The following is a 144179-nucleotide window of genomic DNA, read 5'->3' as shown; positions in this document are numbered from 1 at the left end:
AAATTGTCACTTGTCATCTTGTGCCCAAATGCACAGAACCAGAATATGAATAAAGGGGTGAATGGTCTCCTCGCACGTTGCCAGATGCATGCAAGGACTACTTCATTTCCTGTAGCATTATGAATGGAATTGAATTGTGTGAACATCCCCTCTGCTGATTGAAAGGTAACGTGATTCACTTTGAGGGTGGTAGAGGCGGATTCGCTGACTATGTTCAAAAGAGAGTTAGATAAGACTCTTGTGGGTAACGGAGTTAAGGGTTATGGGGATAAGGCTGGAAAGGGGTACTGATGGTAATGATCAGCCATGATCTAAAATGGCGGTGCTGGCCCGACGGGCCAAATGGCCTACTCCAGCTCCTATTGTCTACTGTCTATTGAAAGCCATCAGTGAGATACTTTTGTTGATAGTTTTAGGAGAGATCAGTTTCCTCAGCAAAATTGGGGGATTGTTCAGCGACTTCACCAGAGGTTGCAATTTTAGTAGGAACCTAGATAGAAGCACAAGGGGTGATGGAGAGAACAGAAGATGGTTCAAAGAGCAACAGCAAAAAAAATCTACAGGAGGAAATAGGCAAGATTCTTGATTAAGATAAATGTTGACAATTCTTTTCTCCCACTGATGATGCCAACCTGGGGTGTTCCTCCAGCAGATTTATTTTTCCCTCCAGATTCCAGCATCTGCAGTCTTTTCTGTGTCTCCATGAATGAAAAGAGACTGGTCTGTTGCATAAAACTGGCATGAGGATGCTCTGCTCATTAAGAACTGAACTGATCACCCCTTCCCCCCCCCCCTTTTCTGGAGTGGGGCTTTTAGTCATTCGTGATCATAGTGTCCTGAGCAAGGGAAGGTGACAATAACCAAATCTGGAAGATCAGTTTCTCATTTAAATCAACTTTAAAAACATTGCTATTTGCTGCTTTTTAATCTTTGATTACATTGCCACATTGACCACCGCCAGTGGGCTGATCTCGCCTCAAACCGTGCATCTTGGCGCCTCACAGTTCGGCGGGCAGCAACCTCCTTGGAAGAAGACCGCAGAGCCCTCCTCACTGACAAAAGACAAAGGAGGAAAAACCCAACACCCCACCCCAACCCACCAATTTTCCCTTGCAACCGCTGCAACCGTGTCTGCCTGTCCCGCATCGGACTTGTCAGCCACAAACGAGCCTGCAGCTGACGTGGACATTACCCCTCCATAAATCTTCGTCCGCGAAGCCAAGCCAGAGAAAGAATCTTTGATAAACTGATGATTGATCACACAACTGATTTTGAGATTTCAAGCATACATGTGTGGTGCATATGGGGGTAGATATCCATTTGTGTGCTACTATCTGTCCAGCATGTGAACAACATGTGCACATTTGGATACTGAAAAATGAGAATTGTTTGATCCTATATCAAAACATGCATTTTTGTAGGACCATTCACATCCACAGTGTCCAAAGGTGTTTCCCTGCAAAGGAAAAATATGCAATCACAGTTACATTTGCAAGATGGATGAAGATCTAGGACCATCCAGTTTACCATCTCCCATCTTGCAAGTCACATGATCCAGCAGTGATGGCATCTTCAACCAGTGCTTGTGATGAGCCAACTATTTTATATAAACCCTATTTCATAAGTCGGTAAAGCATTGTTTAATAAAGGGATGTTTTTGCTCTGTCAGTATAATTTCCACTTTAGTGTGAGTTGCAGCCAGACTTGGGCTTTCTGACAGATGATGCAGAAGGATTCTCAGCAAAGAAATGTTGGGGAGGTTTCAAGTAGTTACCCAGTTAGTAGATAACATAGATCTCGCCCTTCCCCATCAGAGTTAGCTGTGAGCCAAATCAGCTCTGGTTTGTTTGGTTTTGCTGAAATGTTCCAAGATTCAAGAGTGTGCAATCTGTTCCAGCAGGTTACCACCCAGCATGCGAAGATAAAAAAATACCTCTTGCAGTACGTCAGTAGTTGGAGCAGAATTTTGGGTAGATTCCAATACAAGTTCCAAAGAGGAAAATTTTAGAAGCACCTTCATGCAGAGAATATAATTTTCTGATCTCTTGATTCACGTTTCAGGATGTGTGCATTATCGCCAAGATCAGGATTTATTGCCTGTCATGATTTGCCTTTGAGAAGCTGGTGATGGGCTATCTCAAGCTGTTACTTTTCAGGTAATGGCACTGTATGGGGCTGGATTTAGACTCAGCAATAATGAAGAAATGGTGATGTATTTTGAAGTCAGGATGGGATGTCACTTAGAGGGAAACCTGGAAATGGTGGTGTTTTCAAGCAGCAGCTGCCTTGTCCTCGCTGGTAGAAGTTGTTGGTTCAGGAAGTGTTGGAGTAGCCTCGGCAAGTAACTGCAGTGTGCTTTGTAAGGAGCCAATGTGATAGAGGGAATTGATGTTTAAATTGATGGTTCTGTACCAATGAACCAGGATGTTCTGACATTAATGGTGTTTAATTTCTTGCTGCTAAACTCACCCAGGCAGTAGAGAATATTATGTTTCTGGATTATAAATGAAGGAAAGGCCTTGAGATGTCAGCTACACAGTCACTCGCTGCAGGATACCCAGCATCTGACCTACTGTAGTCATCCGCAACATCTAAGTGGTTTGTCCATTTGAGTTTCTGGTCAGGTGACTCCCAAGATGAGGACAGTGGGGAATAAGGTGATGGTAATGTCATTGAATGTCAAGAATAAGTCTCCTTAAGCTAACTTCTTAAATGTTATATATGGGAATTTGAAAAAGAAAAATCTACAGGAGAACAGTAGCAATCATCAGGGATCCACACCACCCAGCACACACTCTGTTCTCGCTGCTGCCATCAGGAAAGAGGTGCAGGTGCCACAAGACTCGCACCATCAAGTTCAGGAACAGCTGCAACCCCTCCACCATTAGACTCCTCAACAACAAACTCAATCAGAGACTCTTTTAAGGACTCTTACTTTGCAAATTATTTATTATTTCTGTCGTGCAGTTTGTATGCACTTCCATCTCGTTTACATTTCTCTCTTTTGTATACGTATTTTTTCTTGAGTAGTTTTTTTTTGCACTCCTGATAAGAAGTTTCTTTCTGGTCCGCAGGGAAAAGAATCTCAGGGTTGTATGTACTCTGACAATAAATCTGAACTTCAAACTGAATGGAAAGAGAAACGGGATTTTTCAGCACATCTTCAGATGTTAATCTTGGTCTGGGCTAAATAGGCTGTCTCTGTGATGGAAGTGATATTAGGATCAACATCCCAAATCCTTTCCTTTGCTCCATCTTAATTGTCTCTCGAGCCTTCCAATTTTAGTATTTTTGAATAGAATAATTTTTAAAGTTTCTGTGGAGAGATTGGAGAAGCTAAGTTTATTAAAAGAAATGTAACAGAGGCATAAAAAATGTGTCTGGATTTGATTAACATTGAACAGTACAGCACATCCCGGCTCTTTTAACCCATGACGATGTGCCAACCTATGTAAACCTGCTCCACGTGCCTCTCAGCCCATAGCCCCTTACATTTTTTACATCCTATCAAAGAGACTTTTAAATGTCCCCGATGTTACTGCCTCCACTATCACACCAGCTATTCATTCCACCCACCACTCATTTAAAAAAAAACTACCTCTGATGTCTCCCCTAGACTTTCTTACACTCACTTTAAATGGATATCCTCTGGTACTGGCCATGCCATCCTGGGAATAACGCACTGGCTGTCCGCAGTATCTATGCCTCTCTTATACTCCTCTATTAAGTTGCACCACAATCTTTGTGGCTCCACCGAGAAAGCCCCTATCTTTCTCAACCTTTCTTCATTAACCTGGCAAAAGTACTCGAGGGAAGATGAGAAATACTGGTCAGTAAATTGTTATAACCTGGAATGGCCTCTGAAAACTTGGAAGAAAAAAATTCATTAGGAACTTTCTATACTGTTCCATTTCTTTTTATCCCTCTATTCCTCGACTTGTCAAGTATTTATCCACCTTCACTTTGAATACAGCTCCCACCACCTGTGGGGGTAGCGAGTTCAAGAAATTTACCACCCTCTGCAAAAAGAAGTTTCTTTGTACCTCAGTTTTAAATGTCTTGTCTGCAAGAAGTTTCTTTGTACCTCAGTTTTAAATGTCTTGTCTGCAAGAAGAAGTTTCTTTGTACCTCAGTTTTAAATGTCTTGTCTGCAAGAAGAAGTTTCTTTGTACCTCAGTTTTAAATGTCTTGTCACTTATATTGTAATGATGTTCCTTTGTTTGAGACTCTCACACATGAAAACCTCTCATTATCTACCTTGTGTCAACTTCCCTTAAGATCTTATTTGTTAGAGTAAGGACACCCCTCATTCTTCTGAACTCAAAGAATACAGGCTCAAGCTATTCAGTCTGTCTTGGCAGGATAATCTTCTCATTCCAGGAATTAGCCTGTTGAATCTCCTTTGTACAACCACCAATGTTTACTTTTTTAGGAAGAGTCCAAAATATTCCAAGCTAGACTCAATAAATAATCCGTACAATTTCAACAAAACTTCCCTATTTTTAATCTCCCCCACTTTGCCATGAAGGCCAATATGTTATTTGCCTCCTCAACCACTCATTCGACCTACCTGCTCACTTTTTGTGGTTTATACAATGGAACACCTAGATCCTTCTATTTTCTAATGTTCTGATACCCTCCAGGAAGTTAGTGAGTTATGAAAAATATCAACCAATGGTCCACTATATCTATAGCCACTTCCTTTAAAACCAGAATGTGCAGTCCATCAGGTCTTGACAACTTATCCTCCTTTAGTCCCCTGAGTTTCTCCAACACTTTATCCCCTGTAATTGAAATATTTGTAAGTTCTATCATATTATTTGAATTTAGCTCCAATCATATCTTAAGGATATTAGCAATGTCTTCCACTGTGAATATTAATCAAAAATATACTCAACATATTTGCCGTTTCTTTGTTTGCAGTTATTAATTCACCAGCTTCATTCTCTAGAAGCTTCCTCTTCATATTTATATATCTTATTTGAATCCAGGTAACTGTGAGGTGAAGTGCTTTGGAAGGACAAACCAGAAGGCTGAGTATAGGGTTAATGGTAGGATACTTAACAGTGTGGAGGAACAGAGGGACCTTAGGGTCTAAATCCATACATCTCTCAAGGTTGCTGCACAGTTTGATACAATAGTAAAGAAGGCTTATGGGTTGCTGGGGTTCATTAATAGGGGGATTGAGTTCAAGGGTCAATGGGTCACTTTGCAACTCTACAAATCTCTGGTAAGACCACACTTGGAGCATTGTGTTCATTTCTGGTCGTCTCATTATAGAAAGGATGTGAAAGCTATGGAGAGGGTGCAGAGGAGATTTACCAGGATGCTCACTGGATTGGAAAACAAGTCTTACGAAGCAAGGTTAGCAGAGCTGGGGCTTTTTTATTTACAGCGAAGAAGAATGAGAAATGACTTAATAGAGGTCTACAAGATACTGAGAGGCATAGATAAGATGGTCAGCTAGTGCATTTTTCCCAGGGCAGGAATAGCAAACAACAGGGGACTCTGTTGTGCATGGATGTGAAAGGGGTTGGAGGGTTATGGGCAGGGAGCAGGTAGGTGGGACTAGTGGAGTTCACTTAAATTGGTGTGGACTAGAGAGGCCGATATGGCCTGTTTCCATACTGTAATTGATATATGGTTATATGGTTATCTGTACAAAGTTTAAGGGAGATATCAGGGGTACATTTTTTACACAAAGAATTGTGAGTGCCTGGAATGCATTGCCAGGGATGGTGGTGGAGGCTGAAACATTAGGAGTATTTAAGAGACTTTTAGGCAGGCAAATGGATGAAAGGAAAATAGAGGTAGGAAGGGTTTAGAACATTTTTGGTAGGAATATATAGGTCAGTACAACATCGAGGGCTGTAGGGCCTGTCTTCTTCTTTGGTCTCTGTCAGTCATGGCCTTTCCGTGACATAAGCCAGGACAGGGTTGATATGGGGATCCATCTGTTGCCCATGCTAATGACAGGTCCAAAAGAACGATGAAGCTTGATACAGTTTGAAGCCAGCAGCATCGCAGGAGTCGCCTTGCCTGTTCTGTGTAAAGCAGTCAGCCACCTTTGGGACTCCGGGGTTTACTCCCAAAGCCTTTCCCGTGAGCGGGTATAGCCACAAAGCAGCAGAGGATTGAAATCAGAGTTTTCCCTCTCCTAGATGAGTTTTCATCCATGGTTAAGGAGCCCCATCTGCCCGCAGCAACTGGCTTCAAGGGGCCAATGACCCTTTGTCCCTTCTCCTGTCAGTGAGAACAGCTTCAGTGGGCATAAGAACTATGCGACAGGTGTTGGACTTGGTCGTCAGAGGCTGTTTGAGACGCACGCCACAAAGAAGATTGGTGCAGCAGTGGGAGGATGAGAAGGGGGTTCTCACCCTTCGGCTATGACAATCTTTGGGACCTGTACTGCAGTACTGTGCTGTAATGTTCTATGTTATTTACTTCAGTGCTGTAATATTCAATGATCAACTGCTGAAGAAAATGTTTGAGCTCTTGTTTTTACTTGAATAACAAAGAAACAATCTTAAATCTCAAGATCTATAAGATGTATGCCAATGTCCCTTTGATGAGAATTACTAATCCCGAATCTCTCTGTGATATTGCTGGAGACCATTAACCTTTCCCTTCACATACTAATGTCTTGTTCATTCCCTTCTGTATTGCAGTTTGGCCTAATCAGCAGGCATTTTACATTTTATTGATGGGTTGTCATCCATTTTGTAAACGATGTACAGAATGCTCCAGTCATCCCCCTCAGTTCTCTCCCTCTTATCACTAAATCCGAGGAAGGAAATTCGTAATTAATCACATTAGACGGGAAATTTCCATGCCGATATGTTTTCTACTGCAAATTTTGATTAGAGATTCCTGGAATATGGGGCTTGCAGCTTGAGGAGTGGGAAAAGTTGCACAGATCACAGCCTGATTTAGTGATGTGGAGAACATTGTTAAAATAAAGGAATGGTTGAATTTTCCAAAGATAGGGCTCGTTTGTGGGTTGAGGATAAAGTTCCAAGTTTTGGACATTGGGGTTATTGCCCCATTCATCCAATGTTTTTTTCATTGAAAAATGCTTAATAATTCATTTTGAGCACTTTCCTTGCCATTATTCCAGTATATTAAGGGCTGGGGTTCATGTAACTTGTCCCATGCCCATTGTGGACCAGAATTAGAAGTTGTATGTGACGTCATGATGGAGATCCCATCTGAGTGTATCTTTGGGTGAGGATTAGTGATGAAAGTTGAAGGGTTGGAATATTTTTCAGGGGGATTAGATTGAGAATAGTATAAGAGGCAGGGTTTATGTGAGGGAAAAGGTTTAGGGTGGGAATGAAGTATGGATGAGGATAAGGAATTGGAAGAGCTTTCGGGTTACAGTCAGAGTGAGAAGTTCATTCGGGGGCGGGTGGTGGGGTGGTGGTGGAATGTTTCCTCTCCTTCTTTCCTCTATCAGATGGTGCTATTTTTGTTTCATTTTCAATTTTTATGCAATTTGTCTAAATATACTCACCATAATGATTTAATCATTCTTCACTTGAGTTCATTTTGTTCTGCAATGACTTCCTGCATTTGGGCCATTTCTCCTGTGAATGTAACTTTGTTTAAATGTTGTAGGATAGATTAACAGAGAATGAGAATGAGGGCTTGGGTTCCTAGTGGCCAGAACCATCACCTTCCTGTATGAACAAGAGAGGATGGATACACTCAATGGATCAGGCAGCATCTGTGGTTAAAATTGGTCAGTCAACATCTTGGGTTAGAACCCTTTATCGACTCTGATGTGAGAAGGGGACATATCGAATGGTTGGGAAAGTGCTGAGGGGAGACGGGTAGGGAAAGAGACAGAGATGGGAGCAGGAATAGAAGAGATGGAAACAGTGGATCTGGATTGGGGAAACGGGGTGGTTACTAAAATTGGAAAATTCAATGTTTATGGTTTGCATTGGGTTTAAAGTTGTCCAGGAGGAATATTGTTCATCAAGTTTGTTTCGTCTCACCCTAGCAAAGGATGAGGCTGAGGACAGACATGTCTGAATGGGAATGCTGAGGGGAATTAAAATGGTGGACAACTGAGAGTTTAGTTTGGCCCTATAGACCAACTGTATCATTGCTGCTTGACCCACTGAGTTCCTCCAGCTTCTTTGTTCAGTCAAGATTCCAGTATCTGCATCTATCAGCTTCCTGAATTTGTTTTTCTGGGTCTGCCACTTTAATAGGGCCCTGCTCTTCATTGTCCATCTTTATATGCCACTGTCACAGTTGTGTACGTACCTGCGTAAAGAGCAGTGCCAGTCACCACTGAATTCTGTGTCGTGACTGAAGGGAGTAAAGAGAGTCAACTCCATTTTGTGCTGAAAGAAACGTGTGAGTGTATTCTTTAGTTGTGAGTAAACTGGGTAAATCAGTGCCCCTACACCACTATTCACCCAGGTAGAGGTCAAATTGGATGGTTTAACACAAGAATTGTTCCAGAAATAGGGTGTATGTTCATGAAGGAACAGTCACATTTTAAAAACTGTAAGTGGTCCTTAGTATTGGGTTTAAGGTTGTCCAGGAGGAATATGATATTTTGTGCTGAGGTTGTTGTGGGTCTTGACATGGAGGTAAGGATTAGGGAAGTAATGTACATTTTCCCTTCTGGTTCCAAATCTTGAACAATGGGTTTCCTCATGTTTCCCCTTCCCCTCCCCACCATTTTAGAATGGTGTGTTTTTTAACACTGATGTCAGGTTGATTGGCATTAAGGTGACCCAAATGTTTCTTTAGCTCCTCCCTAAGATGAAGGGGAGCCCTTTATCTGGGAGGGGAAGTGAGTGGGGTGGGGTTTCAATCATCTCTGAGGTTCTCCCTACGAAGCAATTTGCGTTTCTATGTGTGATGCATACATTCCTCAAATACAGGCAATAGCAAAACTTAGGAGGACAAAAGCAAGATGGAACATAGGAATTAATAGAGGGAGAGTGAGACACAAAGAGTGATTTAAAGGCAGAGGAGAAAAGAGCCAAAAGAATTTGTATTTATGTAGCAGTCAGCACAAGGTGATTCACAAGAGAATTATTAATTAGGTTACTGGAGAGAGATGACATCATAAAATGCTGAGGAAAAAAAAGACACACACACACACACACACACACACACACACACACACACACACACACACACACACACACACACACACACACACACACACAACAAACACACACACACACACACACACACACACAACAAACACACACACACACACACACCATTCTTCAGGAAAACGAAGCGGAGAGGCAGAGGTGAGATTAATGTATAGAGGGATTGCCCAGGCTCAGCGCTGTGGAAATTTGTAGGGAAGTCCATGCTCGGGAAGTCATCCCTCTGCAGCTGTGTTAGATTTCCCAATGGAGCGCTGAATAGAAATAACAAGGGATTCCCCAGCCTTTTAAACTCTAATTTTAAATCCAATCGCCTTGTTTATGAAACCTCCCGTCTCCTGTCCATGCTCAGCTCGTCAGTGATGGTGTTGCCTTGGCAACTAGAATCCATTACAAATTCCCGGGGCAGCAGAGGGGGGATGACTTGGTGAAAAATCAATCTTTCTGAGGAATCACGTAAAAGGCTGGCAGCTGGGAATGCCCAGGGATCAAATTATTTCTGCTGTGTATGATTGATGGAGCAGTTAATGTAAAAAGCATCAACTGCTAAAAATAACCCAGCATCTCAGAATAAACCAGAGGCGTGAAGAGGCTGCAAAAGAGAAATTGGACACGTGATTTTTATTCTTAATTTGAGTTATTCTTGGGGTTTCCATTACTCCGGGCTTGACCTGGAATCCCCAGAAATCATTAATTTGGTAGAGCAAAATTACAGTAGAATTCAGCATTATTGTATTTCAGTTTAGGTAAATATTTATTAGTTCTCAAAGCATTAAAGATGGGGAAAAAGGACTGTCTGAATGTTAAAGAAAAATCATCTAATCCTGTAACAAATAATCCATCTCCTTTCCAACCAGCAGAGAAAGACTTGATACCTTGAAGATGGATGTAAGGAACTGCAATCCGATACTGAAGGATGGGTGGTCGGACCTTCAAGAACTGGAATTGGAAACACCTGGATACAAAGCAAGATCCCACAGGTGACTCAAGGCTGGCTTCTCCATTACTGGTAAGTTCAAAGATAATGATTTGCATTTGTATGATGTTTTCTAGTGAATTAGAGTAACTGTGGTAATCCTTGATTCATTCAGCGCAAAGATCAATCAGTCCTTCAGAGGAAAATCCTGTCAGGGCAGTGGGTACCTGGGAGCACCACTGCCACACGTTTCTCTCCAACCCTGCATGCCACTCTGACTTGGAAAATATATGTTGTTGTTCCCTCATCGTCACTGGATCCAAGTCAAGTTTATTGTCATCTGATTGTAGAAGTACAACCCAAAGGAACAGAGTTCTCTGGTCTTCAGTGAAAAACATGCAGACGCACAACTGGACATAACACACATACAGATAAACAATACATATGCAGGTCAAGTACTTCATCCATACAAATAAATAAATAGTCCTTTGAGAGTCTCGGATGGTTAGTGTGAGCAGTTCTGTTGGATATTCAACCATGGGAAGAAGCTGTTCCTCAGCCTAGAGGTGCTGCCTCTAATATTCCTATATCTCTTCCCCAACAGGAGCAACTGAAAGATACTTTGTGCAGGGTGAAAAGGGTCCTCAATGATTTTGCACGATCTTGGTAGATCATGTTGATTGGGGATGAGGGAGACTCCTGTGATCCTCTCTGCCACTCTTGTGGTCCTGTGGATTGACCTCTAATCCATTTCTCTGCAGCAACTGTACCTCACTGTGATGCAGTCAGCCAAGGCGCTCTTGATAGAGCTCTAGTAGAAGGTTGACATAATGATGGCTGGTAGCTTTTCAGTCTTCTCAGGAAGTGTAGTCACTGTTGCGCCTTCCTGACAAGTGAGGAGATGTTGAGTGTCCATGATAGGTTACTAGTTAAGTGAACTCCAAGGAATATGGTGCTCTCCACTCTCTCAACTATAGAGCTGTTGATGTGTAGTGAAGGATGCTCATTCCTGGTCTTCCTGAAGTCCACGATCATTTCTTGTCCATATTGAGACTCAGGTTATTACTCTCGCACTATTTCACAAGATGTTCCACTTCTTCTCTCTGGTGCAACTCATCATTGTTGCTAATGAAGCCAACTACTCTTATGTCATGTGCAAATTTGAATGACATTGTTGAAGCTGGATCTGGTGATGCAGTCGTGGGTCAGTAGCGTGAATGTAAAAGGCTGAGTGCATAGCCCTGAGGTACGCCTGTGCTCAGTGTGAAGGTGCTCGATGTTCTGCTACTGACCCGGACAAACTATGGTCTTTCTGTTAGGAAGTCAAGGATCCAGTTACAGAAACAGGCATTGAGTCCCAACATGAACAGCTTCTCTACAAGACTTTGGGGAATGATCGTATTAAATGCCGAGCTGGTCAATGAATATAGTTCTCCAGGTGGGCCAGGACAGAGTGAAGTGACAAGGCTAGAGCATCATCTGTGGAATGGTTTCTCTATAAGACAATTGAAATGGGCCCAGTGTCTCTGGGAGGTCAGCTTTGATGCGTTCCATGGTGGAGGTCAGTGCCACATGGCGGTAATCATTGATGCCTGTTATTATTGCCTTTTTGGGCACCAGGATGATGGTGGGTGAATTGAAACCTGTGGGAATTGATGGACTGTTGCAATAAGGTGTTGAAGACCACCCACAATTGGCCTGAGTGGCCCTTCAGTAGCCAACCAGGTATGTTATCTGGTCCCGCCGCCTTGTGTGGGTTCACCTTGGATAGGGTTCTCCTCACCTCAGCTGCAGCTGTTCATCAGGGGGATATGAAGCTTTCCTTGGTGTCATCCTGTTCTTCTCATCAAACCGTTCATAGAAGATGCTCATTCTGTCTGGAAGGGAAGCATCATTGTCCTCAGCTTGCAAGGTTGACTTAAGATCCCTTCTATTCTTGATCCCTTGCCACATGCGCCTCATGTCACGAGTGCCACACAACTGCCGGTGGATCTTCTGTGCGTAACCCCACTTTGCCTTCTGGATTGCACAGGGCAGTTCAGCCTTGGCTGATCTTAGTGCCATCCTACACCTTGTCCTGCTGGCAGCATCACGAGCTCTGAGAAGGGCCTGGACATCAGAATCTAACCATGGCTTCTGGTTAGCCCTGGTAGTGAAGATTTTGATTTCAGTGACATCCTCAGTACACTTGCTGACGTAGACTGTCACTGAGCTAGTGCACTCCTCTACGTTTACGCAACCGTTGGAGGTGGCTGCTTCCCTGAAACAGCTCCAGTCCATGGTCTCCAAATCCTGGAACTCCCCCTCTAAAAGGCCTGTTGGAGCACTGACAAAAGAACAGCAGCAGTACCAGGAGGCATCTCGCCACCATTTCTTGCACGACAAATGTTGCTCTTGCTGGTGATGACCACAGAAGGTAAGACGAGAAAAGTCCCACATTGTGGCTTTTCTTCAGTTGTATGTAGAGTGATTATTTCTCCCGTTGTGAATTGCAGTCATCAATTTCCACACAGCCAGGTTCCTGCTAATAGAAATGTGATGTTGACTCATTTTCAAAATGTAGCTAAACATTTTTGATCTGTACATCTGGATACCAGTCATCCACCAATGAAAACACTCTCTTCTTGCTTACTTGAGTAAACCCTTTTGATTTTTAACCTTCTCTGAGGAGACCAACCTCAGGATTTTCAGTCCATCAGGTCCAGGACCACTTCAAGGTGCCACTTGAGAAGCTGCCTTCATGAAGTGCAGCAGTCAATGTGGGGAAGGCGTCACTCCAATAGTTCAGGTCAAAGAGTTCTAGGATGTTGATAGACCGGTAATGGAGGAGGGAGCAACAATGTCCTCAGTGGGTTGTTAAGTAACTTGATAAGGAACATGGAAGTGTCACTGTTTGATGGAGGAGGATTACATGGAAAACCAGTGGAGTAGCATTTAGATAGAGAAAATTCACTGCAAATATTGAAAGAATACCTCTGAACGTTGTTGTTTGCTCTTCCCTCACCATATTTCCTTCATCTGTTTCTTGAGGTTCTAGTCTTCCAACTAATTATTGGAAATTTCCCCTAAAACTGTGTGGGTTGGACATCCTTTCTATAAGACCTTTGGAGCATCTTCAGAAAAAGAGAAAGCAGCTGTACAAGGAGGAAACTCACCACCATTTCTGCAGCTCGCTGGCAATAACCGCTCAAGGCAAAATCTTGGCCAAAGCTGCATTCATTCACACATTGACGCAGTTGGTGGAGCTGATGCCACAGCTCCAGCATCACAGCTTTGATTCTGACCTTGGAGTTTGCACATTTTCCCGTGACCGCCTGGGCTTCCTCTTGGAGCTTCGGTTTCCTCCCAAATACCAAAGACACGTGGAAATAGGTTAATTGCCACTGTAAGGTGCCTTTCATATGTCTGTGAGTGGGTGAGTGTGAGTGGAAGAATCCATGGATTAATGGGATTTTGGTGAGAGTAAAACAGATTAAGGTAGAATTAGTGTAAATGGCCGGTGGGTCAAAGACCGACCAATACTTTCTATAAATGAGTTTTGCTGTGACCCCTCCCCCTGTCCACACTGACCTACACTGGCTCCTAGTTATCCTAGTTAGGCAATGCCTCCCTTTTAAACGTTTCATCCATTCAACCCCTTCTGTTGGCTCCCTTTTTCCTGTCTTCATCACTTTCACCAGGCTATCGGCCCTAACTCTGTATTCCTCCAATCCTGCCATCTATGAATCTATGAATTTAATTGCCTTAGTACTGGAGGCCGTCTGTCTCTTTAGCTGCTGACATCCCATAAGAAAAGAAGCAGGAGTCGGCCATCTTGTTCATCGAGCCTGCTGGACCATTCATTAAGATCATGGTTGATCTGGCCGTGGACTCAACTCCATCACCTGGCTTTTCCCCATGATCCTTAGGCAAATATCTAACCCTGCCTATATACTCTGGACTTTTCTCTCAAAACCTTTCCAGTTCTCCATCTCTTTAAAATGCTCCTTCACATTGACTTCTTGGCCAAGCTTTGGCCATCCTTCAGAACATAATTGACTCCAAACTATTTGAGGATGTACTTAAGGTTGTGACAGCATTAGGGAAATGGAAGATCATTCTATTTTCTTTGCCAAGGTGAAGCTATGCAAATATAAAACATTGCTGAGTTTGAAGCTGTACTCATTTGCGGGTGCACCCGAGGACAATTCTTACCCTTTATTGATAAGTTCAGTCTCACAGCCACATACTAGGCCACATTTCAATGCAACTGACTAATTTGCTCCTTGGCACAAGCTCCTGAGGGCAAAATTTGCAATTAGTTTAAACAAAGCAACGGGGGTTTGAAGTCTTAGATAAATTCAGCTTGAAAATTATCATGTGGAAAAGAAATGACAAAAAGTCATCAGTCTAACTTGAGGGTGGCCAAACTGTGGCTCGCAAGCCACATGCGGCTCTTTGACACATAATGTGCGGCTCGCAGAGATATGTTGGCTGAGTCAGATGTCGTACGAGCCGGTGCTGACAATGGTAGTGTTAGTGGGCGTGGCTTGCAATCACGGGATTGTTGCTGCTCTCAAACATCTGAAGCTTATCGTGTGTGGCTCTTGCATTAAGCAAGTTTGACCACCCCTGATCTAACTCATTTTGTCCTGTGACCCCAAAGAATTATCTTTACAGTTCTATCACCTGTTGATCACTCACTTCTCATCACTCCTTTGCGTCAATCTGATTTCTATCCTGAGTTATCATTGAAATAGCAGATCTGTTTCTTCATCGGCCCAGTTTTTACACCTTATCCTCTGACCTCAAGGCATTTGACCTTGAGCCTTTAATGCAGAGCCTCTGACCTTCAATTAGCTTCCTTGCAGCGGGAGGAGAGCAGAACGTCAGTGACCCACCCACACCTCAAGAAGGCTGATGACTGCTTGCTGCTGCATCCAATGAGGCGTGTGTAATGAATCTCACTTCCCATTTACACACTCCCCACGCTCCCTCCTAGTGATTAATGTTGGGCCCCGTGTTTGAATTAAAATACGAAGCCATGTAGTCAGCAGCAGAGCACAATTGAAAGGTCATTTACAATGAGCAATTTCATAGAGTTAGTAAGATGTAGTAGCAAAAGCCTCCTGTGTAAACCACAGCAAAGAAGAAAGCCTATCCTTATTGTAGCATTTGTCACTATATCATGGTATGCCACAGTGTTTTACAGTCCTAATGTATTTCTGAAGCGGAGTTGTATTCATTCTTGGGATATGAATATTTTTGGTACGGTCAGGATTTATTGGCCATCATTAATTGTTCTGAGTGCCTTGTTAAAACATTTCAATTTGTGATTAGCCACTGTCTCTGACCAGACCAGGCAAAGAGGGCAGGAGAACATGAATGAAGATGATAGGCTGATTGTTCCAGACCCTGACCAAGATTTGCTTTTCCAATGTTTATTGAATTAAATCCCCCATCTCTCAGGGTGGGATTTTAAGTTATGATCACACTTAAATCTCTAGATGACTCGTAGAGAGTCATTGCATTGTACAGCATGGAATAGGCCCTTTGACCCAACTCATCCATACTGACCAAGATGCGTTGGGCCACTCCTAATTCCCTGCATTTAGCCTGCATCCTTTCCTATCCATGTGACTGTCCAAATGTTCCAGACGTCTAAATCCTCCCATGGCTCAGTTAGTCCTTGACCCATTACAGGCAAGATCTCCTTTCCATCACTACCCCTCATTGAATTGCCCATTCAGCAAATCTGTATTGAGGTGCACTGGAATTTCTTGCCAGTGTGTTTTAGTGCTGTGGCTGGGAAATAAATATTGTCTCTTGGACAGGGGCCACTCTCCCTGCTCTTCAAAATATCAGCCTTGTGAAGAGATCTCAGTTTAAAGTCTCATCTGAAAGTTGATCTACAAAAATTCTACAGGCCCGCAGAACTTGGAGTGCTTGGTCTTCTCATGTACCAGAATCAGGCCTGAATGGTCAACTTTCAGATATGCTTCCTAGGGCTTTCGGATTGGATTTTAGTCAATGCAACTTCCCAATGATCAACTTTATATCCCTAATGCCTTCTCAGATTTGAAAGAGAGAACTTGTTCTCCAAGATTCCTCGAAGTTTCCAGAAATTCTTGGCTGGAAATTACTAGCAGCTGCAATAAATCTGGCTGCTTTTGTCAAAATGAGAGAGTCCTTTTTGAGCTGGCATGTTGGTGATTGGTTGTAAAAATGATCCTAGGATCTATTTGCATGTTTTAGCCTCATCATTGCATCTTGCAACAGTAACTTGTGCCTTAATGAGTGTTCCAGGATTAATTCGCTGAACATTAATTTCACAGAACGTGGCTAAATGTTTTCCAAGTGATTAACACTCTTTTCCTGGCCTGGGAACTATGCCAAACATTTTTCAAATTCAGGTGGATTGGGAGTGCAGTGATTTAGCGACATTAATTCGCTGTTGAGAAAGTTAATTTGCTGAAAAATGCTTGCCAAGCAATCCTGAGTACATAAATACAAGGCCAGTTATCTCCCATTGCTCAAAACTGGGACCTAACCATCTAAGCTGGATTCTGGGTAATGATCTACTGCCAATCTTCTTCCTTTGAATTGCATATAGTTGGGAATTAATTTTCACTGCAGAAAGTTAATCTCATAACCATGTGATGAAAGTACCTGACAAGTCACAGGGGCCTCTTTAGCTGTGTTTAAAGACATCATAGCTATCCCACTCAACTATTGGCACTGTGGATTCAGGAATGTCAATTCTCTTGGATGATATGTTGTAGTCGATGACTAGCACCCCACTCCAAGTGACTCTGGTTTCCTTGGCCATTCCTGGGGTCACCATCCTCCTCAGCTAATCCTGGGTTCCCATCTTTACCATCACTTGCTTCCATGGTCTCCACCCCATGCCCCCCTCCACCTCTCCAGGGGTCGCTGGCCTCCTTCTCAGCCACCCTCAGGGATTTCCCTCCACCCAGCATTTGTCAAACCCTAAGCTCACCTGGTTTTATATCTGACCGTGTGAACCGAATTGATCATGTCCCTGGGCTGGTGTGACTGGCTAAGGGGCAGCAAGGGATGTATATAGAAAAAAGTGAGTTACTGCAATAAAGCATTCATTGACGAGATTTAATGAATATGATTTAAAGGTTTTAAAAGAGTATAAAAGCTAATGTGATTGAAACTTTCTGCTAAAATAAATGAATATGCAAATTATTGTCTTTAATAAAAGTAAATATAATTTTTCCAGAATTTTTTTGTGCCTTGCCACATTTTGCCTGCAATTTGTTTTGAAGTTCATCCCAGATTTAGGCATGTCCTTATCAAACATTTCTTAGAACTGTTGACTCAGAGCTCTAACGACCCTGGTTCGATACCGACCTCTGATGCTGTCTTTGTAGAGTTTGCATGGGTTTGGCCTTTGTGCTTCGTTTGCTTCCAAGATCCAAAAGAATGTGATGGTTGGCATGTTAATAGGCCTCTGTTTATTACCCAGGCTGGCATTTGCCTTCCAATACTTACGGGGAACTGCACTCTTAGAGATAGCATTTTACAGACATTAAATAGAGGCCCCATGTACTCTCTTGAGTGGAGAAGAGAAGGCTCTCCAGCATCAATTTGAAGAAGTGCAATGAGATTCTCATTTTCCTGGAGCCTGTTTCTGGCATTTCCTATGTGCTTTTGCATCTCTGACATCATAGCAGTGATGGAAGATTGACTGACTAAAGGATATGTAGGTTGGCAAAACATCATGGACTGAAGGACCTGTACTGTACTGTAATGTTCTATGTTCTGTTAAAATGTTCACAGAAGTATTTTTCTTGAGTTGGTAGAGGTTTCTCAGAGTGAATGGTGTTGGTGCCTCAATTTTTTTCCAATTTTCTATCAAAATTATTTGGATGTCAGGACTGAACATTCAGTATGGTTGCTAAATTTTTGTAATGACACCAAATAGATTGGAAAACAAGTTGAGAATAGGACGGAGCCGGCAACAAAAAGGCGTAGATTGGATTAGTAAGTGGGCAAAGATTGAGCAAAGGGAGTATAATGTGGAAAATGTGAAATGGTATACATTTTTGGCATGAAAGGCAACAAAAAATACTGTATCTAAATGACAAAAGAAACTACAGATCTCCAAGATGCAGGCAAGCCTGGGGTCCTGGTATATGATTTTCAAATGAATAGTATTCTGGCATTGCACAATCAGGAAAGTGAACAGAATATTGTTATTTATTATAAGGAGAATTGAGGACAAAAATAGGTTTTACCTCAGATGTGTAGGGTGTCGGTGGGTCCACGTCTGGAATGCTGTATGCATCATGAGTATCTTTATTTAAGGAAGATTGATAAATACATTGGGATGCACAGTTGAGAAGGTTAACCAGGACTTTAGAAGCGTGAGGGGTGAGTTGTTCGAAGCACAAAAGATCTTGATGAGGTGGTTTTTGGAAGGATGTTTCCTCTTGTAGAAAGATCGAAAAATAATGATCATAATTAAAAAAAGTATAATAAGGTGATTTTTTTTTCCATCAGGACATCATGAATCTTTGAAATTCTCTTCCTCAAGAAATGATGCTTACATTGCTTTTGAAGAGTTTTTAAGGTAGAGACAGATATATTTTTAATAAATAGGGGGTTGAAAGATTACCCTGGATGACTGTAATGAGGTTCAAATCAGAGTATCTTGTATCGGCTTGATGGGCCAAGTGAAGAGAACCTTTCCAATTCAGATTCAAATCTATTGTCATAGTACACACATGACATCGCGTACAACCCTGAGATCCTTTTTCCTGCGGGTGAGACAGAATTACCACTTATTGGTAGTGCAAATAAAACTGTACACACGATACACGTGTAAACAAACAAAGAACTCTAAACAGATCAGTCAGCAAACTGACTGTGCAATACAGAGAGAATAAAAATCATCAATAAAATGCCCAAGTAGGAGTCCTTAAATGAGTCCCTGACTGAGTTTGTGGTTGAGGAGTCTGATGGTGGAGGGGGAGCAGCAGTTCCTGAACCTGGTGGTGCGAGTCTTGTGGCACCAATAACTCTTTCCTGATGGTAGCAGCAAGAACGGAATGTCTGCTGGGTGATATGGATCATTGATGATGGCTGCTGTTTCCCATCAGTAGCATTCCATGAGGATGTTCCTGATGTTCTCATCTTATCTGTATTCACAAATGGTCTGTAAAACCCTTTGATTGTGATGGGTATAATATAATGCAACATTCTGTCGCATTCAACACCCATTGTGTTGCGGTGGTGGGGGGTGGGGGGGGGAGATGTGGCTAGACTTCTAACACCATTGTGTGAGGAAGACTTCAGATTTTCATTTTTAATGGCCTCGCTCTAAGTTTAAAATACTGTATAGCCCAAAGTGAATCTCACTAACTGTTCCTTGCAAGGTTGGCATAAGGGAAACATGCCTCCCTTCAGAAGTAAGTATTCTCGTTCTGTTTGGGCACCTATTGGAACCTGAGCTGTTACTCCATTGCTTCTCTAACTGATTCTGCTCATTTGACTTTCTTCTGAGGAGAGACAGCCTGTGCACCAAATATACTGGAAGTTATGAATGAGTAACAAGAACCCCTGGGTGACTGACAAAGGTTAAATAGATGAGATTGGTCTTTCATGGGACAGGAACATGATTACTAATAAATAATCAATGCTGGTGGCACCTTGTGCAAAGCAAGCTCCCACAAACAGACCATCACGTGATGGTCTGCAGATGCTGTGATTGTAGTGAAAACACAGAAATACTGAAGGAACTCAGCAGGTTTCGCTGAGTCCTTAGGATGTAAAGATGTATAACTGATGCTTCAGGCCTGAATCCTTCTTCAAGATATGATTAAAAAGCAGTCTCTCTTTCTCTTTCCTTTTCTCTCTGACGACTTTCTTCCAACTCTGCTTTCACAGAGCCCCAGCCTCATGCCGGTCAATTCTCCTATCCATGTCCAATTATCACCTTTTGTCTGTTGGTTGCACTCCTCCCCTTGCTCTTTCTTTCCTTCTCCCCAGCCTTTTAATTCAGGCGCTTGCCTGCTTTTTACTCATACCTTGAAGAAGGGTTCAGGTTCGATACATCAGTTATATACCTTTACCTCCTATGGACGCTACTAGACCTGCTGAATTCCTCCAGCATTTCTGTAGTTATGATGACCAGATTAATGTTTGAGTGATGTTGAAGAATGAACATTGGCCCATGTTCTTCTTCAAGGCAATCTCTGACATCAATGCAGATACTTGGCGTAATATCACAACCTGTCAGTGTCTCTCGCCAGTGATGCAATCTTCCTGAGAATTCCTTGCAGCAGTTTGATAAGCGACAGTATCAGCACAGAACAGCTGTCAGGTGATGTAGGTAGCCTCAAGGAAGCATGCCATAAGGAAGCTGGCTGAACTGCACTTGATAGCTAGGTTTAGACATTGAATTCAATGTGCCCAGAGGTGCTGAGGAACATGTAATGAAGTTAACAGCAGCAGTTCATCTGCAGGGAATGTTGTCTTTGCCAGATTGATATTGAACTGCTCTGGTGGATTGGAATCATATTTTTCTTTTGCCCCTCTCTCCCTTTGACTGGCAAGTGCCAATCGACTCCCTCCATTTGCTGGTTCTTCCTGGTTCACCAATCCCACATGGGCCCCTGTCCTGGACCTCCCTCCCTGTTACTTTTACACTAGATTACTGCTTACTTGCTGTTTACTGCTTAATGTTCCCAGTCACAATGAAGGGCTCCAGCCTGAAACATCGACCATTCTTTTTCTCCCACTGAAGTACCCCAAAATTCTTCACAGACCAAGACATACTTCTGAAGTGTAGAAATGTAGAACCCAGCCAGTTTATGCCAAATAAGCTCCCATAGGATGAGGAGTGAATCTGACTGATGATGGAGAGAACGCTCCTCTTCTTCTGGAAGTGCAAGTCTTTCCTTTCTCCCTCTAGGTAAGTCAGTTTATTTCAGTTTCTCCAGAGATTTGGCCAAGGACCTGAAATTAACCAGCTGGTGTTTGAACCCAAAGACATCTACCTATTGCAAGCAACATATATTGTAAGGCCTCTCTACTAGTGAGCTGCACCAATGGTTCATCCTCAGTTCACCTTTAGTACTGTATTCCTTTCCATACTACCTATAACAAACTCAGGGACCACTGGTGAGTGGGGCAGTGTTGCTGATGAGCTCGAACCCCTTTACAGGCCGCCGGCTGGACTTTTGTTTTGGAGGTACACATTTTGAGGATGTTTGGGTATTTTGGCCTCTTGTTTCACAAATTACTCATGTATTATATTAGTAATATTCCTCTTTCCCAGTTCACACAGATCACCAGTGGTCCGCAGACCATGAGTGGAGAAATACTGGCTGAGAGCAAAGTAATCCCATTCAATTTGCATGCAATCTAATGAGATCAATGTGACTGTCTAATCCATTTGAAAATTGAGATTCTTATCTCCAGGCATTGATACACGAAGAGCATGTGATACAAACCTTCCCTTCTCACATCCTCTGCTGAGGGAAGTATGTAGCAGTATATTAAGGGTACAGGAATAATTGGAAAATGACCATGATTCAAATTTTAATAATAGCCCAGAAAATATTCTGTGCATTGTGGAATTTTCCTCCACAACACAAAGGAATTTAATTAGAAGCCCATTTGCTAAATATGATTAGCTACTGATAGCATAATTCCCATGAGAGACTTTTTCCATGTCCTTTGTGCAAATAACCCTCCTGCCCACAGAGCTGGCCAGAAACGCCCAATGACTTGTCAGTATACTTTGCACTTGCACAATGTTCATTTGCACAAGCATAATCGGTAAGTGGTGCAAATCACATCGCAGTAGCAGACCTTCATCGTGAACGAGAATCTTGCTTATTTGTGAACAGATAAATTTAGATCACTCCTGCTCTACTAGTTAATGGATTACTTGATTGTGACCTCAACTCTATATTCCACTCCACTGCAGAAATCTTCCATCCTCTTGCTTATCAAGAACCTGTATAACTTTGTCTTAAAAAATTTAAAGTATCTGCTTCTTCTACTCTTTGTTCAAGAGAGTTCCAAAGACTTAGACCTTTGAAAGACAACCAATGCTATTTTTGTCTCAAGTACACATCCTTATTTTAAAGCAGCATTATCTGTTTCTAGGGAAACAGACTAACCCTTTCGAGCAAATGGACCATCCCTTTGAATCTTGGAGCCATCGCTCAGATTCCCCCTCTATCCTTGTTCACCCTCTCTCTCTCTCTCTCTCTCTCTCTCTCTCTCTCTCTCTCTCTCTGCAATGGAACAGTGAATAGAGGAAAGGCCTGACAGTGAGCATATTCATTCAGGTATTGTGCCTGATGGTTTGTGTTTTGATTGTTATGATATCCCAGCAGGGAATCCACATGCCACATTGTTGCTCCATGCATTTCTGGTTCAACGCATGTTCAAGCTATTTCTGGGCCACGTTTTTTGAAGTATCGTGAGATATCAAGGAGCTTAACAAGAGCATTCTCAGTAAAAAGGACATGCAAAGGCAGCTGACCAAAAGCCTCAGCGATGGAGGTGTGTCTTAGAGAGGGTCATTAAAAAGGAGAGAGGAGTCAAGGGGTTTTAGGCAGGAGTTCCAGGCAGCTGAAGGCACAGCTGTCAAGAAGTGTCATTTGGCCCATGCTTGAAGTCGTGTTCCTGTTCCATGCCAACCTCTTCCCACCACTTTGTGCCCGTTCCTCACTCATCACTGCCATGGACCCATTCCATTCATGTTTATTAGATTCCTCTCCAATGCAATGCCAGTATTAGAATAATGTTAATCTCTAGAGCAAGCACCAATCAGAGTTACATAATCATTTGTTCAGAGTGTGTGTTGGTGAACATCTCTGGAACACTTGAGAAGATTTTACTGCATTAAAGTTGCTCTATGAATGTAATATACCTTTATTGTTTCTGCAAGCTTCTATCTGAGGTGTGTGCACTCATGCAAGACTGCTGCTACTGTGCGTGTGATCCTCTAGCAAGACTTGTGCATTGTGTAAACTACCAGCAATGATTGTGCATTGCATCAGTGGTAAAGTGTAATATTTCTGCACCTGAAAAATTACTCAACAGAATATTTAATGTGCAACTCGATTGAGACAAAAAGCAACAGAGTTTTATCTTTTTAGATGTTAATTTTCTTTGCAAACTAATAAATAATGCAGTGAGGTTGGAGTCTGGCCATCTTCCGGTTAATTTTGTTGCTTAGAGAGAGAGATCTCTAGTAATTCTGATCTGTTATCTCCATTTCAAAAAGCCACAGGCTTTTGTTCATAGGTAGGCTGATTTATCAGGTAAATATTGCTACTCAGCATATCAAAGTCACCGATGCATCCAGCTTTTGTGCAAAAATATCACTGAGGAAACAGTTATGTAAGATGAACCCAAAAAGATTGGGAAGGGTTTGGATTAAATCTGAAAATATACCACATTTGGAAATGTTTGCTGGTGAGAAAGAAAAATAAATAAAGAGTTAGAAGATCAGGATATGGAGAATAAAAATCTACATCGATTCTGAATTTCACTGTGGGAGGAGAGAGTTATTCTCTATTAAAAGTGTCAATTGCTTCATCAGTTCCAGTGAGTGTGATTTTAAACACACCAGTCAACTAATTCCCTTCACTAATTTGTGCAGCCCATTCAGCCCTTTGAGCTGCTTTCCATTCAACCAGATCACGTGCCTTTATTTTTCTTATTCCAACAGCCTGGATTTTCCCTGCAGTACCAAAATCTATGCATCTTAGTCCTAAATAAACAACCCCTTATTCTGAGAATAACCCCTTTAGTTCCAGCCAGTCAGAATAGAATATCTTGAAATGAAATCAGATCTCACTTCCTAAACTCACAAATATCATTCAGTCCTTCTCCTTTCCTCAAGTCAATTTAATCATCCCCAAATCAATCTATTGATTGAACTCTTCTGATGTTAATTAGGTATGGACCAAATCTGTGCACTGTAAACCTGGGTGGTCTCACCAAAGTCCCTGGAAATCTCAGCAAGACTTCCTTACTTTTGTATTACAAATCATTTGCAATAAAAGACAAAATTCCATTTGCCTTCCTAATTACTTATTGAACCATCACATTTACTTCCTGTATTTCATGCACCAGCGACCTGATCCCTTTTGTACATTGTATTTACTAGTTTCACACTATTTTTAAAAATATTCTGTATGTCTGGGCTTCCTTCCAGAAAGCATTGGCCTTGTTTACTAGCATTATACTGCATCTGCCACCTTCTTGAAGTAGAATGATGCATGACTTCCTCATCTCCTAGAAATGTCAGTCAATGAACCCTGGATTTGCTATTACTGATAACAGTAACATGCATTTATGGGGTACTTTTTGAACAGCAAAATGTCCTAAGAAGTGATTTATCACACAATATTTTGACACTGAGCCTCAAATCGAGATGGGTGACCAAAGATTTGGTCAATTGGATACATTTTAAGGAGCTTGGGGCTCTGGCAGCTAAAGGCACAAGTGCCATTGGCAGAATGATTAAATTCTGGTAGCCTAATCAAAATATTTGAATCATTATCTTATTGCAAATATGGAACTGTAAGAAGTTTGCACTTGTTTATTGGTGGGGGTGGAAAGTGCTTTTAGTGTGCGATTTTCTTAATTGCAAATAAAATATGTTTTTCACTGTTAAAAGAGAAATTTCATCATCCATCAGACTTGTTGAAGCCTTCACTGAGCACTGACAACTTTTGTGTGTGTGTGTGTGTGTGTGTGTGTGTGTGTGTGTGTGTGTGTGTGAGAGAGAGAGAGAGAAAGAGAGAGAGAGAGAGAGAGAGAGAGAGAGAGGGAATCACTTTAACTTATCCACTCAATCAATATTCACTTAGGATTTATTGAACTTAATCACACTTCCCCATCCCCCAAATAAAGGAGAAGACTATTTTGGGGAATTTCTTGCAAATGGACTCATTTAAATAAACAAGTTGGTCATTATGGACAAGTTGGACCAAAGTGCCTGTTCCTATTACTGTAAATTATGACTTTAGATGATGAACAAAAGGTAGAGAAAAGAAATGAACTGAATTCATGGGGAGAATGCATGTCTTTTCAGGCTAACCTATAGTTTAATATTAGGACTGTGATTTTTGAACAACTCTTGACAGCCAAATATTTTCAGCTTTCCAAGGCAACTGGGTTTGGCCTCAGAAGCAAAACATAGCCAGGTGGCAGATGCAGGCATAGGTCACAAACATGGAGTAGCAAATAGGTCTTCTACTCTTTAGCATTGTTTCATCCTGGAGATTTATCAGTTAGGGCTTTATTTTTTCAGTCAGAAAGAACATTGCAGACTCTCTGATTTCAACACAAACCAAGCAAAGAACTGGAGGGCCACAGGGATGCCAGGACTAAACAGAATCTGCATCAAAAGGGCAAATGGGTTAATTATTCCAGATGGGCTAGATGGCAAATAAAAACATGCTCTGCATTTCTAAAGTTCAGCCTTCAATTCCCAGCAACCTCCCACAACCCATCTGAATATAGACAAAGTGCAACTGATTAACTATCAGGCATCCATTTACTGAGGTGATTTGACAGTAAAGTGGCTGATCATTTATCAGCTAAGTGAGGTCTGTTTTACACTCAGCAACATTGTCCATTAATTTGGGCTCTGGTTACAACAGCTGATTGGTACAGTGCAAAGTATCTGCCTCTGGAATAGCTACAGATTTATTTCCATGTTTTACATGCCTTTCTCTGCCTTTATATATCTTTACATGTATGTACATGAAAATGCACGTAGGTACCTTCCTGTGTTCCTTTTTCTTGTGGACCACATCTTTCCAGATGTGTTTCTGACTTTGAATCTCTATCCATGCCGACATGTGTCTTCACAGTTAGCTCTTGATCCTCACTTCCCTGCGTTTAATATAATCAGAATCAGAATTTATTGACATGAACAAGTCACGAAATTCATTGTTTTGTGGCAGCATCACAGGGCAAACCTTCATATTATGAACCATCTTACAACAATGTTATAAAAAAATTAAAATAGTAGTGCACGAAAAGTAAGGCAATAATGCTTTTTTACACAGCAATGTCGGAAAAATCTGAAAATTTTAACATAAATTAACATAATTACCCACTTTGTGGCTGTTTACACTGCACACCTTAAGTTCCAGTGCGCATTAGTCCCGGTGGTTTTACGTGGCCTGCATCATCAGCTGGACATCAAATTCATGAGGTGAGTTGTGCGGTGTAATTTAGATTGCAGGCTTCCCCCGAAAAGTAGTAGGGGTCCTGCAGGATAAATTGCGGTGCAGGAATTGACTAAAAGATCCTGCACTTTCCTTTTTAGACTGCCCATGTTAACGGCAAATTTCATTGATTTTACCATTACATGCCTGCAGTCTAAAAACCCAAAGTGTCGTTTGTTTATTGATCGTTCAGGAATCTGATGGCAGCAGGAAACAAGCTGTCCTGGTTCCGCTGAGTTCTCATCTTCAGGCTCGTGTTCCTTTTTCCCAATGGTAGCAGAGTGAATGACAGAACTACTATTTCAGCCATTTCCAAGGAGACTGAGAAGGTGCGTAGGTTGGAATAATCCAGAAATGGCAGGGTCCCTGAGCTCAGGCTGAATTCATTCCCACTTTTTAAAAATTTCTCTTCCTGCCAGAAAGACTGAGAAAGAGAACAGGTCGTGGGGAGAGTGAACAGTGGGGAAGGTCACGACAGATTGAGTATTTGTACCAGGTGCCAGAGGCCAGAAATCAAGAGCGATTGAAAGATAAGGTTTCTGATTGAAGGACTGAGGGGTTAGATATTGGAAAGAGAATGGTTGAAAGGATGGGGTCTTGACTCGAAACGTTGATTATTGTTCTGCCTCCACACATGCTGACTGACCTGCAGAATTGCTCCAGATTCAAGTATCTGTTTTCTGCTCATTTTCCCCAATTTGTTCATGTACCATATCTCATTCTGGATATAAAGTGACTGACATTGTACTTTACCTCATTACTTTAGAGAGCAAAGATGGACTTAATGAGCTTAATGTTCCCTTTCAGTTCTGTCATGATTCTCTGATACAATTCTTCAGAGAGTCATGTTTGCCTGAGAACTTTGTGGGTTGGGAGGAGAAGAGAACAAACTCTCTGATATGCATCTTCATCTGACACGTTATAGTCCATCCTGGACTCCTCTTATTTCCAATCCCTTAAAGCAAATCCATTTCTAGAGCCCTCAATACCTCCCTTAACAACACCCGGATTGGATTTTGCAGTGACAGTGGGAAAAATAGAAATAAATCAAACCCAATAAATTAATTAGGAGTGAGATTTGGTGGGTGCCACACACACATGGTCTGGACATGAATAATCCTGTAAAGAACTGGATTGGATCAAAGATAATCCAGAAATATTGGATTAAGTTGTCATGTGTAGACATTATGGCACCGAAGGCCATTTGGACCACCAAATATCCACTCATCTCTGCAGGATTATCTGGTCAATCCATTCATCCACACTATCAATGTACACGGCAAGCTTATTTCCCTCGAATGCAGATCCAATTTCCATGATCTCTGCTTCCATCACTCTCCCAGGCAGCAAGCTCCAAGTCTGACCATTCACTGCTTAATTAAATTCTTCCTATCATCTTCCTTTATTTCTTTATGGTGCTCAGAAATACTCCACAAAGGTATTGCAGGACTTAGGAATGAGGAAACAAAGTTCCAACATTTATAAACTCATTTACAAAGGGACAGAATCCTTTGCAATCGGGGCACTGCCTTAATAGGAATAAAAAGAGATTTAAATTCTTATTCTTCTATCCAAATTGTTCCATGGCCTTTCTTCTTCCATAATTCTCTTACTCCTTGAATGCTGGCAGTTATGTCTTCAACTGACAAAACCCTAAACTCTGGAATTCCCTACCGAAGCCTCCCCCCCTCCCTTCACCACTCTCCTTCCTGATCATTCCTTCTCTGTTTATTCATGTCCTTATTTCTCAATAAGGGAGTGAGCAAAGCTGACCCTCTGATAAAAACACTGAGAAAACCAACACAAAAATCCTCTCTGAAGTGTATGGTGTCAAACCATCTCTGATGTTTCTGTGAAATGACTTGGAAAGTTTTATTATATTAAGTGCAAATGTATGTTGTTATTTTGGCACAAAGAACCAGACTCTATTATGGATTTACTCATACACCACCTCCCCCCTCTCACAATACCTGAACCTCACCAACACAAATTATTCATGGACTTCTTCAAAGATTGGTCTATAACCTTTAGCAAATACAAGAACTATTGAATCAGTATTAATCAGAAAAAATACGACATTCACTCAATAATGACCTTCTGTCAATGGATTTGTCTCTCAATACTCTCCTCTAGTATTACATCCTCAGTACTGCTCCCTGACGGACCACAGGTCTGTTATTTGATCTTCCCTGATTATCACTACCGCCCCAGAGGTAGAGTTGTGTTCCCTCAATACTGCCACTTCCACCATGGCACAATCTCAGCGTTACATGGCACTCCCTCAGTGGTGTCCCACTGATAGAACAACGCTCATCAATACTGTGAAACACAAAAATCTGCAGATGCTGTGATTGTAAGTCAAAATACAGAAATGCTGGAGGAACTCAGCCAGACTCACAGCGACCATAGGAGGTAAAGATATATTACTGACATTTCAGGTCTGAGCCCTTCCTTAGGGTTGCCCATCTGTCAATTTACCGTCTCTCAGTATTTCCATCCAATATTGCTCCAACAGCATTGCCCCGGAGAAGGTGTAGCGCTTCCTTAGTACTGGCTCGCTAATAGTGTGACATTCCCTCAGCACTGTCTCTCCATTTGTGCAGCTGCTTCAGTCCTGTGCTTCCTTGGTATCATTGTACTGAAGCATTATCCTAAATTTCATGCATGAATATCTGGAGTGTTCCTTAATCATAGACCTTCTGACACAAGGAAGAGGGCAGTCCCCAAAGATTATTAATTGCAGAACAGTTGTCAGTGGAATAGCGGCTTCTTTCTGGGTTAAACTGTAAGCTTATTGCTACTCTTTCTTCCTCCAAGAAACTGCTTTGAGGGAAAATGAATTTAATTCCATTATAACCAAGGATAAAAGATTAGTTGCTCCTACTGACGGCTGACAGATGGCTCCTGCTCCAGATGTCACCTTACCATGTATTTTAATGGAGATGATATAAATTGATACTAATTTACATTGAATTATAAGGACATTGAACTGATAAATGGGCTCCTTAAAGAACAATTGCAAACCGTTTTCTCCATACCAGATCCTCTGAGGCAGTGCACACAGGGAATGTGTAGAGCAAGTATAGTTTCACGGTGAATTAGATTAGTGGAGAGTGGTGTCTCTGTTGGTGCAGGGAATCAGGAGTGTGTTTGAAAGTCCCTGTTGATGAAGTGCAGAAGAGTATAGTGGGGTAAGTAGCCACCGATATCGGAGTCTCTTGTGCCTGATGTGCCTGCTTACACCATAAGAGTTTTTGTTTTCCATCAGGTGGCCACTGGTATCGGAGTCCAACCAGGGTCGGATGAGAATGTCTATATAGCTATTAAGTAGTAGAATAATTTAGTATCATTTGATGTCATCCCCTGTTTGTTCCTCGTGTGTTCAATAAAGTTACTTTATGGTACAGACTCGTCTCTCTGTGAATGCACCGAGCCTGATACTTTCCCAAATACAACAGGCGGCCACCGGAGCAGTCTTCTGGTTCATGTGGGGAAACTGGAGAAGTCGCCGTTAAGGCCATCTGGCTGGACGATGCCCAGACGGAATATGAAGTATTGTCCCTCCAGTTTGTGGGTGGTTTCAGTCTAGCAGTGTATAGGACAATGGACAGAGATGTTGGCATAGGAATGGGGTGGGGAATTAAAATGGGTGGCCACTGGGAAATCCCCACTATTGCAGAAAACAGAGAGAAGGTGCTCAGTGAAGCTGTCTCCCAGTCTATGTTCAGTCTCTCCGATGTAGAGGAGACCACAACAGGAGCACTGGATGGAGTAGATGACCCCCTGCAGATTCACTAATGAAATGTTGCTTCAATTGGAAGGGCAGTTTGGGGCCCCAAATGGTGGTGAGAGAGGGGATGAGGACACAAGTGCTACACTAGATACCAAGGGAGTGACTGGGGAGAAGGGAGGAGTGAATGAAGGAAGGAGTGGTCCCTGTGGAAGGCAGAGAGGGGAAGACGTGTTTGTTGGTGGCATGATGTAGAATGTGGTGGAAATGGCAGAGTATGATATTTTGGATGTGGAGGCTGGTAGGTGAGGACAAGAGAAATCCTGTCCTTGTTGTGCCTGTAGGCAGAGAGCACCAGGGCAGATATGTGGGTAATAGAGGAAATGTGGGTAATAGAGGAAATGTGGGTGAGGGCCAAACTGGTGATAGTAGGGGGGAAGCCATGCTTTTTGAAGAAGGAAGACATCTCAGAAAGACCATCCTGGGAACAGATGTGACGGAGACAGAGGAATTGCAAGAAAGGAATGGAATCCTTATAGGGGACAGGGTGTGAAGAGGTGTAGTCAAGTTAGCTGTGATGTGTCTAACTCATTGAGTTCCTCCAGCAACAATGATGAGTTGCACTACAGAGAAGGGGAGGAAAATCTCGTGAAATGGTGCGAGAGTACCATCCTGAGTCTCAATGTGGACAAGATGAAGAAGATGATCATGGACTTCAGGAGGGCCAGGAACAACCACCCTCCACTACACATCCACAACTCCATAGTAGAGAGAGAGTGGAGAGCACCAAGTTCCTTGGAGTTCACTTAACTAGTGACCTAACTTGGACGCTCAACATCTCCTCACTTGTCAGGAAGGCCCAACAGCGATTGCACCTCCTGAGAAGACCGAAGCGGGCAAGGCTACCGGCCACCATTATGTCAACTTTCCAAAGGAGCTTGTAATGAGGCAGCAGAAGCTTGCTGCGCCCATAACCCAGAGATCAATGGATCAAAACCATCCTCTGCTATCCAGAGCATCCTGGCTAGTTGCATCATAGCATGGTGCAGTTGCTGCAGAGAAATGGACCGGAGGTCAATCCACAGGACCACAAGAGTGGCAGAGAGGATCACTGGAAACTTTTCTGCTCATCTCTGCATCCTGTCTCTGTATTCTCTTGTAACCTTGACTTCTTATTTGGTCAAGATTCCAGCCCCTGCCGTCTTTGTGATTCTCTATGCCGAGAGACCAGCAACCCTTTTTTTTTCTCCCTGTGATCTTCTGGGGTGTATCCAGGTGATTCAGCTTCCTCTCATTTTCCAACGATGTTAATTGACCTCTGAGTCTGAAATGTGGGTGGGGGGATTGATCAGAATGCAGGGAAAATAAAGCATGGAATTAATATAGAGTGAATGTACTTGGGGGATGGTGCTCAGTGTGAACAAGAACCTGCTTCCGTGCTGCAGGTTGAGGGTTCAAACACCGCGCCGGATATTTGAAAGCAGGTTCCAGACTGGCAATGCTGGCATGTTTAATAAGCAGAGGACAGCTTGGCCCTTTTGGTTGGATGTGAAAGATTCCATGCCATGATTCCAGAGAGCCAAGGAGCTAGTTCTGTGTCCTGGGCAATATACCTTGCCCAACCTCAATATGTCACTCTATCTGGTTGTCACATTGTAAGGGTTGGCAATGCACAGGTGTTTCCAACTCCCGAACTTCAGTGGCTACGAATCACTTTGGGATGTGGTGACAATAGTGAAAGGCGCCTCAGAAATGGAAGTTCTTTGCATCTCAGTCTTCAAGAGCGGACAGAGGACACCGGCCCCAACAAAAGGGGCGCAGGGGAAAAGCAGGAGTGGAGCTCAGACCAGGAGAGTCGGGGAAATCCATCAGGTTCAGGGCAGGCAGCATTGTGCAGATGGCAAGGCGCAATGCTTTCGCCTGCCTGGGTTATCCTTCCTGCCACTCATAGTTCCTGCAATGCAGCCAAATATAGCGGCAGTGACGCTTTGCTCTGAGGAGTTCTCGCAGGAATCCGCCACACAGTTACTGTACTTAACATGTCACTGATATTTGTAGTGAGTCAGCGAGATTCACACTGACTCACACGCACGCTGCTCAAAACCTGCTCAGCCAAGTGGGGTCCGAAACATTGCAGTGGAATGATGGAAAACCTGGTGTGGATTCCTGTCGAGTATTTTGCCTGTCAGCAGTTCAGGGAGCCGTTGACACTCAGAATGACCCCGCTATTCACAAGGCGGTAGTGAAGAGTATATAATACTGAATATTGGCTAGGATAACTGGTCAGAATTCTTTTAACCTATTTATCCTATTCACAACAGGTGAGCCATTCATTTTTTTGTGGGGTATGCCTGGATAGATGGATCCCAGAAATCTCATACCCTGGTGTGGTTGGAACCAAAGGGTTAAGTAATCATGGAAAATATGCCTATGTACTATTCATTATGTATTCATTAATCCATTACTATGTAACAATTTACTATTTACTTCAATTATACGGTTTAAGGGAAATATTAATGCAATTAAGTAACAGCCACAGTATGTAGAAATGTTGGCTGATTATAGTATGTGTAGAATTTGCTGCCTCCAAATACAGAGAGAGAGAGAATACTTTCATCCCCAAGGTTACACTGCTAATTGGAAAGCACAAGACCGGAGAGAAAACATCAAAAACACACATGGGAGTAACAGGATAGCAGATATGAGAAGTTAGACAAGATGAGGAACCATAGGGACAGTGATTTATTCTGAAACAGGCTAGGGACGGGAAGATAAGTGTATTGCAAGGATAAGTGGTAAGAGTACCATGACTGAGACTGTCAGAGACAAATAAAATAAATAATCACTTGCGTAGGAATGAGGAGTCATAAGGGTACATGGAAGGTGTTGATTAAAACAACAGAATGTTCTGGCCTTGGGGATTAAGATAGGAGGTCTACACCATAGATCATTGCAGAGCAGGAAATTGCTTGGGATAAATCTTGGGCAAGAAGCCTATCAAAGAAAGCCAACTTTTGTTCAGTGTAACAATGTTGACCTATATAAACAGAAGAGACTGGACGGTAAGATTCAGTCTTGGGGAATAGCTCACTGAGCAGGTGACCTATGAACTAACGACTGGACCAGAGCTCTGTTAAGCTTTATTCTTGTGCTATGTAATAAACTGATTGAAACCGAATACCTTCTCCTATCACTTCATTCAACGAGCACGCTGGACTCAGACGACACATAGACCAAATTGAGGGGAGGGTAAAGCCAGAGTCCGACAGTGTGCAGTGGAGCCACAGAATATGATAGAATTAATTGACATGGATAGCGAAAGATTGTATTCTGATTCTTTATGAGGTAGAATGAAAGCACCGCAGTCCTGTAGATGTGGACAAACAGACAGCTGGCAGAAAGAGGAGACCTCAGGAACATCTCTCTCCTTAGTGATACACAATCTGAGAGCTAAAGGAAAGGCTAAAGTGATGCCCAGTGGAGGTTCCATCTTAATTTCTTCATGAGAGCACACAGCCACAGAAGGAAATCCAGTCAATTTGATTCATTCCACATGGCACAGTGTATAGCAAAGGCTATGGGGCTAGCAACTTCCCAGCTGAAAATCTGCCCACCAGAAATAACCATATCTCTCGCGAAGCACTGCCAATATAGTTACAAGATTGACGTCCCCCAGCAATGTGGACAATAGCCTAGGTATGACCTGTTCATAAACAGCAGGAAGGAATCCAATCCATCTAATTGCTGTCCAATCACTCCACTGTCACTCACCAACAAAAGTGATGAAAGATAGTCAACTGTGCTACCATGCGACTATCACCAATGACCTGCTAAATGGTGCCCAGTACGGATTTTCCCAGGCCCCCTTGGCTCCAGACTCGTGGACCTGAGTTGGACCAAAGTAGAAGTCCAGAGGAGAGGTGAGAACAATGATCCTAACATTAAAGCAGCATTTGACTCACTGTGACATCAAGGAACTCGGTAAAAGTGGTCATCACATATAAAGGCTACTGGCGTCTGCAGTCGAGGGATTCACACCAGGCGCCCAACTGCTGGAGAATGACTCGAGAGTGACTGAAGGGGTAGCAGGTTTTTGAACCGGGATGTGAGAGGGTCCTGAGGGCACTGAAGGTTCCTGGTAGTGTCAGAGGTTCGGATCTCGAGCTCGCTACTGATGATTGGGATCAGATTCTATGTGGTCATAGGGGCTGCGGCAGCACTGGAGGTGAATCCATAGACACTCAGTGACTCTGAGGGGACTCTCATTTACTTCTCTTTCTTCGAATGTAAAAGGCACTTCAGGCAATTTCTGCCGATGGTGAATCTGCCGGCAATGAAAGTAAATTCCATATACTATTGCACTGGTTTTAATACATGACAATAAATGAATCTTGAATCTTATAGGGGAATCATTCCAATAGTTGGAGGCAGAATTTGTGTGAAGGAAGATGATTGTAGGTGTTGCAATTAATCGACTCAATCCCAGGACCACAATGAAGGAGTTCTTCGTGACATCAGACTTAACAATCATTAATGATTTTCCTTCAGCACAATATCAGTGTGAGAATATTCCACTGATGATCGTCCAATGTTCAATTCTATTCACAACTCATCTGCAGGTAAAAGTTCCAGTGTAGCAAGGAGCCATTCAGGAATGGGCTGATAAATTTTAAATAACATTACCCACATAAATGCCATCAGTGGAGATTCTCTTGACATTAAATGGCATGACTATTGTGAATCTCCTACCATCAATAAACTGGGTCTTCACTGACCTCCAGAACTTCAACTGCGCCAGCCTGTGGTTACACGAGGAAGTCAAAAACTTCTCCTGAGACACACAAACTTTACCACCAGCTACAAAGCACAAGTCAGCAGTGTGATGCCAGCCTAAAAATGGATTTCTTCTACCCTTAGCCCACATTGGGTGCAGTATGTGCTAAAAGCTACATTACTTCCACATGCTATTCTGTTAACGCCTCCCATCAAGAAGCAGAAGGAAAACAAGTGCTCGGGAACAATACTACCTGCAGTTTCCCTTCCAAGTGGCACACCGTCCTCACTTGACCTTTCCCACTACCTTGTGGAAGCACCTTCACTCAGGTGGTTTAATAAGGCAATCACCACTACCTTCTCACGAACAATAACTGACAATGATCAGATCTCAAAAAATGAATTAATTCAAGATTATTTTCTCAAGATTATTTAATCATCCTATAATAAAACAGAAAATGTGATATTGCACAAAATTTCCTTGAGCCTACTGTAAGGAAGACAACAATTCACTATCAGAAGAAATTGCCCACCACCCATTACAGTCAGAGAAAGAGAAGCAAATGAGAATCCCTCCAGAGTCACTGAGTGTCTGTTGATTTGCCCCCAGAGCTCTCGCAGCCTCCAAAGCCACTGAATAATAAATATAATGTAATAGTTACATTGAGCACATAAACAATAAATGTCTTAAAGTTCACACAGATGAAGGAATTTCATACTGACAAACATATCTGTTATTCACCACTGGAATGAATCTTATATATTTTAACGTAGCAGTAAATCCATTTTCGAATGTTCAACAATGGTCTGCTGTAATTCACAGCCACAATGACTACAACCTGAGCTTTCAGTGTAGCAATTAGACATTGGGTCATTGCTATTCATATTGGAGTGGAAAATGGCCTAGTAGTCATTGAAGAATTGGGTTTCCAAATGAAAATGCAGAATTGACTCCACTTCCACATTAGGAAGTATGGACCATAAGCTCTGCTGACCTAATACCAATTCCTCTGTGATCCTTGATACTGGATACTAGTTTCCTGGCAGACTTTGCAAAGCACCAAACCTTTAATTACATATGGGTATCTGGCCTTTAAATGCTACTATTTAAATCCTCATCTGTGATGAATTTGCCCAACCCCACCCCACCCCCCATCACATGCTCAAATTCCTGTCGTATTGTACTTTCTTTGAAATTCTGATGTCTGCGAGTATGAAATTGTACAACTATGTGTCTTCATCAACACTGGCTCCTTTCTCTTCCTGCGGTGCCTTTCTTGGGCGTTTAAAGTGAAGAAAACCACAAGGGTCTGGAATGAGGGAGTGAGAAAGCAGAAAAATTAAGAAGTTCTTGCTCACACAATCTGCAGCTGATAAGCCAGAAGCAATGGGGAGGTGTGTTGGAAGAGGAGGATTAGGTAAGAGGCTACAGTCTTTTAGGACAATTTCAGTTTCTCCCCTGTCCAGGATTGCAGCAACGAATGTCCCGATGTTATTCAGCACTCCTGCATGGGGATTAGGACATGCCAATGCATCCTTTTCCCTCCATCCCCTCTGTGCGTCTCTGCAGGACCTTCTGCTAATGCCTTTGCTCCTTCCTGTCTTCAGCCCCCTGTGGACCTAGTTGTTCAAGCTGTTCTCATCTTCGTAGCTTCCCAGATCATTCTCTCCCTTATGGTGCCTGCCAGCCTCTGCACCAGCTACGATGCAGCTCTCCTCGAAGAGGAGTAAACAAGTGCAAGCCACTTATGATACTAGCCTTATAATGAAGTAACGAGCAGTATAGTTGAAATCGGCTGCACGCTGAAATTATTGAAATGAGCAGACACCACTAGATCAGTAAGCTACCAACATTCTATTTAACAGAGAGAGGCTCATCATTGTGGTTCCTATACCTACCTATTGATTTTGGCCGGCAAACGACACCAAGTTTATTCAGCAGTGTCATTCACCTTCTTTTGATTCACTTGGTGAGTCGTGTACGTCATGAAAGTTCCCCACCCGTTACTGCCTTATCTTAAGCCTTCGCAGTATGACTATTATTGCTGTATTCAATCTTTTGGTTGGATCATCAGTTTTCTCAGGCCGTGAATCTCTTGTACCAAGTTTGCCCATTGATTTCCTTTCCAAGTACTCACAGAGAGTGAAATGAGAACGCTAATGCGTTGACCCCCAAGAAGACGAGGAGGAAGCTGCAGTCGGTGTGATGGAGATGCTCTCAGTAGCGTTGCTGGTGGTGGAATTTCAGGATTTATATTTCCAGGTTAGAATGATGGGGTGGAGGGGAAACATGCAAGTAGTGATGTTATTTCTGCGCCTGTTTCCCTTGTTCTTCTGTGGGTTTGGAAGGTATTATCGGAGTAGCCTTTGGACGTTTTTGCAGTTTGTTTAGTAGATGAAGAACACTCTATCCACAGGTCACCGCTGATGGAGTTAGTAAGTACTCTACAATGTTCATGTTTATTTTTCAGCTGAATCTGAAAGAGTTAAAACTCAGAAAAATCTCATAGTTTACACTGCTGAACGGTATCAAGTAACTGGAGAAAGAAATTATTCCAAAGTGCCAAGACTTTCAATCCATTTTGTTGGACGAATACACATTTTCTTTAATATGTAATTTAATTCAGCTGGCTGAGTGGAGGAGGAGACTTTAACTCAATGGAATGCAGAAGCTATCTTTAGTCAGGGTCCATGCCGACTGCAGAGGCAATGGCTAAGAACAAGGCTAAAAAAAAGCCATAAATTATTCATTTTTATGTTAGCAATTACACTAAATGCAAGAAACAGATAGCTAGGAAACCCAGCATTTTCAATGGATCAAGAAACTCATTACTTAATGAAATACTCTTATTTTTTCCAAATTAAATGCAATGAGGAGTAACCCATTCAGTCCCAATGCAAACCCGTTCTCAGGGTTTTTATGTTTGCCAAATTATCTTGACCTACTTCCTCTGGATTTGTGCTCTCTCATTTCATTTCCTGCTTGTTGGATTTTACTCTGCATAAGATTGGCTGTCATATGTGACTCCCATTAAGGAAACCATTCTTCAGCTATGAATATTTTGGGGTCATTCAAGGGATGGAAGAAGATATTATTTAATCGTTGTTTCCCTCTACAGTAAAAAAACCTGGTATCCAGAATTTAAGCAACTGGAAGCTTCAAGCAACTGGCAAAAAAAAAGCAGAAAATAAATAGGTAAAGTTTAAAATTGGCAAACCTTGCTGTTAGTTCATCAATCATACAACACATAATCTCAAGCAAATGGCAAATACACTTACCCAGCATCTACCAATCCCAATAGGGGTTGGATACCAGAGGATTTACCGCAAATAGAATAGGATGTTGTGGGGATATTACCTATGAGTGACAGATCCTATTTACATAGGGAAACCAAAAGAAAATCTTTCATCGCACAGAACATCAAACCAGCTTCATGCTAGTGCTTCTGACTTATATACTGTATGTCACCTCCCATCCTCTTCCTGTATCTCCCATTAAATCCCTCTTTTCCTCTCTATTTTCCCCCAGTCATTTGTTTCTGATGGTCTTTGTTACAGGATTGTCCTTGACCCAGGCCAATAGGCCTGGCTGTGCTGTGCTGGGTGTCTGTTGTGGCTCATTGCAATGTCCCCTGTCCTTCGAGTCAATTCCCCTTCAGTTTCTCGGCCAAAATAAAATAGAAAACATTGGAAACACTCTGCTGGTCAAGCAGCAAGTATGGAAAGAGAAGTAGAATGGTCCTTTGTGGATGAAACTGAAAATTCTTCAGTTTTTAAGTTGCCTTGCTTGGAGTGTAGCGTGGATAAACGAACAATGTTGGAACATCTCTGCAACCTAGGCAGCACATGCTTAGAGACAAACAGCGTTCACATTTCAGTGCAGTGACCAGAACAGAAAAAAATCCCCACCAGAAATAAACCAATTTTAACTTGGAAAAAAAAAGAAGGGAAGACAAGAGAAAAAGGGAAGGTTTATGATGGAATGATGCAAAAGCCCCTTGAGCATTATTTAAAGATGTGCGTGGGTGTTTTCCTTCTTGTTCCTCTTCTTTTATATCTCACCTAATAACTGATCACCCGATTACTATTTTCATTATTATTAGTTGGAGCTCACTGTGCTGAAATTGATTGCTGGGGCTGCCAGCTCATTCCAATAAAGTGACTCTTGTGAAGAACCCAGATAATTCTGAGGAGCAAACTGTAAAATGAATTTTGCACAGTTTCTGATATGCAAGAAATATTACACAAACCAGGGATGGAGTGTAACACAGATCGCATTTGGTCCTCTCACTTTGAATTATGTTAGTCTGTGTTAAGCCAGCATTTCTACTAAGTATATGTAAGAGACATTATTGATGGCTCCCGGCCCGGGGCTCGACTGCCAACGGTCGGGCCTTTGAGCAGGAAAGGGCTTTGGCAAATACTAGACACCTCGGATGCCCTCCCAAGTTCCTCAACATGGTTATTCAACTGCACGAAAACCAACAAGGTCGGGTCAGATACAGCAATGAGCTCTCTGAACCCTTCTCCATTGACAACGGCGTGAAGCAAGGCTGCGTCCTCGCACCAACCCTCTTTACTATCTTCTTCAGCATGATTCTGAAACAAGCCATGAAAGACCTCAACAATGAAGACACTGTTTACATCCGGTACCGCACGGATGGCAGTCTCTTCAATCTGAGGCGCCTGCAAGCTCACACCAAGACACAAGAGCAACTTGTCTGTGAACTACTCTTTGCAGATGATGCCACTTTAGTTGCCCATTCAGAGCCAGCTCTCCAGCGCATGACGTCCTGTTTTGCGGAAACTGCCAAAATGTTTGGCCTGGAAGTCAGCCTGAAGAAAACTGAGGTCCTCCATCAGCCAGGTCCCCACCATGACCACCAGCTCCCCCACATCTCCATCGGGCACACTGAACTCAAAATGGTCAACCAGTTTACCTACCTCGGCTGCACCATTTCATCTGATGCAAGGATCGACAAAGAGATAGACAACAGACTCACCAAGGCAAATATTGCCTTTGGAAGACTACACAAAAGTGTCTGGAAAAACAACCACCTGAAGAAACACACAAAGATCAGCGTGTACAGAGCCGTTGTCATACCCACGCTCCTGTTTGGCTCCGAATCATGGGTCCTCTACCGGCATCACCTACGGCTCCTAGAACGCTTCCATCAGTGCTGTCTCCGCTCCATCCTCAAAATTCATTGGAATGACTTCATCACCAACATCGATGTACTCGAGCTGGCAGAGTCCGCAAGCATTGAATCCATGCTGCTGAAGACCCAACTGCGCTGGGTGGGTCACGTCTCCAGAATGGAGGACCATCGCCTTCCCAAGATCGTGTTCTATGGTGAGCTCTCCACTGGCCACCGAGACAGAGGTGCACCAAAGAAGAGGTACAAGGACTACTTAAAGAAATCTCTTGGTGCCTGCCACATTGACCACTGCCAGTGGGCTGATACCACCTCCAACCATGCATCTTGGCGCCTCACAGTTCGGAGGGCAGCAACCTCCTTTGAAGAAGGCCGCAGAGCCCACCTCACTGACAAAAGACAAAGGAGGAAAAACCCAACACCCAACCCCAACCCACCAATTTTCCCTTGCAACCTCTGCAACCATGCCTGCCTGTCTCGCATCGGACTTGTCAGCCACCAACGAGCCTGCAGCAGACGTGGACATACCTCTCCATAAATCTTCGTCCGCGAAGCCAAGCCAAAGAAAAGAAGATTTAAAAGACATGATCATGTAAGTGGATAGTCACTTCCACAACACAATACGGCAGCAGGAGATCACCCACTCAGATGCTATCAGTTGCCCTAATGCTTCAACAACCCCCATTTAGTTACTGAATGTTCTTGATACTGTTCAGTCCTGGTCTTGTGTTCCCTATAACTTCTCAGATGTCCACATGGCCCATTTTACTGATGTATCCCAACAATGTGTGAGCTATGGAGTTGAAATATTGTGATTTCAAAATTGTTATCATAACACACAAAAATGAATACTGGAAATCTGAAATAAGAGCAAAGTTTTGACCTGCTCCCCTGAGGAAAGAAGGAGCATTAATGTTCCAATTTGATGTTCTTTCCTCAAACCTCACTTGCAGTGTAACAAAGGGGTTTTAATGAAAAGAAATAAAACTGCAGATGCTGGAAATCTGAAACAAAAAAGAAATTGAAGAAACTCAGCAGGTCAGGCAGAGAAGAGAAATAGCCAATGTTTCAAACCTGTTACCCTTCATCAGAACAATCTTTCCTGATTGATGATTGTTCATTGTGACTGTGAAGTTGTCTTTGTATTGTTGCTTGTTACCTTAACTTTTAACTCCTAGATATTCCAGGCCAGTGTTGGAGATCTAGCAGCACTAAATAGAGGTGAATGGGTTTCAACAGTAAATTCTGCAGACCCTGTCATTGTAATGCAATACACAAAAGTGCTGGAGAAACTCGGCAGATTTGGGGTCAGGCCTGAAACATTGATCTCTCTTCCCTAGATGCTGTGTGACCTACTGGGCTTCTTCTGCACCTTTGTGAATGGCTTTGTGATCCCATAGTGTATTTTAGACTGCAAGGTTGGAAAGATATGTGCAAAATTTAACATAAATTAACATAATTACTCACTTTGTGGTGGTTTACACTGCATGCCTTAAGTTCCTGCGCACGTTAGTCCTGGTGTTTTTACGTGGAGCAGCGTGGCCTGAGTCATCAGCTGGACATCGGATTCATGAGGCAAGTTTTGCGGTGCAATTTAGACTGCAGGCTTCCCCCGAAAAGTAGTAGGGGTCCTGCAGGATAAATCACGGTGCAGGAATTGACCTAAAAATTCCTGCACTTTCCTTTTCAGGCTGCCCATGTAATGGCAAATTTTGTTGATTTTGCTGTTACATGCCTGCAGTCCAAAAACCTTATCTGTGTAGTGTTAACCCCAGTATCCCAACGCAATTGAATGTTGAATTTGGCCAATGGGTTTGGAGGCAAAAAATTGCAAGTTTTCCCATTTACTGGTTCTGAAAGCTAACGCACTGGTTTTGGTTGAGGTTAGTTCTATTAGTTCAGTCAGAAGACTATGGGTTCACATTCCCCAATGGAAAGTTGACTGCAGTATCCCAGGTGGACTTCCAAATATAGTACCAAAAATGCTGTGCTTTTCAAGGTGTTTTCTAGAAGTGATGGGCACTGAAGCCCTAAGTACCCTCTCAGAGGGAATAGAGGGTCCTAATTTAAAGAGAGAGAGGTTCTTCTCCTTTGCGCTGGCCAATATTTATTCCTCAACATGCAGCATTTAAATTATTATCCTATCATCTTAATTCTGTTGTGGGAGCTTTCTGTGCAAGAGTTAGCTACATCAGGTAACAGTTTGTAATGAATGGAGTACTCTGTCTGATTGCTAATGATTTCTAGGAAATTGGATGGATAGATGGATACTTGATGGAGGAAGAATACACGAGACAGGAAAAGAGATTGATTAGGTAATTCTTTCTCAGGCAAAAATGACCAAGTGACTTCTTCATGCCCTTTCTTTCAGTCATTCTAGGCACTATATTTTTTAGCTACACTTCATTGTACCAACATGTTGAAATTCAGCTGAGGTGTTATAGTCAGGAGATACTGTGGCGCACCATGCGTAATTTGCTTGCCAAATGATGTAATTATTGACATTCTGACACAAAGACTGATTTAATAATCACTGCTAATGCCAATATCGATATGGTTCATCAGTAACACCATGCCAGGGCCCAACACGGGTAGCTCGCTAATCACTCACACGAGAAAAAAAACAATAAATGAAGGCTCCCACATAAAGAAATTGGTTCCTGAAAATAATTTTTCTTTTAAAATCTTCATTAACAAGGCATGTTTAACATGAACCAGTGAACTTTTATGGGTTTTTTTTGCGTTATCTCAGGGTCAATTTGACCAAGGTCATCTTATAACAAAATGTTGATACACAAACTTCCTCAGAGTAGGATTTGAGTTCTGCTCAGGGCAAGTGATGTCATTTTTGAAGAAGCAATGTGTAATTGAATTCACATTCAGATAGTTTTAATTAGTTGGAAGATTTATTGCTCTCCAAAACCAAGATTTTAAGCAGGTCTTCCCAGTCCTTCACAAAATGCAACAATTGCGAGAATATCTGAGACTGTGGAAAACACAGATCCAATGTGTTTATAGCCATTTTCTAGAGTTTTTATGAGTCTAATAGTTTGAGTTTTACCGTAAGGAAACTTTCAGACCTGTTACCCTTCATCAGAAGAATCTTTCCTGATTGATGATTGTTCATTGTGACTGTGAAGTTGTCTTTGTATTGTTGCTTGTTATCTTAACTTTTAACTCCTAGATATTCCAGGCCAGTGTTGGAGATCTAGCAGCACTAAATAGAGGTGAATGGGTTTGAACAGTAAACTCTGCAGACATTGTCACTGTAATGCAATACACAAAAGTACTTGAGCTAGTCACATTTGCCTATATTTGGTTAATATCCTTCTAAACCTTTCATATCCACGTGCTTATCTAAATATCTTAATTTGTTAATTGAACCTGCCTCTACCATTTCCTTCATATATTCACTATTCTTCTCATCTTCTTTTGAAACACACTGTGACCACATCCTCCTTTTTGGAAATTTGGAAATGGCCACCATAGGGATCTCTGTCTTGTAGTTCCCCACCTTGTTCTTGCAGACCTTCCTAAATAAAGGCACAACATTTGTCAGCCTCCAGTCTTATGGTACCTCATGTGTGGCTAATGATGATGCAAATATCCCTGGTAGGGCTTCACCAATTTCTTTCCTAACTACCCATAGTGTACAAGGATAGTGAGAGTAGTGAGAGGCAAACTGAGCGACCTGATGACATGAATTCAAATCCTATGATAGCAGCTAAGAATTCAGATTCAGGTAATTAAGTACATTTGGGATCCAAAAACCAAGGCTGATTATGATGACCGTGAAAATACTGGATTGTTGTTACAAATTCAACTACTATAGTATTGTCTTTCAGGACAGAAACCTGCATCCTTATAGGCCCTGGCTTTTACTTGACTTCAGGCTCACTTTCTTTGCTCTTTGAAGTGGTCAAGCAATCCACGCTGCTTAGGAGGCAAATATGAATGGGCAATGGCAGGAAAATAAAAATTTCAACGTAAGAACTTCCTATCGAATTCCTCCAGCAGATTGCTCCAGATTCTAGCCTTCGCAGTTTCTCATCTGTCTCCAAAATAAGTTGAGATTTTTTTTGGAGAGGTACACGACGCCATCTCCCATTGGAAAGAGGTGCGGAAGTGGAAGTAAACATCCAAATAAGTGCCCACGTGGAATGACAGGAATCCACTCACAGTGAAACAAAGTCTAAGGGTGGAGCTAATGGAGGTCTTTAAAATGATGGAGGCTTTTGAACGAGTGGATGAAGGCAGAATGTTTTCACATACGGAGATGTGATCATTAAAATAAGAGCCAACATGAAATCCAATGGGGGATTCAGAAGAAACCTCCCTGCACAAAATAAAATAATGGAGATGTGGAATTCACCATCACAGAGGGTCAAACCATAGGTAAATTTAAGGGGAGGCTGAACAACCATGAGGGAGAGCAATCCAAATTTATTTAGTTGAGGAAAGACAAGAGGAGAACATAAATGATGATCTGAATTGGTTGGGCTATATGGCTAGTTTCTGAGCTACCTGTGTAATATCTTCAGAGCCAATATTGTTAAACGCCTTATTCCCTCAAATCATACGTTATCAGCAATGTAGGGCAACTCTTCAACCGTGCTTCAGTAATGCTCACCATGTCATATAATGAATGTGTCTTCACTTCATTGCCTTCATTTCAGAATCATGAATATGTCACGAAATTCATTGTTTTGCAGCAGATTCACAGTTAAAATATAGCTATAAAATGACATTTTCAAATAAATAAATTACTGCAAAAATAAGAGTAAATGAGGAAGTGCATGTGGTTCATTTTTCGATCAGAAATCTGATGGCAGAGGGGAAGAAGCTGTTTTTGCACTGCTGGGTGTTCATCTTTAGGCTCCTGTACTTTGTCCCTGATGGTAACAGCGTGAAGATGACATGGCCTGGGTGATGAGGGGCCTTGAGAGTAGAGATTGCTTTCTCAAGACACCGCCTCTTGAGGATGTCCTTGATCAAGTGGAGGCTGGTGTCTATAATGGGGCTGGTCAAATTCACAACTCTTTGTAGCTTTTTCTTGTCCTGTGCATTGGCACCTCCATACCAGACAGTGATGCAATCAGTTAGAATGCTCTCCACAATACACTGGTAAAAATTTGCAAGAGTCTTTGGTGACATACCGAATCTTCTCAAACTTCTCATGAAGTATAGCCGCTGGTGAGCGTTCTTTGTGATTCCATCAACCTGAAGGCCCCAGGACAGATCCTCAGAGAAGTTGACACCCAGTAACTTGAACCCTTTCCACTGCTGAACCCTTGACGAGGACTGGTTCATGATCTCCTGATTTCCCCTTCCTGAAGTCTACAATCATCTCCTTGGTTTTGGTAACGTTGAGTCCAAGGTTGTTGTTGTGGCTCCTCTCAATTAGCTGATCTTTCTCCCTCCTGCACACAACCACGATGCCATCTGTGATTCTGCCGATGACTAGTGCCATCAGCAAATTTGTAGATGACATTTGAATTGTGCCTGGCCACACAGCCATGGGTGAGGAGTAAGTAGAGCAGTGGGCACACATCCTTGAGGTTCACTTGTGTCAATCATCAGTGAGGAGGAAAAGTGGTTTGGATTCATACTGACTGTGGTGTTCCGATGAGGAAATCAAGGATCCAGTTGCAGGGGGGGTGGGGGGGGTGCAGAGGCCTTATTTTCCCAGACTTAAATAAGTATAATTAAATGATGCCAAACTTACTTGTTACCTTTTTTCATTCTTTGCCTGCTCTGCTCTCAATGCAGAGGCTGTTCTCTGCATTCTTGCCACATTTAAATATCCTCCTTGAGCACCATTCCCTCCTTCATTGTCGGCTGGAACAGCGCACACCTGCTCCCATTCTCGTCCATCCATTCGTAGTCAGACAATCACTTGCAGGTAGTTTCTAGTCTTGTTTGCCGCCTTTCCTTCCAATGTCCTGCAGGGATCTATTCCTGTCCCTTCATTTCTCTGATCCCAAAACAATTTTTGATGTGCTAATAATTCTCACCTATAACACCTCTCTTCAAAGCTCACTATCTTATTTGCCACATTGTCAAACTTCCAAGACTAGATGAGCAGAAGTTTCATCCAGCTGCATTTTTTAAAGAAGTAATTGACTAAAAATTATTCCCTAGCCATTGACTCCCCTCCCTGGTATTGGAACTTGCAATCTTAATGCTATATTTCATCCAGCCAACCCTAAATCCGCACCATCTGCCTATTTTCATTATCAGAGTGTCCATGGATGACACCTTGATCTTGAGTTGTAATTCTCATCCATGCCTTTGTTATCTCTGGGCATAACTATTCCAATGGTCTCCATATTCCAGAGAAAAGACAGCAAGCTGGTTCCCTTTCTATATAAAGTTGAGCCATCAGATCTTGCAGTCTATCACTTAACTCATACCATCAAACAGTACTTCACCGGTTGACTGAATGACTTGGCTTATAATCACAGATTGCTTTGATTTTAATGTTCTCAACCTTCTTTTCAAAGCCCTCTAGGGCCTCATTCTTCTCGATATCTGTAACCTAGTTCAACCTGCAATCCTTCAAGAACCATGTGTTCCCCTTTTTCTGGCATCTTGTGCAGACCCAGTTTAATCTCTTCCCCGCTGATATCTCTGTGGCTTCAGTTGCCAAAGTCTTAAGCTCTGGAATTCCCTCCCTAAAGATCTATCTCTTACTTTGGCGTGCACTTTAACATGTTTCCCCAAACATTTGCTCGACAGTCATGGTTCTTTTTACTCTAATAACAGATTATTGGAACATTTAATTCTGTAAAAGGTGCCAAGTTGTTGGAATAGCAGTTAAGGGAGATTAACCATATAACCATATAACCATTTACGGAGCGGAAACAGGCCATGTTGGCCTTTCAAGTCCGCATAATGAAAATGTTCAAAATCAGGAAACATTTAGAAGATATACAAGGAGAAAATGTTTCTAATAAGGCAGTTAGTGGTCACATAACATGCATCTTTAGTTAAAAGGGGGAGAGTGCTACAGCAAAGAATGTAATGACCTGAATCTCTGGGCTTTGAGAAAAGTGTGGTGTGATGGTAAGAATTGATTTTAGTTCGAACCTCAGACCCAAGAAAGAACTGCTTCCATGTTAGATTTCAGATTTATTATCAGAGTCCCTGAGATTCTTTTATCTTGCAGGCGAGGCAGAATTACCACTTATTGGTACAGTAGTGACGAAAGAAAAACTGTCCACTCTTCTATGGATTCTGGGAATTGTGATGGGATCAGTGTGGGAACAGTACATTGTGCCATAAACGTGGCAGGAGATGACTGAAGGGATGACAGGATGGGTAAAGTCCATCGTTTACCCTGGGTTTCTTTGTGCTCTGGACATGGGCTCCCACTTGTTAACAGCGTCCTGGATGGTCCTGCTTCGCTTACCAACCAAGGGCTGGGGATTTTCCCGTGTTCGTGTTAGTGGGTTGCCTTGCAGTACGGTTCAACCATCAGAAATATCCAGGACATTGCTAACCATGAATTCTGTGCCCGCTTTGGGGTCTTGTTGAAGCACTATTTTCCTCAGTGGGCTAAAGACGGTGTTGGACTCGTCTTCGCTGTCTGCCTTCTCTGAGAGAATTGCTCTCCAAAACAACCCGCTCGATTGCGGTGTTCTAGGGAGCAATCCCTTCAATTGGAATGAAACCTCTCAACTGGGAATCAGTGCGACATCTCTGTTTTGTAGTGGCTGAACTGATTCCATTGCTGGATCTGGGAGACTGTCCCACCTCTTGACGCTGGCGCAGAGCGGCTCCCGTCTTCTCCAGTTTCTCGACACCCGCTCGTTGCCCTATCCTGGAGCAGGATATAGGATGCAGCCACTGGAGATGAGCGGACTTTGTTCCTAGGTGATTTAGGTGCTTCCCGGGTTTCAGTCAACTCAGTTTCTCCAGAACAGACCGGTCAAGTCTGAGGCTTTGCAAATTAATGCTCGTTTTGAGGTGTCACCCAGGTGAACCCAGAGTTGCGAGCCCATGACATAATTGGATTGCGGGTTAAAAATGACACCCTGAAGTGATCAAGAGATCATTTCATTTATTGCTTTCCTGGTTAAGGTTAGGGCTGTCTGGTTGAGCTCCAGTCAGCAAGTGGCCCCTTTAATTTTTGGAGTGGGTTTGGAGGGAGGGAGGAGTGGGGGGGGGGGGGGGGGGTTGCTTAAAGGTAACGTCATGCGAGTTGTTTTGGTGCGGGCGGCCAATGAGACCGGCAGCCTGGGCTGTGGGAGCCCGAGTGTGGCGCAGGTCCCGGGCGCGCTGCAGTGCGCAGCCGGCGGAGTCATGGAGCGTGCGGGGGATCTGGGCGCAGCGGGGCCGGGCCGGGGAAGCGGAGCGCAGCCTCAGCACCACTGCAACTGTCAGCACAGGAACCAGGGGCTGCACAGACACTGCTGGCACGGCAACCAGAACCAGTCCGGAGAATACCAGGTAAGGAGCCTCGCAGACAGGGACACGCAACAGGGTGAGGGAAAGAGAGAGGAGTGCCAGAGGTAGTCAGTGGCATACAGAGAAAGGAAGGGTCACACAGACAAATAGAAAGGCTGAGAAAGACACCCACGCACACCGAGAAAGAAGCGATTGGAGAAAAATGGGTCACACAGATGGGGGGCGGGGGGAAGGAGAGAAATAGATAGATAGAAGGGGGGGTAAACCAGTCAATGGATGAAGAAATGGACAAGACAGAGATGTATGGATAGAGAGAGGGGGTCGTGCACACAGGTGAAGGGAGAGAAGTGGGGGGGATACACATGGGGGAGTGTGAGGGAAGAACACACACACACACACACACACCGTTCTGAACACCGTCCTGTCTTCTTGCTAACCAACCATCTCTGTGAATGTTCATCCCGGGACCTCCGATGTGGAAGCAATGCCTAGGAGCACCAGGTCCTTCCCCCGAGCAAGGTTAATCAACCGGAGCCGGTGGCGAATGTCGTGAAACTGTGTGTGCACTGTTTTCTGTGAAGATTGTAAGGCTCTAAATTCATCCCGCAGGAAAGAGGCAGGCAGCGGTGATATATCGCATTGCTGCAGTTAGTGTGTGTGTGTGTGTGTGTGTGTGTGTGTGTGTGTGTGTGTGTGTGTGTGTGTGTGTGTGTGTGAGAGAGAGAGAGTTTGTGCTCTTGTGTCTGTGAGTGTGTACCGAGGTTTGTTAGGGGCGTGAATGCGTCCGTGTGAGTTTCTGTGTCTCGCATTCTGTCAATTTCAGTGTAAGTCTCCCTGCCGGTGTTACTGTATGTGTATGCCTCTCTATATTTGTCTTTACGCACCCCCCCTCTCTCTCTTTCTCTCTCTCTCTCTCTCTCTCTCTGAGTGTGCGAGTAAATGTGTGTAGGGGGTGTAGGTGTATGAGCTTTCTGTCAGTATGTGCCTCGAAGTATGTGCGCCCTTCTTCATATTTGCCCATGCGCCCCCCCCTCTCTATCTCTCTCTCTCTCTCTCTCTCTTTCTCTCTTTCTCTCTTTCTCTCTTTCTCTCTTTCTTTCTCTTTCTTTCTTTCTTTCTCTCTCTCTTTCTCTCTCTCTTTCTCTCTCTCTTTCTCTCTCTTTCTCTCTCTTTCTCTCTCTCTCTCTCTCTCTCTCTCTCTTTCTCTCTCTCTTTCTCTCTCTCTCTTTCTCTCTCTCTTTCTCTCTCTCTTTCTCTCTCTCTTTCTCTCTGCCCACCTTCCCCTTTCCGCGCTTGTGCGTCTGGTTACGTTTACAGGGAATGTGAGAGGTCCGATGTTTCCAATGTCCACGTATCGGGACTGTGAACTGAGCCAAGGCACTTGCTCCATCCCATGCGCTCTGTCTTATCCCCTCTGATGCTGCAGTGGTACCCAGTCCCAGAATACACAGGGAGGAGAGGAAGGGGTGTGGGTGAGTGACGGTGGGTGCCTTATCGTGAAATGTCGCCGCTGATAAATTCCCCCCTGGTTCTCATTAATCGGAGTGAAAAATCAGTGTTAATCTTCGCACATTCTGTTCCGCAGCACGCGTCCCTATTTAAGTTCAGCCAGCTTCTGTTATTGTGTATGCGGAGGGCGATCTCCCACTGAATGAGCGAGCGAACAAGGAGGACAATAGCCCTCTGTGAAGCCGCCCCATCGCATGCTTGCCTTTTCCTGCTTCGCTCGTTTGAGATCGGCTTTTGTGCTGATGCTGGGGTTTGGAGGTGAGGCGCTTTCTTCTGCCCAGTTTCGACACGCGCCCTGCTATCCAGCACATGTGTGTTATTCCAGGAGAGAAATACACCGAACTGCTCCAAGCAACATCAGGCTAAGGAATCCGTGCATTTTTTCTTTCCAGATCGATCGCCGTTAATTCCCAATCTAAAGACCAAAATCAGCAAATGTCATTCTTGCCACCAGAAACTCACAGATCCTTGCCTACAGAACGGCGAATTCAGTCTATTGTCGAGATTCAATGTCCTGTATTTACATTTAAAACATTTTTTAAATATGGCCAAGGGACTAGAACTGAGGAGGTCAATTATCTTGAAGATTTGTTCTATTTTGAACTTCGATTCAATATACATAATTAAACATTCAGCAGGTGATAATGACAGAGGACTGCTTTATATCCGTTCAGTGTTACAGCAAGCATCTGAAGGGGCAATTTGTAACAGCACAGAAAGCCTCATTGTTTTTTTCCAATCCCACCTTCCCATTGTTCCCCCAAATTGTCCAAGCCTTTCCGTATCCCAAAACACACCGAATCGATCTTCAGCCATATCCTGCACTCCCACCTTCTGCCCATAGTGCTGAAGTTGTCCTTTGATTTGACAAAGACTTTGAGGATAAGCCAAGGAATGCCATCAGTTGTGGAGAAGTTACTGGATGGGATTAAAGGCAAGGACTGAAGAGGGACGATCAGCATAACTTTGTGCATGGGAAAAGAGACACTCATAACACTTCTCTGAGAGAGGATCAAGAAAATTGAAGGCAGGTGGTAGATCATGTGGACCTAGGCAATACCTTTGATAAGGCCCTTCATAGTAGGTTTGTTCAAAAGGCCCACATGCATGGGATTTGGTGTGAGCTGCCCAGTTAGACACTGAATTGGCTTGGTAGTGGAGAGGTATTAGGATTGGAGGCCTATATATGATTTGAATCACAATGTAGTTAGCACAGATAGCAAATTATGGATGACACCAAAATGTACAGTGGAAAGTGACCAAGATTATCTACAGATTACAACAGGATCTAGCTCAGTGGTTCTCAAACTTTCTCTTTCCACTCACATACTACTTTAAGTAATTCCTATGCCATTGACGCTCTGTGATGAGTAAGAGATTGCTTAAGATGGTATGTGAGTGGGAAGGGAAGGTTGAGAATCACTGGTTTAGACCCAATTGTTACTGAACTATTTTGCTTGAGAAAAATGGCCATTGGCCCATTTCCTTTGGAGTTCTGAAACCGTGCACATAACAAGTCAATGAGGTGCGATTAAAACAGTAGTTTTCAAACTTTTTCTTTCCACCCACCTACCACCTTAAGCAATCCCTTAATAATCACAGAGCACCTATGGCATAGGGAATACTTAAAATAGTATGTGAGTGGAAAGAAAATGGTTGACAATGGTTGAGAACCACTGGGTAGCTGAATTGGGAAGTGGACCAAAGATTAGCAAATAATTGTGAGGTGTTGCACTTTAGAAGGTCAAACCAGAGCACTATTTGCATGGTGAATGGTAGGGCCCTGGGAAGTGTTGTAGAACAAAGACACTTGGGGTGCAGCTACATGGTTCCATGCAAGTGGAGGCACAGGTAGACAGGGTGATGAAAAAGTTATTTGGCACACCTACTTTCATTAGTCAGGGCTTTGAGTACAGGAGCAATGTTGCAAGACACTGGTGAGATCGCACTTAGCATATTAAGTGTAGTTCTGGTCACTAGGCCAAATGAAAGATGCCATTAATCTGGAATGGGGGCAGAAAAGATTCACGAGAATGCTGCAGGAACTGTGAGTAGGCAGGTCCCTGGAGTGTAGGAGGGTAAGCGGGGACCTTTATGAAAGATTATAAAACCATGAAGGGCATAGGTAAAGTCTTTGCCCCAGAATAGAGGAGTCTAAAACTAGAGAGCATAGATTTAAGATTAGTGGGGACCTGAGAGGCACCTTCATACAGAGGCATCAAGTTTATTGTCATCTGATTGCACAAGTACAACACGATGAAACAGCATCTCCAGTTCTCAATGCACAGATACACAACCAGACATAGCACACATACAGACAAACAGTACATATGCAGGACAAGTATTCCTACATGCAGATAAATAACTATTATTTCATGAATATTAGAGTCTTGGATGGTTCATGTGAGTTGTTCCTTTGGTCGTTCAGCATTCTCACCATCTGTGAAAGAAGCTGCTCCTCAGCCTGGTGGTGCTGGCTCTGATACTCCTGTATCTTTTTCCTGATGGTAGCAGTTGAAGGATGCTGCGTGCGGGGTGAAAAGGGTTGTTAATGATTTTGCATGCCCTCTTCAGACTATGATCCCAGTAGATCATGTCAGTGGGGGGGGGGAGGTGGGAAAGAAGACTCCATTGATCCCCTCTGCCACTCTTATGGTCCTGTGGATTGACCTTCAATCAATTTCTCTGCAGCAACTGGAATGGTCTTCCAGCCAAAGTGGCAGATGCACGGTCTGATTTTAATATTTAAAGTTGGATTGGTGTATAGATGAGAGAGGTATGGAAGGTTATGGGCTGGGTGTGGGTCAATGGGACTAGGTGGGAAAAGGTGTTCAGCATGGACTAGAAGGGCTGAACTGGCCTGTTTCTGTGCAGTAATTGTTAATATGGTTAACTGCCCTATATCAGTCTTCTCAGGAACTGCAGCCGCTCTTGTACCTTCCTGAAAAGTGGGGAGATGTTGAGTGTCCACGATAGGTCGCTATTTAATTGAACTCCAAGGAACTTGGTGCTCTCCACTCTCTCTACTACATTGTTATTGATGAGCAGTGATGTCGGTATTTAGAACAAATTGCCAGAGGAAGATAAGCAAGGACAATAGTAATGTTTAAAAAAAAAGACATTTAGAGAGTACATAGGAATGGTTGAGAGGGTCATGGCCCAAACGTAAGCAAATAGGATTAGCTTGGTCAGCAGAGATGTTTCCCTGTCATAGAACTCTATATCTCCTAACCAATTTGCCTTTACGCAGCCCCACTTACACATGTGACCCTGCATACCTACCTTCTCCCCATGTGCTCAACCCCCAACCCTACCTATTCTGATATCCCTCAACTCTATTTCATTTAAGTCCACTCTCTTGCACAGACATTATTAACATCTTAAATTTGTTTTTTTGGAAACTACTTCTATGAACTACTACTGCTTTCTCCTATCTGTCCTTGAGATGGTGGTGAACCGCCTCCTTAAACCGTTGCAGTCCTTTTGATGGGGGTATTTTCACGACGCTGCACCAGAGGGATTTCCAGGAGTTAAACCGAGTGTGAAAGAGGAGCACAGTTGATGTACTGCTCTTGCCCATCTCATTGATGGCTATAGGTGTGGGAGGTACCGTCAGAGTGAGCCAAGCTAGTTGCTGCAGTACGTTTTTGTAGCTGGCACACACTGCAGCCACAGTGCACTGATGGTGGCGAGAGGGTTTTTTTTTCTTTTAGTGTGCGCAGGCTGCATTTTCGAGATGGATAGTATATTTGTCATTGTTCTTGTGCAGACAATTGGAGTAAATCTAACCAGGTTACCAATTTTTCAGCCCAACCAGAAAATTGCATGTGTCCCATGCACCATTTTGTGATTCAAGTGTCGTACCTCAGAGAATTGAACAACAATAATTCAATGCAGCAAATCAAATCCCTCTTCCTGCAGTTGTAGCTGGATTGCTGCCTCACTCAAAAATGATGGGTGGATCAAGTCCCTCACATAAAAGCAGAAAGAAATTGACTGCAGGTTGCTTGGAGTCCTAGATGTAAATAAACCTTGGCAATATCTACCAATTGCACTATGTATTTGAATACATGTCAGTACCTGCACAGAACTCTGCTTCGACCGCACCTGGAGAATAGGCTTAAATTTTAGCTACCGACCCTTGGGAAGTCAAGATTGGCGTGGGAGAAGTATTGTGAAGATTCGTCCAAATGGTGGCTGGACTGAAAGGGTTAATTTGTAAGGGCAGGTTGCGTAAATTGGGTTTACAATCCTTTGACCATCGAAGATTAAAGGATGAACCCGTTGAAATGTTTAAGATGAGGTTGAGCAGAGAAAGTGGAAAGAGTTGTCCACAACAATGAGCCAAAACCTTAAACATGAGCCAGGAAATATTCTCTCATAGAGTGGCCTGTGGAAATCTGGAATTTATCTCTCACAATATGTGCTGAGGTTTGATGTTAAATAAACGATCAAACTTGGAAGTGACAAGGCTTTATTGGGTACGAGTGTTACAAAACCACATCAAGTAAAGAGGGTTAAGGTAGAAAGCAGTGTTAATTGCTACTCTAACTGACTATTGTACATCAAAACATCAATACAGTGCCCTCCACAATGTTTGGGACAAAGATACATTTTTTCCCTTAATTTGCCCCTGGGCTTAACCATTTTAAATTTGTAATCAAACAATTCACATGTGATTAAAGTGCACATACCAGATTTTATTAAGAGCTTTTTGTACACATTTGGGTTTGACCATGTAGAAATTACAGAACTTAGTCCTTTCATTTCAGGGCACAATAATGTTTGGGACACTTGGCTTCACGGTTGTTTATGAGCACTCGGGTATGTTTAATTGCTTCATTGGTGCAGGTAAAAGAGAGCTAGGCTTGGTTCTAAGCTTTTGATCACCTTTGGAGTTTCCATTTTTCAACATGAGGACCAGAGTTTTGCCAATGAAAGTCAAAGAAGCCATTATGAGGCTGAAAAACAAAGCCATTATGAGGCTGAAAAACAAGAATAAAACAGTAAGAGACATCGTCCAAACCTGAGGATTACCAAAATTGACGGTTTAGAACATCTTGAGAGAGTGTACTGGTGAGCTCAATGATTACAAAGGATTGGCATTCCAAGGAAGATCTCCACTGATGATGAATTCTCATCATAGTGAAGAAAAATCCCCAAATGGATATCTGACAGATCAGAAATGCTCTTCACAAGGTGGATGTGGATGTGTTAATGGCTACTGTCCACAGAAGACTTTGTGAATGGAAATATAGAGGCTACCATGGCAAAGGTGATAGCTTTAGACCTTCGGCAGTTCCTTTATGCCTCTACACTTTGCTCTTGCCATCACTCTGATGCAGGTAAATGTTGGTCTCGTGTGTCCTCAAGACCTTTTTCCAGAATTCTGCAAGCTCTTTTAAATATTTATTGGCAAACTGTAATCTGGCCGTCCTTTGTGTGGTAACTAGTTGGTTTGCATCTTGCAGCGATGCCTCTGTATTCCTGTTTGAAGTCTTCTGCGGAGAGTAGTCAGTGACACATCAACGCCTGCCTCCTGAGGGTTTCTGATCCGTTGGCCAAGCATCTGGGGATTTTTCTTCATGATGATGAGAGTTCTTCTGTCATCAGCAGTGGAGATCTTCCTTGGCCGACCAGTCTCTTTGCGATTTCTGAGCTCACCACTACTATGGTGTTTCCTCTTAAGGATGTTCTAAATAGTTCATTTTGGTAATCCTAAGGTTTGGGTAATGTCTCTTATTGTTTTAATCTTGTTTTTCAGCCTCATAACGGGCTTCTTTGACTTTCATTGGCACAACTCTGGTCCTCGTTTGAAAAATGACAACTACAGACTCCAAAGCTGATCAAAATCTTAGCAGCAAAGTCTAGCTCTCTTATACCTGCACCAATGAAACAATTAAAAATACCTGAGTACTCACATACACCTGTGAAGCCAAATGATCCAAACATTATGTATGGTGCCCTGAAATGAGGTATAAAAAGTGTTGTAATTTCTACATGGTCAGACCAAAATGTGTGCAAATAACCTGCAATAAAATGTGGAATGTGAACTTTAATTACATGTGAATTGTTTGATTACAAATTTAAAACTGTGGAGCAATGGGGTAAATAAAGGGAAAATGTGTCTTCATTCCAAACATTATGGAAAGCACTATAGGTACCTGCATGGTTGAAATCTCTTAATTCGCCTCCCCAGAATCGCAAGCTTTTAACTCTCAAAAATCCATTTTCTTGTGTCACTGGTGAGGCCATGGTATTTTGCCCACTGGTGTTTATTGCTTGTGAAGAGGAACTGCCTCTCCCATTATCCTTCAGCCCACAATCTATATTGTTATTGCTTTCATCCCTTTATTTAACTATTCCCTCCATCTCTGAATGATTCCTCTGCCCTCCTTCTGCATGATACATTGCCCCTCCTCCCTCACCATCTCCCTCTCTCCCTGTCTCTCTCCCTCTCTGCTTCCCTCCCAGTCTTGCTCCCACCCTATCTTCCTGCACCCTTTCTATCCTGTTTCAGGATATTGTGTCACATGTCCTACCCCTCCCACACTACCTCACTTCCTCCTATCCTGCTGGTCTTGCTTCCCCACTTGTTTTTTCATTTTTCCCTTTTCATTTTAAAGAACTTGTTTACATTCTTTTTGCCCAAATTTACAGCCATATTGTTAGCTTTGGTCAACACCTTTTTATTAATCCTTTTTATAATTTTTAAAAATTTTTCACATCATAAACCACATTGATCAAGATACATACATTTTCCTTTTCAAATATATACAGTGTCGTTTTCTCCCCTCACCCCCCTCTTCCCATCCCACCCTCCCTACCTCCCCTCCCATTCATTTAAAATACAGAATCTAAGATACATTAAACCAGTCAAACAATGTTGTCACTCAATAAAAATAAACAAGAAGTTCCACTGAGTCAATTCTTTTCATTTCCTTCTCCTTCTGTCATTTTAGGTGGCAGATATCCCCGGTAGGTTTTCTCTATTGTGTTTCATGTATGGCTCACATATTTGTTCAAATATTGCAATATTATTTCTTAAATTATATGTTATTTTTTTTCTAATGGAATACATTTATTCATTTCTATATACCATTGTTGTATTCTCAAGTTATCTTCTAATTTCCAGGCTGACATAATACATTTTTTTGCTACGGCTACGGCTATCCCAACAAATCTTTTTTGTGCACCATCCAAATCAAGTCCAAATTCTTTGTTTTTTATGTTACTTAGGAGGAAGATCTCTGGGTTTTTTGGTATATTGCTTTCTGTAATTTTATTTAATATCTGTTTTAGATCTTCCCAAAATTTTTTCACTTTCTCACACGTCCAGATAGCATGAATTGTTGTTCCCATTTCTTTTTTACAACGAAAACATCTGTCAGATACTGTTGGGTCCCATTTATTTAACTTTTGAGGTGTAATGTATAGCCTGTGTATCCAGTTATATTGTATCATACGTAACCTCGTGATTATTGTATTTCTCATAGTTCCAGAGCACAACTTCTTCCATGTTTCCTTCTTTATCTTTGTTTAAATCTTGTTCCCATTTTTGTTTAGTTTTACCATTTGTTTCCTCATTCTCCTTTTCTTGCAGTTTAATATACATATTTGTTATAAATTTTTTGATTATCATTGTATCTGTAATCACATATTCAAAATTACTTCCCTCTGGTAACCTTAGACTGCTTCCCAATTTGTCGTTCAAGTAGGATTTCAGTTGGTAGTATGCCAACACTGTATCTTGAGTTATATTATATTTATTCTTCATTTGTTCAAAGGATAGTAATTTATTTCCTGAAAAACAATTTTCTATTCTTTTGATCCCTTTTTTCTCCCATTCTCTTAAGGAAAAGTTATCTATTGTAAAAGGGATTAACTGATTTTGTGTCAGTAATAGTTTTGGTAATTGGTAATTTGTTTTATTCCTTTCTACATGAATCTTCTCCCAAATATTGAGCAGATGCTGTAATACTGGAGAATTCCTACGTTGTAACAATTTTTCATCCCATTTATATAATATATGTTCAGGTATCTTCTCCCCAATTTTATCTAGTTCTAATCTAGTCCAATCTGGCTTTTCCCTTGTTTGATAAAAATCTGATAGGTATCTTAATTGTGCGGCTCTATAATAATTTTTAAAGTTTGGCAGTTGTAAGCCTCCTTGTTTATACCATTCTGTTAATTTATCTAGTGCTATCCTCGGTTTCCCCCCTTTCCATAAAAATTTCCTTATTATTTTCTTTAACTCCTTGAAGAATTCCTCCGTCAAGTGTATTGGCAATGCCTGAAATAGGTATTGTATCCTTGGGAAAATGTTCATTTTAATACAGTTTATCCTTCCTATTAGTGTTAGTGGTAAGTCTTTCCAATGCTCTAAGTCGTCCTGTAATTTTTTCATTAGTGGATAATAATTGAGTTTATATAATAATTTGAGGTTTTTATTTATTTGTATACCTAGGTATCATATTGCTTGCATTTGCCATCTAAATGGTGATTCTTTCTTAAATTTTGAGAAATCCGCATTATTCATTGGCATTGCTTCACTTTTATTTGCGTTAATCTTGTAACCCGACACTTCTCCATATTCCTTCAATTTCTTATGTAATTCTTTTATTGATAATTCTGGTTCTGTTAAGTATATTATAACGTCATCTGCAAATAAACTGATTTTATATTCCTTGTCTTTTATTTTTATCCCTTTTATTTTATTTTCTGTTCTTATCAATTCTGCTAGTGGTTCCATAGCTAACGTGAACAATAAGGGTGATAGTGGGCATCCCTGCCTTGTTGATCTGCTTAAGTTAAATTGCTTTGATATATATCCATTTACTGTCACTTTCGCCATTGGCCCCTTATATAATACTTTAATCCAATTAATATACTTCTCTGGTAAACTGGATTTTTGTAATACTTTGAATAAATAATTCCATTCTACTCTGTCATTAGTGCGTCTAAAGCAACTGCTACTGTTGGCGCTTTACTCCCTTCTACTGCATGAATTAAGTTAATAAATTTACAAATATTGTCTGTTGTTCGTCTTTTTTTAATAAATCCAGTTTGGTCTAGATTTACTATTTTAGGTACATAATCGGCTAATCTGTTTGCTAATAGTTTAGCTATTATCTTATAATCTGTGTAGTAAAGATAATGGTCTATATGACGCTGGTGCGAGTGGATCTTTCCCTGTCTTTGGTATTACTGTAATTATTGCTGTTTTGCATGAATCTGGTAAGCTTTGTGTTTTGTCAATCTGGTTGATTACTTCCAGAAGGGGAGGAATTAATAAATCTTTAAATGTTTTATAGAATTCTATTGGGAATCCATCCTCTCCTGGTGTTTTATTATTTGATAGTTTTTTTATTATCTCTTGTATTTCTACTATTTCAAATGGTTCTGTTAATTTATTTTGTTCCTCTATTTGTAAATTTGGTAGTTCAATTTTAGTTAAAAATTCATCTATTTTCCCTTCTTTCCCTTCATTTTCAGTTTGGTATAATTGTTCATAGAATCCTCTAAAGTTTTCATTAATCTCCGTTGGATTATATGTGATTTGTTTGTCTTTTTTCCTTGATGCTAATACCATTCTCTTAGTTTGTTCTGTCTTAAGCTGCCATGCTAGAATTTTGTGCGTTTTTTCTCCTAGTTCATAATATTTCTGTTTTGTCTTCATTATGTTCTTCTCCACCTTATATGTTTGTAGTCTTTCATATTTTATTTTTTTATCTGCCAATTCTCTTCTTTTGGTTGTGTCTTCCTTCATTGCTAATTCTTTTTCTATATTTACTATTTCCCTTTCCAACTGCTCTGTTTCCTGATTATAGTCCTTCTTCATCTTGGTTACTTAACTTATTATTTGCCCTCTAATGAACGCTTTCATTGCATCCCATAGTATAAACTTATCTTTCACTGATTCCGTGTTTATTTCAAAATTCATTTTAATTTGTCTTTCAATGAATTCTCTAAAATCCTGCCTTTTGAGTAACATGGAGTTTAATCTCCATCTATACATTCTTGGAGGGATGTCCTCTAACTTTATTGTCAATATTAAGGGTGAATGGTCCGATAATATTCTAGCTTTATATTCTGTTTTTCTTACTCTATCTTGCATACGAGCTGATAACAAAAATAGGTCTATTCTTGAGTATGTTTTATGTCTAGCCGAGTAATATGAATATTCCTTTTCCTTTGGGTGTTGTTTCCTCCATATATCCAAAAGTTGCATTTCTTCCATCGATTTACTTATAAATTTGGTTACTTTGTTCTTTCTGTTAATTTTTTTCCCAGTTTTATCCATGTTTGAATCCAAATTTAGGTTGAAATCCCCTCCTATTAATATGTTCCCTTGCGTGTCTGCTATCTTCAAAAAAATATCTTGCATAAATTTTTGATCTTCTTCGTTAGGTGAATATACATTGAGTAAATTCCGAAACTCTGAATATATCTGACATTTTAACATTACATATCTCCCTGCTGGATCTATTATTTCCCCTTCTATTTTAATTGGTAAATTTTTACTGATTAATATAGCTACTCCTCTAGCTTTTGAATTATATGACGCTGCTGTTACATGTCCTACCCAATCTCTCTTTAATTTCTTATGCTCCATTTCAATTAAATGTGTTTCTTGCTCGAATGCTATATCAATTTTTTCTTTTTTCAGTAAATTTAGCAGTTTCTTCCTTTTGATTTGGTTATGTATTCCGTTAATATTTAAAGTCATATAGTTCAACATAGCCATTTCATACTTTGTTTATCTTCCTTTCCATTTCCTCATCATCACCTTTCCTTCTTATCCATTTCTGTTTTCTTGTTTTGAATCCTTTATAAGACAACATTCCTAAAACATCAAACATTTTCCTTATTCTCCTATTTAAAACTCCTTTAGCCCCAATCCCCCCTTCCCCTCCTGAGTTGTCCTTTATCCCTTGTCGGACAACCACATCTCCCCTCTCCATTTGGATTTCCGAATTCACTCGCAAGCGTCAGCACCTCACTGCAGAAATGCGATCTTATTTTTTTTTTTACAAACTCTTGATTGAGGGTTTGTATCCAAAACGGTAACCAATTTTTATCCTATTGCTGCTCGACCTGCTGAGATTGTTGTTCTAGATTGCAGTTTCCTGCGTGTCTTGTGTCTTTTTTGATAAGAATCTGAAACCACCACCCTTCATCCTCCTTTCCCCTATAATCTAAAGATCTTTGCACCTAAATCCAATCATATCATGTGTTGTGAAGAATTGCTTGAAAGTGCGGTAAAAGCAAATTCAATGCGATCTTTTAAAAGGAAATTGGAGAAATACTTCAAAAGGAAAAATTACAGAACTGTGTGAATTAAAAATATGAGTGGGATTCATTAATTACCAAAATGCTATCACAGGCTCAAAGGGGTCAATGGGCCTCATTTGCTGCACCAATCCTGAAGGCTGTCATTGGAAATCTTGCATCACCAACTGCAGTACTTTGCAATGGATAAGCCCCAAACACAGAGCAGCCGATCTAGCAATTGCGTGCACACCTGGAATTCTGGATCATGATCTGCCCTAAGGGCACCTGCCCAGTACTAATTCATGTGGATCAGATTCTGTGGCAACCGAAAGAGTTGCAGTCCCAACACTGACTCTGTTCGTGTCAACAGTCTTGTTGCAGAGTGCAGCTGTGTGTGGGCCGCTGCAGCGTGAGAGCGACATTCGAAACTGTAAACAGTGATGAGAAACCTCACTCAATATCTGGAAAGATTTACCAATTAGTGTTTCCAGCTAGGAGGTTGATCACCAGGGGAGCAATATCAACATCCAGGACATGATGGTAATACATTTGAATTAAGCCACTTTTATTTATTAACACTAGGGTGTAAATAAAACTGCTGGAGACATATCTCTCAACGCATAGCACTTGGATACCAGTGTCTATCACTGCATAATCCTGTGGGACCAGGTCTGTGACTTGCAGTGCTAAAGAGTGTGTCTGGAAAAGAGAAATGTGGTAGACTAGTCATCAATAAATAGGGTTGAATGGCCTCTTTTCAGCTGATTCTGTAATTCCATACTCACCTGCTTCTAAGACTGTGCTGGAATGTTGGTGGGTACAGGTCTATCTCTCTAGGGCAGTGGTTCCCAACCTTTTTCTTCCAACTCACATCCCACTTTAAGTATTCCCGATGCCATAGGTGCTTTGTGATTAGGAAGGGATTGCTTAAGGTGGTATGTGGGTGGAAAGAAAGAAATTTGAAACCCACTGTTTTCATCGTCCCTCATTGACTCGTTATGTGCATGATTTCAGAACTCCAAACGAAATGGGCCAATGACAATTTTTCTCAAGCAAAATATTTCGGTAACAATTGGGTCCAGAGCAATGGTTCTCAACCTTCCCTTCCCACTCGCATCCCACCTTAAGCAATCCCTTACTCATCACAGAGCATCAATGACATAGGAATTACTTAAAGTAGTATGTGAGTGGAAAGAGAAAGTTTGAAAACCACTGAGCTAGATCCTGTTGTAATCTGTAGATAATCTTGGTCACTCTCCACTCTACATTTTGGTGTCATCCATACTATGGGAAGGACATTTCAGCTTCAGTACTGTGGACAGGAGGAACTGGGCTGTTGCTATATAAATCTAGAGCATGGTACTAGTGGAAACTAATGGGTTATAATCTGTCATTGTAATGCAGTGGAGTAGATAATGGTGGATACTAACTTGTTTTGTTATAACATTGGTGTATAGTATGGGTACTTAAAACAATGGGGTTGAGGAGCATTTGGGGACACTACTGGTGGGTTCATATTGCTGTTGTTTCACTCTAGGGATAATAATGTTGATGACAAGCCTTCACTGAATGACATTAGGATAATTTATGATTGGACCAGTGTGTAACAATTTAATACTGGATGCAGTTCTGGTGAACTCGTCTGTTCCTGTATGATGTTGTCGTACAGTGCAGTTGTGTTGCAGTTTAATACTGGGTTACAGTACTGGTGTGTTCAGGTCTCTCCAATATAATATTGGGTAACTATTCTGGTGGGTAGAAGTCTATAATTGCATAACTTTGGGTCCAATACTGATGGACACAGGTCTCTGTCAGTAAAACAGTATCAGCGGTTTGTCTGTCTTGGTATAGCACCATTCGTGCATGTCACTGTGTTTAATCCTGGGGTGCTGTACTGAAAGGTGTAGATCTGTTTCTGTTTAACATTGAAGATGCAGTAATATCGGGTATGCGTGTCACTCTGGGATACACTTGTGATGCATGCAGATCTATTTTTTATATTGCATTTAGAGTATATTTAACACAAAGATGCCACAGACCCTTGTGACCCATAAGCCTTCACCGCCCAGTACACATGTGACCAATTAACCTATTAACCCCATACGTCTTTGGAATGGGAGAGGAAACTGCAGCACCAAGCAGAAACCCACGCAGACACGAGAACATGCAAAGTCATTACAGACAGCGGTGGATTCGAACCTCGGTCGCTCGCACAGCAATAGCATTGTGCTAATGCTACATAAACTGTGCTGCTCTCTGCTTATCACTGCAGTACAGTATTGATAGGTGCAGGACTGTCACTGTGTAACATTGATTCTGTAAGCCCTATCCATCATTTATAGAAATCTCTCCTCCATGATACATATTTGGGAGAATAGATTCTGTGACCATGTCTCTGTTTTATTTTCCCAACAGTAGCAATGTGCACAATACAAAATGTTCACACCCACCCTTCCACTGCATTGCCTGTAATGGCACTCCATGCCATGCCTTGTAGTTAAAATGTTCCTCCCCGTCACAACAAGCTCCAAGAATTATTGTCAAATCTCATAACCCGATTATTAAATTTTTGCAGACCACGTAACTGGACAGTGGGTTGTTTGCTGTTCCAGGAAATGAACGTGAAAAATAAGATGAAGAATAAATTGGAATTTTGTTGCAGCAATTGCAGTACCTGGTATTATTAGCACACTTTACACTTCAATGTGCTTTCCTGTTAAAGATATCTCTGAGTCAAATATGGATTTGCAGTTGTAATCCAGAGAATCATAGACCATGCATAACGAGCCCTATCTGAAGTATATGCCAGCTTCTCTCCGTCAGTTTGACTGTAGGTGCAGTGCTGGCATAGAAAAGAATTTAGCAAGGGAATTCTCTAGCAATGCACTGTGCAAAGTCCGTATTTCTTCAAGCTGAGGGTCACAGCATGTAACTACATACTTATTTGTCATATGCACACGCTCACAGGCATGTCCTCACACATCCCAACACTTAAAGACACATGCTCCCTTGCACATCTCAACACCAAAACTCATAGACACAAAAACCTACATAAAACATCACGCACACGCGCATGCACCCTCCTCCCCCCACCCCCCCCCCCCCCCACCTCCAAAGGAGTGACAGGGAGCCATATTTGGTTAATTTCAAAGGGAAGATCTAGCTTTTATGACCACCGCTCTATCAGATCGTTGCTGGTAGTGTGATGGTGAAGAGAGCTCTCAGCTCCATGATTCTTCAAACCCTCCCTTCACTGCAGTTACAGTTGGACTATTACTGAGCCCTAATTCCATGAAACCACCTGAACTCTTCATTGGTCAAAGACCTTGCTCATGGTTGAAATGTCACAGATTGTCTGTGATGATTGGTCCTGGTTAGGAACACCAGATCATTTGTTCCTGTCAAGGGCAGGGTGCAATCAGGGTTAAAGTTCAGCTTGAATGGTTATAATTTGCAGAATCAGCACATTAATGGGCCCTCTGGCCCATAAGCCAGTGCTACCCAAATACACTCGTATAACTAACCTACTAACCCCATATGACTTTTGAAAATGCGAGAAAACCAGAGCAGCCAAAGGAAATCCATGTGGTCGCAGGTGCTGTGTATGCATTGCATTAACCATACCACCCAGTGATTTGGAGAATGATTGGTTGCTGGAGTGGAGAGACACCGTGACAGACAGACACAAAGATGGGGAATCCTGAATGTTCAAGTTCAAGTTCATTGATCATCCAATTGTACAAGTACAACCCGACGAAACAACATTCTCCAATCCCCAGCGCAAAACATGCAAACACATAACACACATACAATGCACATCCAGAAGAAATATACATCTATAAAAAATAAACAGAATCTTGGAGGATTAGTGTGAGCAGTTCCTTTAGTTGATCAGCAGTGTTGCTGCCTGTGGGAAGATGTTTCTTAGTACTAGCTCTGATACTCCTGTATCTGTTTCTCAATGGGAGTAAATGAAAGATGCTGTGGGCAGGGTGGAAAGGGGTCCTCAGTGATTTTGCACACCCTCTTCAAACAACGATCCAGGTAGATCACGTTGACGAGGTAGAGGGCGACTGGAATGATTCTCTCTACCAGTCTTTTGGTCCTGTGGATTGACCTCCAATTCAGTTCTCTTGAGCAACCGTACCACATTGTGATCCAGCCAGGTCCTGAAGAACCTTTCCTGCCTCAGTCTTCTCAGGAAGTGCACCTGAGAAGTGAGGAGATGTATGTCCAGGGTAGGTCACTAGTTAAGTGAACTCCAAGGAATTTGGTGCTCTCCACTACAGAGTTGTTGTTGTGTAGTGGAGGGTGGTCATTCCTGGTCCTCCTGAAGTCTTCGATTATTTCCTTCATTTTGTCCATGTGGAGACCCAGTTTGTTATTCTTGCACCATTTGACAAGATTGAATCTTAGATATCTGAGTCAGAGGAGATGTTAGAAAACACTTTCACACGTTGAGTGCATTGGGAATTTGCAACTCTCTTCCCTATAAAAGAAGCTGAAACAGGTGTTAATGAAGATTTCAAGACCTGACTGGTTGTTTTTTGAGCAGGCAAATTAGGGTTGTAGATTCACAATGGGACGATGATGCTTTGATGAGCATGTACTTGGGAGAATCAGCTAAAAGGGTTGAATAGCCTTTTTTGGTCAGGAGAAGAAGTCTCTAATGTTTGAAGCAGTTGGCCTCAATGCAATTGCACTGGAGACACACATATTGATTTTGGATTTGTATTGGCCTATTCCATGCTCTACAATGAAATCTACATCAATTAATGACCTTTAATTACAAAGTGCTGGAGCATAAGTGCACTGTAATTGGCCAGTTACCTGTCAGGCTTCCGATGAGTTCTAAATGTACTCACTAAAACTGGGGCTTCACCATTAAGTAGTTCAAGTGATCAAAGATCGCAAGTAACTATGTCATCATCAACCCCACTGCCCCTATGCTCTTACCCTGTTTGGCTGTTAATGTCTTTGCTTTAAATTTAACATGTACATTTGTCTTCAGCTGATGGTTACAGGAAAATGAAATAGCCAGTTAAATTCTACCACATTATCTGGCCCTAGAAAGAAATGGACGCAAGATTGCCAATGGTGGTTTGATATATTCAGAGTTTCTTGGAATAAGCATGTCCTCTTCCTGATACTCCTAAGACTTTCTGACATCTACAAGGCATGTCAGAGATGTAATTAAATACTCTGCTGGGTGAACGTAGCTCCATTGATGGCCAGGAAATTTGATACCATCCAGGGTGAAACAGCCTGTATGATTGGCCTCACATCCACTATACAATGCATTCATTCCCTCACCACCATCGTGCTGTGGCTGTAGTGTGTACTTCCAACAGCATGCCATGTTCTCTGCCTCCAAGGACAAGAACACATGGGAAGACAACCACCCACCGCTTCTTCTCCACGTCACGCCCCATCCTGACTTGAAATTATATTGCTGTCCCTTTATTGTCCCTGGATCTCTGTCCTTAGCAGAATACCTCCACAGGACTATAGTGGTTCTAGTAGGTGGCTCACATTATCTTTCCAAAGGCAATTAGGATGGCAAATGTATGCTGGCTGTGCCAGCATATCCTGAAAACTTAATTCTCATTAACTTCACTCAAATAAAAAGTAACTGAAGACATAGAATACCATGACCCATTTTACGCTGTCATGCAGAGATGAGATCGAGCCTTGCTTCTATCACTAACAGCTACCTCCTATTTTCCTGACCACAGATCAGATCAATCAAGTGTCCACTCTACACAAAGGATATTGTGTCTGGAGGCATTTATCCAGGCAGTGAGTGTGATCATTTGTACAAATTGTATTGATATCACTTCTTATGAAGGAACAGGCAATTGTTCAACATTTTCTTCCATCTTTTGCAGACTTCAGACCAAATGCTGTATAATTTTGGGTTTGATATCTGTGGATTTCAGTCCGTGAACTATAATTAACTGAATATTCAATGCATTTTTAAGATCTCCAGCAATTATTTTTTTGACGTGCAGCAAGGATGCTCAACCAGACATCTGTGTTTGTGCCGATTAGTTTGTGAGTTGTAATTAACCACACAATACACCATGTCAGTCTAGGACACTGGGAAACGATTCCGTACCCATTTTAAACAGTCGTATGCAACCTCTGTCTGAAGTGCTACCGTTCGGTGCCATGTGTGCTTCTGGGTGAGATGCAAGTTTATTTTGAAAACTCTCAGTGTAAAGAGTGTCTCATCAGTTTCCCTTGCCAACGTCGCCCATATATCGACAAGTAACAGGATCAGACTCATTCATGAGGCCCCACACGAGGTTATTGATGTAAATGAGCAGGCATTGTGAATTTTCTTGTTTTTAACTCTCCTAGCTTTTGTTTGTTATCACTTATTTACGCAACTTCCACGTCACTAACATTTGGCAAGTGGAAATTGACACCATTTCATTTTGAGAAGAGCCTTCTGACAATAGAACCGAAAAACACAAGTATAACCCTGAGGAAATTATTCTGGGTGCCATCCTCCGCCACTCAGTGTGATCACAGTTGATCTTGTGCTGTATCTTCTTTTCTACCAGATCACCAAATTCTCTGATTACCTCCGGTTCAAAGACCTTGGATTTTGAATGTGCTCAGCCACTGAGTGGTTAGGGAGCAGGATTTCAAAGATTTACAGCCCTCCGTAGAAGGATTTCTTCTCGTCTCAGCCCTGAATGGGATAACCATGCATTTGGAATGTGCCACAGCTCCAGCCTATGAAACCTGATCAAAGCGTCAAACTACTGGAGGAACTCGATGGGTTGAGCTCTGTTGGACTCTGGCTTTAACTTACTCTTAATTTAGTCTATGTGTAGTCTGAGTCCAGCACGTTCTTTGAATGAAGTGATAGGAGAAGGTATTCGGTTCAACAGTCAATTTATTACACAGCACAAGAATAAAACTTAACAGAGCTCTGGGTCAGTCTGTTAGTTCATAGGTCACCTGCCAGTGAGCTGCTCCCCGAGACTGACCCCTATTGTCCAGTTGGCACAGTTTATATAGGTCAATCTTATCACACAGAACAAAAGTTGTTTTCCCTGCTAGATCTTTTTGCATAAGGGTTATCACAAGTCATCTCCTGTTTTGCAGATTTCTGGGGTGTAGCCTTCCCATGTTAATCCTCCAGGCCAGACTATCCTGTTGTTTAGATCTGAAATTAATTCATCCCCAGATATTTCTAATCACCATTCGGTCCCTGTCTGGCCAATTTCTGCTGTTCTCTTTAACACCTCCTTGTGCCTTAATCTTCCTCCTCGACTGGTTTTCCATTCCCTTTGATTCTTGCGGGCCATTCTTTGTTCTGATCTGGCCTGTGTCTCCTGTGCTACTTCCCACCTCCTTCAGTTGAGCATTCCTCCTCAATCGTTTTATGCATATCCTCTCCCTGTATCTTGGGAGCAGCCAATTTTGTTCAGCCAACTTTGCTCCATGCTGTGACAGCCACTTAGCCACATTCCTCTTTCCCTGACTCATGCAGTCCAAATAAACTTATTGATTAATCCTTTATTTCATACTGTTTTAACCCCTAGATTCCAACAGCTCCTGAGTTCTTTCAGCTGTTTGCTTTTTGGTGCAGATTTCAGCAAAGTGTAGCCTCTTGATCAAAGAGCCTCTCCGCATCCTCCCTGTCAATCCCTGTCAAAATCAGCCACCTCAATGTCACCTCTCTTTCTTTTCCAATGATCACAGGCCAAGCCAACTCAATCTGTCTTCATTATACAACCCTTCATGCCAGGAATCCACCTTGAGGGTCTACACTGCACTGATTTCAAGGCAAGTATATCCTTGAAGCAAAAGTGCATGCGGTATTCCAAATGAGGTTTTCCTAAAGCCTGTTCAACCTCAGCAAAACTCCCTCCCTTTCTCTAACTCACCAACATAAAGGCCAATACACCATCTGCCTTCTCAATTGCTTGCTCTACCTGTCTGGTTACCTTTTGCTCTTCATGAACTGATGTCGCCAGATCCCTCTTCACCAGTAATTGCTGAGAAATTGAATCCATTTGAGTTGTTTTATTTTCATTAAAAAACATTTTATGCATGTTTTAAAGTGGTAATAATCATTCCCTTTTGGAAGACTCTCCCAACTAGGAATTGGACTGGGCACTTCCTGATACTTGAATAGTATCCATCCTGAATGCAATGACGTCATTAACATGCATGGCACGCATTTTGGCGCCATTAATGCAAATTAAAGCAATAATAAAGAACCTTTCTTTATAACTCCAGTGCACACAGAAAATGCACAGCAAATCAGCATGAAGATGTGAATTAAAGGATCTTTCAGCATATTAATGAATTGCTATGGGAATTTGCTGTCTTGAGTTTTTAATGCCAGTAAATTTCACATTGTTTCTGGGTCTCAGGGCTTATTTCACAGAAGAGAAATGTGTGGAATCTCTGCAGGGATAAACCTAGTGTTAGTAGGTGGATGGATGTCAGGTAATTCTTTTTCAACACTGATGCAATAGGCAGGGACCTCCTTCTGTTCTGTCACCTTTTCTGCGATCCAGAAAGAGGATCCTGTGCTGATGATGGTTGGAGCCAACCATGGCACAGCAGGTGGCCAAAGGTTCTTGGGAGGGAGCCTGCTCTGCTGTCACATACATGGAAGGCATATGATTCCCTCTCACTCGTACAGTTTCTCTCCTCTCCATGGCAACCATCATTTGTTCTTAAGCCGTCCCATGGGATTGAGGATGACTTGCCTCCCCTTGGGTCTGAGATGACTAATGAGGCCAGTCTGGCAGCCACAAGATTCCTCTACATATGATGAACGAGGTGGCTGACAGAGTGAGTGGGTGGTGGATTATGAGGTGGTCCTCTCATTCTACTGATTATGCTCGCTCTCCACTGCGAGTCATCGTTGGCCAGAGATTTCCAGAGTTGGTGGGAATGATTCAGTTCTCCGAGGAAGATGTGAACACTTTCTGGACCACTCTCTCCTGACCACCTGCTACATTCTTTCCTTGTGGCTGAATGAAGCGTCTCCTTTCAGACTGAAAGCCACTTCCCATGACTTCCAGTGGCAATCTCAACAGAGCAGTGCCTCAAGAAACTGTACAATTTGTGAGAGGGGGGGGTGGGGGGGTGGCTTGGAAGGAGGGGGGGGGAGAAAAAGTCACTGTATATGTGTGAAAAAGAAATAGTGTATATCATGGCTAATGTGATTTATGGTGTGAAAAATAAAAAATTTATAACAATAAAAAAAAAAGAAACTGTACAATTTGTGAGAGGGGGGGTGGGGGGGGTGGCTTGGGAGGAGGGAGGGGGGGAGAAAAAGTCACTGTATATGTATGAAAAAGAAATAGTGTATATCATGGCTAATGTGATTTATGGTGTGAAAAATAAAAAATTTATAACAAAAAAAAAGAAACTGTACAATTTGTATTTCAATGTATCAATACATATAGAGTCACCCTAACAATCTTTTATAAACTTCCCCCAATTTCAGAGTTTTGATGGCATCTCCTGATTGGATATTAGATCTGAATTTTTCATGTTAATCAGGATGAAATCCAATTTCAAAACCATCCCAATTTCCCTATTTTGCTTGTCAAATTAAATAAACTCACATTCACCCAATTATGCTCTGACTGTATCTTCTTTGCAACTTCCTCAATGTCCCTTTGTATCCTCCTCAACTCGCTTTGCCACCCGGTATTATATCTGGATGGAAATGTTTCCTCCCCTTTCTTCCCAGTTGTTAACCTGAGTTGTGAATTGTCCAACTCTCTCCCATGTGTGTTTTTATTTTTAAAAAAAACAGTATATGCCAGCATATAAAACAAGTGTATAAGACAACCTGTGAATTTCTACCTAAAATATAGGTTTTGAGCTCTATTCACTGTATAAGACTACCCCAAGTTTAGCACTTACTGCTGACCAGTGGAGTGATGCTGCTGGGATCATTTAATATAATAATTCACAATATATTAAAAGCAAATTACCCAGTAAAGGTTGAAATTTTATTAGCATGTTTTAAAATAAAACCACCATCTGCTTCTTTAACAGCCAGCTGGACTGGGAGGATGGACCCCGCTGGAGTGGGCTGAGACATTGCTGTTAAGGATTAGATTTTACTTTTGCCGTATAAGACGGCTCCTGGTTTTGGAGTGACATTTTTTTTAAACTTCAAGGACCAATTTGTATGCTGGCATATAACATAGTATGCCACAGCACAGAAAACAGGTCATTCAACCCCTCTAGACTGTGCTGACCACCATTCCACTCATCCCACAGTCCTCCCATTCTATAACCCTCCAGACCTCTCCCATCCATGCATTTATCCAATTTATTCTTAAAACTTAAGATTGAGCATGCATTCACCACCTCAGATGGTAGCTCATTCCACACTCCAACCACTCTCTGAGTGAAGAACTTTCCCCTAATGTTCCCCTAAACTTTTCCCCTTTCAGCTTAGAACTATGATCTAAGTGAAAAAAGCCTACTCACGTCCACTCTGTTTATACCTCTCATAATCTTGTAAACCTCTATCAAATCTCCCCTCATTCTTTTTTGCTCCAAGGAATAAAGTCCTAACTTGTTTAATCTTTCCCTGTAACTCAACTCCTGAAGATCCAGCAACATCCTAGTAAATCTTCTCTGCACTCTTTAAATCTTATTGGTATCCTTCCTGTAGTTAGGTGACCAGAACTGCACACAATATTCCAAATTTGGCCTCACCAATGTCTCCAACAACTTTAAATAACATCCCAACTTCTATACTCAATACTTTGATTTGTAAAGGCTAAGATACCAAACTCTTTCTTTACAATGCTGTCCGACATCACCTTCAGTGAATTGTGTATCTGTACTCCCAGATCTTTGCTCCTCGGTGCCCTACCATTTACTGTGCTTTGTTCTACCTTGGTTTGTCCTTCCACAATGCAACACCCTGCGCTTGTCTGCATTAAATTTCATCTGCCATTTTTGTTTTGGCCCATTCTTCCAATTGGTTCAGATCACTCTGAGACTTTGAAAAACTTCCTCGCTGTCCACAACGCCTCCTATCTTTGTCATTGGCTAACTTGCTGATCCAATTGACCACATTATCATCCAGATCATTGATAGAGACAAGAAACAACAATGGCCCCAGCACCAATCCCTGAAGTATGCCATTAGTCACTGGCCTCCAGTCTGAGAACCAATCATCCACTACTTCTCTGTTTTCTCCCACACAGCCAATTTTGAATCCAGTTTACAATCCATCCATGGATATCTAGTGTTTGCACCTTCTGAACTAATCTGCCATGTGGGAACGTGTCAAAAGCCTTACTAAAATCCATTAAGACAACATCCACAACCTTTCCTTGATCTACCTTTTTGGTAACACTACAAGATTCATTAAACATGATTTATCACACACATAGCCATGCTGACTAGCCTATATATATCCTATCTCTCAGAACTCCTTCCACTGATTTACCCACTACTGACATTAGGCTCACCGGCCTGTATTTACCTGGTTTATTTTTGGAGCCTTTTTTAAACAACGGGACAACATGAGCTACCCTCCCATCCTTTGGCACCTCACTCGTGGCTAAGAACATTTTGAATATATCTGCCAGGGCCACTGCAACTTCTACACTAGTCTCCCTCAAGGTCCAGTGGAATATCATATCCAGCCTGAGGGATTTATCTACCTTTATTCACTGTAAGGGAGCAAGCTCCTCTTCCTTCTTAATCTCCATACATTCCATGACACTTCTGTTTGTTTCCCTTCCTTCCTTATACACTGTGCCAGTTTTCTGAATAAATACTGATGCAGAAAAACTGTTTAAGATCTCCCCCATTACATGAGGCTCCATGTATAGACAACCACTCTGATCCTCTAGGGGACCAGTTTTTGTCCCTTACTATCCTTTTACTCTTAATATGCTTGTGGAAACCCTTTGGGTTTACCTTCACATTATCTGCCAAAGCAGCCTCATGTCAGTTAATAAAAAGCTTACATTGACAGAGAATGTACTAAAATGCTGCAAGGTCTTCTTTGATTTTTGCTTTGGGATTTTTTTTACAACCACCAGAGAATGGGCTTTGCATTTGTTTCGGCTTCTACAGACTGTTCCTGCAGGAGGATTAACATTTCTTCCGTACTACCCAGGAACATCAGTCCAATAAATGTGCTCAACTCAAAACTCCCAAATCTCCCTCTCGAGATTCAGAGGGACCCACCAAGTCATAATATTCAAGTGATCCTTGGCAATCTTGCCTTCCTTTCTTTTTCCCTGCCTGTTCATCGCGTAATTAATAAAAATGTCCAAAGGAAAGAATTTTAAAGCATCATTTATTTTTAACTCCCCTGTGATTATGCTTACCAGGTGTTGCCCCAGCAGCGTTCCTGTGATGCCAGGAAAACACTGAATTGCGGGCAGCCCTATCTCTAGCTTGGGTAAGAGTTTATTAGGACAATAGGCTTGGCTGCCGCTCATTTGCCCCTGCCACCCAAACCCCAAGCCTTTCATTGATCTACAAGCTAAACTCAGGACTGTGGTAGAATGTTCGCCAGGATGAATGCAATTTCAACAACTCTCAGAGAAGATCTGATTGAAAGGAGACCGTGCCTCTCATTGAACAGCTTGGCACAATGTGTAGAATTCATTCGATGAACACAGGTAGATATAGGATTTCATGGCTCATTTTGTCACCAACCCTCTCTGCTCACTCTTTAAAAAGATTGAAGTTTTAAATGAAGTTTCTGCATTGGCCTTGGGCTTGCTTGAATAAGAATGTAATTTTGATTCAAGGCACCAGGATAAGTTTTTTGACTTTTAAACTTTTTGTTTGGTCTATCTATAGGTGAACACTAGTGATTTCCATCGTCTTCACCATGCTGGATCCAAAAACAGCTTCAGCGAGAGTAACCCTTTCACCGAAATAGCCATGACCAGCTGCAAGTATAATGGAGGGGTGGTGAGACCTCTCAGTAGCCTTGGCACCTCACACAGGAACCTCCATGACCTGGACTCGGAGACCCAGCCTCTGCACACCAATTCTGGCCTGGAGGTGGTAGTCTCCAAACCCGACCAGAACAACATCTCCAACGTCAGCTTGGTGAATGAGGGCAGAAAGTCGCCCAAGAAGTCTCAGAATATTGGGCATAAGCTAGGACACCGAAGAGCCCTGTTTGAGAAAAGGAAGCGACTCAGTGATTATGCGCTGATATTTGGAATGTTTGGGATTGTTGTTATGGTGACAGAGACAGAATTGTCATGGGGAGTTTACACTAAGGTAAGCCTTGTTTTTTTATCCCCCTCAGTGACACAGCGTCTAAAAGATATCCCAGACTGAGTAGGCCAAATTGCTGAACAGAACAGGACCCCAAAGCACATGACTATTTAACTGTGTTGAAAACTCCGGGTCCTGAACACTATTAAATTGAGTTCAATAGCAACGGTAATGATTGGCAAGCAACAGACATATAATTGATGGCACGGTTAGAGCAGCAGTTAGTGCAACGCTATTGCAGTGCCAACGTCCTGAGTTCAAATTCGGCGCTGTCTGTAAGGAGTTCTCCCCATGTCTGCATGCTCCGGTTTCCTCTGACCTTTCAAAGCATACAGGGATTGTAGGTTTATTGGGGTATTTGGGTGGCACAGGCTCAAGGGCCGGTTACCGTGATGTATGTCTAAATTTTTTTAAAAATTAAATTTAATCACAAAAGTTGTTGCGTTGTTGTGAACATCACAACCTGCTGAGAAATGTCTTTCAGGGATGGGATACGAATCATTAATAGTCACTTACAATTTATTGACCCTTAATGTCTGCAGGCCAGGTGAGGATGAAAAATAAATCCCAGTCTTGACCACATCCCCAAGAACTATGTTCACCCAGTCTTGGAATCTGTCAATGTAAAGGTTCAAATACAACACTGACTCCCATGTTTTAGAACATCTGAAAAGGCGAGGAGACCTCCAGGCCTGAGGAAAAAGTTAAGCAAAACAAACTTAGTTTCAGATATTTCCTCTAGAGAGTTAGATGGAAAGAGACAGAGGAGAATAAATGATGAGATTGATAGATTTCTATTTGGGAAAAGTATTAAGTGATTTGAAACCAGATAGATAGACTGGATTAAGGTACAAAACCGCTGTTATCTCATTTGAACAGTTGACTAGGCTTGCAGAATATTGTATCTTCCTGCAAGTCCTGAGCCTTTCCAAACAGAAATATCTTTTGTTTTGCCTCTGGGCTTCATATGAAACTTACTGAATTTGAGAAGGATTTTATTGCAGGCAAGTTTAAAGGATTGATACATTTTATTTGTTTATGGCATATGGGAGTATCTAATGATGAAGAGACGAAAGTGGTGAGCAGTCCTTCTGATGTGGGGGAAGTTTCCTTAATTTAGTTCCAGGTTGAAGGATATATTTCTGAAATCTGGATGAGAAGCAGTTTGGAGGAGAGCCTGCAGGTAGTGGTGTTCTCATGCAACTGGTGAGCTTCGTGGCGGTAGAGGTGGAGTAGTGTTTGTAATTAATTGCATTTAGTAGATGGTACCCCCAACAGCCATGGTGTTCCAATGGTAGAAGGAATGGATGTTTAGCGTGATAGATCAAGGTGACTTGACAAAAAAAAACAACTCACTCAGCTGATGACTCAGCCTCTATTTTTCCCTCAATGACATCAAGTGTTACCTGCTCCACTGATCCTTACTACTTCAGCTCATGCATAAAATTCAGTACCTAGGTGCGGCACTAAACAGACCAATGAAGTCTTGTAAAACCCAATATAACATTCCCCGTTCTGAATCTTTATTTTGAGTGGGAATTTTCTGCATATTTCTCAGTGTTTAAATGCAGGGGTGAGAGAAATTCTTGATAATCGATTATTAAACCTTGAAATTCGTGAAACTAAAGCTTCCTGGAGTAAATCATCCAAATTCCCTATTAACTTGATGCTTTCACCCTGTAGTCTGTTGGGAATGTGAGCTGCCATTGGAATTGGTGGGAATTTGAGTTCCTGTTGATCAAATGTTCCAATGAGATTGAAGGATCCAGATGAAATGGAGGAAAGATAGAAATAGATTCAAGGTGCCAGTTTTGTTGCTTGTTAGTAAGAGGAAGAGTGGACATTTGGTTTGGGAAGGTGGTTGTGAGAATGGTTTAGAGTTGTAAACTCAGTTTTCCAGAGAACCATGGTTCTTGCAATTATTTTCAAAATTGTACTTAGAAATCTTGACGATCAGTGGGAATGCTGAGGAAGCTCCTTTCATGCCCTGCTCCAGAATCCTTTCCATTGGCATTAAAGCATATAGAATGAGGCTTCTAATTTTGCATCTCGTCATGATGCTGGACTCACTGTCATTGAATGGTGCAGATGCATTCAACCATGGGTAGGCTTCTCATTTTCAAATTTAGAGGCTTCCAGAGACTTGATCTTAAAATCTGGGCACACCTCAGTGCAGTGGGAGTGCTCCCACAGCTAGAGATGTTATCTTGAAGAGGAAGCAATAAACGTGGCCTTTCTCTGCCCATTTGGGGAAACCATTTCCAAGGATGGGATTCCTCTGGTGCCCTTGACTAAATTTACAACCCAGTCAACATTACAAAAATTGTTTACTCATCATTGCATGCAAAACTTGCTCTTTATATATTAGTTCACCAGAGTTTGAACATTAAACAGTGCAGGGAGTACTCTATTGAATGTAATGCTCTCCGGGACATCCTGTTGTGAAGGATGCCTTAGAAATACAAATTTGTTTATTTACAGTATTGGAAATATTGCATAGTAACTGTTTAATCAAGTACAATTATAGAGTGTGAGTGACTTTTTTTTTCCCAATTACTGAATTGTATTGCACCAATTATGGTGCATCAAGGTTGTGTTATATCTGAAGGAGTTTCATTTTGTTTTATCCCGTAGAATAGGAGCAGGAGAAAACCATTCAACCCTTCAAGCATTTGACGTTTATGGTTGATCAGTATTCTAACCACTTTGACCCTACCTTTGTTCCAAGTTTCTTTTTCCTACCCTTATCAATGTTGGAAGCTCCATTGACTTCAAGACTGATATCTTTTGGTGTGAAGATAGGGTTGCAAGATTTCTAGCTGGATTTGTGTGAGCAGAAGCTTCCTGAACATCCCTGAATTGCCTGCCTTGAATTTTTAAGTAGTTCTCTGCCTTTGGGCTCTCCCAATTGATGAAGTGGTTTCTCTCTCTTTCTGTCCACATACCAATTTTGTGGGAAAGATATCTAGATTTTCACAACCACATCATTCCAGATTTAACTCCTGAGAACACAAGAATAGCTGTTGTTCTTTGAGAATCCTGGGGGCACTCCCATCACACTCTTACAGTCACTTTACATTTTGTTTATCTCCTCTCTGTACATTCAAGTTGCTGAATTCTTGTATGAAACCATATCATGTGGCGGTACACCATTAGCCAGGCGAACCGGCCCCTCTTGTCATGCATGCGACGGGGCAGCCGACCAAAATGGTGCCATCGGGGATTTCCTCCCTACCTTGGCACCAGGCTCAGAAGCCCATACTTGGGGACCCACGTGACACCTTGGTGACATCGGGGCCCCCCCCAGCGCTGTTCTCAGCCAGGTCCAGGCTGGGAGTATAAGACCAGCCAGGCAGCCTGCAAAAAAATCAGTTTTTGATCACTGAACTGGTTGTGCGATCCTTCACCTAGCAGTGTAGTCGCCACTATAATTGGTGACCCCGACAGGTCCAAACGTCTTTGAACCCAACACGAACGACCCTTTAATCAACGCTATAGCCATCAAGCTTCCTGACTTCTGGGTTCAAGAGCCGGAGACCTGGTTCAGTCACGCAGAGGCTGTTTCACCTCCGCCAAATTTAATCGGATTTGACCAAATTTTACCATGTGGTCACCGCCCTGGACCAGGCCACCACCTAACGAGTGCTGAACCTCATTCACCCGCGGAAGATAAGTACAGAGCTCACTGGCTCCCTCGGCCTCTCCAGGCGCCAGCATGCTGCTCGGATGCTGTGCCTTGACGCCTTGGGGGACAGAACTCCAATCGAGTTGATGGACGAGATGCTCCCACTCTTCGAGCACATCTTCCTTGACCACTGCCTGAAGACATCTGGGCGTTATTGTCCCAGGAGAGCTTCGTCGACCCTAGGAAGGTCGCTCAAAAGGCTCAGGAGCTATGGCTCGAATGATTCCTGGAGGGCTCAGCAGTCCAGCAGGTTATGAGTCATGGGCATGACCACCCCAAGCCTTCCTCTAGCGCTGCAGTGGAACAACCAGCCCCTGCAGGGGCCTCAAAGAGCATAGCCAGAAGCATGTCATCCACTTCAGGCCTCTGCTTCTTCCATCAGCACTGGGGATCCAAGACTCGGAAGTGTCATCAGCCCTGCTCATTCCAGGGAAATGAGCAGTTCAGCCGCTATTAATGGCTGTGGCGGCTAGCCAAGAACACAGCCTTCTTTACCTGCAGGATTCAGTTAGCGGGCAACGCTTCCTCTTCAACACTGGGGCCCAGATCAGCATCAACCCGGCCACAGCCATCCAGTCCTGGAACTGACCTCGAGGACCTCCCCTCTGTGCAGCTAATTCGACGGAGATCTGAACATATGGAGACAAGACTGTCCACTTCCATATCGGTCAGCGGAAGTTCTCTTGGAGGTTCACCGTTTTGTCCCTTTCAACCACCTTCCTGGATGTTGACTTCCTCCTCGCCCATGGACTCCTGGTCAACATTCGAGGTAAGCAACTGGTAGATGCCTGTATCTTCCAATCCATTTGCCTCAATGCCTCCCGTGCAGAGTAGCCGCAGATGGCCACTGTCAGGATGCCCAAGGACAAGTTTCAGCATATCCTGGATGAGTTCCCGTCCCTCCTCAAGCCGCAGTTCTCCGCCACCTCACCACGCCATGGGGTGATTCATTATATCCCACCCAAGGCCCGCCGGTCCACACCAAGGCACGAAGGAAGAGTTCTCCCATCTGCAGGAGGTGGGGATCATTCAACGCTCTGACAGTCCTTGAGCCTCACCACTCCACCTGGTCCCGAAAGCCTCTGGCGGCTGGCACCCCTGTGGAGATTATCAATGGCTTAATGACGTGACAGTAACTGACCATTACCTGATCCCTCACATCCAGGACTTTACTGCCAACCTGCATGACGCGAGGTTGACCTGGTGTGCGGGTATCACCAAATCCCGGTGCACCACGAGGACATACCCAGAACGGACATCATCACCCCCTTCAGTTTGTTCGAGTTCCTACACATGCCGTTTGGGCTCAAGAATGCTGCCCAGACCTTTCAGCGCTTTATGGACACAATGGGCAGGGATTTGAATTTCGTATTTATTTACTTGGATGACATCCTTGTCACCAACAGAAACCGGGCACAACACAAGTCTCTCCTTCACACCCTCTTCTCCCGACTGGGCAAGTTGGGCCTAATGATCAATCCAGCCAAGTGCCAGTTCAGGAAAGAGTCCATGAAGTTCCTGGGCCATACCATCATGGCCGAAGGAGACACACCTGCCACTACGAAGGTCACTGCAATCAAGGGGCTACAGGAGTTCGCGGGTATGGTCAATTTCTATACCCACTGCGTGCATCATGCAGCCATTCTTCGACCTCATCACAGCTAAAGACAAGACACTCACCTGGACTCTAGAGGCCAGAAGGGCATTCGAAGCACAAAAGATGCCCTCGCAAAGGCTACCCTGCTCGTCCACCCACGGACCGACCTGCATATGGCACTCTCCGTTGATGCCTCTGCCACAGCCTTCGGCGCCGTCCTGTAGCAGCAGGTGAATGGACAGTGGAAACCACTGGCATTCTTTAGCCGAGTTCTTTGCCCATCAGAGCGCAAGTATAGCACTTTCAATCGTGAATTGCTGGGCATATATCTGGCGGTGTGTCATTTCCGCTATTTATTAGAGGGGAGGCCTTTCGCCATTTTTACCAACCACAAACCCCTCACTCAGGTGCTCGCTATGGCCCACCAGCGTCACCTCTCCTTCATGTCGGAGTTCAGGCACAAGGCGGTGAAAGACAACATGGTTGCCGATGCACTCTCACGACTGGCCATTTGCACGCTGACACCCAGCTTCGACTTTGACCAGCTCACCTGGGACCAGAAGTCTGACAAGGAGATGTGGGGCTTCAGGACTGCCATCATGGGCCTGCAGTTCTAGGACCTCCCGTCTCCTCACGGTGAGGGCACCGTCCTGTGCGATGTCTCCATGGGCACCCCACGACCAGTGGTTCCCCAGCAGTGGTGCAGGAAAGTCTTCCACCATATCCATGACCTTTCCCACCCTTCCATCAGGTCCACGATCAGTATGGTGGCAGAGCGTTTCGTCTGGCATGGGCTTCGGAAGCAGATTGCAGAGTGCACCAGAACTTGCACCCATTGCCAGCTTTTCAAGTTACACAGGCACACCAGAGCACCTGTACAAGATTTCAAACATGTCCGGGAACAGTTCAGCCACAAACATGTGGACATCGTCGGACCCTTACCCGTTTTCCGAGGTAACCATTACCTTTTTACAGTGGTACACCGCACCACTCGTTGACTCTAGGTGATCCCGATGCCAGATGCCTCCAAGGACTCCTGCTCCCGAGCGCTTTTGAATGATTGGGTTGCCTGGTTTGGTATCCTGAACCACCTCACCAGTGATCGGGGCATCCAGTTCACCTCTGCGCTCTGGGCACAGCTTGCCAACAGGCTGGGGATTGAGCTACATCACACCACGGCCTATCACTCACAGGCCAATGGGCTAGTCAAGTGATTGTACTGCCACCTGATGGCCCACCTCACCGGCCCCAACTGGGTGGACGAGCTGCCTTGGGTGCTCCTGGGCATCCGCTCGACACCCAAAGAAGACCTACAGGTGTCATCGGCCGAGCTGGTCTATGGTGCACCGCTAGTCCTACCCAGTGACTTCATCAAGGCACCTCACAACCCCCAGCAGTCACCGCATGGTCTACTTCCCTGCCTCCGGGCCCAGTTGGACTCCTTCACACCACCACCGCTGCCCATACACGGCACACAGGCAGGCCTCTTACGTCCTCAGCGAGATGTACTCTGCAGAGTACATTTTTAATCAGGCGAGGCCTGTCCACAGTACCTCTACAAAGACCATATGAAGGGCCGTACAAAGTCGTCCAGCAGTCAGGATCCACTTTCACACTGGACAACGGTGGTAAGAGGGAACTGTTTACGGTGGGCAGGTTAATGCCAGCCCACCTCGACCCCACCGAACCAGCAGTTGTAGCCCAACCCAAGAAGCGAGGCCTCCCGGCAAAAAAGGACATTGACACTAGTTTGGGGGGGAGGGGGCTGTGTAGCGGTATGCCATTAGGCAGGTGAACCGGCCCCGCTTGTCATGCACATGGTGGGGCAGTCCCCCAAAATGGTGCCATTGGTGGTTTCCTCCCGATCTCGGCACCGGGCTCAGAATTCCACGCTTGGGGACCCATGTGACACCCCGGTGACGTCAGGCCACCCCCCCCCCCAGCGCAGTTCTCAACCAGGTCCGATCTAGGAGTTTAAGACTAGCCAGGCAGCCTGCAATAAATCCGTTTTTGCTCACTGAACTCAACCCATCTGGATGTGCGATCCTTCAGTTAGCTGCTACAATCAAATAATTTCTTGGACACCCTTAAAAATATCACCCATTGTCCCTATCCTGCTGCCATGGCTTCCTCACTGCTTAATTCTGTAAGCTTCTTTAGTCCTACAGACCACACGATGTATGGACGGCTTTAAATTCTAGCCTCTTGATCATCTGTGGAGTTCATCTCACCATCCTTGCCAAGCAAGCCATCAGCCACCAAGACCGTTCTCTGGAATTCTCTCTCTAAACCTTTCTTCATTTATGATTCTACCTCTTGAAACCCATCTCTTTGACCAAATGTTTGGACACCTGCCCCTGCATCTCAGTACCTCTCCTTATTCAACCGCACTCCCATGGTGCTCAGTGTGCTGCTCTGAATCATGAATGTGGCTAAAGAAATGGACTTTGTTGTTGTTATCTGTTGTGTGAATGACTTTACCAAAAAAATTCATCTAGAACACACAAATGTATCAACATATGAATGAATGAATGAATGAATGAATGAATGAATGAGAGTTTATTTTCATAGATACAATGTACAGGTGTTCTGAAATTCTTGCCTGCTGTAGCTGCACAAGTGCCTAAAATACACTAACAAGCAATAAGAATAAATTAAATTGCCACATGAGGGAAAAATTATAAATATAAAAGGATATATAAATATTCAGAGTTGCAGTTAGTGCAAAAAAAAGAGGAATAGATCCTCAGGCCTGCTTGGCCACCTAGTGCCACGGAATTTGCTTCTGGCATTCCATCTCTTACACACACCCCTCCCCCATACACACTTTTGCTGAACAAGTATCTATCTTCTTCTACTTTAAAGAAATGTTCCTATTGTGGGAGAGCCCAGAATGCCAATTTGGTCGGATTGGACAAGTTGGGCCAAAAGGCCTGTTCCGTGCTATTTGACCCCATGATCCTATGAGATTTTCATCGACGTGGCTTATCCTTCACATCCATTTTGATGATGTGATAGTACAGATCTATCACCAATGTACATAGTGTATATAGTTACTGTATCTAGACTGTGCTTACAGCGATTGGCTGAGAGCTAAGCCACACCTATTGTTTGGGCCTTAAAGGGTTGTGTCCCTAGCCAGGTCGGATCATTCCGGACTGGTCGGCCACCTGTGAAGAGCTCCGGTCTTTTGCTAATAAAAGCCTTGGTTTGGATCAACAAGTCTTTGGTTCTTTCGACGAGCTCTACAGATGATTTCATGGGTCTTTGCACATTACTGTAACCGGTGCAGTAATGGACTCAACCCAATGGATCTTCGTCATCTCATGAGTCCATGTGAGTCTCCTCTTCACAATCAAAGGATATTAAATTGCAATGGGAAGTGAAAAATCATCCTTATTTCCTCCAGTTATTCAATCCCTGAATCCCCAAAATCTGATGCTAAGCTTATGGCTTTGACCTTCCCATTCTTCCCTTCTTCTTGCACAGTTCTTGAAAGTTGTTTGAATTGATTAATAGGATAGCTGTATTTCGTAACCCTAAGATCATTAGACGTGTCCAGAATGCGACCATTCAGTTCCGTCGAATTTTCTGTGACTGATATGTTTTTATTTTCAACCCTCATTTTCCTCCCTTCTCCCTATAACTTTTGACAAGGAGTGGGAACAAGGCCCAAAAAGAAGATTTGGTTTCTGGTATGATGGTCACAAATATTTCAATAGGCAAAGTTTTGGAACAGATGACAAATGATTCTGGTTCATTTGATAAATTTTAACATGGATCTTGCATATTTTTGTTATCCCAAAGTTATTGAGAAAGGCAGGTGGCGGTGATATGTGCCAATGGATAGCTGGCCCAATTCCCATGGTGACTTGCTCCCTGGTAGCTCCTCCCCTTGTGACCCTTGAATAAAGGTCAACCTCTCTCTCCCTGTCCTCAGTCAAGCACTTGGAATTGGGCCAGCTACAAGTCTAAAGTATAATAAATTGATGGGCTCCATCAAAGCCTATTGTTCCTCACTGTACAGCTTTGGAGTTATTGATAGAGCCTATCACAGGTACATAAAAGTATATTACAGATTGACCATGATCTTATTAAATAGATCAGGAAGATGAAGGACCCATTCCACTTTTATATTCTCATGGTACTCTGAGGGAAGTTGCATCAGAGTGGTGCTGAACTCTGGCCAGATCCTATCAAGTGGAACAGTGGATTATAGTAAACTAAAAGGATATGTAGTTAATTCACAGAGTAGCCATACTTCACAAAATTGAACAACAAGCTTGAGAGCCCAGAAAACCACCTCTGGCTCAAATGTTCCTATCATAATGGGTTTATACAGATTGCAGGGGTAAGTGGATAAGGTGACCAATTGGCCATAATTCAGTAGCAGGAGAGGTTCAATGGGCTGAGTGGCCTGCTCTTCTTTATATGTCCTGTCTTCCCAAACCTACATCAAGTCCTCTTCTCTTTTAAAATTATTTGATGCTGGAGATTGATCTTCCATTTTCTCAGTTGCTGTTTATAAAAATGTAATTAGATTGGTTAATATAAGAATGCCTGACTTGTATCGGTCATTTTTATTGCAGATTATTTGTCAACTTTCTCTGCTAATGAAGAGGATGTAATGATCCATTTAACCATTCCGACATTTCATATAATTCATCATAGTCTCCTCAGCGTCTGCCTTTTGATGGGGCCACATTTTCCCCCAGCTCTTTTCTCTCTCGTATTTATAACATGTTTTATAGTTTTATATTTGATATTCCATTTAGTTATTGTTCATAGTCTAGAAAATCAATAACACAACCCCACATTTTTGTGTCTGGAGTGAAATGTGTCACTCTGGAAATTCAACAGGGAACATCTGGTGGGTCACACTTGCTTCACCATAACTTCTCCCTGTAATCAAAAATTCCTAATGCACCAATTCTTCTGGAGCTTCATGGGGTGGCCTGAACCACTGGTTCAGGGACCAACCTTCACTGGGCATTCCCAGGATATCAGGTTCTTCCAGTGCAGCATCAGACTGAAATATCTATCATGCAAATTTGCATAAGCCCAGCTCCACTCCCTAACCCTCCTAGATATCCATCTGGCCACTCTGCAATTTTACCATCCAATTGCTCAAGGTTTCCTTTTTCTTAGTATGTGGATTCACCAATGCCTCCCCACAACTTCTGGCTGCAGGACAAAGACAATTGGAGGCTGTGGACTTCAGCCATGCTAATCCAGTGCCACAAAGCACAAACCCCACCATTTCAGTTGCACCAAGGTTCTTTAACCTCTTACGTAATGGGGTGGGTCATGTGCTGCTGGTTAAGTACTTCCAGTGTGATGTAGAGGATTGCCTGAGTATCTTCTTGCCCATCCCTTGGTACTTTATTACTGTTGCTTTTTTTCCCCATCTTCTTTCCCTGGTTTAATCATCGCTTTACCATAGGAGGAAGGAATCTTGCAGCACAAGGCTGCCATTTGGGGTCCAGTGCCAATGTTAGCTCTTTGAATGAACAGCCATGGCCAAGGATTGCTTTATAACATGGCCGATTCAACAGAGATGGAACTTGAAAGTTGGTGCTTTTGACCCATTCTGCCCCTTCTGTGGTAGTCCCCCAGCGAGGACAACTCATTTCCATTCCATTCCTCTAGCTTCTGAGGTGACTTGAGGTGCTTGACCAGTGGATTGGGATGTTGTGCATCCTTCCATTCTTGGTGTTGGGCCAAGACATACTTCTATTGACAAATGTTCCTTTTTCACTTCTAATGGAATAAACCAGGAAGCCCTGGGATCTAAAGATGTTGCATATTTTAAAGGGAGGCTTTGAGAACATCCTTGAAATGTAGTCTTCATCCTGTTAAAAATCTCTTGCTCTGATGGAGTGTGAGATTAACCAATTAATTATTGTGCTTGTTGAATCCCTCCTCTAGGACAAAATTTTAGATTCACTTCCTTGTTCTTGTGTTTCAGCTGGATAAGTTTTCTTGGGTTTTTTTTTGTTCATTGGATTGATGGTTGGGGTAGTAGAGCTGGGTCTTGGATTATTGGAAGTGCTCACCTGCTTTGTCTGATGCTGGCTGTGATAGAATATCTCTTCCCCTGGAGTTTTCCTGTGTTAATGTGAGTGGGCTGTGTACCATAGAAACTGCTGTTACCACTGATTACATTAATGTTTCGCAGCAACACATAGCCCCATTGGAGAGATTTTTCTTCCACTGAAAACCATCTACGCAAAACACCAGAGAAGACGGAAATCTGAAATTTAAACTAGAGATGCTGTCGATACTGAACACGTCCCACAGAATTTGTGGAGAGAGAGATTTTTCTCAGGCCAGTGATATTTCATCTGAACTGGAAGTTGGTGTGATAGTACAGATTCTATCACCTATGTGTAAATGTACAGATTGTAGTGTAGGATGATTGTGATTGGCTGAGAGTGTAGCCATGCCTACTGGCAGGTCTTAAAGGGTTGCTCCTAGCCAGACCAGGTCATTCTGGACTGGTCGACCTACATGTGATATGCTCCAGTCTTCTAGTTAATAAAAGCCTTGGTTTGGATCAACAAGCCTTTGGTTCTTTTGATGTGGTCTACAGTTGGTGATAAACAAGTTTTTGAGATGAAGTGAAAATTGGAGTAAGGGAAGAGAGAACAAAATGAAAAGGGTTGCAGCTATTGAGAGTAAATAGTGCATGGTGAAAGAGGGTGCGGATGGGACAAGGAATGATTCAGAAGCGGAGACTCGGTGCAGCGTAATTGCTGAGCTGTAAAAGTGGCGAGGTTCTGAGACTCCAGGTGAGGTGCTGTTCCTCAACCTTGCATTGAGCTTTGTTGTGACAGTGTGGAAGGCTGAAAGCAGGGAGATCAGCGTTAGACAAAGATCTAATGTGACAGGTGGCTCAGGGTCACACCTAGGGACTGAGTGGAGGAGTTAAACAATCTCTCTTTGAACAACTTCTCCTTTGATGCCCTCCAAATAAAAGACCTTGTGTGGGTTATGTGGATTTTTTTTCTCCCTTCCTGTCCTGCTCAGGTCCCCTCCCCCACCTCTTGCAGTTGTGTGATGACTGAATGGGTGTCCTTTCCTGCAGAAATGGGACATGTCATCAGCCTTGCTAATTTCCAGCCTTCCCTCATCATTCATGGTCTCTTTCTCTCTGACTCTCTCTTCCTTTGAATTCTTTGTTCCTCTCATTACATTGGCTGCAACCCCATGTTATACTTCCACACTTCCTTTTACTGCACTTCCAGTAAGATCATTCCATTCTTGTAGTTTCTGCTTTGTGTTTAGAAATGCTATCTTGCACACTGGTGCTTCCTACTTGTCTCTACGCCTTAACCTTCCCTCCCCTTTCAACACTTTGATCTTTCCTCCCATCACACCCCAGCTCGTCCTCAGTCACCTTCCAAAGCAATCTAACAGTTATCTTTTCCTCTCTTTCCTTCAGTCAAATCTAAAACACACTCTCCAGCTAAACAGCAATGTATTTCCATTCAAATCCATCAGGGTAATCCTGAGCTAATCACCTATCACTTGAATTTTCTATTCCATTCCCATTCTCACCTCTCCATCTGTGGCCTCTGCTGTTGTAATGTGGTGAACGGAATCTCATCCAAGTACTTCAGATGATGGTCCTCATTCTCCCATTTATGCCTCTTCCAGGCTGCCTTCTGAATCTTTACCTGTACCTTTGTCACCCTGTCATCTTGCACTTTCATCCTTTTGCCATTGAATTTCACCTCACAAACCTTCCCTTTCATTCTCAGCATGTTAAAACTTGCCTTTATTTCAAACTTTTTCTCATTTCGATGAAAGGCCAATATCCTGGTGTTAACTCTGTTTCTCTCTCCACAGATGCTGCCCTGATGTGCTGAGTTTTCACAGCATTTTCCCAAATCCACACCTGCTGGGAGTGTATCTTGGGAACCCACGGGTGCACTCTTTCTCCAGTTCTCCATCCCTGGTGACCGTGCCTTCATCTTCTAAGGGCATAAATTCTGGAATGCCCTCCTAATTCTCTTTGCTTCTTTCACCTCCTGCAAGATGGCCCTTCAACCAAACAAACTGTTGATCCTCTGCCTCACTATCCCCTCATTTCTTTTGTCTGACAATGTCCCCAGGATGTTTTGGACGTTAGGGGCACTATTCAAAAGCTTTGATTTTCTGTCCTGAGTACAAAAGGCTGGTAATCCAATGCATGTCTTGTGAAGTTGGGTGATGAATTTTTCACCTCTTGTCCAGACCTTCTGTATCCAGTACTTTGGGGGAAACCCACCATTATCCCTAGTTTTAATCTCCCTTTTGATGTGCCTGCTTGAATATTGGAAATTACAAAAGGATTCATTTAGCACAAACAACCTTTCTAAGATGTGAATTCCTATAGTTGCTATTCTAAAGTGACAGCAAGAAATAGCCTACTTTCAATTCCTTCCCAATGACAAAGGAGGAACAGATATTATGGCGTCATGAAGATATACAGCACAGAAAAAGGCCCTTTGGCTCATCTCGTCTTCTCTAACTACGAAGCACCAGGTTTACTTGCTGCACTGTGGATTGGATAGTAATCTGTTGCTAGAATCTGGCTTCTTTCTATTTCCCCCAATCTCTCCCACCACCACACATCCAAAATTCCCCTGTCTTTGAGGTCATCTTACTGGCATCCTGAGCTTGACCCATCGGCAATTGTGGACTTAAAGATAAAGAACAAACTTGCATTTAGAATGTTTGGAACTTCGGGTCATTCCGAAATGCTCTTTGGCCACATGTCACACCAAAATAGCCCCCAAGTTTCTGCAAAGAACTGTGTAATAAGACCAGAGAAAGTTGAAATCTGTTGGAGCAGGACTGCAAAGAAAACTCCTCTGTGCATGGTATGCTAGATTGAAAAAAATGTTATAGCAGAACCCCAGAGAAACGAATAATGATCTGATAAATGGATTTCAGCGAGTCATTTGATAAGGTTCTGCATGGGTGGAAATCACATTTGTATCTGAGAAGTGAATTATACTGAAAGAAAGTGTAAATACGTTAAAAAGGATTGATTTTTCAGATGTGAAGCTGTTTGTGTTTTGGAAAAACTGAAAAATAAAATAAAAAAAAAGTTCTGCATGGGTCTGCTCTGGAAGGTCACGTAACATGGGATCCAAGGAGAGATAGCAGAATGCATAAGAGAGAAAAGAGGGTGATGATGGGTTGTTTATTGGACTAGAGGCTTGTGACTAGAGGTGTACTGCAGGGTTTGGTGCTGGGCCCATTGCTGTTTGTCATCTATATCATTTTTTTTAGATGAAAACATGCATAGAATGATTGATACATTTGCAGGTGATATTGAAATGTCTGGTATTGTTGATAGTGAAGACAGTTGGCAAAAATTGCCGGAGGATCTTGATCACGTGGGTAGGTTGATGGAATTTAATACAGAGAAATGTGAGATTTCTTTCATGGATAAGACCTACACGTGAATGGTAGGGATCTGGGGAGTGTTGTAGAACAGAGTACCTGGTACTTTGAAAGTGGAGTCACAGGTAGATAGGGTGGTCACAAAGGCTTTTGGCACATTGACCTTCATCAGTCAGATTACTGAGTGAAGACGTTGGGAGGTTATGTCATAGTTGCATGATGTTGGTGGGGCCTGTTTGGGAGACCCTTTGTGTTCATTTCTGGTCAGTATGCTGCAGGAAAGGTGTTGTCAAGCTGGAGAGGCTGCAGAGGAGATTTAGGCGGATGTTGCCAAGATTTTGGGCCTGAGCTATAAGGAGAGGTTGTGCAGGCTAGGGCTTTATTCCTTGGAGCTCAGAAGACAGGGAAGATCTCATAGTGGTATACAAAATCACAAGAGGAATAGATTGGATGAACAGGTAGGGGAATTGGTAAGCAGGTTTAAGGTGAAGGGGAGAAATTTAATTAGAATCTGAGGCTGGTGAGTATATAGAATGGACTGCCAGAGGAGATGGTAGAGACAGGTACTATTGCAATGTTTAAGAGAAATTGGATAGGATAGGTTTAGAGCAGTGGTTCCCAACCTTTTTCTTCCAACTCACATACCATTTTAAGTATTCTCTATGTCACTGGTGCTCTGTGATTAGTAAGGGATTGCTTAAGGTGGGATGTGAGTGGGAAGAGAAGGTTGAGAACCACTGCTCTGGACCCAATTGTTACCAAAATATTTTGCTTGAGAAAAATTGTCATTGGCCCATTTTCTTTGGAGTTATGAAACCATGCACATAACAAGTCAATTAGGCATGATTAAAACAGTGGTTTTCAAATTTATTTCTTTCCACCCACATCCACATACCCTTACTTATCACAAAGCACCTATGGCATAGGTGGTATGTGAGTTGGAAGAAAAAGATTGGGAACCACTGGTTTAGAGGGATGTGGGCCAAATACAAGCAGGTGGAACTTGTGTGGGTGGGACATTTTGTTTGACAAAAACTGGTTGGGCTGAAGGGTTTGATCCCATGCTGTATGACTCAATCTCTCCACATGTGGGAGCAAGACTCCCCTGTGCACAGGATCTCATAAATCAAGCTGAGGAACCAGTTGAAAATCTAGTCCTTAAAGTAGCATGTCCAAGGATGCAGCATTCCCTCCCAACTGGCATTGGTGTGATTCATCCAAATTATTGCATTCAAGCTCAGGAGTGCAATTTAAACCCATAAACCTGACTTGCCCAGAATGCCAACTTGGATGAGTTGGATCAAAGGGCCTGTTCTACGCTGTATACCTGACTCTGTGACTCAGGAAGAGTATTACCCACAATCACTACTAGGCAATTAGCTGTGTGTCCCACAAACCACTAGGTTTGAGCTGTTTGATATTTGATCGAGGGTCCATGAGCAGGATGGGATCTATGGCTTCCAAAACTGTATTAGCCAATTGCAGAGCATTACCTCCACTGCTGGGATCTCATTGCCATTTGTGGAATCTCGAATTGGGCAAAGAAATGATTCCAACACTTGACTACGTAACAATTGTCTCCATTTCAAAGAAACACAATTGATGCGAGATATCGCAAAGACAAAAAAAAAACTCTCACCATGAAATAGTGCGAATAGTTTGTGCCTTCACTCCCATCTAAAGTGTCAGTCCTGGAGCTTCTGCTGCTGTAATAGATCAACACCATTTCCTGCACTGTAGGTTACAGGATATTCCAAGCACTGTTTTTCAGCCATGCTCAGCTGAAAAGTCATGCTGTCTTTTTGTGCATTCATTAGCATTGGTGGAAAGAATTTCAGGTTGTGTTTCTAAAGAGCTTGCCACAGGCTCAGGACATACCAACAAACATAAAGGCTAATGAGTCATTGAGGTGATGCAGCTCCGACTGAGGACCAGACAGCGGGTTTTAAAATGATATAAAAGTGACAGTCTCTGATGAACAACCTAGTTGCTAAAAGGTGCACAAGTTGTTTGTGAGGGAGAGATTCAATACACACACTGGCATTCAGTCAGAAACACAAAGACAGATAAGGAAGAAGTAACAGGTATAGACATTCGGCAGAGAGCGACTGATAAATGAGAGAAACATGATAGGCTGCAAATACTGTGATTGTAGTAAACACACCAAAATGCTGGAGGAACTCAGCCGGTCTTTTCAGCATATGTAGAAGGCAAAGATATATTGTCGACATATCCGGCCAAAGCTCTTCCTTGAGTAACATTCAGAAAAGGTAGAAGCAGAATATGTCAGAACATCTCAGAATTCAAACAATGGGGGAGGAATCCAGACCAACAAAAGATATCAATTGGATGTGATAAGGGACCAGATAGAATTGATCGTGTCTGTGAGAAAGGAGACAGGGGATGGAGAGACGAAAGGGGTGGGGTGTTTTTTAACAAAAGCCAGAGAACTCGATAATAATGCCATCCGGTTGGAGGGCGCCCAGTCAGAAGATGAGGTGTGGTTCCTCCAATTTATGGGTAGTCTCAGTCTGGCAGTGCATGGACAGAGACTTTGGCAAGGGAATGGGACGGAGAATTGAAATGGGTGGCCACTGGGAGATCCGCGCTATTGCGGCAGTCAGAGGCGAGGTGCTCAACAAAGCGGTCGCCCAGTCTCTCCGATGTAGAGGAGACTGATAAATGAACACACAGAGAGAAACAGTGGCACCATAACAAACAAGGAGGGAGACTGACAGACAGGTAAAGAGTACACAAGGACTGACAAAGGGATAAAGTTTCCTTGTAGTTGGTTAATGTTTGGATAAGGCATTAGGAGTACGAGTAACACTGACACCAAGGACCACAACCTGACACTCAGACATCCTCTTCCTCTGACAAAGGGACAACAGAGGAGGATTTTGTACAAAGAGCAAAACTCCCCTGGCAGCTGGAAATAGAAAATGACAGTGACGGACTGGCCGGCAGAACAAGCAGCGCTGAGCTGACAGCTCGTCACAACTGTACCATGCACCAGATAAACAGCATTTCAGTGGGAAAAGATCAAGGCGAAGGGGAGAGGAAGCGCACAGCAACTCCTCTCAGGCTACTCCCTCTGATTGGAGGCCTTCCCCAAGAAAAGTCACTTCCAGCTTTGATGATATGGAACCAGGTGTCAGACATGTTGGAAGCAGATTCAGTGGGTACTCTCAAAAGAGAATAGGATTGGATTAATATTTCAAAAGGAAACATTTGCAGCCCTTGGGGGATGCATGGGAGAATGGGGCTAGCTGAGAATTGGGATCAGAGAATCAAGGAGTCATACTGCATGGAAACAGTCCATTTGACCCACCTCATTTATGCCAGCCTGTGGGCACTTTTAACCCCATCATCCAGCACTTTGGTCTATGGCCTTCTATGGCTGCAATTCAAGTGCTCATCTAGGCTCATTAAATATGTCAGTGACCCCCCCCCCAACCACTCTTTCAATTCATTCCAGACACTAGAGAGGTGTGAAAGTAGTTATTGATTTTATTGACAGATTTTTGGTCTACACAAAGGAGTTGGGGGTTGTAGAAGACAGGCAGAGAAGTGAAGCCAAGATCAAATTAGCATCAAATAATTCTTTCAAATAACCAGTGTATGCACCTTGGACTGCCTGTCCATCCCCTCTACTAGAAAATTAGAGATCGTAGAATTTTGTTGGAATTAGAACATGGCAACAGCTATTCATTGTACCTTGCTTCCAAGTTTCATTCCCTTTATGTTAATGAATTACTGAAGAGGACTGTAGCTCTGGCCCCTTCCATTCTGAGATGCAACAAGGATAGGATTCCCCTTGTTCTCACTTACCACCCCACGAACCTCCGCGTTCAACATATTATCCTCCCCAATTTCCACCACCTACAACTTGACCCCACCACCAGTCTTCCCCTCTCCTTCCCTCTCTGCCTTTCACAGGGACATGATCCCTCCAGGACTCCCTTATCCTATACCCTCTAATCACCCCCTTGCTACCTACCCTTATGTCCGCAGGAAATATTAACATGTCCACATGACTTCCCTCACCACCATTCCAGGACCCAATAAGTCCTTCCAAGTGACAAAACATTTCACTTGTGAATCTGAATTTCACTCTCATTATTCTGAAGCACACAGTGAAAGCAGCCATGGGTGAATTTTCATTATCAAAATTAATGATTCCTTTCACAGAAATACGGCTTCCCCACTCGAGCACTAATATAAACATGAGATTAAAACAGAAAATGGTGGAAATGCTTGGTCGGAAAGGTGGCATCTGTGGAAGGAGGAACAATGTTTCAGGTCAAAATGCCTTTATCAAGATGAAGAAATATTGGAAACAGGTTGCGGAGAGTGGAGAAAAGATGGCTAGGACAAAGGAGGTATTTCTCGTAGGATGAGACCATGGTTGTCATAGAAATAACTATTGATGGAATTATTTGATTGCTAGGTTAAGGAAGGATTAAAGAGAGAGTGAGAGAATAAATAAAGGAACATTAAAGCTGTGAAATAAGGAGAGAGAAATGTAAAAAATGTTGAAGTTCAGCACTGGATCAGGGGTTGGAGAGTTGATATTGCAAATTCAAAACCTACAGGATTATTTGATTTTATTTAAATGGTCGTTGAATTCATGTTATAGCTGGAAGGCTGCAAAGAGCTCAGATAGAAAATGAAGTTCTGATATTCTGCCTTATGATGGGCTTTGTTGTGTCATAAATACAAGAGGCCAAAGTGGAATTGGGATGGAGAATTCAAATGGCAGACAACTGGAAACATATGATCGCACTTGTGGACTGCGCCACAATGTAGATATCCATTCTGCATTTGGGCTCTCCATTGTAGGGGAGACACCTATGCTATGCACTGGGTGAGGGGAAGTGCACCTGGAAACACTGATAGGTTCCCTGGATTGTGGGAAGGTATGAGGTAAAAGGACAGGAGTTACATCTCCCATAGTTGTACAGGAAAGAGTTGTGAGAAGAAATGGTTGCTGGAAATGAATGAGTGGACCAGGGAGAGCTGAAAGGAACTCGCCCTTTAGAATCCTGAAAGGGGTGTGAAGCAGAAGATGGAATTCACTGAAGGCTATGGGTGAAAAGTGAAGACTGCACAAACTCTATTCTTGCTCTATCAAGGAAGAGAGGGGAAGAGTATTATGCGTGAGAGGTAAGCAACATATAGCCAAAGACTCTTTCAATGACAGTAGAGGGAAAGTCTAAGTTCAGAAAGAAGGCAGACTTCTCAGAAGCAATAATGTCATCATCAGAGCATGGAGGAGCTCGATGAATGGAGTTCATATAGGTGGCAGGGTGAGAGGAAATATAATTGAGATAGATGGGCATCTCTCAGCTTGAAATGGACGTTGTTCGAGATGAAGACAGATCCAGGAAAGAAAGAGTCCGAGATGGACCATGTAAAGGTGAGAGCAGGAATAAAATTGGCGACAAAAGTAATTCAATTTTGCATTCATATATATGCAGGAAACACATCGGTGCAGTTGTCGAAGTACTGGATAAAGATGAGGGAAAGAGTAGGGCTGAAAATAAGACTGTTGAACTTATCCCACAGAAAAAAAAACAAACATTACTTGGACCTACGAGGGATCTTATTGTTATAATGATCTGGAGAAAATGAGAGGGAGTTGAAGGCAAAGCTGCACAATTTGAGAATAAAGTTAACCAGATAATTTAGGAGAACTGACCTAATATAAGCATAAGGAACAGTAATTCATCTTCTCCCTGGACATATTGTAGCCATTATCCTTAACTTTGAAAGCAACAACCCAATGTAACTCACTTCCCCCGTTTGTGCAGAACTGGCTGGTCCTGCTGCAGGTCATCAATTTGTATTATCAGATTAGGTTTTTTTTTCCCTCCACTACCACAGCTAACCTGCTGGACATTTTCTCCAACCCTGCATTTCACTCCTTTACTGCTCCATTGCTTCTATTGTCTCTCTCTCTCTCTCTCTCTCTCTCTCTCTCTCTCTGCTTTCCTTAACCTGTCCATCAAATAACTTCATCCACAGATTATACCAGAGTAACATTGTCCTCACCTTATCAAAGGTGCTCCCTCTCCCCTGCCAAATTCTCTGAATCTTAAAACTGTTTTCTCTTTCACTCAGTTCTGACAAAAGGACATAAAACATTAACTCTGTTGTTACTCTTTGCACAGATGCTGCCTGATCTGCAGATTCTATTTTTGCTTGGCAGCATTTTGATTTTCATTTGCAGGAGATAAGCCTATCCAATGTCTGTATCCAACTCTGAGCTCCATCTCGTGATAACACTGAGTGGGAGAGTTGGTGTTGACAAAATCCTCAGAGGAATGAGTGGGGCTGCACTGTAATGGAGCTCATTAGTAGCAACAAATTGCATTTCTGTAGCAGGGTAAAAGCATCTCAAGACATTGCACAGGAGTGTCCTTGATGTCCTTGATCTCCTTGATGTCCTTGATCTTGTACTTGATGAGATCTCAGGACAGTTGACAACAACCTGGTTCAGATTTAAGGTTTGCAATGAACCTGTTGCCCACCATTGTGACTGGCAGAGTGGCAAAGCTGATTGAGCTACTACCTCATAGCTCCAGTGACTCGGGTTCAAACCTGATCTTTGGAGCTGTCAGTGTGGAGTTTACTCATGACCACATGGGATTCCTCCAAGTGCTCTGGTTTCCTCTTTCATTCTGTGGAGGGTTGGTATTAATAGCTCCTGAAACGTAAATAAGTGGCAGAATTTGGGAGAATAGATTGGGATTAGTGTAAATGGGAACTCATTGATTGGCACAGATACTGTGGCCCAAAGGGCCAGTCTCCACACTGCATCATGACTTTACCTTTTCCTAATTCAGATGGTCTTCTGAAATCTTAACTAATTTTCTTCCTCCACAGATGCTGCCTGACCAGCCGAGCATTTCCACAATTTTCTGTTTTATTTCAGATTTCCAGCACGTGTACCATTCTGCCTTTGTGATAGTTGCACCCCTGTTAGTTGAATGTCCCAACACATCTCTTCTTTGAAAGTTCTCCCTAAAATAACTGTGTATCTGGGAATCTAAAATGTTACAAGATTTTGATTACACGGGGAAGAAAGTTGTGTTCCACAGATTTAAGTTTACACTTGATATTTTAAGGAGTTTGAAAGGAATTTTTAAAAAAATTTAGACGTACAGCACAGTAACAGGGCCATTTCAGCGCACGAGTCCATGCCGCCCAATTACACCCAATTGACCTACACCCCGGTACGTTTCGAACAAAATGAAACACAGACAAACTTTATTCACATATGGCAAGTCTTAAATTGATGATATCCCCTCTAATCGGGGTTCAGAGTGCAAATAAGTTCCTGTTTCTGTATAAATTTGCAAATCAGGTTAAGCAACCAAGGCGTTGAAGACTGAAATTCTTACTCTCAAAAGGCAGTTGCTGGGGCTACATAAATCACTGAAATTGTTGGATCTTTTGCTAGCCTTGGGTACGAAAGGAATTGGAACCAAAGTATGTGAACAAGAGTTGAGATACAGCAAGTCAGGATGTCACTTGGTGCTGTAATTATTTACAGGATTCCCAAATCATTGCATCACACCAAATGGCTAATTCACTGAGGATGACTTATTGGTCCAATGGATCTTTGGTCGTGAAAGGAAAAAAAAGGTGTTTGAGTGGTCGGCGCACTTCCTAATACTTGATTTGGTTTGGTAGGGGGGAGAGAAACAGAACCAAAACATACTTCTTCCATAATAAAAGATTAGCAGTAAGAGCAGGAATCATTCTCATGGATTTTCAGTCTCACTGCCCCATTCAGTAAGATTCCAACAGATCTTGTCCAGATATGCCCCCTGATCACCACATCCCTGATTCCCATGGAGCCCACAACTATATGCCAATCCGGGCCTGTGCCTGCTCAATGACCAAGCATCTGCAGTTCTCCATGAAGTTATTTCCAAATATTTGTGCTGAATGAATCCAAACCTATCTCTTTAGCACAGTCTGAAGCAGCTGACCCATTACTCTGATACGCAGACCCTACTTCCCAAAATTTACTTCTCAGCGTCTACCTCTTCAATGCATGTGGTCAATATCAGCATGCCCCACTGTAGTCGCCCAACTTCAAGGATTGACCAGGAAGTTCCTGGACCTACTACTTACCAAATTCTCAGAAGTGGTAGTTAAATCTGTTTGACTTACAGTTAATAATTTTCCAATTAATGATCATTTTGCATTCTAATTAGGGATGTAAAGGGAGGCAGGCTTTAGAAAGACTTGCTGACCAATGGAGACAGATGCTGTTGTAGGAATAGCGGTGGCAGAGTGAAAGTTCCAGGAATACGCCAAACTGGGATAGAATCGGCAGCAGGCCCATGTCAGCATGTCCAGGGTGGATTGTGATTAGAAGCCTGTGTTTTGCATCCATTCATTAGCTAATGGAGTCATGGCCAATCAAAGTTGCACATTTAAACACTGCAGGAGATATTCTGGACTCACTCAGCTGTTTCATTTGTGACATAAAGGCAGATTCTAAGCAATGTCCTCTGGTTGGTCCGTGAGTGGGCTACAAATTTCTGCCTCTCGATGGTTTTGCTTGCAGGAAGTGCAAGCGTCATTGATATATGCTGGCAATCACTGGGTGCACTCCTCACTGTTGTCCCAAGTCCAAATTGATTTAAAAATCTATTTATTATTGCAGTCCCAATGTGTCACTGCAAAATTGTAACTGACATGGAGTCAAATTGCTAAAAGATTCCCTTTTCAGCTTATTGAATCTACCACACAGTCTGGGAGCAGATAAGTTCCTGATTCTGTATAAATTTGGAAATCAGAAACATACATATAACTGACAATGTGTTGTGATTTCACAAACTGTAATATTTAGTGTGTGTTCTCAGTCCGTTTCCTTTAACTGTTTATCCTTGCTGTTGTTTTCTCGGTCTCTATCTTCTCGTTGCTGTCTCCATGTCCCCCTGTTTTCTCATTTTTCTTCTTATTCCAAAGTGCTTGAAACTCTCCATTCTGCCGTCCAACAGTGTGCTCAAGTGTGTGTCTGAGGTTAGTGTTCTGACTGCTCTAATGTGTGTCTGAGCTTGGTATTCTGACTGCCCTGTGTGTCTGAGATTAGTGTTGTGTCTGCTCTAATATATACTGTATGCATCTGAGGTTAGGTTTCTGACTGCTCCGTATGCCTGAAATTGATATTGTGTCAGCTCTAATGTGTGTCTAAGGTTGGCGTTTTGACTGCTATCAGTGTCTGAAATTAACATTGTATCAGCTCTAATGTGTGTCTGAGTTTGGTGTTCTGACAGCTGTTAAGTGCCTGAGATTAGTGTTGTGTCTGCACTAGAGTGGCTGGGGTTGGTGTTTTCCCACTGTATTTTGAGCCAGGATTTATTGTTGTACCCACTCTGCAGTAAGTCCTAGGTTTGCATCAGTCTTCTGGGGGTGTGTCTGAGATTATCATCTGTTCTGCTGTGTCACTGATTAATGGCTGCTTTGTTGAGTCAATTAAATCAGTGTCCTCCAATGTGTGGCTGAGATTAGTGTTACATCTGCTCTGGTGTGCCTCTGAAGTTAATGTTTTGATTCTTCTAATGGGAGTCCGAGGTTAGTTTCTGTCTGCTCTGGTGTGCTTGAGAGTAGTGTTGTCTGCTCTAGTGTGTCTGAGAGTAGTGTTGTCTGCTCTGGTGTGGCAATGAGGTAATGCTCTAGCATGTCTCTGTGGTTAGTGTTGTCTGAATGGGCTGCTTCTGTGAAGTAAACTCTATGCATGTTATTAAAAAGAAAACTGATATCATTTGGAGACAGAGAGAAGTGATGAAGGGGATGGCGAGAAGATGGGTGTCTCTTGGTTGTCCAGACACTTGTTGGCATTGGCGTGAATTCTGATAAACCCAAGATGAATTGCAGGATAAAACTTGGCTTGCTGTCTCCACAAATGGTCAGCCTTTGCAATCTCTCCTCTGAGAGACGCCCCATTCCAGAGATGCAGGGAGAAAATCCTGGCTATTAATTCCTGTTCTGTATTGAAGGGCTAGTGTACGGAGGGAGAGTTGTACAACGTAGGAACAGGTCCTTCAGCCCACCGTGCCTCTGCGGCCACAGTGCCTCTCTATAGTAATCCCACTTGGTTGCATTCATTCCATATGCCTCTATGCCTTATTCAGGCAAACATGCCTCTCAAATTTTGTTACTATTTTTTCCTCCATCATCTCCTCTGGCCAGCTCATTTATGCTACCAGCTACACTTTCTAGGAAAAAATTTACTCTCCAGATCCACTTAAAATCTACCCCCTCTTCTCTTAAACCCACGACTTCCAGTTTTAGACACCCCATCATGGTAAATAGACTGAATCCTATCACCTGTCAGCCTCCTTTGCTCCAGGCAAAACAAATCTACCCTATCCAATCTCTCCTGTCCAATTCAGGCAACGTCCCTTTGAATCTCTCCAGCTTTATCACATCTTCTTCCCGATGGCATGGCAACTAGAAACACTCACAATACTCCAAGCGCAGTCTAAACGATGTTTTGTACAACTGCATTATGATGCCCCAAACACTTGCATTCAATGAAACAGCTGATGAAGGCAAGGGTGCTGTACATCTTCTTCCTACCCCCTCGCCCTGTGTTGCCACTTTCTGGGAACTATGTGCTTATTACCTCTAGAGCCCTCTGGAGCGAAACATGAAAGTCTGCAGATGCTGTTACTGTAGTCAAAACAGAAATGCTGGAGGAGCTCGGCCAGTTTTTACAGCATCCATAAAAGGTAAAGATATATAACTGATGTTTTGGGCCTGAGCCTTTCTTCAAGGTATCCTCAAGGTTGTCGGTTTACCTTGAGCAAGGGCTTAGGACTGAAACGTCAGTAATACATCTTTACCTCCTATGGACATTGCAAAACTGGCTGAGTTTCTCCAGCATTTCTGTGTTTTGACTCTAGATCTCTCTGTCTTCAACGTTCCCCCGGGTTCCTACATTTAACCATATAACCACTTACAGCACAGAACAGGCCAGTTCGGCCCTACTAGTCCATGCCGTAGCAAATCCCCACCCTCCTAGTCCCACTGACCAGCACCCAGTCCATACCCCTCTAGTCCTCTCCTATCCATGTAACGATCCAGACTTTCCTTAAATATAACCAATGATCCCGTCTCGACCACGTCTGCCGGAAGCTCATTCCACATCCCCACCACCCTCTGCGTAAAGAAATTTCCCCTCATGTTCCCTTTATAATTTTCCCCCTTCAATCTTAAACCATGTCCTCTAGTTTGAATCTCCCCCTTTCTTAATTGAAAAAGCCTATCCACATTTAGTCTGTCTGTCTGTCCCTTTTAAAATCTTAAACACCTCTATCAAGTCCCCTCTCAATCTTCTACGCTCCAGAGAAGAAAGCCCCAGTCTGCACAACCTTTCCCTGTAACTCAGACCCTGAAATCCTGTCAACATTCTCGTGAACCTTCTCTGCACTCTCTCTATTTTGTTTACATCTTTCCTATAATTTGGTGACCAAAACTGTATACAGTACTCCAAATTTGGCCTCACCAATGCCTTGTACAATTTCATCATAACCTCCCTACTCTTGAATTCAATACTTCGATTTATGAAGGCCAATATTCCAAATGCCTTCTTCACCACACCATCTACCTGAGTATCAGCCTTGAGGGTACTATTTACCATAACTCCTAAATCACTTTGTTGCTCTGCACTCCTCAATTGTCTACCATTCAATGTTTATGACCTATTTAAATTTGCCTTTCCAAAATGTAGCACCTCACATTTATCTGTATTAAATTCCATCAGCCATTTCTCAGCCCACACCTCCAGCCTTCCTAAATCACCTTTTAATCTACAGTAATCTACCTCACTGTCCACAACACCACCAATCTTTGTATCATCCGCAAACTTGCTTATCCAATTCTCCACCCTTACATCCAGATCGTTAATATATATAACAAATAATAGTGGACCCAGGTCTGAACCCTGAGGAACTCCACTAGTCACCGGCCTCCAATTGGATAAACAATTTTCTACCACTACTCTCTGACACCTCCCATCCAACCACTGCTGAATCCATTTCACTACCTCCTTATTTATACCTAATGCCTCCACCTTTTTTCCTAACCTCCTGTGGGGAACTTTGTCAACAGCTTTACTAAAGTCCAAATAGACAACATCCACAGCTCTCCCTTCATCAACCTTTTTTGTAACCCCTCGAAGAACTCAATCAGGTTTGTCAAGCATGATCTACCCCTGACAAAACCATGCTGATTACTCCCTAGCAATACCTGTACCTCCAAATATTTGTAAATACCATCCCTCAGAACACTTTCCATCAACTTGCCCACCACAGACATCAGACTTACAGGCCTATAATTCCCAGGTTTACATTTGGACCCTTTCTTAAACAGAGGAACCACATGCGCCACCCTCCAATCCTTTGGTACCACCCCCGTGGCCAGTGACATCCTAAATATCTCTGTTAATGTCCCCACTAACTGTCCACTAGCCTCCCTGAGTGTCCTAGGGAATATTTTGTCCGGTCCAGGAGATTTATCCACCTTTATCTTTTTTAACACAGCCATCACTACCTCCTCGGTTATCCTTGTATGCTTCATGACCTCCCCACTATTTTTCTTTACTTCAAATGGTTCAACATTTTTTTCCCTAGCGAATACCGAGGCAAAGAAATCATTCAAAATTTCCCCCATTTCCTCAGACTTCTCACTCAGCCTACCCTCACTATCTACAAGGGGTCCAATTTTATCTCTCACTAATCTTTTACTTTTAATGTACTTATAGAAACCCTTTGGATTTATTTTTTACTCTGTCAGCCAAAGCCTCTTCATGCCTTTTTTTGGCCTTTCTAATTTCTTTCTTAAGTTTCCTTCTACACTCCTTGTAGTCCTCCTTCTACTTCTCAGCTCCCTGCTCTTTATACCTCTTGTACACCTCCCTTTTTCTCCTAACCAAATTTCCAATATTCCTCGAAAACCAAGCCTCCCTATTACTTCCAGCCTTTCCTTTGATCTACACTGGGACATAACTACTCTGTACCCTCAAAATTTCTTTTTTGAATATCCTCCATTTTTCATTAACATCCTTACCTGAAAATATCCTGTCCCACTCAATACTCCCCAAATCCCTTCTTATTCCTTCGAAATTTGTTCTTTTCCAATCCAGAAACTCAACTTTAGGCCTCTCCTTGCTCTTCCCTAAAACTACCCTAAAACTAACAGAATTATTATCACTAGACCCAATTGGTTCTCCAACATTAATGTCCGCTACCTGACCTAGCTCGTTCCCTAACAGGAGATCCAGTATTACACCATCCCGAGTCAGTTCTTCTACTAACTGATTTAGAAAACAATCCTGAACACGTTTAACGAACTCCAGCCCATCCAGCCCTCTAACCGTATGGGTATCCCAATCAATGTATGGGAAGTTAAAATCTCCTATGATCACTACCTTATGATTTTCACACATATACCTTATCTCCCTACAAATTTGTTCCTCTAATTTTCTTGGCCCATTTGGTGGTCTGTAATACACCCCTATTAGCACCCTCTTGCCTCCTCCACCCCTCAATTCCACCCAAACAGCCTCACTGGTCGATCTCTCCATACCATCCTGCCACCTCACGGCAGTAATGTCCTCCTTAACAAGCAGAGCAACTCCTCCTCCTTTTTTTACCCCCTGATCTATCACATCTAAAACAAATGTATCCTGGAATATTAAGTTGCCAGTCCTGCCCCTCCTGTAGCCAGGTCTCACTAATTGCCACAATATCGTGACCCCAAGTATCTATCCATGCTCTCAGCTCATCTACCTTGTTCACTATGCTTCTTGCATTAAAATATATGCATCTCAGAGAATGACCCTCACATATATTCTCTTTTTTACCTTCTACCCTAATCTCCATCTTACCTTTGTTATCTTTTTTTATTCCTAGCTAGGTGGCCATACTCCCTGGACACTGCTCTCACACTCTGTTCCCCACCCCCCTGCCAAACTATTTTAAACCTTCCCCCACAGCTCTAGCAAATCTGCTTGCCAGCACATTGGTCCCCCTCCAGTTCAAGTCGAGTCCGTCCCTCTTGTACAGGTCCGACCTTCCCCAGAAGAGATCCCAATAATCCAGAAATCTTATCCCTTTCCCCCTGCACCATCTCTTTAGCCAAGCATTCATCCTCCACATCCTCCTATTTCTACCCTCACTAGCTCGTGGCACGGGCAGCAATCCAGAGATTACTACCTTGGAGGTCCTGTTTTTTAACTTCCTACCTAATTCTACATAATCCTGTTTCAGGACCTCATCCCCACTTCTAACTAAGTCATTGGTCCCCACTTCTGGCTGTTCTCCTTCCCCTTGCAGAATGCTACGTACTCAGTCAGAGATATCCCTGACCCTGGCACCAGGGAGGCAACATACCAACCTGGATCCCCAATCTCATCCCACAAACCTTCTATCTGTCCCTCTGACTAATGAGTCCCCAACTACAAGAATCCTATTCTTATCCTTCTTTCCCTTCTGAACCTCAGGGGCAGCCCCTGAGCCAGATACCTGACCCCCACGACTCGTCCCTGATAGGCTGTTCCCCCCAACAGTACCCAAAGTCGAATACATGTTGCTGAGGGGCACTTCCACAGGGGTACTCTGCACAGGCACTCTCCCTCCTTTCCTCACAGTCACCCAATTCCCTGACTCCTGCCTTCTAGGCGTGACTGTCTCCCTGTAACTCCTCTCTATCACTGCCTTTGCTTCCCTCATGATCCTCAGTTCATCCAATTGCAGCTCAAGCTCCCTAACACGGTCACTCATTATATGCAATTGGATGCACCTTTTACAGGTGTAGTCATCAGGAACAGCTGTGCAGTCTCTGATTTCCCACATCCCACAATTGGAGCACTTAACTACCCCAACTGACTCCATTTCTTCCTTTCTTACTATAATACCCTTTACTAATAAGCTCCTTCTTAGCCCCTGCTCACCGAAGTCCCTCGAGCCAAAGTCCCCACTCCTTCACTGGGCCACTCACTGCGCCGCTCCTCACTAGCTTCTCCCTCCTTTTCTACTCCTTTTATTAGCCCCTTACCAATTATCCCCAATTAACTCCCAGCTCCTCCTCTCACCCAAAATGCTCCACTTCACATTTGTTCTCACTAAATTCCATCTCTCATTCCCTTAACCAATTTCCCATTTAATCTAGATCCTGTGGCATCTTTTGACAACCTCCTTCCAAGTCCTCTGGACCATTATTTTGGTCTCATTTGCAAATTTACTCATCATGCCATCCAAACTATTGCTAAGTATGATGATCAACAGTGGGCCCACCACCGATCCCTGTGGCACATCCCTTGACCTCTAATCTGAAAACAACCTTCTGATAATACCTTTTGCCTCTTACCACCAAGACAATATTTTATCCAATTGACTCTCATGTGGATGAAATATAATCCAAGCTCGCAACTGCTCTCTCTGTAGAAATAAAACATCCCATGCTTCTATTGTGAGCACAGCAGACCCTTTCTACTTAATATTTGTAGCCAATGTTCATTCATCATACTACGTCATGTTAACAAAAGATTTTTTTATTTAACAAATTACTCTTTGAAGGAACTTGGTCTACTAAATTGGTGGTAATATTTCCTATCTTATGTCAATTAATACATTTAAAAAGGGGTCCATTAATTGCAAATTGGAATATGCTGAGTTTGTGGAAGGCACTCTTAAAAATACAAGTTTTTATCTCAAATAGAAGTGTCAGATAACCAGGATAATCACTCAACAAGGCAAATACATCTCAATATCACATCCGATTGCTTTTTATTCACTCTGGATAATAGGAGCCTTTGAGGGATCCTAATTTTGAGGCAAATTGTGAATGGATTTAGTGACCTTTATCTAAGCAGGTTGCTTCCTTTCATGAAGGGCTTCAAACACACAATCAGAAATGTGTGGAAATGGGTGGAAGGTGTGCAGGGCCGGGGAGGAGTGGGGGGGGGGGTGTCTTTTTTTTAGTCAAACTGCTTTGAATAGTCAGGAAGAAAAGAGAGACTTCTGGAAGCATGAGGTGGGATTTTGGTTGGGAATCGATTAATGAGATTGAGTGAGGAGAAGGTGATGGAGAGACATGGAAAGTGGATGGATGGCCTTGTTCCTAAATTTTTCTGTCTGGTTGAACATCCTTGTTAGAGAGACAGTGGTTCAGATATTCCAGTCAGCCCTACTTATTCAGTTCTGTTTGAGTCTAACCATCCCTCTCTATTGTATTCCAGGCGTCTCTCTACTCCCTCGCACTCAAATGCCTTATCAGCCTCTCCACTGTTATATTACTGGGTCTCATTGTTGTCTATCATGCTCGTGAGATTCAGGTAAGGGACTAATTTTTCTTCTAAAAGTCTTTCCCCCTTTTCTTCTCCTCCTTTTCCACAGCTGCCTCGAGTGCTGATTTGGACAGTGAGAGCAGATGGGTTGCCTGGCCCCTGGGAGGTTCACTGGAGGTTCACTAATGTGTAAAACATGTTAATGTCACTGGAGGAGCCTAGCATTGTCCTACCTGCTCCCTTTACTAAGCCCGATCATGCATTCTATTACTTGAATGTGTGCTTTAGTATGCTTTTTGTTCATTGTTTTATTTTCAGCGTGTGAGGCCAAGGATTGTTGAATATCCCTAATTGGTCTTTGGAAAATGCTACTGATTTGCATTCCTGAACAGTGATGTGGTCAAGTTATTCCAACAGTGGCTCTGGGTTGGGAGTTTGGAAGCCCAATGAAAATGAAAGAGTGATTGTACGTTGCTGGTGTTCCTTATGTCTCCTTCCTATATATTGATCAGTGCTAGTTGTCACAAATTTGGAAAATGCTTTTCAAGTTGACTGCAGAGCATTTTATAGATGGTAAAACTGGATCCATGATGTTCTGATGGAGAAGTGAGTGAATTTTTAGGAATGATGGATGGGGAACTAACAAAATCCTGAGGCGGGCAGGAGTCACCTTTGATCATAAACTCAACTGCATTGCCGGATAATACCATGAGAACAAGAAAAGGTCAGAGCCTGCAGTGAATACCTCACCACAGCACCTGGAAGCCTTTCCATCATCACCAAAGCACAAGTCTGGGAGTGCGATGAAATACTCTCCACTTAGTTGGATGAGCGCAGCTCCATTGATTTTCAGGAGGCACCATCCAAGATAATGAAGATCCCTTGACTGGCAGCCCATCCACCACCCTAAACATTTGTCATCAGTGTGCAGTGGCAGACAGAGTGTGGCATTTACAAAATACACAGCAGTAACTCAATTTGGCTGCCCTGAACACCATCAAGGACAAGGGCAGTTGATACATGGGAACACCACTACTTGTTTACTCCCCTCAAGACACAGTCACGTGAGAGAATCATAATGCCATTCCCTCATTGAATCTAAATCCTGGAACCTCTCACCCTGTCCAGACCTGTGAAGACATCTTTTCCAGAAGGACTTCCATAAAGGACAAGGCACTGTCTTCTCAAGGGCAATTAATGCTGGTCTTGCCAATAATGGCTAGATCTCCAAAAAAAATTAGACTCATGTTCAGATTCAGGGAGAAAAGCCATTTATGGAGAAATTAAGTTCATCGACGCTTGAGCCACCAGACTTGGAGAAGCACAGAGATCTCTGACTGAAGGAGTTGGAGAACAGAGATGGGAAGTGCTCATATACAATATGAAAACAAGTTGAGAATATTAAATTGAGGGATTTCTGGTTGTGAGAGAGCAAAGGGTGATGAGTGAAGAGGTCTCATGTGTTAGGATACAGGCAGCAGGGTGATGCTGGTTACAAAGAGTAAAAAGTGAGCAGTAAGCCGGGAGAGTGATGCATTCATGGCACAGGAGATTTAGCTCCTGTTCCTCCCCATTTAAGTTTACATTTCTGATAGAACCTCATTACAAATTCTTAGTTCTCCTAATCCTAAGAACATTTTCTGTTTCTGTTTCTCCTCACAGTCTGGTTTTCCAATCATGAAAACATGCCATTCTAAGCCAAGTGTTGATCCCAGTGCTCAGTTGCAAAGGGATCTGAAACTCAACATCACTGAAATAATGTGTAAAACATGTTAATATATGCGGTGAAGCATTAAGCTTTGGAAGATTTATGTTTAAGCAGTCATGTTAATTGAAAAAAATTCCTATTAAAATAATTTCTGGTCAATCTCCTTGACAGCTCTATCACTTGCATTTCTGGGTTTCAACACTTGCCACATTAAACATTTATTTTCCTGTATATTATATGTCAGTTGGGCCTTAATGGCTATCAATTTTACCACAAGGACAGAATGTCCCACTACAGAGAGCTGAGACAATGGTCCAGGCTGATGCGCCTGGTGCCGGTTTTAATTGTTGATCCCTCAACTAACACTACCCTAAGGGATTATCTGGTCAATTATTTTGTAGCTGTTGTGAGAGTTTACAGTTTACGGATTAATTGCTATGCTTCTAGCATTGCAACATGTTTGGGACACATTGGCAGAATCAGAAACAGGATCAGGTTTATTGTCATGAACATGAAATTTGTTGTTCTGTGGCACCATTATTGTGCATTACAGATGCAAAACTTGTTATAAATTACTTTTCTGTAAGTACACTATTTAATAACAAATATTAGTGCAAAAGAAGATTTTAAAAAAAATAAGGATGGCAGAGGGGGAAGAAGCTGTTTTTATAATGTTTGGGTATTCATTTTCAGGCTCCTGTACCTTCTTTCTGATGGTAGCAGTGAGAAGAGGGCATGGACTGGGTGGTGAGGGTTCTTGATGCTAAAGGGTGCTTTCTTGATGCACCGTCTCTTAAAATTGTCCTGAATAGAGTGAAGACTAATGCCCATGATTACCTTCTGAGGCCAGTACTTGGAGGGGAGACCGCCTAGGAGCACCAGGTGCTGTAGGAGCGTTGGACCAAGTGGCGACTCTCTGCTTGCCTTATGGTAGACAAAAATGAAAGAATTTCATGTACATTACATTCTAAATTTAGTATTATGTGACAATAATGGAACATTTACCTTTTTTTAACCTTTACCTTTTCCCGTCCTGTGCATTGGCACCTCTATTCTGACCAGTTCCATCACTGTCAGGTATGATCTCCCCAGTGTGGCAGTATAAATTTATGTAGCCCATCTGTTCTTTTATCTTTCACCTGCTTCCCATATTGCTGTAATCAGTCCTACAAAAGGCAAGAGAGGGGAATTGCTTGGATATATTCAAGGAGGTTTCATCACTTGACTTCCAGGCACCCCAACTCCATTGATTATCGAACTCACCCATCCTCCCAGGTCCTGCCTTCTCTCAGCCACTGTATCAAAGGACGGCATCATGGTTAGCCAGATAAGTGAATTTAGTCAATACTTTGACCCATTATTGTTATCAATTTCATGAACAAGCCCTTTCAAAGAGAGAATGATTATTTCCCAAATGTTCTCGCTCTTCTTCTGGCCTGTGGGATGATATCCTGCAAATGAACCACTAATTCCTGATATTTCAGAAAATAGCTTGGTTGGATTGGGAACTCAAACCTGGCTTGCTTGCTCTTGAAGATTTCTTTTCTCTATTCTCCATGATCTTCCTGCTTTTAAAATGAGGTTTACAACTTTGATTGACAACATTGGAAGAAGATCTTTTCCTGCTGGCTGCAGTTTATGAATGTAATGTGCTGTTGTTGAAGCAATGCAGTAAAATCTCTGTGGATTGACATCACATTATCTGCAGTGTCGGCCCTTGGGAGTGGGATGACGCTGCATTGAGCAGGCTGAGCATTTGGGTTGGGGGGTGTTGTGGGGAAATCTGATAGTCCAAGAGGCAACAATTAAACCACCAGCATTGTAAGAATGTGTCAGAGAGTGTTAGACTCAAGACTCTCCTCCATTCAGTGACTGGGCTGCATTAAATAATTGAAAATGTTGCTGCCGATTGAAAACAATGCTTCTGAGTTTTAACTCTGTTCATGGATGTCTGACAATGGCAGTGAAAGCGAAATGATTTATTACCTTGCCACTGAAATTCAGATACACACGATTGCCCTATCAGCAGACAAGCTACTTCCAAGTTTTGAACACTTTCAAGGTGATGGGTGTGGAATCACAAAAAGGCCAGCCTAAGTAAGAATGTTAGATTCCCTCCTCTAAAGGCAGAGGGGTTTCACTATTACCCTGTGGTTTTGTGGTAGCCATAACTAAGATCTGTTTTTATATTCTAGATTTTACATAACAATTTGAATTGAAATTCTCCAAATGCCAGGGAGGGGCTTAGTTATTAACCATCCCTTAGAAAACTTGCAATGGGGTGCACTTCCAGATCTGAGAAGGTGCTGATGAAGCTCCTACCCCAACATTGGGCTTGGGAATTAATCTGCCACTGGCCATTTTGGGTCTAAACTGAGAAGGAGAGGGTGGACCATTGGAGTTTGGGTTGTTAGCGGAGGGGTGAAGTAGTAGAAGGACTGGTATTTATGTTTGAGAGAGGAAGATTGGAGCAGGTTATTAGCAGTGTGCTTGGAGGGGTGAATGGGAAGGGGGAGAATGAACCAGCAACACATTGAGGGAGGGTATGATGGCAGCTGGAGATTGATAGATTTTGGGATCATTCTCACAGGTCAGGTAGATGGGTGGGCTCAGTTTAGATGTGTGCTCCCATGTCCTGTGGCCAGGAGTCTTCACCAATAAGTACTCCTGGGACAACGTGTCTAGGTTTCCCTGTAATGCCCATAGAATTATGTTGTCACACATGACCTGACACAGAAATTCTTGATCGCAAGAGTAACATCAGGAAGTATCCAAATGACTTCCCCAATTATTGCAACTCAGTCACTATTCACTCCAGACACAAATAGCTTACAATTGCTTATCACTAAATCAACTCAGGTGATGCCATCTATGTTCTAGGTATATCAAGCAGGTCTCTACTAGTTAAAGTACTAGTAAAAGAATCACTAATGTCCTGCAATATGATTGGAATTTGACTCCTGGGTGCAGGAATTCATCCTCAGCTACTTCCACTAACCACCTGATTATAGTAGTGACTGCCCTGTTGTACTTCTTTTCCAAAATTTTGTTCAACTGATATAATTGACACCAAACTTCAGCAGCCAAATTCATACCCTCCAATAGAATTTAGCAGAAGCAGCAAGAGCAAACTTAATCTCTTAGATTCCATGCCTCTAATTCTTTTCATCTTCCCCTTAATCTAATGATGGGCAGCCTTTTATCTCAGTACCAGTGGAATTGCTCTTGAAAGAACTGAAATGGAAAGAGAAACAGTGACCGTGTCTGGGGAGGGTTGAGATGCTTCCTTGGCAGGGGTGAGGGTATGCATAACTAGTGGTTCAACAATAGCCTTTCAAAAGAGCAATATTTGAAATCGCGTGGTACTTGGGTGCAGAGTCAGGCAAAAAGCAAGAATCTCTGTTGATTGGAAACCATACCTAAGCTTCATAGATGCACAGTTATAGGGTGTACCGTCCTGTCTCACGGCCTAGGCCCATCCCATCCCAATCCAGGTTGTTATGTGATCCATTGTGGTGATAACGGGGGGAGGGAGGGGTGGGAAAAAACAGGGCTTGCACTCAGTGGTAAAACTTGTACAGAAATAATGACCAAGTTTTGATGAGCATTGATCACTGTGTGAGTTTGAGTTTGACAACTGATAAATAAAATATTTTTTAAAAATCTCTGTTGATTATTTTTGCCATTAATCGCTGCTGGCCTCCACTGGATCATGACCCATTCTATTTTGCAATCTAATTGAAATGTCCAAGGTGATTAAAGGAGTTGATGGAACTGGTGGAGGAAAACTAACCCCTCATGGTGGGGAAAATCAAGGGAAGGACAAGGGAGAGAGCCATTATATTTAGAGTGGACTGTTGGGAGATGGTATCACAAAATGTTTACTCACATAGAGGATAAAGGAACACTGGTACTTAATCAAAAAATCTGCTGAGGCTGGAGGAGGGGCCTGAGTGTGGGATCATTTGAAAACACATACCATATGTAAGTGTGTAATAATCGATACCATGTAAAAATCTGGTATTTTCTATATATTGGGTGTAAAAGTTGATCCTCCTATTTTTGGCCCAGACTACCTGCCCATCGGAGCTTCCGATGCCCTGGTCCCAGCCAGCCACCGGGCCATCCAAGCTCCCAGGATCTCAAATGATGCAGACATCATGGTCAAAAGTAGTATGCATGTAATAGTTGACCCCCTAAATTTTACCCTAAAAGTTGGTCCACAAAATTCGACTATGACATGCATATTTACAGTAAGGATATTATTGAGTACAAAACCAAGGCAGAAAGATGCATTAATGCAAACTAGCTCTGATCTAATTGAATAGCAGAAGCTTGAGGGGTGACTTCCCAGTCTGAAGAATCCCTTGTGCTTAATTTCATCTTCTGATAATTTGCTCACAGCTCTTCATGGTGGACAATGGAGCCGATGACTGGAGAATAGCCATGACGTATGAGAGGATATTCTTCATCTGCTTAGAGCTGTTGGTGTGTGCAATCCACCCGATCCCTGGGCAATACATCTTTACATGGACCGCACGCCTCGCCTTCAGCTACACAACATCAATGGCCAATGCAGACGTGGACATTATACTTTCCATCCCTATGTTTCTAAGACTCTATCTCATTGCCAGAGTGATGTTGCTTCACAGTAAACTCTTTACTGATGCCTCATCCAGAAGTATCGGAGCGCTCAACAAGATAAACTTCAACACCCGCTTTGTCATGAAGACTCTGATGACGATTTGCCCAGGGACTGTGCTCCTCGTCTTTAGTATCTCCTCCTGGATTATTGCTGCCTGGACTGTTCGTGTGTGTGAAAGGTAAGGCTTCCCTGGTGATCCTTACCTCACCCTGGGGATTGATCTGTGAATGTTTGTCTTGATAGTGAATGATGAAACTGCACACAAACACAATTCCGATGTGAAATCGAGGTTGAATCTTTTTATTTCATGTGCAAAGGTATTTTCTTTGGTTCCAGCATCCCAATGGGAAGCTAAATTCAAAAATTACTGATTGAGGGAATAGATGCTCCACACGCACTCCCTCAGAGTGCTGTTGGATGTAGTCAGTGTGGAAGCTCTCTTTATTAGATTTTATGTTCATTGAGGTGATAGTAGACATGTCAAAAGTAATATTATCCTGACAACTGGTAAGAGCACAGAGGTTAAATACAGAATAAATCACCATCTACACTGTCCTGTCAAACACTCCCAGGGCAGGGATAGCACAAGTTAGGTACAGAGTAAAGCTTTGTCTACACAAATCCATCAAGCACTTTCTGGATAGGGAAAGCAATGGGTAGATAGAAAGTGTTTACAGGAGTAATGCAGTTCATGTTGTGAAAATGCACATTTGAAAGATAGATCAAGTACTTGGTTTGTAACCCTGGAGGTTATGGGCTAATGGCACGAGGAAATTGTGGAACGGCAGAGAACAGGGGGTAGCAATTGCTTTATAGGCTGAAGGAATTGTATAGTGGCATTTTCAAATGTGCGTTAATGGATTTCTTCTGTTTCACAAACTAGACCTGCATAAAAGATATAATTGCTAAATTTGCACATGACAGGATGTTCAAAAATAACTAGAAAGGATGTTCATTAAGAATATTGAGATCTTTATCTTTTTGGACAGTGGCACAAAAGTAAGGAAGTCTTTCCAAACCTCTGTAAAACTCTTACTTTGCCCCTGTTATATTTATTCAGTCCCTCCATTACGCTTGATCTGTCTCTCTACTCTCTGGTCATACATTCTCCCTCTCTCTCTTTGTTTAAGTTGTAACTGATTCCTGCCATCTCCTGAATATGTGACACCACCAGCCCCCGGGGGCCACCCCTTCCCCATCTCTTGCTTCAGCACTGATCAAGCACAACCGAAGTAGAAAACTGGTACAAAACTGTGAGCCGTGTGTTTAAGAGGGAGGAATTTCCTATCATTTTCTGTTGAGAGTCACTCTTGTGTATGAATTTCTGCCTGAAGTTGTTGATGATGGTTTCTGTGGAAGATAAATTGGAGCAAGGGTGTGAATTGCAGAGACTCTGACCACATTCGGCTTTGGATGTAGCAACGGCCAGAGGACTTGCCTATTGCAAATGTTACACCATTGTTCTACACTGTGGCAAGGAATAAAGTAAACAAGCTAGATGGCTGAAGAGAGGGAAGGTGAATCTGATTCACCACTAATTCAGCACTTTGAAAAAAATTTCCGTTAATAGCACTGAACAACAATTTTTTTTCAAAAGATTTGCTTCCTGAAAAGAAATTGGGGATTATGATAGACATGAAGATAAATTCAGATTTTCTGTATCACATAGGAAGATGGAGAAACATTAAATTAACTTTTATTGAATTTAGCAGGTTTAATCGCACAATAATGCTGACACATTGCATTAGTATAACTGACCTAAAAATGTTTCTCGTGTCAGATGGATTCCAGCTGCCCCAATTCTGCTTTTCCATGGTCACAATGTCCTGGTGAAACCTTTCATCCTGTTCGTCACTGACTGCGCCCAAGATCAGCAGGGAAGAAGACCAAGTGTGAACGCAGAAAATGAATTTTCACTGACACGTTGCACTCCATGGTTTTGTATGCTTGAAGTAGACTTAAAGTATGACAGGAAATCACAAAAAGAGATTATATCTAAAAAATTGATCAATTTTAAGGTGATTTTTTTGATCAGCAGCTCAAAATCCATAAATAACACCCAAAAGTGTTCAGGAAGAAAAATAATCACTGTCCAGCATAATTAAAACCAGTGTAGATTTTAATAGGCAAACCATGTTTGATTAATTCAGTTGTTCAATGAAATAATAGAACAGATAGGGTTTGTGAACTGGATGTTGAATATATGAACTTAAAAGAGGCATTTAATGGAGCACCATGGATGTTAGTGATACCCATTTACCTGAGATTAAAAGGGATGAAGGGAGTGAACATACACTGCGGGGCAAGTAGACGAGGGTAATCATGGGCAGTTGTTTTCCAAGGAAGAATGCACCAGGTTGCTTGAGGGGTTACTTGGGGTAACTACTTCCCTTTTCAATGACCTGGACTCTCATAAATAGGATATTATTTCAGCGTTGCAGGTGGCTCAAAGCAGCTTAAAAACTTACAGATATTAATCAGCAGAAACAGTGCAGGGCAGAGGAGAGGTAGTGATGAGGTGGAGCTGGGTGTCAAACAAATATATATGAAAATGGCTGCAGAGTTTTCAGATGGTTAACCAATGGGTAGATGAGCAACAGAATGGGTGCACGACAAAATAAGAATGCCATTATTGGCGATTCTCTGACAAGCAGTGTATAGGTATGGGCAGACCTTGATAAGAAGAGCCACATAGAACTAGAATAGTGAGAAGATGCTGTGGTCACTCTGAAGATGTTAGGAAGGGTCACCAGGGTCACAGACATTCCACGCTTCTTTTCTTACTGATCTTCATTGATTTGTTACTGTGACAGAAGCAGAAATCTCATCGGAAGAGTTGAAACAATGGGTTCTGACTGAGGTGAACATGGATTTGGGAGGCTGGAGGTGGGACAGTTGGAAAGACCATAAGGTGGAAGTTCCTGAAGAGAGGGATGACAATGGAACTTTGGAAGGAAGGAAGGAAGGGAGACAGAATCCAAATAGGTGGAACCACTAAATGGAGACCTAGACAGTGGTGTCCATTTCTGGGAAGAATGTCAGGACTTTGGTGATGTCCAAGAATGGATCCAAGGACAAAGAACTTCCGATGCACTGAGAGGAACTTGGCTTGCTTTCTTTGGGGGAAGCTTAATCAAAGCATTCCAAGTAAGGAAAGAAGGACACAGATGGATATTTAAGACACAGATGGATAGACCTTTGAACAGTCAGGAAATTAAGGGTAAAGGGTAACAGGTGGGGCAAGTGGAGCCAGATTAGCCACAGTCTTTCTTATTGTATGGCATACAGGTTCAATGAGACGATGTTCCACTCCTGCTCCTATTTCTTTTTCTTATGTTCCTATTGAGAAAGGAGTCCGTAAGCAGTCAACAGACTTGACCAGGAAATGATCAGAAGGGGAAAGAGAAATGTCACTGAGCAATGGGTAATGATTTGGCAAGTGCTGTCTGAAAGTGCAGTGGACGTCGGTTCAACAGGAACTTGCTGAAAGGAATTGGATAAATACTTCAAAGGGGGGAAAAAATTGCAGCAATGTGGAGTAGAGCCAATGGAGTGGGGTTATTTCGAGAATTATTTCCAAGGGTTAACTCAGAAGCAATGGGCAGAATGACCTCTTTTTTTTTTAAGCTCTATTTCTCTTTATGATTTATTCATTGCTGATTCGCTACTGGTTGGATAACAACCTTACTTAAAGGGTCAGAGAATAATGAAAATGTGTTGGGATTAATTTCTTGGAGGAAAATGGAAAGTTACAACATAATTGCAAAAATTACTTCAGTCTGACTGATCATTGCCCTGTTTTCTGCGTCAGGTGTTATTATGAAATTTTGATGAAAGGCAGAGTTTTCTCTCGCTGTCATTATTGAGTCACATTTGGTCAGAGACTTTCAATATAGTTAGGAAGGTCAAAGCATACATTGAGGAGTGAAGGTTAGAACAAGAGAGCTCCTGTGTCTTTCAAACTAATTTGCCCAGGATAAATAAATCTCTCTATCCTGACGAGCACCCTGTCTGGACCTTTCAATTGTTGGTGTTGAAAGAGCAAGGCTATTTGTCCATTATTTGTGCAGAGAAATGCATGAGGCTTCTTCAGTAGTAGTCACCAAATCCAAGACTTTTACTACCTGGAATGGAAGGACTTGCATATGAAGAAAGGTTGGATAGACTAGGCTTGAATTCTCTGGAATTTAGGGGGATCTTATAAAAAAACATAAAATTCTTAAGGGTTTAGACAGACTAGACGCAGGAAGGTTGTTTCCAATACTGGAAAAATCAGAACCAGGGGCCACAGTTTAAGAATAAGGGGAACGTTTTTTAGGACTGAGATGAGGAAAAATTTCTTCTCTCAGAGGGTGGTGGATCTGTGGGATTCTTAGGCATTTGACACCTAATTAAAAGCTTTTTTTAAAGAGCACCCATGGTCAGGACTCATCAGCCACATTTCACCTGTTGGCTGGGGTGCAGTAGGAGGGAGGTGAGTTCCGGTCCGGTGCTCAGACAACCACCAATGATCCACATCTGGTCCACCCACTCTGGAGTTGAGAGATCCCCGCTCACCTCATCCCCAACAAGATTTGGAGTGGAGGGAGGAGGTGGTGGGGAAGGAGATCCATAGTTCAAACTCCACCAGCCATAGCAGGAGAGCCTGCAGTCCCTGTGGATGCGTGTCAGCTCTACCATGTGTCCACCTCTACCATGTGTCCACCTCAGGCTTGCCTTCCATCTCCTCCTCCGACCCCCAACTGCAGAGCTCTCTCCTGGGGTGATTGGTAGTGGGGGGCTGGAAAGGGGGATTGTTAGAGACTAGGACTGCGGCACAGAAATCAGCCTGAAACTGGTGTCCAGCTGTGCATCCCCTGCAAGGAGGGGAGTGGGAGAGACAAACCCCACCCTCAAGTGCATGGGGGGGGGGAAGGGACAGCATAGGCAGCTGCGGGAGCAATGACCTAAGGGGACACTCGTTAGACCAATGACTGCAGGAATGATCAATTAACACCTAATTAAAGGCCACTTCAAAATTCATTCCAAATTAAAATGATATATTATGAGCTATGCCCCTTTAAAATTCATTTTTTTCATTCATTCAATTTTCGGTGAATTTGATGATCGGTAATTATTCCGTTGATAAATTTGATGGTCATTGATTATTCTGTTGGTGAAGATGATGGTGATTATTTTGTCTGAATTTTATGGTCGGCTAATTTTCTTGGGGTAAATTTTCTGTTAGTGAATTTACCTGTAACCTCCAAAAATACACCTTATTCACTGCTATGGTTTTGGAAAGCAATTCACTTTTTTCTCATGGGATGACCATAAATGCCAATGTCCACATGTAAACAAGTAAAGAAATGTAAACAAACTGACTGCAATATAGAGGGAAAAAAATCAATGAAGTGCAAAAGTAAGAGTCAAATGAGTCCCTGATTGAGTTTGATGTGAGGAGCCTGATGGTGGAGGGGGAGCTGCTGCTCCTGAACCTGGTGGTGCGAGTTTTGTGGCACCTAGACCTCTTTCCTCATGGGAGCAGCAAGAATAGAGTGTGTGCTGAGTGGTGTGGATCCTTGATGATTGCTGGTGCTCTCTGACTACAGTGCTCCCTGTAGATGTTCTCTATGGTGGGAAGGGTTTTGTCTGTGATGTCCTGGGCTATGCCCATTACCATTTGCAGAAGTTACTGTTGATTGATAATGAGGACTGAAGCCAAATCCTCCTGGATTGGGTCTCCACCACTGAACTTGCAATTAACTTAAGTCAATCTAATGTTGACGTTCTCTGCATGTGGCTGAATCGTTCAATATTTATTTGATGATGTTCAATCAATCGACAGGAATTGTATTATCTTTCCATATTCACCAAGGCCGAATGTTCAAAGAGCAAACTGCTGAGGAAAGATATTGAAAGGCCATGAAAACTAAATCCAAATTCAATTGTCTGGAAAACACTCAGTTCCCTTTGCAAGGAAAAAAAAACCCACAAATTCTCATTATCAAAACAACACTTCAGCAGAATAACAAGGAATAGTATTCAGTAATGCAGCAGTCATCTAGAGCTGCAATCTGCTGTTTATGACCTCGGTTAGACTGGAATTCAATATTTGAATACCAATTGGTTTCAGCATGTTTTGGACTGTTTCAATTCTGTAGAAATCAGAATTTCCCTCATTACTACTTTACCTCAATGTTATTCAGTGATATACCCGTTACCACCAGCACAGTACGGACCTGCCGCCATCACTGTCCCAGTATTCAGCTGCACCCATTGTGTCTGTACCCAGCATCAGACAGTGGCAGACTTGCCTCACACTTAGGTACACCACTGTCCATGACACCTGTTCTGTACCCAAGTGTTAATCAGTGACAGATCTGTATCCTTTGTTAAACAGTGTCTCATCTGTATTCTAGTTTATTGCAGCTCAATTACTCTCTGTTGATCCTTGTGCAGATGGAAGGATAAATGCCTAGAAATCAGATCATTTTTCCCACTTTTTATGGGCTTCATTCACCATCTAATCTCAGTGAAAAATCAATCTTAACACTGGCATTTCTAGCACTGCCCATCCCTAGGCGCCCTGGTTCCACTATGATCCCTCTGTTGACGGTACTCAATCTTTTTCTCCCACATGACTTAACCCAGCAGATTGGTTTTTACTCCCACAGTCTTGATGGGGAAGGAGTTCCAGGATTTAGATCCAGTGAAGATGAAGGACCAGCAATATAGCACCAACTCCAGAAGGTGCATGTCTTAGAAGGGGATCTGTAGGTGATGATGTCCCCCTGAACCTGCATCCCGTCCTTCGTCATGGAGTTGTACAGCATTGAAACAGGCCCTTCATTCCCACTGCGTCAAGTCTATCCTGCATTAATTCGACATCTCACTGTGCCCTGCACCCTCTATACCTCTCATATTATTTCTCTTCCTTCCTCCACGACCTCCTATGGTAGCTTCCTGGTTGTAATTAGCAGGTTCATGAGGTGCTGTCAGATTACCTGGGTGAGTAACTGCTGTTTGCTTTTTCAATTCTCTGTGCGTCTGACTTGATAGCATTTAGACACACGGTGGATGTACAGCACGAATGAAACTTCCCAAGGCACAAAGCAGAATGCTCAGCAGGTCAAATATCATCTCTGGAAGCAAAAGGTGTAAGTTGACATTCCAAGTGTTGACCTGCAGCTTCTGCCTCCACACCTACTATTTGACTCGCTGAGTTTTTAGAGAGTTCTGTTTTTTTAATCTCAATTCCAGCATTTACAGTTTCTCTTGTCTTCATTGCTTTTCAAACCATACCTTCTTTTATTTTAATTCATACAGTTCCTGATTATCTGCTTGCTCCAAGTAAAGCCAGATGGTATGAACCCATTCAGATGCATTGGCTCAAAGGTCAGCACCATTTAGTCCTTGCTCCCTCCCCTGAAGGTTTTTCCCTCCTGTCCCCCCCCCCCCAGCTTCTAACTCTTGTTAGATGTACACCTTAGCCTCCCAACCAGATCCCACACTCATCTCTCTATCACCCACACTATTCAACATCCATCCCTGCCCTGGGCCAACAACTGCATCTCCCATTGCCTATCTATTCCCGCTTCCCAATCCTAACTCCCAGTGATCCCATCATCTGATCATCCTATAATCCATTCATTGGTTCCATCAGTCACTTTCCAGTCAGAAACTTCCTCCCACAGCCCCATACACCTCTCCCCTCCCTCCTCCAAGGTTTTTCTAACTTCCCTCACATGCTCTTGAATGGGTAACATGCATTGGACTCTCAGAAATGTGCAATATGTGGGTAGGCCCAGACATGAAGATTAAATATACTGGATCAACTTTCAGACAAGAGTGTGAACTTGTGTCCAGGTCAGGTATTTCACACAGTGTAAAACAGTGGGGAACATGTAGTTGTCCTGTTGATGTTGTCTCAAGTTAGTGAATCAATGCAGCATTCCTTCTTGCATATAGACTGGATCAGTTTTGTCTTGTAGATGCAGATTAACACTGGCATTGGCACTTTGTTAGGCAACCGGCTCTTGTCAGAGAGTACTTCATAGAAAAGACATATAAGGACCCCATATAAAGAAAGCAGTTATGGGTTGAATCATACACAGCTCCAAGCACTTCTGATTAGAGGGCATCCTCTAATAGCACAACAACTTGAAGCTATGCAGAAACTCTAATTTAGCAAGATGCCTCTTAACAGGAGTTTGATGAAAAAAGTCTTTAACAATGGAGACTGGGTTTAAAAGCTCAGTCAAGGAGAGAGGCAGAGAGATTTTGGTCAAGCACTGGACAATGAAGATCTCAGAGGATTGTATGAGTTGTTGAGTCATGGAAGATACAGCATTGAAATACCAAGTTGGAGTCTACCATCGATCACCATGTTCTACACCAATCCTACCCAAATTCATTTTGATCTCCTCAAATGTACATCATCTCATCCTAGATTCTACCACACAAGTACCATTACAGACAATTACAATGGCCTATTAACCTGGCGACCCACACATTTTTTTGGGATGATTAGAAGAGGTGGCAGAGAGAGTTAGGTTGACACTATGGAGGGATGGAAAATGATGAGGGTTTTAAGATCAAGGCATCGCTAAAACAGGAGTCAACGTGAGCCAAATAACACGTGATGATGAGTGAATGGGATTTGGTGCAAGTTGAGTTACAGTGCAGTAATTTTGGTTGAGCGCAATATTAGAAAGTAAAAGGTTGTAAGTTGTTGCTGGTATCCATGGCAACTAGTCCGAAGCATAAATGGTGCACTGCAGCAGCAATTGTAATTTGTTTTACCAACAATTTGGATATCAGGCCAGAAGGACATAATTAACTCTTACACCTCTAGACAGACCCTCTCAGATCTGTTCCCCAGTGGCCAATGGCAAGTAGTGAACTCAAACTCTTTGACTCTGGAAAAGATCCTAAATTCAGGGTAAGAAAAGTTTCCATTTGTCAGGAGCAAGCAAAATATCATCTGCCACTGAATTTAAGTGAAAACATAACTTGGTGTCATTCTGCTTGACCAACTTAGCCATCACATTATCCAGATTATTCACTTTTAATCATGTGGACTATTACATTTTAATAACATAAAACCATAAGAAATAGGAGCAGGAGCCAGCCATCCGGCCCGTTGAGCCTGTGCAGCCATTCAATGAGATCACGGCTGATCTGATGATGGGCTCATCTCCACCTACCTGCCTTTTCCCATATCCCTTAATTTTCCTACTATGTAGAAATCTATCCAACCTTGTCTTAATATATTCACTAAGGCCACCTCCACTGCTTCAATGGGTCACAAATTCCACAGATTCACCACCCTCTGAGAAAAGCAGTTCCTTCTCATCTCTGTCCTAAATTTACTACCCTGAATCTTGAGATTTTGTCCACTGGTTCTGGTCTCCCAATAGGAGCAATTTACCTACCTCAATCTTATCTATGCCTTTCATAATTTTATACTTTTCTATAAGATCCCCTCTCATTCTTCTAAATTCAAGAGAGTACAGCCCCAGACAACTCAATCTGTCCTCATAGGCTAACCCCCACATCTCTGGAATCAACCTGGTGAACCTCCTCTGGCCTGCCTCCAAAGTCAGTGCATCCTTCCTCAAGTAAGGAGACCAGAACTGCACACAGCACTCCAGATGTGGCCTTACCCGTACCCTGTACAATTGCAGCATAACCTCCCTGCTCTTAAATTCAATCCCTCTAGCACTGAAGACCAACATTCCATTTGTCTTTTTGGCAGCCTGCTACAACTGCAAAACAACCTTTTGTGATTCATGCATGGCAGCATACTGCAATCACTTTGCATTTAAATAATAATCTGATCTTCTATTTTTCCTTCCAAAATGGATAACCTCACACTTACCAACGCTGTACTCCATCTGCCAGATCCTTGCCCTCTCACTTAACCTATCTATATATCTCTGCAGACTCTCCGTATCCTCTGCACAATATCCAGGTTAGTTATTTAAATTTTGGTGTTATCTAATTTAGCATCTACCATTTTTGCTTTAAACCAGCAAAATTCACTTCTGCCTTTCCGTTCTTTGTTTTCATTTCTGGTTTGGACCAATGTAGTTATTTTACTGGATTAATAATCCAAGGATTGAGATCCAAACCAACCCTGGTTACTTTGAATTCAAATAAAATAATCTGGAACGAGAAATGGTCAGGAAAATCAGTGTGAAAATGTTGGTTCAGCTTTGTCCTTTCAGGAAAGAAACCTACCATCTTTAATCCAGGACTGTATGTGATGCCAGTCCAGACTACTTCATTCTCTGAAGAGGTAGAAAAAAAAGCACAGCCATATTAAAATCATTGTATCTTCACCACTGAGACTGCCATACATTAAGGACGTCCACTTCTATCATGGCCATTCAGGGAAGTCCAGTCCACATCCTGAACATGAACACAAAATATACTTCCAAGGGACAGCTGTGCTGTGCTGTGTGTGTGTGTGTGTGTGTGTGTGTGTGTGTGTGTGTGTGTGTGTGTGTGTGTGTGTGTGTGTGTGTGTGTGTGTGTGTGTGTGTGTGTGTGTGTGTGTGTGTGTGTGTGTGTGTGTGTGTGTGTGTGTGTGTGTGTGTGTGTGTGTGTGAGAGAGAGAGACTGGAAGGGCCCGACCAGTGTCCCGATAGAGTGGGTAGATCAGAGGGTAGGTGTTAACCATGAAAGACAAGTCAATGCCTCCATAAAAGGGAAAAGAGGAAAATGGAACAAGGAAAATCCTGGGGAGACAAAGATTGAAGCTGTAAATACGATTGTTTCTTCAAATTACCTCACCTGCATTAATGATTTTCATAGCAGGGAAAGCAAGGTAGTTTGTTCTGTAAAAATAAGGCCTAGGTCCATGGCTCACAATTTACAATAGAATGAAGTTCATGCTCAAGTTTATTGTCAGTGGGTATGCATACAACCCTGAGATTCTGCGAGCCAGACAGAATTTCTACTTATCGGTACCTGTAAACTGTAGTCAAGATTAAGATATGTATACAAAAGAGAGAATAAACAAGGAAAGAAATGTAAACAAAATTACTATACAAATGCAGGAAAAATAAAAGCAGCCTCTATCCTCAAAGACCCCCAACACCCAGGCCATGCCCTCTTCAACTTGTTACCATCAGGAAAAAAGTACAGGAGCCTAAAGACAAGCACTCAGCGGCACAAGGACGACTTCTTCCCCTCCGCCATCAAATTTCTGCATGATCAATAGTAAACAGTGTGCAAAGTAAGAGTCTTTAAATGAGTCCCTGATTGAGTTTGTTGTTGAGGAGTCTGATGGTGGAGGGGTAGCATCTGTTCCTGAACCTGGTGGTGCGAGCCTTGTGGAACCTCTACCTGATGGCAGCAGCGAGAACAGAACATATCCTGGGTAGTCTGGATCCCTGGCGATTGCTGCTGCTCTCCAACGGCAGCATTCCATGGAAATTTTCTCGATGGTGGGAAGAGTTTTACCTGTGATATACTGGACTGTACTTTTTTTTTCCTGAAGTATACCTCCGCTCAGAGGTATTGGTGCCTCCACTGGATACTGGTCAGAAACAGAATTTCAATTTTTTTGCTGATTGTGGGGATAATCAATGCCAAGGGGGATAGTAACTAATTTCAGAGGAATGAAATGTATCTCAATACAGACAGGATCACTTAGTACGTGAAAGGTCAAAATCCACAGCCCAGCACATCAAGGCTGAAAAGTACATGAAGAACATATCAAGGACAGATAGACGAGAATGCAGCACACAAAAGCTGATCAACTCACAGTGAAAATGAGAGATAAAGAAATCTCAAAGTACAAATGCACCAATCACCAACACAGGTTAGCATAGCCTTGAGAAAAGCAAAACAAGCATTCGTGTTTGTTTCCAAAGAGAGGAAACTGAAAAAAAGAAGAAATCTATGTTAAACATATAGAATCTTGGTTAGAGCAGACAGAGAGGACTGGGTGCAATTCTAACCACCATAAAAAAGACTCTGGAGAGGGTGCAGGAAAAATTTAAAATAATGATATCAGAGTTGCGAGTACATGGATTTTAGGAAAGTGTCACTGAGAGAGGATATCACCTGTGATCTTCCATCTAACAGTTATGCAGGCACAAGAGGCTGAAGAGCCTTCTCCTACATCTACTTCTTGTATTTTTGTCTCCAAGGAGATTGGGCAGAGCATAAGCAGTGACATGAAGTAGTTGGTCAGATAGCCTGTTTCTTCATGCCATCACTTGGGAAAGGTGTGTTTGGTCCTGAATTCGTGAAGACTCAGCTGAACGGAACGAAGGGCAACTCTGAAATTGTACTCCAGCATGAAACCTGCATTTAAAACATTAAGAGGCATCTAAACAGGATTTAACAGAGCAGATGCAGAGTAACTTCCCTCTGGTGGGTGATTCACCTCCGGATTGGAACCTTAAAATGAGAGCCCGTTCAAGCATTACCTTCTAAGCTCGTCAGTGGGTATCTCACCACAGAGCACAAGGGTCAGCTGGAATTTTTTAAAAAAAAAGACTGATTGATGTCATGAAGGTTTAACTGGAATTAAAATACAGGCCAGTCTAGATCTGACTCAATGGTGTGAGGGGCTGATCAATTCCTTTCTTCAGAAAAAAAAGTACAGTCTAGTATATCAGAGGTAAAACTCTTCCCCCAAACATCATTTCAGGGTTTATGCTCTTTTCACTTTCCCTTAGTTCTGCTGCCACACTGTGGGGTGTTCATCCATACTATGTTACACTGGAGGCGTTATTAGTGTGTTGTACTAAGGCTATTTATCTTTGTTTGAGTATTGTTGTTCACCCACGATATAAACTAATGGTTCTCAACCTTTTTCTTTCCACTCACATCCCACTTTAAGTAATCCCTATGCCATCGGTGCTCTGTGATTAGGAAGGGATTGCTTAAGGTGGTCTGTGAGTGGAAAGTAAAAGTTTGAAAACCACTGTTTTAATTGTACCGAATTGACTCGTTATGTGCACGGTTTCAGAACTCCAAAGGGAATGGGCCAATGACAATTTTCTCAAACAAAATATTTCAGTAACAATTGGGTCTAAAGCAGTGATTCTCAACCTTCCCTTCCCACTCGCATACCACCTTAAGCAATCCCTTACTAATCACAGAGTACTGATGCCATAGGGATTACTTAAAGTGGTATGTGAGTGGAAAGAAAAAGGTTGAGAACCACTGGACTATCCATGTTTTGGGAGCTGATTTGCAGGCTTCTTAGCATAGAGGTGTTGCACAGTGGGCTTGTTATCCTTGTCATCCTAGGTGTGTTGTACCGTGCAGTTCATCTTTGAAGTGTTGCATCGGGGTTATTCTGGCTTGGTGAATAACACCATGTGTTCTTCCCTTTAGATGTGCTGCATTGCAAACTGTTCACCCTTGGTGGGCTATTCAGCCATGGTGTTTTTACCCTGTAGGCCTTCATTCTTCTGATAATTGTAATAAAGTTTGTGGACATGGTGCTGGGACAATACTCTAATGCTACCTCTTTCCAAATCCTAACAGATACCATGATAAACAGGAAGTCACCAGCAACTTCCTGGGGGCAATGTGGCTAATTTCAATCACATTTTTGTCGATTGGATATGGAGACATGGTGCCTCATACATACTGCGGGAAAGGAGTCTGTCTACTAACAGGCATTATGGTAAGAGTTTATGATCAAATGACAGTTAAAGCCAAAATAAAGCAGATCAACAGTGAGTGATGTAGCAAAGGTTGGTGAGGTGGAATGGAGAAGATATGAGTGAGGAATATTGGAAGTTGAGGGCCAGTAAGATTAAGGAAGTGGTGGACTTTGAGGGATATGAGGAAGTGAGTTGGATTGGAGATAACAGGTCTAGATGGAATTGGGAATAATGGGTCAATAGGAAGGTGGGAAGAAGGTATTAATGAGGAATATTGAAAAATCAAACTTATAATCTATTAATTAATATTTCAAATGAAGTCCTATAAATCTGTGTACTAAACGTTTAGGAAAAAATTAAGGTTAATAAACACAGAACAAACATTCATGTTAATGTGCCTCAATCTAACAAAAATGAGGGAACTAAACTCTGGCTTGCTGCAGGCACCACATGTCCCCTCTCCCTGTCTCATTGCCCTGTCACAAAATCCTCTCAGCTTTCATTAAAACAGTAAACCAGGAAGCATGGCAGGAAATCGTTGATCACTTTTGATCCTTGGTCATTAACGGATGACCCAGGCTTCTGCAGTCAATCTTTTAAATATGAGTAGGAGCTGCAGAGATCAGAGAGTTCTGTGAAAATAATAAGTTAAGGGTTGTTGGAAGGATCCGGTTAAAGCCAACCTCAAATAAAACTTTTGTCCCTCATGTCTGCGCCACCTACCATTCAATAAATTTAAAGATGAACCTATCCCTCAATCACCTTCCTATCCAATTCCCCGTGTCCTTCAATTCTCTCGAATAAAACTACTCAGCAAGCCAGACTAATGTTTTGTTGGGGAATTTTCATCCTCCATTCTATTAGTGAATTCTTGAATTCCCTTGATGTTCAAGCACCTACAAACGTCTGACTTTCCGGGTGCAGAACTCCAAAGATCCACATTGCACTGAATCTCTCCTCATCTCAGTTGGAAATGGCTTGTCTTTTAACCTGAAACCCTGCCCCCTAGTTTGAGTCTTGAGCCTATGGAAGCAGCTCTCCACTTCTGTCCTATCAACTTCTCAGCAGCTGCTTGTCTCAATGAGCTAAGTGCTCGCTCTTCCAACCTCCAAGAGCTGCAGGTCAATTTAACTCATTCTTCCCTCAATCCAGGAATCAGTCCAATGAAAAGGCGCAAACATCCTTTTGAGGACCAGTGCAGGGGAAAGAGGGAATAACTAGTCAGTGTCTAGAGGGAGAGTGTTTGACCAAGTAGCGCGGACTCATTGAAGTGATTCCGTTTAATTATTGGTCTTGGGTGAGAGGCAATTGCCAGTTCCAGTTTCAGTTTCACATTCATTCAATTTATATTACCATTAAATTCAGGTGCCATTTGATTTTCTTCTACTCATTCTCCACTACCCCTCCCCCCACCGCCCCTCCAGAACCAATGTTACGTTCAGGGAGAATAGGGACAAGTTGGACACCATCACAGGACTTTCTGGCTACAGCTGCTCCACCTCCACATTCTCCCATTGGTTGCCCTGCAACACATACCCACAGCCAATCAGAAAGTGATCAGACTCTTTGCCACCTGATTGGTTGATTCATGGTTGTCTTTCAAGCAACCAATTATCGTTAAAAAATAACCTCAAAGTGGAGGCTGCCATAATTTAGACCAACTCTTGAAAGGTTTTCTTATGGTGGCTATAGAAAAAAAGAAAATGTAATCCCTTTGGGGAAATCATGAATATCTTTATATTTCCCTCTATAGGAAATTTTCTGGAGACTCCAGGATGATCCTGGATGGGTTCCGGTGTTTATGAGGTGGGAAGAGAAGTCTGTCTGTGTTCTTGTATATTTGTGTATTGTGCTTTTGATTCTTTTGAAGGGAGCTGGGTGCACAGCACTTGTGGTGGCAGTGGTCGCACGGAAACTGGAGCTCACCAAGGCTGAGAAGCACGTGCACAATTTCATGATGGACACACAGTTAACAAAGCGGGTGAGAGCTCATTGGAAATGCATATGCCAAGACCATGGATCTGTACACTAATGCACCCATCTCATCCAGATCCCCGTGTCTCCAATTTGGAGGCCCAGATTGACCATGATTTGGCCACCCCTTTCCTGGGATAAATGGCTACTTCCCTCACTAGTACCCACACCATGAGGGAACAAGATTAAACCCGAGTTTCTGTCAAGAATGATGGGAAGATGAAATGGAAAGGGAGCCATGGCCAATCTTCTTGAACCACAACAGAAATAGACAGAGAATTTGTATTTAACTTGTGTCTTATTGCATCTTTGAAACATCTGAGAAAGTGACACAGACAATAAAGTGAATTAACTGTGGAAAAATGTGGCAATTAATTTGTACACAGCAGGATCCTTCCCAAAGGGCAATAAATAGATCATTTGCTTCCACTAGAGCTGATTATGAGATTAAATATTGGCCCCAGGAAACTGAGGTGAACTTCCCTTCTCTTCGACAAATAGAACTGTTATGATTTTTCACATCCAAGCAAGAGAGTAAATTCGGTCTCAGATTAATAACTAATCCAAAAGAGGAACCTCTAACAGTATGGAATTGTCTCAGCACAACCCCCCACCCCCCAACTCTGTATCCTAGGAGTGCAGTACTTAATCAATACTGCTGCACCAACAGTCAATACTGAACCTTTGAATGTTCAATGCTCCACCTACTGCTCCTCAACAGGGCAATACTTCCCATGTATTATCCCTCAATAGTGTCCCATTCCTTCTGTACTGCCTCTTTGGGAGTGTAGTACATTCTGGTCATTGTCTGCCCTCAGTACTGCCTGCCCCATGTTGTCAGACTCTGTCAGTTCTGTCACTCCAATATTGCATCTCTGCACATTCCCTCAGTACACACACTCCAACGGTATTGTGCTTCCACAATATTGCCCTTCTAACAGCATGGTGCTCTCATTGTTGCCCCTCTATCGGTAAGCAGAGTAAATAGTTAGCAAATAGCAAATTGGCCTCTATTGTCTGCGTATTTGAGAACAAGAGTAGAGATTTTCTCCAATTATATAGGGATCATGTGTGGTTCCAGCTGGGAAATTATGGACAGATCAGGCATCCCCACCAAAGGAAGAGAACATTTATGATAGGCAGAGGACTGCAATGGTTTTGGGATGACAAATTCTGTGTTTAAAGTGCCATTGAACATACTGGGGCCAATACTCTCCCGAGTCGATGGACAGGGTCGACGTTTCCCCTGGTGTTGTCTCAAACTAAAGGGTCACTGTCTAAAGATGAGGGCAGCTACTAAGAATCTTCTTCACCATCGGACAATGATTCTTTGGAATTTATTATGTTAGGAGGCAACATCAGGCTATGATCTAGTGAATGGCAGAACAGGCAAACGGGGCTGAATAGCCTACCCTGCTTTTTATTTCTTGTATTATTTGTGCAGGAATCCCTTAGCACTGTCTCTCTGACAATGAGGTGCCACCTTAGTGATGGAACCTTGGCTGAACGCTGGTCCCTTGACATTCATTCTCAGTCACTGCAGCATTCCCTCAGTACCACTCAACCTACCGTTCAGTTACTCATCGATCAATACATTCCCTCTTGAGCAGTGCCCCACTCACTAATGGTTTTCTACTGGCTCTCTGACTGTGCAGTTCTCCCTCTGACAGTGAGACATGCCCTCAGTACTGTCCCACTAACAGTGCAAAACACCCCTTCATCCCTGTCCCTCCAAAAATGCCATGTTTCCTCAGAACTGGTTCAAAGATCATACAGTACTCCCTCAGTAATCAGCCTCTGGCAGTGCCATTCTCTCTCCATATTGCCCTTCTGAGACTGCAGCACTCCCTCAGTATTGCCCCTCCAACAGCATGGCACCTTTCTGCTTTAGTTACCCACTGTGCAGTGATTTCTCAGCATTGTCCCTCCCACAGTACAAAGCTGTACTGTTTCTCCAATAGAGCAGTGCTCTTTCAGTATCAGTCCTTTAGAAAGCAGGACTCCAGTGTAGTATTGCCTCATTCCTACACCCGTCATAGCAATACACTCACAGTATTCCTAATATAATACAATTGTGTCCACTCTCCTGTGTACTTCAGCAATGGTGTGGTAATCCCTGTCCAATATTATGGCCCTCCCTCAGTACTGCCACTCTGACAGGGTGGTGCTCCCTCAGTGATACAGTGGAAGAGCTTGCCTGCATTATGTTGTTTCTGGAGTATATGCTACAGCGAAGATTCTAGCTCAGAGGTAGAAGCACCACCAACCTGAGGCAGGCAGTCAGTGTTCCCAGAGAGCAGGAGGCTGAAGTGGAAGATGATGATTTAATCTAAAGTACTTCTCTCTCACTCTATGTTGTTTTTACCTCAGGTAAAAAACACTGCTGCCAACGTACTCAGGGAAACATGGCTGATTTACAAGCACACCAAACTGGTAAAGAAGATTGATCACGCCAAAGTACGCAAACACCAACGCAAATTTCTACAAGCCATTCACCAGTGAGTACTAGATCTTAGCACTGTCTTCCCAATGATTTCTGTATTTTAATCCATGTTAACAATGAATGCAATTCCATCTCCCGGGTGTTCCTGTGTTTTGGCTTCCTCTCTTCAGCTGTATATCACTGGTTTGAACAGCACTGCCATGGTCTAGCCAGATTGCAGCTGTCATCAAGTCCAATTCACTCATTCCACAAAGGGCTCCAGCCCAAAATGTTAATGGTTCTTTAGCTCCCACTGAAGCTGCTCGATCCACTGAGTTCTTCCAGCTTTGGTCCAGATTCCAGCATCTGCAGTATCCCCTCTTCTCATTGTCCATCAGGAAGCCCATTAAAAAAGGTCAGATAGAGGTTGAATTCTGGTCCCCTAAAGCAAAGGGCTGAAAAAGCATTCAAATCTCACCATGGCAACTGGGAAATTTAAGTTCCTAATCAGATATGTCTGGAATTAATTCCTGATATTAAGAAATATAAACAGGAGAAGGCCATTCATCCCATTCAATAACATCAAGGACTATCTTTTAATGTAGTATCATTTTCCTGCACTAACCTATATCCCTTCTCCCAGAAGTCCTGGAATGAGCTACTAGACCACCCATTGGCAAAGGCAATGCATGAGGCAGCAGATGGGAAGCATATGGTGATAACCCACGGCAAATGATGGAAAGGAAACGAGCTGAACCTGGGCAGTAGTTAGTAAATCACTGGGGTCTTTGAGTGGAGTTAATCAGAGTGATGAGGGTTCAGTGAGGGTGGTTGGAGAAACCATCAGGCCTTGGCCAGGAGATGGGATGGGAAGTCTGAGAAGTGCCTCATGTTCGAGCCATCACTGAACAAAAGGGCCCGCTAATCTTTTCTTGTGTCATATGCATGTACTGTATGGAAGGTTGAAGGGAACTAGGAGATATTGAGGGATTGGAGAAGATGGGGGACACCTAACCCAACCATAAATTAGCATGTTAACTGTTTGTCCAGGGCATTCTGAAATCACTTAATTACAGTTTTGGACAAAATCCATCCATGCAACTCCAGCAATTTTGGTTGGGAAATACTTTGCTAGTTCCCTGGGCCATATGCAAGATGATAGCTGCATAGGTCTGTCTCCACAGAGAACTCAGTGTCTGTGGAAGGTTCTTATTTAGCAAGCTCCTCTGGAGCTGCCAGATGGCGCTGCGCCCAAGTGAACCCAGCAAAGCTGAGAATTCACACTGGGAGTTGGGCTCGTGCGTTGGACAACCTGTTCCGATTTCAAAGGGCTTTACTGCAGAATGCAATTAAAAGCTGCATGTGAAGAATCTCTCTTTTTAAAATATTTTTACTGATTTTAATAAAGAGCTTATAATAATTATAATAAAATACAATGAGATTATATGAATAGTTACACATAATTAATAAAACAATCAGTATACCAAAAACAAACGTACATTGCAAAGCATATCCATAATTTGTAGTCCAGATAGTATTTTTTTAAAGTAAAAAAATAAAGAAAAGATAGAAGGAATAGAAAAAATTCAGTACCCGACCCCTCCCTAATAGCGTGGCCAGATGCTATATATGATTAGTATTAAAGTAAAACAGAGAAAAAAAAAGAATGTGGAAAAGACCCAAGTCAGATAATTCCATTATATTGAGGTGAAATTATAAAATAAGAAAGTGAGTCATAAATTACTACATGTGAAGTATCAACAGGAATTGTTTAGGTGGCATGGAAACTCCACTCACATCTGAGGAAAGAAAACCTTTCTTGAAAGTAACACAACAGCAATTTTCATTTATTAATCATCCTTAATATGGCAAAACATTCCAAAGCAATTACAGTCAGGAGTCTGCAAGGAATCCAAGTACGATGTCAGCAAGACTATCAGAGAATCCAAGGGATGGCACAGCCCCAAGTTCAGGACCCAGGAGAACATCACCGAGATGGCAGGGAGTGCATGCTATCCAGTACAAAGCAAAGCCCAGCAGCACAACATGCAATAGTGCAACACTCTCCAATGAGCAGGGAGCCAACAGGGAGGTGACATCCATACCAGTTACCCACGGTCATTGCTCCTGAAGTCAGGGTGGTCTTCCAGTGGGTGAACCTACTGAAAGCAACTGGCCCAGGGCAGAGTCCTGAGACTCTGTGCAGATCAATTGGCAATGTATTCACAGAGATCCTTAATTTCTCCTTACAACAGGCCATTTGTTTCAAGAAGGTCACCATCATACCAGTACTGAAGAAAAGCAAATTGGCCTAAATGACCACCGACCGTTGGCTTTAACATCCATCAGCTTGAAGCGCTTTGAGAGACTGGTCATGGCTCACATCAGCTCTAACCTACTAGCCAGCCTTGACCCATTTCAGTTGCCTACTAGCCAAATAAATCCATAATGCAAGTCACCTCCTTAGTTCTCCACTTAGCCCTGGAACTCCTGGATGCTAGATAGACTATTCTTCACAGTTCTGCCTTCAGAACCATAGTACCTACTAAAACATGAGGATCTGAGTCTCAGTGGACTCTGGATCTGGATCTCTGACTTCCTATCCAACACACTGCAGTCAGTGAGGATGAGGATATCTCGTTCACGATCACAGTCAACACCAGAACACCTAAAGAATATGTAATCAGTTCACTACTGAACTCCCTCTGCGCCTACGACTGACAAATGTGCAGCCAAATACTATTCCAACTCCATCTTCAAATTTGCCGATGACACCGCAGTAGTGGGTGTCATTCCTGTTATCAAATAACAATGAGAGGGAATACAGGAAAGAATGAAAATCTAGCGGCACGTCAATAAGACCAAGGAGGGGTTGGGGATGGTGGGGGGGAGGGGTGGGGTTCCAACGACCCGGCCCACACTAATGGTGCTGAAGTCAAAAGAGAAGATAGCTTCAAATTCTTCCAAATAAATCTCTCCAGTGACCTGATTTGGGTCAAATAGGTCGATGCTTCTATTTTCTTGGAAGACAAAGGGAGTTTGCCATGACTCCCTGTCCCACAGCAACTTTACAGGTATAATATTGAAAGTATATTTGTTGAATGCATCACAGTGTGGAGTGGGCGCAGGACTACTTAAGACCTAAGGAGCTACAGAAAATAGTGAATGCAGCTCAGGACATATCAAACTCCCCTCGGCTCTATCTACATCTTCCTCAGCTTAGGAAAGGCAGCTGATATACTGATGGACCCCAAACACACTCTCTTCCTCTCCTATCAAGGAGAAGTCTTAAGGGTGTGATAGCATGCACCATCAGTCTTAAAGACAGTTTCTTCCCTGTATCCATCAGGCTCCTTAATGATCTCCATAGAAGTGCTAACGTGGTGCCCTTGCTTGATACTAATAGATCTTTCTTTTCATTGCAAACCTATACTCCAGAAATGTGTTCTGTAAAGAACTGTATGAATGTTAGAGATAACCAGTAGTCTGCTCGCAAAAGAACCTTTCTCACCGTACAAGGTATTTCCTGACAAATAAATTTATAAAGCTTGTAAAGACGGTTACTGAGCATAACTTACTGCCAGTTCAAGTATTGAGATAGGTGGCTCAGTAAATAGAGTAGTTTTTGGAGTGTTAGTGGAGATATTGAGGGACACAATTTCAGGGCTCAAAGATTTTGCAGCTAAAGGCACAATTGCCATTGGTGAACAGGTTAATTGTAGAGATCTGTAAGAAGCCAGAATTGAAGCAACTCCAAAATATCTCAGAGTCAAAGGATAATTTGTTGAGTGAAAACAGGGAGTCAGCATAGTCTGCGGGGCCTGATGAGAAGGATGAATGGAATGGTGCAAGTTCAGGTACAGGGAGCAGAGCTTGAGATGAACGAGGCCTGGACAGGGCAGGTCAGATGGGGTGGGTGTGGAGTAGTCAAGACAGGAGGTGAAAAAGAGTGGTTGAGATTCTAACTCCTAATTTTTTTTTTAACTCCATGTCTTTCAACAACCCTATTATCTTCCTCTGTGCCATATTTTGCCCAAAATCTCTTCTTGTCTTGTGTTAAGGGCCCTGGAACACCTGTTTCATTACAGGTACATGCCCTCAAATGCTAATTTTCATTCCTATCTTCAATGCCCATACCTTGGGAAGCCACTTAAGAGACAACCACATTGTGGGCCTAGAGATGCATGTAGCCCAGACCAGGTCAGGATGACAGGTTTCCTTCCCTGTATTAAACGGGATTATTATCAACTGATAGCTTCGCGATTATTATCGAAACTATTTTTTAACTGTAAATTAAATTATTTTGCTCCTTGTCCATTTATTTAATGCCAATGCTTTAAATTCTAAGTCCATTAGATCTTCATAAGATCACCTGCATTCTAAAAATGCCTAGGCCCCTGCTACTGTAAGTGTAATCATGACCATGTGCCCAAAACAAAGACTGGTTGCCTTTTCAACCTTCCCCCCCCCTCACAACTTCATTTAAAGGCATCAGAAGATTCAAAGTTCAGTAGTGCTCAACTGAGAAGTTTCATGTGGGAGGGATTGTACTGTTTGGTGCTTGTTCTGTGTTCTTTTGCCCTGTGTCTTGTCTTATTAATCCTGTGATGTGATTTTTGTCCTTTTATTTTTTCTTTTCTCCTTTGCTAACTCAATGCAGAGGCCAGAAGTAAGTTGTGTTTGATTTTTATATAACTTTTTTTTGCATGGTAAATTGGGGTGCAACAAGTTACAAGTGTGTGTTTGTCTGTGTTTGTTATATGCGACTATAGTTCCCATGTGGCCAGTGTGTCTGACCTCTCCATCTGGCCTGACCTGTTTGCTTATAGGGCATGTTTTGCCCTGTCAAATGTTTGCTCATTTCAGGAGCTCTCGTGTTTCTGATGTTCCTGAAAAAATGAAAGATCAAAGACAAAGTTTGAAATGATTTCAAAGTTTGATTAAAAAAAGGGATGGCAATGAGAAAGGAGTTGGAGCTTTCATCTTGAGGTAGAGAGGGGAACAGGAGGGATGAGTGACCATGGTCCAATGTTGCCTCTCTACGTTGAGCAGTAGAGGGCTGCTTACAAGAGGTGGGAAAAGAGTCAATCATGAACAATCAAAGAATCCACTGGTGTGATGTGATATTGTCCAACACACCTTTCATCAAGCCCGATGTAATTTTCTCCAAGAGTCCTCCTGCTACCTCCACTCTCCTCAACGGCCTCTGACACTATGATTAAGCACAGAGCGGAGAGTCTCCAACTCTTGTTACTGTTGAGCACCAAGCATGGAAAGGGATAATCAATCATCAATCAGGCATGAATTCGGGTTGTTAAATCCTAAAACAGGCTTTAGCTGATTGTTTCCAGGGCAGATGCTGCAATGCCTGGGACTTGTCATCATTTGTGCATGGTGCAGTCAGAATTATTAGGCTTTACATTAACGTCCTGTTTCCTATGCAGATTGAGAGGTGTTAAAATGGAGCAGAGGAAGTTAAATGACCAAGCAAACACACTGGTGGATCTGGCCAAGGTTGGTATAGCAATGAAGCGTATAAAATCCCAGCAACAGAGGGCTACTGGAATTACTGACTTGAGTTTGAATCCCATCGTGGCAACAGGAAAATTGAAATCCTGGCAATTAAATAAATCTGGAATAATTATATTAAATTTAATTTTTATTCTCAGCGTGGTAGAAGCTGATTCTTCCATTTAAACTTGTGCCGCCCAATTACACCCATATTAACCTAAGTTTTGGATGGTGGGAGGAAACCGAAGCACCTGGAGGAAACCCAAGCAGACACGGGGATAATGTGCAAATTCCGTACAGACAGTGCTTGATTCGAAACCCTGGTTTCTGGCGCTGAGATAGCGTTGTGCTAACTGCTTCACTAACTGTACCATCCCAAATCTAAAGTTGATTTACTAATATTGACCTATCAAACTTGGTGCCAAAATTATCTATTTCAATAATGTCCTTATGGAAAGGAAATCTGCTGTCAATATATACTCTACCCCAGTGGTCCTCAACCTTTTTCTTTCACTCACATACCACTGTAAATATTCCCTATGTTATGTGAGTGGAAAGAAAAAGTATGAAAACCACTGTTTTAATCGTACCTAATTGGCTCATCATGTGCATGGTTTCATAACTCCAAATGACAATTTTTCTCAAGCAAAATATTTCAGTAACATTGGGTCTAGAGCAGTGATTCTTAACCTTCCCTTCCCACTCACATACCACCTGAAGCAATCCCTTACTAATCACAGAGCACCGATAGCATAGGGATTACTTAAAGTGGGATGTGAATGAAAATAAAAAGGTTTGAGAACCACTGCCCTACCCAATTCTTCCTAGGAACTGATGCCACAATGAAGAATCGCAAGTCATTGGCTTATATCTGATGTTCTAAGCTGCTCTCCAGCGCTGATCAGTGTCTGTAAGTGACTTCTATCCTTGGCCAACACATCTGCTCCTAAATTCCTCCTTCATGACCGATCAAGGCACTGAGTTTAAAGAGACCATGATCTCAGGTCACCAAGTTTTGATTTAAAAATAACCAAACAATATGCAGATGCCAGAAATCAGAAATAAAATCTGAAAAGGCAGGAAATACTTGTTGGGTCATTTGTGGAAAGACAAACAGGATTAGCCTATCAGGTTGGAGAGCCTGAATTTTTGGCAGAATGTTTCCACCATTTTCCCTTTTTATTTCTGGACAACAGATGTTTGTGAGGAAAAACTGCCCCACCCCCCAGTGCTGACCTGAATTCCTTTCCTTCTCCTCTGACAGACACAGAACGTGATGTACGACATCCTATCGGAGCTGCAGGAGAAGAACGAAGACTTGGAGAAACGGATTGTCGCGCTGGAGACCAAACTGGACTCGCTGACTGCCAGCCTACAGGCTTTGCCCGGACTGATCACCCAGGCCATTGGACAGCAGCAACGAGACTTCTTTGAGACTCATTCACACAGATTTAAACCCGTCTCTTACAGCTCGGAGAGGTCGTGGACGCCAACACGGAGGCGTCGATCGCCATCAACAGCACCACATACATCTTCTGACAGCAGCTAGGAGCTGTCGGAAGTAAATGATCTGATCTCACTTGGCCATTGTGTGGCTTCCAATGTTAGCTTTTATCTATAAAGCCATCTCTATTTATAAGTTTGGTTTTAGGACACCAGAATGATGCTGCAGATTACCGTTAATATTTAAAAGGGTAAAGCAGCTCCCAAGGCTTGTGCCAAGGGGTTTGGGCCAGTATATATAGGTTGAAGCCATCTCCTTAAGACCCCTCTTTGTCCTCTCTAATCATCCCTTCCCTCTCCTAACAACCAACCGACACACATACTGGTTTTGTTTGTCCAGCGATGAGCAATATAATCTACCAGCAAGGTAAACCTTTGCTATTCATCCCAGTGCCATTGTCCAGTTTAGTGTGAGGTTTTACTTTGAGGACCCTTGACTGTGAAGAATTGGGATTGATTAGATATGGATTGTGGGAAGATTAGCGTTGCTTTGGCAAGATCCAAGTTTCCCTTCTGAGATCTATCACATTGACTGGATGTGAAGGCTTTGGGAAGTGTTTGCTTTGGGTGGCTGATCATTGGTTTGAGATCAGTGTTTTGTCAGGACTGTTCTGCTTGTCAAACTTTGGTCTTAGCATCTTGTAGTTGGAGATGGTTGGCTGTTTCCCTCAAGGTGAAAAGGGTAAGATTTCAGTGTGGAGCTGAGCCAATGTTGGCTACCCTCAATCTGAAGATTGATAGATATGCATAGATCTCAGCGCTCATTTTGGATTAGCCAGGGCTTCTTCTCTCAATCATGGATCAATTGCCAATGCCCATTGGAGGCAGAAGAGATGTGCTGACTCTCAGGTCAAGCCCAAAGAGTCAATCTACATTGGAGTTGCAACACCAATAAGAACTTTTATTTATACAGCAGCTTTAACATAATGAATACAGAAAGGTGCTTCCCAGGAGCACAGAAAACAATATTTGCCCTGTCCCACATAAGAGGATTTTCCTAGAGCAAATATAATCAACAGCTTTGATCAAAAGGAGATGGCAAAAAAAAGCATCTTAAAAGGACAAGAAATGGGTCAAGAGTTTTTGGGAGGAGGTTCAGGTGAGGCCAGCAGCAGTGGAGAGAATAGCAAAGAGGCCAGAATTAGAGGGGTATAGACACCCTCTAAGGCTTTTAGGACTGGGAGAGTCCAAGAAGATAAAGAGGGTAGGGAGACTTTGAGCAATTTAAAAACAAGGGTGAGAATTTTCATATTGAATTGTTGTTAAGCCAGTCACCAGCACATGAGAGGAGATGAACAGGAGTCAGTAAAAGCAAGTTCATTTGGAGAGCTATCAAGGGCTTGTCAGGCTTAATACACAAGGTGAAACATGCCCTCAACAACAGTGAATCAACAGATGACTTTCCATTGTAATTATTGATTTCAAAACAGTGACTGGGTGATTACTTCTGGCTTTCCAATTTTCAAAGACTGATATCCCTTACTGGGGTCTTGGGAAAGGAGAAACAGAACAGTAGCCTGACCGGTAGACTCAGTTTGGAGCTCACGTAGTTGTTTGGTAAGTACTGATGCTTTTTTGTTAAGTGCTGCTAGACTTTGTCCCTTGTTTTATAAACTGCAGTATGTCACCAAGAGCAAAGGAATTAGAACACAAGGAAGTCATAACAGAAACAACAGACTCTTAAACAATTCAGTAATCTAGTAATGGGATTACGGGTTAATCAAGACTTTGGTATGACCAGTGATCAGGAAGTTGCGTTTTGGTCATCTCCTGAGAACAGGAGCAATAATATCAACATGAGCAATGATTTATGCTAGTGTTTTTGGGAAACTTTGTCCAACATGTCTGTGATAATGCAAGGGAAAGCTATGAACATTAAAGCAGGATTGGAATGTTATTATTGAAGGAAAATTCTAGAAAGCTTAGCCCACAGGTCCAAGAGCTACGGGACATTGGTTCATTTTTATTGCAGCCAACTCCAAATATCAGTGACAAAATAAAAAAGGAAGCATGTATCTGTTTGGGACATCATATATTTAATATAGCCATTTCTTTCTCTATAGAAATGGCCATCACCTGTATCTCATCCAAACGTTATCAGCCCCCATTCATCAACTGACCCATTGAAGTGATTACCCAGCCTGTCTGTTCAAAGAATGGTAGTGATAATTCTGCCATTTGTATTCATTCGCCTCCCCTTTCCCTATCCTTCCTCTGAATCTAACCTCACCATCCTGCTCTCAACCCCTTTTCCTTGCTCGTTCTCCCCTGTCTCCTTCTTTCATCATTCCATCCTATCCCATCCCTTCATTCTTCTTCCCCTAATCCAATTCAGTCCCCATCTTCTACTCTGATCAGTGCTGCAGCCTCCATTGACACTGTCATGAAGGCATTCTGACCCTGCTGTCAATTGGACCATTGTGAACCAATGAAAACTCAAATTGGCCTGCAGCTGGGTCAGGTTAAACCACTTGAAAATTACCTCTGACAAAATGTCAATAAAGTCCCAAATGTCTGACTAACTGACCCAGTCTGTTTACTGCCTTTCCCAAAAATATATGTGTTAGTGAAGATTAAAATCCAATAAAAGTGACATCCATTGATCAATTTCACCAAATCATTTCCCTTTTTAATAATGGGTCCTCAATTGATTTTATAGCCTGAATTTAATAAAAGTGGTAAAAAGACTCACAATGTTCTTGAAAGAGAACCTGTGCTCAGACAATTACCGTACATCAGGAAAGTTTTCTCTTCTGGAGAAGGGGCAACACCAGATCTCTTATTGAGAAATGAGGCAGAACAAGTGACTGAAGTATCGGGGGGGTGGGGGGGCACACTTTGGAACCAGCGACCACAATTCTGTTAGCTTTAAAATAGTCTTGTAAGAAGGTATGACAAGTAAAAGATCTGAATTGGAGTGAGGCTAATTTTGATGGCATTAGACAAGCAATGGTTGATTGGGAGAGGTTATTTTCAAATCAAGGGATGCTTGGCAAGTGGGAAGCTTTGAAAAGTAAGATTGGGAACACTGGTGCCAGTTAGTTTGTGTTAGAGTGAAGGACAAGCCTGGCAGGATTAAGGACCCCTGGTTAGTGACGATCCAGTGAAGAAGATAAAGGGGATCAAGTGAATCCCTTGAGGAGTTGAAGGGATGAAGGAGTGCACTTAAGAGAGAATTCAGGAGGCCAATTAAAAAAACATCATGAGATAGCTTTGGCAGATCAATTAAAGGGAAATCCGAAGATATTGTATAAATATGTAAGAGCAAATGAGTAGCAAGGGAGAGACTAGGTGCTTTTAAAAATCAATGCGAAGCCACAGGAGATAGTTGGGGTCTTAAGTTAATTTTTCTCTGGTATTTACCAAGGAGAAGGTTGTAAAAACTAAGGAATTAAGGGAAAAGAAGACTGATGTCTAGAAACAGCGATATTTCAAAAGTGGAGATGCCTGTGGTCTTAAAAGCACATGAAAGTGAATAAATCCCAGGTCCCAAATCAGATGTAGCCTGAGACCTTCTGGGAATACAGAGAAGAAATTGCGGGGGCCGTGGCATAGATATTTGTATTATTGTTAGTCACAGATTTGGTACCGGATGATTTATGTTGTGTCTTTACTTAAGAAGGGGTGCAAGGAAAAAAATAGGGAACTGCAGGCTGGTGTCCTTAATACCATTGGTAGGAAAATTACTGGAGGGGATTCTGAAAGACGGGGTCCACCACTGATTGGAAAGGCTGTTTAGGGATAATCAGCAGGATTTTTTGTGTGTGCGGAAATATAGCCTTCAAAGTTGATAGAGATTTTATTTAAGAGGCAACTTGGAGGATTGATGAGTGAAAAGCATGGACAGGATCCCACATGGTAGGCTAGTCCACAAGGTTAGATCACATGAGATTCAGGGTGAGATAGCAAATTGGATACAAAATTGATTTTGTAGTAAGAGTCGGAGGGTTGCTTTTCAGATTAGGGGCCTGTGACCGGTAGTGTGCCAAAGTAATTGGTGCTGGATTCACTGTTGTTTGTTATCTATAGCCCCTTTTTCATTGGCACCTTGTCCCAGGAATTAACGGGGAATTAACTGGTTAAGAGTCCAGTAGAGAAGGAAAACAGTCACCACATCAAGTCATGTCAGGGATTGTTGGCCTCTACTCCTATTCATATCTCCAGCGTTAGCTGTCATCGCATGCTGATTAAACCAGTGGAAAAAGGACAACCCATCCATTCCATTCCATTCGAAGGTAGACTCTCTGATCCCCAGGGATGAGTGCATTCAGTGGAAAAGCACTCCATGTCCCGGTTAAAGGTGGTCCAGTGGAAACAGCACCTTCCTATCCCGGGTCACTGTACAGCCAATTAACTGGGATGCCAGTGGGGAAAAAGGCTTATGTTAACAATGGTTAGTAAGTTCATTGATGATGTCACAATTTGAGGTATAGTGGACAGTGGAAGGTTATCTAAGATCATAACAATATTCGGAGCAACTCGGGAAGTAGGTCAAAGATTGGCAGATGGAATTTAATTTGTGCAAGGGCAAGCTGCTTCAATTTGGGAAGTTAAAAAAGGGCAGGAGTTGCACCATAAATGGCAGGGCTCTGGAAAGTATTATAGGACAGAGGAACATGAGGATACAGAGTACATAGCTCCCTAAAATTGGCATCACAGGTAGAGAGAGTGGTGAATGCCTTAAACCAGTCAAGGCATTGAGTAAAAGAGCTGGGATGTGACGCTATAATAGTAGAATATGTTGGTGAGACTGGTCTAGTTGTCGAGCCATAGGAAAGATGCCATTTAGCTGGAAAAGGTGCAGAAGAGATTTACAAGGATGTTACTGGGATGAGAGAGCTTGAGTTATAGGGAGAGACTGAATAAATGGTGTCCACTTTCCCCAGAGTACAGGAGGCTGAGGGGCAACCTATAAAATCATGAAGGGCGTATATATGGTGAATGACACAACCTTTTTCCCAGGGTAGGGGATTCTAAAACTAGAGAACATGGATTTAAGGTAAGAAGAGAACAGTGGACTGAAAGGGAAACTTTTCCACACAAAGGGTGGTGGCAATGTGGAATTGGCAGAGGCAGGTAAAATTGCAACATTTAAAAGAGATTTAGAAAGGTACAAGAGAGGTTCAGTGGGATATGGGTTAAAAGCAGGCAATGGGACAAGGGGAAGTAGGCAACTGGGCCATCATGTATGAGTTGGGTCGAGGAACTCGTTTCTGTGCTATAAGACTTCATGACTGTGACATCACATCCTTGAGATTGGTGGGATCAGGTCAATGCCATCACCATGTTCAGAGTGTACTCTCAGCCCTCATTTCTTTCAGCAATAGTAACGTGGGAATGTGCAGTTTTATTTTGAAGGATCAGGAAACCGTAATCACATAAGAACCATCACTTCAATTTACATCAGATTGAATAGAATTTTCTGAAACAACAAAGTACTTAAGATGCTGGAATAAAGGGCAAATACGCTATAGATGTAGGTCAAGTGTGGAGGAAGGAACAGTTTCAATTTTTGACTTGTGATTTTTCACCAGATTGGGACATTGGAAGTTAGGACGCAGGTTGTAGACCGCTGAAGAGTAGATGAGGGCAGCTGGTCGGGATTACGTGGAAAGGGTCCAGTCCTGATGTGCTGTCAACCATTGAAAACTGAGCACACGCTAGAGGGTTACAAAGGCTGAGGACCTTGTCATTCAATGAGCTGGGGCAGGAGCACAGTCAGGCAAAGGGTGTCAAGGCAAAGAAGCAGGCAGTTACAGTGATGGAGAGGATATGTGGTCAGGAGTTGATCTCCTGAAGATGAAGAATGTGGTTCAGATGAAGAAAAGTGGAGTGAAGAGGGATGAAGGTGGTGGCAAGATGAAGGAATTTGTAGCTGGGTGTTTGTTTAATCCAATGTTGGTAGTTAATGTAGGATAAAGCCTTATTTTGATGGCTGATAATCCAGATAAATTCAAATCCTATCCATTTGGAAATTTCAATTCAGCACATGAAGGAACCCAGGAAATGGAAAAGCTTGTCTCAGTAAAAGCTGGTCAGATGTTCCTGATTATAACCCATCAGGTTCACCAGTGCCCTCCAATGAAGGAAATCTGCCATCCTACCCTGGTCTGACCTTCACATGATTCCATACCACCAGGGTTCCTTATTTGCCCTTCGAAGAGGCCCAGCAAACTAATCGTGCAATAAATGCAGGTCATGAATGATCCACCCAGCCCCGAGAATATAGAGTTAAAAGAAGGGCCACATTGACCATTCCCTGAAAAATGCCATTCAATCTTCCAGCCAGTGTTACATCCCGCTGCCAGGGTGACAGGCAAGTGGTGAAAGCCACCACAATGAACCTGTAATTATTAGTTCTCTAGAGGCTCAGGGCCTCTAGAGTTGTGACCATGAACTGTGTAAATAATTGTGAGTTTATCATTGAATGTACATTTTTTAAATCCTTTGCTTGTTCTCTTGAGTTTTAACAATGTTCACAATAAAAAGAAAACATTTTTTTAACCAATTTTCTTCAACATTACATGAGATCCTAAGGGCTGTGGCTGTTTCTGTTCCTAAATAATCCTTCCATTTCAATAGTAAGAATAACTTGCGGAATATCTATGTTTTAAGTTAGCAATTTCAATAGTCTATTTATTGATTTATGGTCAGTAAAAAAAGTATATGGTGCACAACCAGCTCCCTACAGCTATGAAAAGGAACATGCAGCTGTTAATGGGTGGGTTCATCAGGCAGTGCTTGTGAGACCACACGATAAACTTTATCTTCCAATTTCTGATCTCCATGGAAGGAAATATCAAGCTCAAAGACCGCTGCAGTTCAGGCTAAGGTCAATGCTAAGATTTGTTTTCAAGTCACGTTGATCTCACTCAGGAGAAAATCCAGGCAGAGAGGTCCAATGTGGTACTGAGGAAATATTACGCTGTTGGAGGCCGCATCTTTTGGATGGGACTTTAAACCCAAGATCCCATCTGCCTCATTAGATGGATATCAACGATGTCCTATCTTCTGGTTGGAGAATAGTAGAGACAAGAATTAGAGGACACGGGTTAAGGGTGAAAGGAGAGATGTTCAAAGGGAACACGAGGGGAACTTCTTCATGCAGGAAGTGGTGAAAGTGTGGAGCAAACTGCCAGTTGAAGTGGTGAATGTGTGCTCAATTTTGATATTTATGAAAAATTTGGATAGGTTCAGAGGTGGGAGGAGAATGGAGGGCTTTGGTCTGGGTGTTGGTTAATGGTACTGAGTAGAACAGTGGTTCTCAAACTTTTTCTTTCCACTCACATACCACTTTAATGCTCTGTGATTAGTAAGGGATTGCTTAAGATGGTATCTGAGTGGGAAGGGAAGGTTGAGAATCACTGCTCTAGACCCAATTGTTACTGAAATATTTTGCTTGAGAAAAATTGTCATTGACCCA

At 42.6% G+C, this 144179-nt stretch overlaps 1 protein-coding gene across 1 annotated transcript; it reads left to right on the top strand.

Moving 5' to 3' along the window:
- Positions 1–73963: 73963 nt before the first annotated feature.
- LOC138756467 (small conductance calcium-activated potassium channel protein 2-like) lies at positions 73964–136861 on the top strand. The gene is made up of 8 exons (XM_069922954.1): positions 73964–74390; positions 105330–105425; positions 111490–111908; positions 125225–125366; positions 127217–127327; positions 129691–129818; positions 135187–135256; positions 136518–136861. The coding sequence occupies exons 1-8, from the start codon at positions 74043–74045 to the stop codon at positions 136800–136802; spliced, it is 1599 nt and encodes a 532-aa protein (XP_069779055.1). The 5' UTR covers positions 73964–74042; the 3' UTR covers positions 136803–136861.
- The last annotated feature ends 7318 nt before the right edge of the window (positions 136862–144179 follow it).

The sequence above is a fragment of the Narcine bancroftii genome, chromosome 3 (genome assembly GCF_036971445.1).
Source record: "Narcine bancroftii isolate sNarBan1 chromosome 3, sNarBan1.hap1, whole genome shotgun sequence".
Lineage (NCBI taxonomy): Eukaryota > Metazoa > Chordata > Chondrichthyes > Torpediniformes > Narcinidae > Narcine > Narcine bancroftii.
This window is presented reverse-complemented; position numbering and strand designations above follow the sequence as displayed.

Coding starts and splice junctions, on each gene's coding strand:
- LOC138756467 (XM_069922954.1), top strand. CDS start 74,043: ATGACCAGCTGCAAGTATAATGGAGGGGTGGTGAGACCTCTCAGTAGC. Junction 129,819..135,186: donor TTTCTACAAGCCATTCACCA/GTGAGTACTAGA, acceptor TTTCCTATGCAG/ATTGAGAGGTGTTAAAATGG. Junction 135,257..136,517: donor CACTGGTGGATCTGGCCAAG/GTTGGTATAGCA, acceptor CTCCTCTGACAG/ACACAGAACGTGATGTACGA.